The following is a 102,181-nucleotide window of genomic DNA, read 5'->3' as shown; positions in this document are numbered from 1 at the left end:
AAAAGCTCCATTGCTATCAAACAACTCACTAGTGAAGAAGACCTGCAGTATTCAGTGTTCTTAATATCCAGCAGAGGCTTGTAATTATAAAAAAGATGAAAGGACAAACAATGACATCTTTGGTTGGACCTGCAGAGGCTGTTGCAATAAAACGTGCCACCATCTTACCAGAAGAGCAGGAAGACCAGCCTTCGTGAGGTAAAGCCTCATTGGTCATGGTGTTAGGCCGTGTGTGAAGCCAGATAGTTGATAGATTAATGAGTTAGAGAGTGTGAGAAAATACAAATAAAGGGATGGGTAAAAGCTGTGAAACACAGATTAGAGCTGAAGGAAATGTCCAGCAGATCAGACAGTGTTAACAGAGGGAGAAAAAACTTGGTTAGTATATAGATAAGAACATACAGCATAAGAAATAGGAGAAGGAGTAGGTCATCTGGTCTGTCAAGCCTGCTCCACCATTTTGTAAGATCATGGCTGATCTGGCCATGGACTTAACTCAACCTACCTGCCTTTTCTCTATAACCCTTAGTTACCTTGTTATGCAAAATATATAACTATATCTTAGATATATTTAATGAGGTAACCTTTAATGTTTCCCTCGGCAGAGAATTCCACAGATTCACTATTTTCTGGGAAAAAGAGTTTCTCCTCATCTCTATCCTAAATCCAATCCTCCTGAACCTTGAAGCTAAGCCCACTATTTTCTGCCTCACTTTCCAGTGGAATCAACTTTCCTGCTTCTATTTTATCTATCCCTTTCATAATTTGATATGTTTCTATAAGATCCCCTCCCATCCCTCTGAATTCCAGAGAGTATAGTCCCAGGCAACTCAATCACAGCTCATAGGGTAAAACTCTTTTCTGTGGAATCAGCCTGGTAAACCTCCTCTGCCCCATCTCCAAAGCCAGTATATTTTTCCTCAATTAAGGAGACCAGAACTGCACACAGTCCTCCAGGTGCCCTTTACAGTGGCAGCATAACCTCCCTGCTCTTAAAATCATCCTTCTAGCAATGAAGTCCAACATTCCAGTTGCCTTCTCCATAACCTGTTGCACCTACAAATTAAAGTTTTGCAATTCAAACACAAAGTAAACTGCAATATTTCACCATTAGAATAATAAGGCGATTTTTTATTTTTCCTTCCAAAGTGGATGACCTCGCACTTTCCAGTGTTATGCTCCATCCAGAAAACCTTTGACCATTCAGTTAACCTATCTATAGCTCTCTACAGACTCTCCACCCTTTGCTCTTCCACTCAATTCAGTATCATCAGCAAACTTTGATACACTACACCCAGTCCCTTCTTCCAAAGCGTCAGCGTATATCGCGAACAGTTGCGGGCGCAGCATTGACCCTTGTGGCGCTCCACACACCACTGGCTGCCATTTATCTCAACTCTCTGCCATCTTTTGGTTACCCAGTCTTTATGCATGCTAATACATTACACCCAACTCCATGCATCCTTATCTTATGGACATGTCTTTTATACAGCACCTTATCGAACATCTTCTGGAAATCCAAGAATGAAACATTCACCTGTTCCTCTATATCTGCCACACTCATTATATCCTCAAATACTCCAGTAAGATTGTCAAAGGGACCTGCCCTTCACAAAATCATGCTGTGTCTGCCTAATAGAACCACTTCCATCCAGATGTCTCACTAATACTTCCCTAATAGTAGGTTCAAGCATTTTACCAATTACAGACACTAAGTAACTGGCCTATAATTACCCGACTTTTCCCTACATACTTGGCCATTTTTTCTCTCTACATGATCCCAGTAGGTCAGATTATTTCAAAACAAAGGTGAATTACCACGGCTATGCAGACAACACACAACTGTATTTGTCTACTACACCAGATGACACTGAGGCTCTAAACCCTCTGGTCTGGTGTCTTACTAGTATTACAGAATGGATGAATTCAAATTTCCTTTAAATAAGAACAAAACAGAATTTTTAGTTATTGGTGGCAATAAAAAAGTGTGAATCTTAGAAATAAATTTGATCATCTGGCCTTACAAATCAAGCCAGAAGTAAAGAATTCAGGCATTATTATTGACTCTGAGCTAAATTTCAAATCACACTTTAACCATATAATTGCATTCGTTCCTTTAAGGAACTTTGCAAGAGTTCAATTTCTTGTAACATCTCAAGATGCAGAAAAATTGATACACACTTCTGTTTTTAGCCAATTATGCTACTGTAATACACTCTTTTCCGGACTGCCTAAGAAAGATATAAATCGGCTGCAGCTTGTTCAAAATGCAGCATCAAGAATATTAATAAAAAAAAAACCTGAGTACATTTCATCAGTTTCAGCATCATTGCACTGGCTGCCTGGGTCCTTTAGGATCAATTTTAAAATACTCTTAATTGTATATAAGTCTCTGAATAATCTAGCTCCTCCATATATGATAGAGTGTCCATCTCCTTACATCCCGAGTTGTAAGCTTAGACCTGTGAATACTGGTTTGCTTCGCGTTCCTAGAGCCAAGCATGTAAGAACTGGTGATGCAGCCTTTTGCTCTTATGCAGCAAGAATCTGGAATACTCTACCGACTGGGATATGCCAGGGTAGTTCTCAGGACATTTCAGAACACTTCTAAACACCTTTTTAAATTTACACTACTTATAGCATTACTTAATGCCTGTTGATGTTGATTATATTTATATAATTTCATATATTCAATTATATTTTATTCTATATAATGTTTGTCTTATTATTTTTAATTTTGTCTTAAATTAATATAGTCATAAAAATACATCTTTAAAATCTATGTAAAGCACCTTGAGCATGTATCTTGAAATCTGAAACATGCTAAATAAATAAAATTATTATTATTATTATCTTTTTTTAAACAGTGGCATAATATTTGCTGTCTTCCAATCTGTAGAAATTCGCTAGAGTCTTTGGGCACATACTAAATCTCCTCAGATTCCCAGTGAAGTATAACCACTGGTGTACCTCCTTCGTGCTTGCATCAACAGATGTTGACGTGACGGCGCCAAGCACGTGAAGCTGCTCACCAGTTCCACTGCTGACCTCTCAGTGAGGATTGGTGTGTGTTCTTAAGACTTCTTGAAGTCCACAATCAATTCCTTGGTCTTACTGACATTGAGTGCAAGTTTAACGCAACACCACTCAGTCTCATGATCTATCTCACTCCTGAATGCCTCCTTGTTGCCATCTGATCACAACAGTTGTGCTATCAGTTAATTCATTGATGGCGTTTGAGCTGGCTTAGCAACAGTCATGAGTGCAGGGAGAGTAGATCTGTGGGCAAAGCATTCATCCTTGAGGTGCGCCTGTATTGGTTGTCAGTGAGGAGGAGATGTTACTTCCGAAAAACATTGACTATGATCTCGCAATGAGGAAGTCAAGAATCCAGTGGCAGAGGGAGGTACAGAGGTCCAGGTTTTGAAGCTTGTTGGTTAGTATTGATGGGATGGTGGTGTTGAATGTCCAGCTGTAATTGTTAAAGAGCAGTCTGGTGTACGTGTTGCTGTTGTACTGTACTCCAAAGCTGAGTGGAGAACCAGTGAAACTGTGACCTTTGTAGACCTGTTGCAGCAATAGGCAAACTGAAGCAGGCCCGGGTCCTTGCACAGGCACCGTTAATTCTAGCCATGGCCAACCTCTCAAAGCACTGCTTCACAGTATATGTGAATGATGTAGTTTTGAAGCAGGTGGGAATCTCTTACTGCAGCAGTGAGAGGTTGACGATGACGTCGAACACTCCAGCCAGTTGGTCGGCGCAGGTTTTCGGTACCCAGCCAGGTATACCATTGGGACACGGCATCTTGCAAGACTTCACCCTGCTGAAGGGTGTTCTGACATCGCCCTCCATGTCAGAGATCACAGAATTACCAGATGCTGCGGGGACTCGCACAGTTGTAGGCTTAAAAATATACAATGCATTGAGCTCATCAAGAAGTGAAGCATCACTGCCAGTTGTGCTCTCAGGTTTTGCCTCGCTGGATATAATGGCATGCAAACGCTGCCACAGCTGTCGTGCGTCTGGTTATATCTCTAACTTGCTTTGCCATTTCACTCTCACAATGACCTTCCACAGTTGGGTTCTGGATCGCCAGTCTTGAACACCACGGATCTAGCTCTTAGCAGACTGTGATTCTCCTGGTTCACCCACAGCTTCTGGTTTGGGTATGTTTGGTATATTCTTGAAGGCTTGCATTCATCCATGTAGCTCTTAATGATGTTGTGACTTCAGACTGTTTCATCAGCTGGTGAAGCCCTGTAAATTATGAGCAACAAATTACAAGACTAGGGACTGAAAGAGACCATTTAGGTGAAGCAATGGTTCAGTTGCACTTCCTCTAATTTAGTGTGCTGAATTCAGAGCTCAGAAAATGTTAACTCTGTTTCTTTTAATATTTTGAGCCTTTTCTGTGTTTGGAAACTCAAAAGACTGCAGATGCTGGAAGGTGGAGTAGCAACATTTGCTGGAGGAACTCATCGGCTCAGGCAGTATCTATAGAGGGAAATGGAAAGTTTATGCTTTGGGCAGACCCCTGGACTCAGTGTTTCTGTGTTCACTCTGCTTACCCTCCCCTCTGTGCTGTAAGGAAAACTTCGCTGAGGACGGAGAGATGCAAAGAAAAACTAATCAACCTAATGGACGAAGGAGGAAGTGAGCCAATAGTTCTTGCCAATTTCTTTAAATGTACAATTAATTTGTGAAGGTCTCATTAGACAGGCTAAGCAGAAGATCTATTGCCTGCTTATAGGATCATAGATATGCTCATTAGTGTTAATGGATCCAAGTGATTCCCATAATTCATAATTCACATTGTAAGGAAGCCATAAAAAATCTGTCACGTGATCTCCTGACAGGCACAGGAAAACAGCAAGAACTATTCAGGTGTCAAGCAATTTTGAGAATTTCCTGCTGGGTGCATGGTCCATCAAAGCAAAAGCGTGGCCATTCATTGAGTGATGTTAAAAAAAAAGGCCTTTTGGCCTAACTCATCCATGCCAACCAAGATGCCCACTTAAGTTAGTTCCCAGTTGCCCGTGTTTGGCCTATATTGCTCTAAACCTTTCCTATCCTTATCCCTATCCAAGTGTCTTTTAAATGCTGTATTGTACCTACCTCTATCACTTCCTCTGCTAGCTTTTTCCTCATACAGTATGCACCAACCTCTGTGTGAAGCAACCCCTCAGGTCCCTTTTAAACCTTTCCCCTCTCACCTTAAATCTGTGCCCTCTAGGTTTTGTTCCCTTTCCAGGGAAAGAAGAACCACGATTCTTGTTTTTACACACCTCTATAAGGTCATGGAAGTGACCTGATTCATTGATATTCCCTCCTCCAGAGTGCAATGGAACTTGGCTGCTAGTTATATTTAAGTCAAAGAGTGATATATTCTAGAGAACAAAGATATTGAAGGATTAGTATTAGCACAAGGAGAATGGTGCTGAAGTCAAATAACAGCCATGAACTTGTTGAATGCTGGAAGAGGTAATTGGGATCGAATGGTCAGCCTCTGCTATTTTTTATGCATATACCATGGATGAGCTTTTAAATATATGTTCCTGAAACACAAGTCTTTCCAACTCCATAATTTTCTTGCAATCACCTCCTGAGGGGCAACTTATTCAAGAGATCTTTGACTCTCATAACTACCTCAACTATACCTCTTCCCAACCGCCACATGCAAAAATGCCATTCCCTATTCCCAGTTCCTCCGTCTCCACCGCATCTGCTCCGAAGATGAGGTTTTCAGTTCCAGGACATCTCAAATGTCCTCTTTCTTTAAGGATCATGGTTTCCCTTCTGCTGTCATCAATGATGTCCTCACTCGCATCTCCTCCATTTCCCGCACTTCGGCTCTCACCCCATCCTCCCGCAACCACAACAGGGACAGAGTTCCCCTTGTCCTTACCTGCCACCCGACCAGCCTCCGGATCCAGCACATTATCCTCCACAACTTCCGCCACCTCCAACAGGATCCCACCACTAAGCACATCTTTCCCTCTCCACCCCTCTCCGCCTTCCGCAGGGATCGGTCCCTCCGCGACTCCCTGGTCCACACGTCCCTCCCCACTGATCTCCCACCTGGCACTTATCCCTGTAAGCGCAAGTGCTACACCTGTCCCTACACCTCCTCTCTTGCCACCATTCAGGGCCCCAAACAGTCCTTCCAAGTGAGGCAACACTTCACTTGTGAGTCTGTTGGGGTCATCTATTACATCCGGTGCTCCCGGTGCGGCCTCCTCCACATCGGTGAAACCCAACGCAGATTGGGGGACCACTTCGTCGAGCACCTCCGCTCCATCCGTCAAAACAGACAGGATCTCCCAGTAGCCACCCACTTCAACTCTGCTTCCGACTCCCATTCAGGTATGTCCATACATGGTCTCCTCTACTGCCATGATGAGGCTAAACTCAGGTTGGAGGAGCAAAACCTCATATACCGTCTAGGTGGCCTCCAGCCCCTTGGTATGAACATAGAATTCTCCAACTTCTGGTAATTCCCTCCCCCTCCCTTCCTCTATCCTTATGTCACTCTGCCCCTCCCCCAGCTGCCCATCACCTCCCTCATGGTCCCGCCTCCTTCTACTACCCATTGTGTTTTCCCTTATTCTTTCTTCACCTTTCCTGCCTATCACCTCCCTGCCTTCCTTCCCCCACCCCTTTATCTTTCCCCTTTCTGGTTTTTCACCTGGACCTACCAGCCTTCTCCTTCCCACCCTCCCCCTACCTTCTTTATAGGGCCTCTGCCCCTTCTCCCTTCAGTCCTGACAACAACGTCGACTCATCATTTCCACAGATGCTGTCCGACCTGCTGAGTTCCTCCAGCGTGTTGTGAGTGTTGCTTTGACCCCAGCATCTGCAGATTATTTTGTCTATTCAAGAGACCTACTACCCAAGGGAACTGCCGAAAAGTTTAACCACAATTTTATATATATGAACATGGGTCTTCCTTTTCCAACCTGTTTCTATGGTCCTTTGAGAGAAAGCTGTGATCCACTTTAGAAGTTTGCAAGCTTGTCATGTCATAGACAAGGCTACATGTATTTCCAATGGAAACTGACAGAATTCACTTTAGGGGCAATACGTGTTCTTTTATCAAGGCAACAGGCAATCCCTCATTCGTGATCAAATACCATCTAACCAGGGATCACTTGAGATGTTTGCTTTAGACTGATTTGAAGATATTTTTGAAATGGGAGACAATTCAGAAATCAGAGGTGCAAAGGGATTTCAGAGTCCTAGTCCAAGATTAACTTGCAGGTTGAGTTTGTAGTAAAGGCCAGTGCAATGTGTGCATTAATTTTGAGAAGAAATACTGCTGAGGCTTGTCAAGTGAGTTCTATCAATGTTTGCATTCAGTTTGAGAGGACGTACTACTAAGACTTTCTCCTACTGGTGGAAAAAATCTCACCCCTCCCCTCCCCCTCCTCTGTTCCTCTCTCTGACTTTTTACCTCTTCTCACCTGCCTATCACATCCCCCTGTGTCAATGCTGCTAAAAAGAAGGCAAGACAGCAGCTACATTTCATTAGGAGTTTGAGGAAATTTGGTTTGTCACCTAAAACACTTGAAAGCTTCTAAAGATGTACCGTGTAGCATTCTGACAAGCTGCATCACCGTCTCCGGCTGCACAAGATTAAAAGAAGCTACAGAAACTTATAAAATTAATCAGCTCCATCATGGGTTACCGCCTCCATAGTATTTAAGACATCTTCAAGGTGCAGTACCTCAGAAAAGTAGCTTCCATTATCAAAGACTCCCACCACCGAGGATATGCCCTCTTCTCATTGTTCTCATCAGAAAGGAGGTACGGAAGCCTAAAGGCACACGCTCAGAGATTCAGGAACCGTTCCTTCCCTCAGCCATCTGGTTTCTAAATGGGCACTGAACCCATGAACACAACCTCACTACTTTATTTAAAATTTCTGTTTTTTGCACCTCTTATCTTAAAACTGTTTAATATACATACATATATACTTAACTGTAATTGTTATTTCTTGTTTATTTGTCATGATTTGCATTGTACTGTTGCCACAATGTTAACAAATTTCATCACATATGCTGGTGGTATTAAACCTGATTCTGGTTCTGTGTCCCCTCCTCCTTCTCCTGTGGCCACTCTCCTCTCCCATTAGATTCCTTCTTCTCCTGCCCTTCACCTTTCCCACTGATCTGGCTCTCCCTATCACCCTCCAGCTAGCCTCCTTTCCTCTCCCCCCAGCCTTTTTATTCTGGCTTTTCCCCCCTTCCTTCCCAATCCTGAGAAGGGTCGAAATGTCGACTGCTTTTTCATTTTCATAGATGCTGCCTGACCTGCTGAGTATCTTGTTTAAAGCACACACCACCAGATATGTACTTTAGAGCCGGAAAGCACATACCCACGGGCTAAAGGACAGCTGCTATTCTGCTGTTCTAAGACTCTAAGTCCCTTAGTGTGATGAGGATAGACTGTTTACCTCACAGTCTACCTTGTTACGGCCTTGCACCTTATTGTCAACTGCACTGCACTTCCTCTGCAAATGTTACACTATTCTCTATAGGTATTGTTTTTCCTTGTACCACCTCAGTGCACTGATGTGATGAAAAGCTCTATAAGGGATGACATGCAGAACAAAGTCTTTCACTGTACAACGTTGAACCAATTTACCATCTTAATTGACATCAGTAAACTTATTGTCCAGTTAGTGATGTTTTTGGACTTCTTTTTAAAAAAACAACCATGTGTATATATGGAAAGCGCTTTGGGACATTCAGAGGTTGTGAAAATTGCAAGACTCACTTCAAAAATACAAACTGGTTTGAAAAAGCTGGCAACAAGGCAGTGGAGTTTCTGCAGACAGCGCCACACAGTGGTGAAGTGTGGTTTTCATGTATAATCCAGCAATGAGATTCAGTGAGGTTTATCACACTGTTGGAAGAAAATAGCAAAGGCATTGCCTTTAGTTTCAAGAGCCAGGGAGATGGGAATGCTTGATCCATAACATGGAGAAACCTACAATTTTATACAGCACCAGAAGGCTTCCAATATGTTTTCTCTCCAAGTGCAACATGTTCCTGTCCTCATCTTTCACACATCCAGGCTCCATATTCAATGGATCATCCTTACCAGTTTTTGCCAGATCCAATAAGATATCACCACCAAACGTCCATCCCTTTTCACTCTTCTACCAGCATGTCAAAGGGATCTCTCCCTTTATAACTTCCCCGTACACTGTTCTATCCCCACGTACCTGCCACCATTAAGGTACTTACCCATCCAAAGAGGGGTCGGTGTTTACTGAGGCAGAGGATGATGTGTTTCACAGAGGGGGAGAATGTTTTTGCTATAAAGGGTAAGGAATGGAAAAAATCTCTAAGTGAGGCACTAAATTAACTGTTCCAGGTTTGCCTTCTGTGATTTTTTTAGATTAGATTATGACGACACGCAGTTCTCTTTTATTGTCATTTAGTAATGCATGCATTAAGAAAAGATACAATGTTTCTCCAGAATGATATCACAGAAACACATGACAAACCGACTGAAAAACTGACAAAAACCACATAATTATAACATATAGTTACAACAGTGCAAAGCAATGCCGTAATTTGATAAAGAACAGACCGTGGGCACGTTTAAAAAGTCTCAAAGTCTCTCAGAAGTCCCATCATCTTACGCAGACAGTGAACCTCCAGCACCGCAAACTTGTCGATGCAGCATTCTGGAAGCATCCGACCACAGTCTGACTCCGAGTCCGTCCTAAAACTTCGAGCCTCCGACCAGCTCTCTGACACCGAGAACCGAGCACCATCTCTGCCAAGTGCATCGACCCCAACCCCGGCAACAGGCAAAGCCAAAGATTTGGGGCCTTCCCCTCTGGAGATTTTCGATCGCACAGTAGCAGCAGCAGCGAAGTAGGCATTTCAGAAGTTTCTCCAGGTGTTCCTCCGTGCTTCTCACGGCTGTCTCCATCAAATCAGGATTGTGCACGGCCCCTAGTTAAGACATACGATATCATTTGGAACGGCGGCACGTGCTGCGTCGCGCCTCCATCTTCTCCTCCCTCCTACTACAGATGTGACCTAGATTGCAAATCTCCAGAGGAACATTGCTGGTAATGTGAAGAATCACATCAGACAAAATGTGTGACAAAGTGCCCGGGTAATTATTTTTAGAATGATATAATACAGGCAGGCAATGAGTCACCGCACTTCTCCCTCTGGTAAATAAACTTCCAATGTCAATAGAGTACTGTATATCAAAAGAAACAGGAATAATAGAAAATAGAGTGAAGAATTCCCAGCATTCGAATTTTCTGCTCTTCCAGAACTTAGTGAGATCCAGTATAGGATGAAAAGAGGCTTGATGAGCAAGAAAAAGAGCAGCTGAAGTTGCTCAGCGAGTCTGGCAGCATCTGTAGACGGAAATGGACAATGCTTCAGGTCAGAATTCTTCAGCTGGACCAGTTTAATGAGAAAGTAGATTGTTACTTTGAACTCCACAAAGACCTTTTAAAGTAACATAATGCAAGTTATGTCAGTCAGCCTTGTTTTTTTCTCGACTTTAGGATGGAAAATGGGGGCTGAGACAAAATATCCTACATATAATCAAATTCTCAGAAATGAATTGACTTTATTTCTTACATCCTTCACATACATGAGGAATAAAAATCTTTACTTACGTCTCCATCTAAAAGCGCAACGTTGAATCATAGTAATTTATAATTTATAATAAATAGAACAGTCAATGCAATATAGAGTACATTCAAATCAGTGTGAGTTCATCACTCTGATGGCCTGGTGGAAGAAGCTGTCCCAGAGCCTGTTGGTCCTGGCTTTTATGTTGTGGTACCATTTCCCGGATGGTAGCAGCTGGAATAGATTGTGATTGGCATGACTTGGGTCCCCAATGATCCTACGGGCACTTTTTACACACCTGTCCTTGTGATTGTCCTGAATCATGGGAAGTTCACATCTACAGACGTGCTGGTCTGTCCGCACCACTTTCTGCAGAGTCCTGCGATTAAAGGAGGTACAGTTCCCATACCAGGCAGTGATGCAGCCAGTCAGGATGCTCTCAATTGTGCCCCTGTAGAAAGTTCTTAGGGTTTGGGGGCCCATACCAAACTTCCTCAAATGTCTGAGGTGAAAGAGGCGCTGTTGTGCCTTTTTCACCACACAGCTGGTGTGTACAACCACGTGATGTCCTTGGTGATGTGGATGCCGAGGAACTTGAAGCTGTTCACCCTCTCAACCCCAGGTCCATTGACGTCGATAGGGGTTAGCTTGTCTCCATTCCTCCTGTAACCTACAACCAGCACCTTTGTTTTTGCCACATTGAGGAAGAGGTTGTTTTCTTGATGCCACTGTGTCAGAGAGATGTCTTCTTCCCTGTAGGCCACCTTGTTATTGTTTGAGATAAGACCAATCAATGTAGTGTCATCAGCAAATTTAATTAGCAGATTGGAGCTGTGGGTGGCGATACAGTCATGGGTATACAGGGAGTAAAGGAGGGGACTCAGTATGCAGCCCTGAGGGGCTCCTGTACTGAGAGTCAGAGGGTTGGAGGTGAGGCAGCCTACTCTTACAACCTGCTTACAACCTTCCTAACGGGAAGTCCAGGAAAACTCACAACACGCTGGAGGAACTCAGCAGGTCAGGCAGCATCCCTGGAAACTATCCGTCAACGTTTCGGGCTGGAACCCTTCGTCAGGACTGAAAAGGGAAGGGGCAGAGGTCCTGTAAAGAAGGTGGGGGGAGGGTGGGAAGGAGAAGGCTGGTAGGTTCCAGGTGAAAAACCAGTAAGGGGAAAGATAAAGGGGTGGGGGAGGGGAGGCAGGGAGGTGATAGGCAGGAAAGGTGAAGAAGGAATAGAGGAAAACACAATGGGTAGTAGAAGGAGGCGGAACCATGAGGGAGGTGATGGGCAGCTGGGGGAGGGGGCAGAGTGACATAGGGATAGGGAAAGCGAGGGGGAGGGAATTACCGGAAGTTGGAGAATTCTATATTCATACCAAGGGGCTGGAGACTACCTAGACGGTATATGAGGTGTTGCTCTTCCAACCTGAGTTTAGCCTCATCATGGCAGTAGAGGAGGCCATGTATGAGTAGAGGAGTGTGAAGCAGAGTTGAAGTGGGTGGCTACTGGGAGATCCTGTCTGTTGTGCCCCTCCCTTCCCCTATCCCTATGTCACTCTGCCCCCTCCCCCAGCTGCCTATCACCTCCCTCTTGGTTCCACCTCCTTCTACTACCCATTGTGTTTTCCCCTATTCCTTCTTCACCTTTCCTGCCTATCACCTCCCTGCCTCCCCCCCCCACCCCTTTATCTTTCCCCTTACTGGTTTTTCACCTGGAACCTACCAGCCTTCTCCTTCCCACCCTCCCCCCACCTTCTTTATAGGGCCTCTGCCCCTTCCCTCTACAGTCCTGACGAAGGGTTCCGGCCTGAAACGTCGACTCATCGTTTCCACGGATGCTGCCTGACCTGCTGAGTTCCTCCAGCGTGTTGTGAGTGTTGCTTTGACCCCAGCATCTGCAGATTATTTTGTGTTTAGGAAGTCCGGGATCCAGCTGCACAAGGCAGGGTCAAGGCTGAGGTCTCTGAGCTTCTTATCGAGCCTTAATGGAACTATGGTGTCGAATGCTGAACTGTAGTCCAAGAACAGCATTCTCACGTAAGTATCCTTCTTCTCCAGATGTGTCAGGATGGTACGTAGAGCAGAGGCTATTGCGTCATCTGTCGATTGGTTGTGTCGGTAAGGGGTCCAGGGGGACCATGGTACAATAGATGGCAAAGTGAGTTATTACAATAACAAGGTGCTGTTTAAAACTAAACAACATTTTGATGTTTAATTACATTAAAATATGTAGCTTTATTTATTTTTAATGAAAATTTTAATATTACAGTGTTTCCCAGAAAAATTGTTTCAATTAAATATATTAGATGGGACATTTAGATTTGCAGTAACATAGTACACTGGTTCTGTTTCCACATTAGTAATCCAAAGGCCTGAAATAAATATCAGGAGATGATAGTTTAAATCCCATCACATCAACTGGAGAACTTATGTTTAATTAAACAAAACTGTAATTAAAAAGTAACAGAAATAGTAACAGTAACTATGAAGCTGATGGATATTGTTAAATACCTTTCTTTTAAGGGGATTTGCTATGTTTACCCCCCTCTGGCCTACAAGTGACCTCAGAGTCAGTAATGTGGTCGGTTGTTAACCGCCCTCTAAAATAGCCCCAAAATGCCACTCAGATCAATTAAGAAAGGACAATAAATGTGTCCAAAAACTGAAGAAATAAATGATCATTCAGTATACATTCATCCTTAATCTCTTTTCATATATTCTATAAATTTGCAAACTTACAGAAAATACTTTTTAGTAGGAAAAAATCTCCAACTACTGTATGAAACATTTAAATACAAGCATATTTCTGATAAATATATTAACAGCAAGTCAATACAAGATATTTAGGAATAAAGATAATATCATTTTACATAAACGAGAAAATCTACAGACGCTGGAAATCCAAAGCAACCGTCACAAAATGCTGGAGGAACTCAGCAGGTCAGGCAGCATCTATGGAAAAGAATGAACAGTTGACGTTTCAGGCAGAGACCCTTCATCAGGACTGAAAAGAAAGGGGGAAGAGTGGGAAGAGTAAAAAGGTGGAGGGAGGGGAAGGGGGTGAGCTAGAAGGTGATAGGTGAGCCAAGTGGGTGGGAAAGGTAAAAGGCTGGAGAAGAAGGAATCTGAGAAGAGAGTGGACCATAGGAGAAACGGAAGGAAGAGGGCACCCAAGAGAAGTGATAGCCAGGCAAGAAGAGGTAAAAGGCAAGAGTGGCCTTTTGCCTCTTCATTTTACTTGTGATTTTATTTTTATTCATGATTGCCTGTTAAAGTCCAAGTGTATAAGGTAAGTGGTCCTTTAAATATGCGCATCAATGAATGTCACATTGTGAAGGAGTTACATGGAACTCTTTCCAAGTTTGTAGTTTGAACAATTATGATTGTACCTTGTACTCAAAATATTAGCATTTATTACAAAAATAACACGTAACACAAGGAATCATTTTCCATTTGAGTTAGGCTGAATATTTATCAACTATAAGTAGGAAGTGTCAACTGTTTATACAGAAAATAATCTCAGGGAGCCAATTCAGGATATCAGATTTATTGAATTTAACAGCCTCAGGCTGGAAGGGATGTAATGAAGCTGAAATATTACAAAATTCTCCAATTGTCATCACAGATCTCTTAATGGGAAATTATATCTCTGGGTGGTGACAGAAAAAAAATCACACAAGGTGGACCACGTGGGTTTCTTCCCCCATCCATTGTGCCAGTGAGCAGAAGAAGGGATTAATGTAGGATTAGAGTAAATGGTTGGTAGATTGTCAGCACACACCTATGAGTCGAAGAGTCTGCTTTCATGCTGTAACTCTACCACTCGAAGATGCAATAGATTACTACACATGTAAACTTCTAACATGAAGTATTGGCTATGTGTCTCTGAGTTCACTCCACCAAGAAGACTTAAATATTTTGAAGATCTTTCCTGCCAGGTTCTTCTAACCAGACATAACAATAGTTGTTACTGCCTACAGAAATGATGATGATCACAGTATTTTGGGTGACATTTTATGAAATTTCTGGTTGCTTCATGGCAAATTATTAGATACAGCTGTTGTAGAGAGGTTTCTGTTGAAAATCATTTGATTGTTGGCAGCTACAGATATGGTTGCTACATGTTTTAAAATAATTCACTATAATTTAAAAAATAATTATGAAAAACATCTCTAATTGTTGTTAATCCGAGGTTTGAGCACTTAATGTTGTAACTGTGGATTTGGCTTACTTCTGGTAGTTTTAGAACTACAGTGTACAGTACAGAGTCAGGCCCTTCAGCCCAATAAGCAGCCACTAATCATCAAGCTTTAATTTTTTTGGACTAAAGGAATTTTATTCTTCCCACATTCCCATCACTTCCTCCAGATTCTATCACTTAACTACACTAGGGGAAGATTACAGTGGTTAATTAACATACGGAACCAACATGCATATCTCTGGAATGTGGGAGGAAAGCCACGCAGTTACAGGGAAAATATGCAAACCACAAAGGTTGCACCCAACGTCAGGATATTGAAGCTATGAGGCAGAAGCTCTATTATTTCCTCTTTCCTTCTGATCTTCCAAACAACCATTCTGGTAGCGACCATTGCGATGTTGAGAGAGGTGCATCCAGATAAAATCAGAGGCCAGAAGATCTGTCAGGAAACATCCCGGCTTCAGTTCTCACTGTCACCAGTACAGATTCCATATGGAGCAACAGACTTGATTACAATGCTCACCTCCTCCAAATGTTAGGGAGTTCAAATAACTCCATCAGTCAGAGAGAGAAAAAATGCACAAACACTTAGTTTGAGAAACTCAAAGGTGCAATGTTGGAAATCTAAAATAGCGATAGAAAATGCTAGAAGCACTTAGTAGATCAGGCAGCATCTATGGAGACAAGAAGGGTTAATACTTCAAGTAGAAGGTCATTTGTCAGAAACAAAAACCCTGTTATCAAAAGCAGTGACTAATAGGTAGATCTTTATGCATATTTGATGTTCTCTAAAAGACAATTCAAGATTTGGGACCAGATTCAACAAAGTTTGACTAAAGATAAGCTGTCTCATTTTTATTCGATATTGGAAGGAAGTATTCCAAGCTCTTTCTGTACTTTTCAAGGTAAATTTTAAACCTAACCCTTTGACTGCCTTATTTGGTATTGTTGGAGGAAAAGATATTATCTTTGAGACACCTGATATGCACATTTTGGCTTTTATTTCTCTTATAGCTAGGAGGGCATTGTTGCTTAAGTGGAAGCAGAGCCCTGTTGGCAGTTGATGAAGTAACATCATTTTAGATTGCTCCTACCCTATTTACTTTGTTGTCTCCTACCAGTTTCTGTTTAAACCTTATTATAATACTTTAATACCGCTCTACTATGGCTGGGAAAAGAACAAAAGCTTTTGCAAAAGAAAGAGAAACAGAAGATAAATCCCCAGTCACTTTTGATTCAATCAGTGACTTCCTTAAATGGCAAAAATCGGAATTTTCTGAGGAGTTTCAATGACTTAATGGCAAATTGGATACAATCCAACAAACTTTAACTGAGCATGAGAACCGAATTCAGGAAATTACTGCAAAGCTGGTGACACTTGAAGAGGATGTTGAAGATACAATTAAACTCTGCAAAGAGTTATCCTTATCCAATGAAAAAATGATGAAAAGGATTATCAGTCTAGAAAATAGAAACAGGAGAAATAATTTGCAAATTCTGGGTCTTGAAGAATCAGTTGAAGGTGCTGACCCTACGAAGTTCTTTGCAAACTTTCTGAAACAGCTATTCCCTGTTTTATTCACTTCTGAGCCGTAGCTCGATCAAGCATATCGCTCGCCAACTTTGAAGCCATTGTCATCAGCAGCGAGACCCAGGTTGGTCATTCTAAGTTTTCAGGAATTTCGTAATAAGAACCTATTAATTCGCCATACCCGCTGACAAGGAATGATCGATTTCCATGGTTACAAGGTCAGATTTATGGAAGACTATTCGCCTGAAGTTAGGGCTGATCATATGAAATATAAAGAAGTTATGTCGGAACTTTACAATAAAGGACTTAAACCATCCCTTCGGTTTCCCATCCATCTGAGTATTGTTTTGAAGAACAGATTGCAAAAAAGAATAAAGTTGGTTGAAGACGCAAAAGAGCTTCTGAAGGCTGAAGTCTAAAGCTGTTATATTTCTTATTTGATCAATTTTTTCTTCTGTTAATATGAATTTTAAATAAGGTTTCAATAAGCTTACACTTTGGCTGTTCATATATTGTTTTTTGTTTTTTTTTTGATACTTTTTATTATATCCCTTTTTGAGGCTTTATTTTAATATAGCTTCATTTGAATTTGTTTAAATTTATCCTTTTATATTTTTGAATACTGAGTTATTTTTCTTTTTATGTTGTGTCTTGGTAGGGACATAATTGACCTTGAAGGACTGGAGTTTCTGTCAACAGGATTTTTTGGGGAGGGAGTTTTTTAGGTGTTAGCTTACTGACTGTCTATTGGTCAGCTTTCTGGTTTTGGGTGGGGAAGGCGCTAGGGCCTATTTCTCTCTGGGAGCTGTGTTGGGTTGATTATGTAATTGCTTGTTTAACTACCTTACCTTACGGTTTGCTTTCTAGTTTTAATAACTTATGACCAGATCTTTTAATTACATTACGATCTGTATTTAAAATGGTTTGAAATATTAACTTATTTAGTTTGAATGTGAAAGGGCTGAATTACCCCATTAAACGGAACAAAGTGTTTGCTTATATTAAAAAATTAAAAGCACCCATTATTTTCTTACAAGAAACGCACATACGCAGCTGTGATAGCTTACGTTTTTTTACTCAGTGGAGGGCTATGCAATTCCATTCTTTATTTAATGCAAAATCACATGGATTTTTGATTTTTGTAGATAATACAGTTTCCTTTGTTCAGCATAAAGTTGTTTCAGATCCTAATGGTCAATTTGTTATTGTATCAGGGAGTTTAGACAGTAAATTGATTGTTTTTGCTATTGTAAATGCCCCCAATGTAGACGATCCAGGATTTTTTGAACATCTATTTTTGTTTTTGCCAGATTTGTGTACTTACTCTCTTGTGATGGGAGGAGATTTTAACTGCTGGTTAGATCCAGTATTAGATCGCTCGTCTGTTAAACCAGCCACACTTAATAAATCAGCTTTGTTTATCCAGTCCTTTCTAACTAAATGTGATATAGTTGATGCTTGGTGTTTTCTTCATCCGACGGACAGGGAGTATTCTTTTTTCTCTCATATCCGTCATTCTTATACCGGGATTAATTATTTTTTTATTGACAGTCAAATGATTCCATTGGTTCGATCGATTGAATATAAAGAGACTGCTATTTCTGACCACTGTCCTGTACTTCTATCTTTAAATCTTCCTGGTCCTATCCCTATGAGTAGATTTTGGCAATTTCATTTAACGCTGTTATCCGATGAGGACTTTTTAAAAATTATGGAGAATCAAATTACTCTGTTTTCTGAAGAAAGTACGTTGGAAGAGATGTCTAGTCTTATTATATGGGATACTTTTAAAGCATATATATCCAGGATCAAATTATTTCTTATACTGCAAACACCATTAAAAAAAGTTAACAAAGACAGAAATGAACTAGCTAATCAGTTAAAACAACTGGACCACAGATATGCTTCGGTACCCGATCCTGAAACATATAAGAGACATATTGAAACCAAAACTAAATATGATCTTCTTTTAACGTATCCAATTGAAAGCCAGCTTTTAAAAGATAAAGTCAATTAGATAAAGTCAAAAGATAAAACTGGTAAGCTACTGGCTAATCAATTGAAGCCATTTATAGCCAAGCGGCAAATTAAAGAAATACGTAAAATTAATGGGGACGTGACAACTGACCACTTTGAAATTAATGACACTTTTAGGGAATTTTATTCCAAATTGTATTGCTCTGACTCTGTTAAGGATAATATTGCAATGAATAATTTTTTAGATCAATTAAATATTCCTAATCTTTCAATAGATGATCGTAGGCATTTGGATCAACCCATTTCCCAGGAGGAAATTGCTCAGGCTATTCAAGAATTGTATTCTGGGAAATCCCCAGGACCCGATGGATTCTCTGCAGAGTTTTATAAGGCTTTTTCCTCCTTGCTTATACCACACTTATGTTCTACTCTTACAGATTCCTTTAAGGTAGGAAGGTCACCGTAGTCTTTTTACGAAGCTTCCGTTTCGCTTATTCTCAAAAAGAATAAGAATCCTACTGAATGTTCTTCATATAGACCTATCTCTTTACTCAATTTTGATACTAAAATTTTATCTAAAGTGTTGGCTCGCAAACTTGAAAATATTATATCTTCTATAGTTTCAGATGATCAGACAGGATTTATTAAAAATCGATATTCCCATTTTAATATATGGCATTTGTTAAATGTTATACATTCTCCATATAAGGAAATATTGGAATGCCTGATATCTTTGGATGCGGAAAAGGCTTTTGAGAGAGTTGAATGGAATTATCTTTTTACATCCTTAGAAAAATTGAATTTTGGACCTAATTTTATTCATTGGATTAAATTACTTTACTTATTTCCCTCCGCTCGGGTTCTTACTAATCTTCAGAATTCTAAACCCTTTAAACTCCAACGTGGGACTAGACAAGGTTGTCCTTTGAGCCCTCAGCTTTTTGATTTGGTATTAGACCCCTTAACAATTGCTTTTCGAGAGTCTAAAGAGATTACTGGTATTTTAAGGAGAGGTACTATTCATAAAGTGTCACCCTATGCCGATGACTTATTGCTCTTTCTATCTAATGTTACAACCTCTTTACCATTTGTGTTCCGTTTACTGATTAACTTTAGTCAGTTCTCAGGATATAAATTAAATTTACATAAGAGTGAACTGTTTCCTTTAAACAATTTAATACCAACTGATATTAACCTTCCTTTTAAAATTTTAAGAAAACAATTTATGTATTTAGGAGTAACAATTACTAAGAATTATGAAGATTTATTTAAGGAAAATCTTTTAACTTTAATGAATTACGTTAAAAAGCACTTTCTAATTGGTCGCCTCTCTCTTTATCACTGATTGGCTGAATTAATTCTATTAAAATGAATATCTTACCTAAATTTATATACCTTTTTCAAGCTGTGCCTGTTTTTATTCCTAAATCTTTTTTTTTTAACTCTTTGGATTCAATTCTTTCTTCCTATATATGGAAGAATAAAAAACCTCGAATAAATAAAGCTCACCTTCAAAAAACCAAACAAAATGGAGGCTTTGCCTTACCCAATTTTAGGTATATTATTGGGCAGTTAATATATGAAATATTACATTCTGGATATATTACATTAACCATGAGAATTGCCCTATTGGAAGTCAACTCTTATGAAATTTTCCATTATTTCTTTACTTGGATCCTCACTTCCTTTATCTTTAAATAAACTAACTGACAATATGGTGGTCAAACATACTTTGAGGATTTGGTTACAGTTTAGAAAACATTTTGGTTTATTGAGATTCTCTCTCTCGAGTCCCATCTTTTCTAATTGTTTTTTTTAAACCATCTTTAATTGACTTATATTTTAAAGAATGGGATAGATTGGGTATTAAACAATTTCAGGATTTGTTTGATGGAGGGAATCTCTCTTCTTTTGTGCAACTTTCAATGAAATATAACCTTTCCAATACCCACTTTTTTCGATACTTACAGATTAGAGATTTTTTAAGATCTCAATTACATACATTTCCTACAAGTCCAGATAAGGATATAATAGATACAATTTTTAATCTGAAACCCTTTGACAATGGTTCAGTATCTTACATTTACAGTCTGCTGTTGGGACTGAAAAAGGCCTCTTTAGATAAAATTAAAGGAGACTGGGAAAAGGATTTACAGATTTTCATATCTGAAGAACTGGAAGATTATTTTAAAATTGATTAATTCTTCATTATGTGCTCATCATTCTTTATTACAATTCAAAGTGGTACATAGAGTTCATATGTCTAAAGACAATCTCTCTCATTTCTACGCAGATATTTCTCCTTACTGTGATGGATGTACTAATGGAGTGGCCACACTAATTCATATGTTTTGGATATGTTCGAGCCTTGAAAAATTTTGGAAAGATGTATTTCAAACTATTTCTGTACTTTTCAATCTTAGTTTTAAGCCCAATCCCTTGACTGCCATGTTTGGTATTGTTGAGGATACTGCTACAAAACTGAAGCCATCTAATTTGCGGGTATTGGCCTTTATGCCTCTTATGACCAGGAGGACGATCTTGCTCAAGTGGAAGGAGGCCGCCCCGTCCACTCATGTTCAATGGCTATCTGACGTTATGTTATGCCTTGATCTAGAGAAGATTCGTTGTTCGATTTCTGATTCTAAACATGATTTTCTAATGTTATGGGGGCCCTTTTTGAGTAATTTTCATAATCTGAACTGTTATTAAAGTATGGATCTGAGCCATTATTATTATATTATATGGTAAGGTATTTTTTTCCTTTTTTTTTACCAACCAGCTCATTTTGGTAGTGGTGGTAGAATTTTTTTAAAATAAAATACAATTATTTTATTTTATTTCATTTCATAATTCAGTCTTTTTTTCTACATGATTGGTTTGGAATATGGGATACTGTGATCATATTACTGTGATTTAAATGTAATGTAATTTGTATTACTTGTATCCTTATGAATTTTGTATTTGTATTCATGCAATTTATATAATGACAAATATTGAAAGTGGAAAGATGTTGCTCTGCCTACTCCTGCTCAATGGTTAAGCGATGTTATGCCATGCTTAAATTTAGAGAAGATTTGTTGTTCAATTTCTGAATCTAGACAAGACTTTCTAACATTGTGGAGACCATTTTTAAATTATTTTCAAAATTTTTGATTTGTTATTATGTACAGATGTTAGCTAATAATGTTTTACTATATGATAAAGATTTTTCCCTTTTTTCTTTCTTTACCAAACAGCTTTTCTTGGTAGTGGGTTTAGATCTTTTTTTGTATAAAAATTATTACTTTTCAATATTACAATTCAATTTAATTTACATGAATATGAGGTAATGAGACTGTGTGATTTGAATATATTGTAATTGATATAATATATCCTCCTGTACTCTTTTATGTAAGAAATCAATAAAAATATTGAAAAAGAAAAAAAATTCAACAAATTTTTGGAGCAGTTATTTTTAAATCAGTTTCTCAAATTCCGGAATGGACTTTATACCATGAGCATCAATATGCTCTGGAAGAGATCATGGTTACAAGTAAAAGGAGGACTACTTATGCTTATGCCCAACACTTCTGACCTCTAAAAGCAAAGAGAAACTGCAGATGCTGGAAATCTGAAATAAAAACCTAAAATGCTGGAAATACTGAGCAAGTCATCTATAGAGAGAAAATCAGAGTTAACATTTAAAGTTGATCGCCTTTCTGGCATTGCATTTACTCTTATTTAATGATTTTTAGATCTCCAAGTTTCCTCTGAAAAGAATTTAAACATTTTCTGGCTCATACTTTAAAGGAAAAAAAACAGTCAATATACAATGTCTCACTAATTAGTAAATGCTATCTAAATTACAGTTACAATGTTTATTCATTATAATTTGCTGAATTTTCATTCTATTAATAAAGAGTCAGCAAATTATAATGATTAAATTGATTGTATGCCATTATAATTTACTCACATTTCAAGCAAGCTAATTATTGACATCCCTAAAGTGTTGTATTCAGGGTAATGAGTGCATCTACCAACTCCACTGATTTTACAGTGCAGAAAAAGCAGACCAGAGCAAAATGCTTGAAGCATCTACACAGTTTGTTTTATTTATAATTGTAATCAACACAAAACATATAATAAAACCAGGTTTAAAAACATACTATACCTTTTGCAAATTCCCACAAAGCCTTTAGTCATACACCAAGTCAGGAAATGAAACACCAGAAACTGCAGTAGGAAGTAAAAATACTTTAATTGCATACAATAATTGTTTTTTAAAATCACAATCTTGAGTTTTTTTGGGTAAATATTAAATTTCTCATTAATTTGGTATAGAAAGTGGATTTCTCTTCTGTAAACAGCAAATCAACACCAGGTTAATTGTCAATACTAAATATGAAAATGATTGCTGGATCTTCTATTAGGGAATCAGAGAGGGCAGGTGACATCAGCGTGTAATGGGGAACACTGGATCGAGTGAATATAATTCCATTAGCTTCAAGATAATTCTGGAGAAGGATAGTACTGGCTTTTATGTTGAGATTCTAAATTGGAGAAAGTCCAATTTTGAAGGCATCAGAAAGGATCTGGCAGGTGTGGATCGGGATAGATTATTTTCTGTCAAAGGAATGCTTGCTAAGTAGGAGGCCTTCGAAAGTGAAATATTGAGAGTATAGAGTTTGTATGTTCCTGCTAGAATAAAAGGCAAAGCTAACAAGGGAACCTTGGTGTTTGAGGGACATTGAGTCCCCAGTTAAGGAGGTGGGGGATAGCAGGTATAAGCAGGAAGGAAAAAATGAGTGATGGAAGAGTATAAGATATATAAGAAAACACTCAAGAAGGAAATCAGGATGGTTAAAAGATGGCACGAGGTTAGTCTGACAGACAAGGTGAAAGAGAATCCTAGGGGCTTCTACAGATATAAAGTATTAAGAGCAAGAGGTTAGGAAGGGCCAAAATTGGTCCACTTGAAGATCAGCGTTGTCATCTATGCATGGAGTCAAAAGTAACAGGAGAAATCTTAAAAAGGATATTTTGCATCTGTATTTTCTTGGGACATGGACACAGAGTTGATGGAACTGAGGTAAAATAATAGCAAGGTCGTGGATTGTATTGGGATTAAAGAAGAGGAGATGCTTGCCGTCTTGAGGAAAATTAGGATGGTTAAGTTCCCAGGACCTGACAAGGTGTCTCCTCGGACCTTGTAGGAAGCTAGTACAGAAATTACAGGGGTTCTAGCAGAACTATTTAAAATGTCCTTAACTACAGGTGAAGTGCCTGTCACTTGGCTTTCAGGATGAAATAGTAAATTGGATTCAACATTGGCTTAGCAGAAGAAGCCAGAGAGTGGTAGGAGACGGTTGCCTCTCTGACTGCCGGCCTATGACTAGTGGAGTGCGGCAGGGATCGGTACTGTGTCCGTTTTTGTTTGTCATCTTAACAATCTGGATGATACAGTGGTAAACTGGATCTACAAATTTGAAAATGACACTGAGATTAGGGTCCTAGTGGTCAGCAAGTAAGGCCATCAAAGCTCGCAACAGGATCTGGACCAGATTGAGAAATAGGCTGAAAATGACAGATGAATTTTAATGCAGACAAGTGAGTCGTGGGACACTGAGGAGTGCGGTAGAACTGAGGGATCTAGGAATATAGATCCATAGTTCCTTGAAAGTGTCGTCACAGGTAGACATGATGATAGAGAGAGCTTTTGGCTCAGTGACCTTCGTAAACCAAAGCACTGAGTACAGCCCTTGGGATGTTTATGTTAAAGTTGTTCAAGATGTTGGTGAGTCCAAATCTGGAGTATTGTGTACAGTTCTGGTCACTTTCCTACAGGAAAGACATCTATAAGATCGAAAGAGTACAGAGAACATATTATATTCCTGGGGCTTGAGGACCTGAGTTATAGGGAAAGGTTGGGACTTTATTCCCTGGAGTGTAGGAGAATGAGGGGAGATTTGACAGAGGCATACAAAATTAACAAGGTTATAGATAGGGTAAATGCAAGCAGTCTTTATTCCACTGAGGTTGGGTGAGTCAAGAACTAGAGGTCACAGTTTAAAGATTAAAGGTGAAATATTTAAGGGCGCCTGAGGGGGAAAACTTATTTGTTCAGAGGGTGATGCGAGTGTGGAACAAGCTGCCAGCATAAGTGGTCGACGTGCATTAGGGTGCAACGTTAAAGAGAAGTTTGGATAGGTACATGTACATGTATGGGAGGACTATGGATGGATATGTTGCAGATGGATGGGACTAAGCAAAATAACAGTTCAGCATAGACTAAATGGGTCGTATAGCCTGTTTCTGTGCTGTAGTGATACATGACTGTTACTCTATAACATGTTTTTCTTAGCTTAATGTGTATTGGGAAGGACTGGCTACATGGAATTTGGTCACAGATTAAACATGGCATCAGTAATTGGGAAAGCAAATAAATAGAGGCTGAATGGCCTTCTCTGTTCTCCCTAGCTTATGCATTAACCCAACAATGGTTTTGCTGAAGGTGATACTTTACATTGAAAATGCACCACAAAAGAGACTTTTAGGTATATTTTCAAAGTGGAAACCTTTGTCTTGGCTCTCACTGCAAGGATTTCGCTGACAGTTTTAATGACACAAAATCATCTCCTGCCTCTCAATCACTGGGGAAAGCCAGCTTCCAGGAACAAATAGATTACCTTTATTTCTCAAGAAGACACAAGATTCACATAATGATGTTCATGGGCTATGTTTAGAGTTGGGGTAAATTTGATAAATTTGCTGCATCCAAATCCTCCCAGTTTCACAGATACCGAAGGAGAAGAAAATACATAGACTTCAAGATATCTCCCCAAAGAAAACATTTGGGTAATGAATACAAGATGAACAGTTAAACATTCATGGCATATTAAAAAACTGTGCTCTCTCTTGTAGAGGCACTGCATCCTCAAACATCTTTGAGATTATATATCTTCTCCACTAGAGAAAAAGAAAGCTGTTTACACACAAATCCTTCTACATAGCTAATGTCCAAACAATTATGCCAACCAATATCAGTGTGTGCAAACCTGCCTGCTGAGCTAAAAAAATCAGCCACCAAAATATGCATGTTCCTGTGGAATCAGCTGTCCAGTGCACCGTCCTATCATTGTTAGGATCTCCCTCCATCAGAGCTCAGATGTATGATCCCAAACTAAACACAGGACAAAATTGCATGGAATACATTGGGGTAGAATCACCTATCTTATCATAGGATGTTTTGGTGTGAGAGGAGTAAAAATATCCTCAGTGTCCTGGGGATATTTGCAGCTCCACAATGCCACTTTTGTTGGGCCAACAAGTTTTACTCCATTTCTATACTTTATCTGGCCAGCAAATATCTGACCATGAAGTATTCTAAAGGGAGGACAAAGCAACTGTGGCTGCAAGGGAAATCAAAGTCAGCATAAAAGCAAAAGAGAAGGCAAATAATATAGCACAAGTTGAGAGGTTGAGAGGGATTATAAATCAGCCGTGATAGACTGATAGAGCAGACTTGATGGGCTGAGTGGCCTAATTCTGCTCTTATATCCTATGGTCTTATGATCAGCACAAAACAGGTAAACGTTTGAAATCCAACAACTTTACTCAAGTGCATTTTCTTGTCAATTCAGGAAGTGTGTCTTGCAGAAGGCAATTTTCATCACTGGACATCCCAGGTGCAGCAATTCCTTGAAGACATTGTCCGGTTTTCCAATCTCCCTTATAGAAAGTTCAGAGATTTGGGTGGCAGAACATGCCTTTTATGTTTCCTCCTCGTCCTCACTAACAGCAACCAGGTCTTTATGTTCTTCTCTTTCTTTCACATATTCTGCCCGTATCCTCTCCAGCTCCCTGAGCTCAGCTTTGAGCTTCTCCAGATGTGCAGCCCGTCGGTTGCGAAGCAGTCTCATGGGGAACGGGTTCATTTCAACAAAAGCAATGTTCATCAGTCTCCTGTGGGATGTCCAAAAGACATTGAAGATTGGTGACAGAAGAGAGGAAAATGTTCATACAATGCCACTTATGACCTCAGGATATCCCAAAGTGCTATGCAGTCAATAAGGTCTTTTTTTAAGATTATGGACAAGAAACCCAGTATTCATTTTGTGCACAGCAAGCTCCCAGGGGCAGCAGATGATGATGACTAATTGTCAGCTTTCAGAGTACTGATTGAACAATAAATATTGACCCAGGACCAGTGCAACAGAACATTAAAAATTCCTGAGAGAAGAGACAAGGACACACTGCCTCATTCATGTGACAGTGCAACACTCAATTCAGTATTGTACCAATCTAGACTTCCGTTTACCTTGCTGAACTTGAAATTAGAGGAGGGTGCTCAGCTCTCGGGGACATTGAATCATACGTGTTGCCTTTCACTCTCGGATTAGATACAAAAGGACGAGTGGTGTAGTGCCACAAAGTTTGGAACCCGGCTCAGCACCGCAACATCAGAGCAGGTGCTTCTTTTTTTGCAAAAGCCACTAAACCAAGGCATGTCTTAGTTTAACATATCACCCATTAACCTGATTACTTTTTCATATCCTGCAACCAGTAGCTTCTGCCTGTTGATGTAGGTATAAAAAACATTCCACTATTTAAAGGGCAAATAGCAGCTTAAGGAATTTAAATAAACCAACATGATTCACAGGATGACTATTATTCTAAGTTTGACACCAGATTTCATAAGGAGATCTTAGGGTCACCAAGCAAATGCAAGAGTCCTTCCCTTTAAAGAGAACAATGCATTTATGGAATATCTGACAACTGTAGGACTGGTTTTGATAAATGTGCACAGTATTAGCCCATTTAATCTCACCTTTCCAGAAAAAACAATTCACTGATGTGACATTCAATATCCTCCTGAAGAGTTGTGCAATAATTCAGTATTAAATGCTCAGACACAAAATTGTTTCCCTCTAACCCAGGGTTTCCCAACCTGGGGTCCACGGACCCCTCGGTTAATGGTAGGCAGGTTCATGGCAAAAAAAAGTTAGGAACCCATGCCCTATAGGATCTTTTAGCTCATTGGCAGATCAAAATTTCTGATTAACTTCATTTGCCAAGTTTAAACAACACAGGATTTGATCTCATCTTAAGGTTGGTCCAGAGCTTTGGGAGACTGATCAGGAACATCACTAGTAAACTAACACGCATGTGAACTTAAACAGGAGCAGAAAACAGCCATAAAGATATCAGCTCCACCATTAAGGTCATTATTATCTGGCCCTTGCCTTGTAAATCTCAATTTACCCCCATCTAACATCTACCAATTTCAGCTTTGAATATACTTGGCCTCTATAGCTACATGGAGCAGGACATTTGAAATAGCCATACATTTTTGCAAGTGGTCCTCCTCATGGGTAATCCATTATCCTGAGGGTATGCCTCCTAATTATAGATTCCCCCACCAAGGGCAATGTGCTCACGGAATTGCCTTCTCAAGCTCTCTTGTTTCTGCAAGATTATTTCTCATTCTCCTACAGCTCCTAAAAGCAAACTGCTGGAGGGTCAAAGGGTCAGGTAGCATCTGTAGAGGGAAATGGTTGGTGTTTCGGGTCAAAATCCATATGACGTCAATCAAAATCGGTCTCTGCACCACTTCCCAGGGAAGTCAAACCCACAAGAAAGGGAGTTGTTCTGACTGTACTGTGATAAACCCTTCCCTTTGGTTTGGTTGGTGATCATGAATGAGGCCCAAGGAAGGAAGAAAATAATTATCCTTAACCTGAAGAAGCAGGTCCTCCATGACCATATAATCTGGCTGTACTTGCTAATCACATTCCCCTTGACATCTCCAGGTTACAGACACTTTTTCAGGGAAATACTTGGGTCATTATCATAAGAACTTTAAAAAAAATTATTTGCAATTTCAGTTTTTATTTAGCTCAAAAGTGGTTCTTACTTTCCCTCAGAAATGCTTTTGGTCAGACATTGCAGGTAATCATAAATTGTAAGGTTGTCATGAAGTTTGAGAATTTCTTCCTCGTGGTATTTAAAAATCGCCAGCGCATACCGGAATATAACCTGAAACACAAGAGACAGCATGTATTGGTCTCAGTGAATGTGACTCTGCTACAGATCCACTGCAAGGTAGTCAGGAACATTTGTGCCATATCTTCCCATAGCCAGAACTCATTGTACCATAATAAAACAAAGGCTAAAACTTTTATTACAGAGGGAGGCTAGTGAATGTGTATATAAATAGGTAACTATTTGCAGAAGTTCTAATTTGCTAATTTAGAATATTAAGTCTGCGTTTATTCATGTTTGAGAGGTCAGCTTTGATTACTTGTACCTATCCACCATTACAGCCTTCAGGTGAATCCACGCGAGGCCCTCTGCAGGCCGGAGTCAACCATGGGTGTTGTGTCCCATCTGTCTACATGATACGCAAGCCAGGGCAGTACGAAATGGAGAACAAACTGTTGCCCATGTAGCAGCCTCCCCCTCTCCACGCAACTGATGAATCCAAAGGAATGGCAGAGACTGATACAGTCTGGCGCCAGCAGCTTTGCTGGAGTTGCCAGTCAGCATTGAACTCAACGTAGGACTGCCTTAGGGACTCCAGCTCCAGATCCCTCCTCAGGGTTTACTCCCAAAGCCTTCCTCGTGAGTGGTGTGACAAGAATACACATAGATTAAGATGTAGCTGTCCTGGGCTGGCACCAGTGGAATCAGCAGTTGGTCTGCCACCTGTCTTCAGGAGAGAGAGAGATAAGGAAAACAATGGAGCAGCATTGGAGATGTTAATGAAGGGGAAGGAGAGCTGTCAAGATCGGCTCCCCCTTTGAACCCTGAACTGTTTGAAGTGATGGACAGGCGATACCCCAGCAGGGGGATAAAAAGGGACAGGTTCGCTAAGGCAGGACACACACACGACACCCGAGGTAACAAGACCCTGGGAGCGGTGCGTCTCTCACAAGTCGGTGGGAAGTATCGGGCCATAGACGCACAGGGTGGAAAGGCACGATCAGCAGGAACCTGGTGTGTGTCCACCCTTGCCTGGGTGCCAGGTTCAGCGCAGAAAAACGATCGTATCTGGAAACGGAGGGGTCACGGTCGGTGACCTCAGATGACATCACAAAGGACTCGCCCGAAAGCTGACTGCGAAGGTCTGTGTGGAAGCCTTGAATATTCATTCGTTTTTGCTCTCTCTCTCCTTCCCCCACACTGTCCATCTCCCACGGCAGCGATTACTGCGAACTGAACTGAACTAAATTGAACTGAACTTTGCGTCACTTTGAAACTGGTCACTTACCCCTAGACAACGATAGAGCTTGATTGATCCTGTTATCTGAATTCTGTGTACATGTATGTTTATCGTTGCTGAACTGTTGCATTCATTATCCTTTTGATTAGAGTACTGTGTTGCTTGTTTCTTTAATAAAACTTTCTTAGTTCTAGTAATCCAGACTCCAACTGAGTGATCCATTTCTGCTGGTTTGGCAACCCAGTTACGGGGTACGTAACAGTGGGTATAGCCGCAAGGCAGTGGAGGTTTGGGTTTAGAGATTTCCTCCTCCTACGTGAGCTGCCAACCTGCATTTGCCCCTTCTCCTGTCAGTAGAAACAGTTCCACTGGGCGTAGGCGCTAAACCAATAGCTGGACTTGGTTGTCAGAGGCTATTTGAGATGCATGCCTTTGGGAGCATTTATCCCCACTACCAACCCTACGGAACTTTAGTTAACACGTAGTTATGGCAAAATACAGACAACACCCTCTAAATTCCTTCATACGATTAAAAAAAGTGGTGCTTTGATGTTGAATATCAGCTAAACCCAGAGCAACAGTATTACAAACATTTCCAGGAATCCTAGCACCATCAGTAATATCAACTCCTCTTGTTTAGTGGAATGTCTTTTTCCAATGTAAATAACATGGCCCCCCCCCCCCGCAAACGGCAGCGACAATTGTAGACCAAAATTTTTTTCAATGTTATTTTCAACTTCTCTGGCTTGAAAAATGACATCTCCATTTAATTATAAAACAACTGAGTTCAGTTAGCTCCTGCAAATGTGCTGCTTTAAGGAACCACCACTCAATTTGCAATCTATGCTTCATCTGAGATCTGTGACCTCCTCCAACTTCAATCAGATCGTAGAACAGTAAAGTACAGTTAGTTTAGTTGGGCATTTGATAATCCTTTCTGCTGCACAATATTCACATCCTGAACATTCATGTGCCTGTCTCAGAGTCTCTTGAATACCTCTACCGTATTTGCCTCCAGCAGCACCCAGGCAGCACATTCCAGCACCTACTACTCTGTGTGAAAAGAACTTGCCCCGCACATCTCCTTTGAACTTACCTTAAACTCATGTCCTCCGGTATTAGACATTTCAACTCTGACTATCTATTCGATACCTCTATAAACTTCATCAAATCCCCCCACCTCCCCACCCCGGCTTCTGCCACTCCAGAGAAAACAATCCAAGTTTACCTCACCTCCTTGTAGCACATGCCCTCTAATCCAGGTAGCATCCTGTATCATCAACACTTTCAATTTGGAAGATAGGCAATAAATACTGTTTGCACCAGCACTACATCTCAAAAAAGAAATCCCTGATTTTGATAGTACCTTTGTTCCCTCATAGAGGAATGCATCCCAGACCTGGAGGAGGATGTCACTCAGCAGACTGTCCACAAAGACCACGAGGAACCAGTTGAAAGTGATATATGAAAGATCCACATTGTACTGATCAAAGTGGGACACAAGCCTAGGCATCTTCTCTGACAACAGGTCCTTAAACACTCTCTGGTCAACCTATAACAATGGGGCAAACAATATTTTTTTAATACATTTACAATCTTCTACAAAATGAAGTCTAATACTAATGCTTTATTTTATTTCCATATTTATAGTATGGCCTACTCTGTCCCAAAGCTAACTAAACAATAATTGAGCCTTAACATTGCCATCTTTCCTGCCATCATGAAGAGCACTATAACTGACACAAAAGGAACTGCTAGTTGTGACTATTTTCTCCAGTGAAGGTCATCTGAAAGATGTCTTTGAAATGACAAGGGGAGTTTGATGGAACAGACATTGAGGTATCAATTGATAAATTTGAAATTGAAGGTGGTATCCGAAAGGTGACAATGAAATGACTGGATTCTTGCAAAAAAAAAATCCATCTAGTTCACCTTGCAGCACAGTAGTGTAGTGGTTTACAGTACAATGCTTTACAGTACAGATAACCCAAATTCAATTCCACTGCTCCCTGTAACAGGTGTGTACATTCTCCCCGTGACCGCATGGGTTTTCTTTTGGTGCTCCAGTTTCTTCCCACAGTCCAAAAACATACCAGTTGGTACTTGGTAGATTAATTGTTCATTGTAAATTGTCTCATGATTAGGCTAGGATTAAATCAGGGGATTGCTGGACAGCGTAGCTTGAAGAGCTGGAAAGGCCTATTCAGTGCTGCATCTCAATAGGTAAATAAGTTTATATCCTTCAAGGAAGAACATCTACCATATTCAGCCAATATGTCTTGCACGTGATTCCTAATTCAGTTATAGTTAATTTTACACTGTCCCTTGAAAGGGCTAGCAAATCAGTCAGATCAAGGGGCAAAAAAGGGATGGGCAATAAATACAATACCCACAATTGCAAGCACATCTCATGGATGAACTAAGAGAAAATAACTCCAGCTCAATCCCCAAAAAATGGACTTCTCAAAGCTCATTTACCATTCTCCCCAAAGAAGTTAATACTTCAAGGCTTAAAATGGAGTGATGCATAACAGTTTCACACCTGGGAGCCTGTGAGAGTTTTGCTGTAGTAATCTTCTGGCATGATGCAGTCAACAATAGCGACCAGGCACCAAAAGGCATCTTCTTCCTCCTGCAGCACCAACAATGCAATCGCAGCCAGTCTGGAAAGCAATTTAATTTGATATTCAATTATTCAACCAACATTTTCCTCCCTCCCTTCTATTACTAACTGTTTCTCTGCTCCTGAGCTTCATTCAAGATTCAGGCAGAGAAGAAATTATCAAAGTGCAAAAACTTTATTAGATTTGAAATACAGCAGCTAGTTTGTACACAGTAAGCTCCCTGAAGCAGAAAAGTGACCTTCTAATCTATTTAATCATGATTTTTGTTGAAAACTAAATATTGCCCAGAATCCCAAGTGCAACTTGGCTACGCTGTGCAAAACAGCATAATAAAATACTTTACGTTCATCTGACAGAGTAGACAAGCCCTCATTATAATATCATTACTGATACTCTTCTGTACATTGCATCTCGTCCAACCTTCCCTTAAATCCATTTCTCCCGAATGAACAGAATCAATGGGACTCCAGCTGACCACTTTCCATCTACAGCAACTTAGAGCTCAAACAAAATTCTGCTGTCCAAACTTCCACAATCCCATTCACTTATTACTCTGATCAATTGTTTTGTTAAATTTCAAACTGCCAACCTAATGTTCACATCCTTCGCTCAGTTATCTCCTCTTATATAACTGCTTTCAGAGATCTCTCTGTCCAAGTCTGGCCCACTGTGTTTCAATTACTTCTTTACCACGTAGCCACAATGACTAAGCTCCAGCCTCTCAAATTCCCTCCCAAAACCTCCTTTCTTCAACATACCACTTAAAAGCCATACCTTTGGCCACACCAGTGAATCATCCAGACATTAGAAGTTGGTGTTGTTTTTGATACCACCCATAAGTTTCACTTTCAAGTAAGTGGCAGATGCCAATTTACAGCTCAGGAGGAAAATACACAAGGATGGGTCAGACTGGGAACGTCTACCCATAGGTGCATTCCTTCATTGCTGCTCACCGTTGTGATTGAGAAGGGAATGAGATCATACCACTTGCTATTTGTTGGCAATGTACACATAAACTAGAGCCAGCACCGGTTAAATGGCATTTTATCACCTCTGATCTGGACAGTTCGGAGTTCTAGACCCAACCTAAAAACTTGAGTACAAATTTCCAGCCCAGCAACCCCATGTGGTACTGAGTGAGCACATTTACATAGTTGTACGAGATATTAAACCAAGACCCTATCTACTGCTACAAATGAATGCAACACATTTCAAAGAGCTTGTTGTGTGGAGACAGGATGTTGCATTTCCCAATTTGCAGTAGTGAGTAAGCATTTCATTGGAGGAGAAAACTCAAGGGCTGTGAAAGTGACCAGGAGGTTTACAAGGGCGGGGTGGTAGATTTTAGTAAAGCCTCCAACAACTCTCTACATGGTAGACTGAGTAGGAAGTAGGAGGTGATGATGACAATGAAGGGTTGATTTACCAAATTAGAGACCTGTGATCAATGCTCTGCTATAGGGGTAAGCACTGGGTCCTTTTTTTCTGTCATATATTGATGTTTGGGTGAGAATGCAAGTAGTTGAATTAATAAGTTTGAAAATAATACCAGAATTGTGAGGAAAGTTATCTAAGGTTACAATGAGATTTAGAAGAAATGGTAAATGGAATTTCCCACAGACAAGTGCAAAGTGTTGTATTTAGGGATGTTAAACCAGACGAGGACATACACAGTGAATAGCAGGGCTCTGAAGAGTGTTTTGAATAGATTTCATGAGGCATTCAAAAATATAAGAGGCATAGATTGTACAGATAGCTGATGTCTGCTTCCCATGGTTACCATCTGTGGCTGGGCTTACATGCTATAACAGACCATAAAACAAAGTCAGGCAGCATTACTGACAACACATTACTTCTCCCCGAGCTTAATGCATTCTATGCATATTTTGAATAGAAGAGAATGGGTACGTCATCACACACCCTGAACACCTCCAGTGAAACTAAACCCACAATGAGCACTGCAAATGCAGGATCAGTCTTCAAGAGAATGAACCAGTGGAAGACATCTGCCTGGATGGTGTCCCTGGCTGTGTCCTTAGATCTTGTGCAGACCGACTGATGGGGGTATTTGCTGATATTTTAAACCTCTGCTTCAATCAATGGTTCCCACCTGTTTTAAGACCACTATCATCCAGGTACCCTCAGAAAAACAAGATAACGTGCATTACCAACTACCACCCAGTAGTGGCTCTGAGATCTATTAGCAGGAAGTGCTTTGAGAGGCTGGTCGTGACATGCATTAACTCCAGTTTTCCAGATAATCTCAATCCACTACAGTTAGCTTACTGCTGGAACAGGCATATTATGGATGCCTTCTCCCTGGCCCTGCACGCACCTGTGGAGCATCTGGACAGTAAAGACACCCATGTCAGACTATTGTTTACTGACCACAGCTCCGTCTTCAATACTCATAATTCCAAGAAAACTCAGCATCAGACTCTGGGCCCAGGAAATCAATGCTTCCCTCTGCAATTGGATTGTTGACTTTCTGACCAACAGACTGCAATCAGCAGACGTGCAGCAACACCTCCGCCATAGTTATTCTAAAATCTGGTGCTCCACAAAGTTGAGCTCTCAACCGCCTACACTACTCACTGTACACTCATGACTGCATGGCCAGATTATGCTGTTAAATGCATCAACAAGTTTCCAAATGATACCATCGTCATGGCCCGCATCTCAAATAGCAATGAGTCAGAGTACAGGAAGGAGATAGAGAGTGTAGTAACATGTTGTCATGACAACAACCTTTTCCCTCAATGTTAGCAAAAGAAAAGAGCTGATCACTGAGTTTGGGGGTGGGAAGGGGCTGTGGGAGGAGGTGCACATTCTTCTGTCTACATCAGTGTTCAGGTTGAGTGTTTCAAGTCCTAGGAGTCACATCACCAAGAGCCTGTCCTGGTCCAACCATGTAAACAACGTCACAGCCAAGACAGCTTACTGTTTTTCTTCAGTCAGCTAAGGGAACTCGGCATGTCCCTATCGACCCATAGAACCATAGAAACTACAGCACAGAAACAGGCCTTTTGGCCCTTCTTGGCTGTGCCGAACCATTTTCTGCCTAGTCCCACTGACCTGCACACAGACCATATCCCTCCATACACCTCCCATCCATGTATCCGTCCAATTTATTCTTAAATGTTAAAAAAGAACCCGCATTTACCACCTCATCTGGCAGCTCATTCCATACTCCCACCACTCTCTGTGTGAAGAATCCCCCCCCCAATGTTCCCTTTAAACTTTTCCCCCCTCACCCTTAACCCATGTCCTCTGGTTTTTTTCTCCCCTTGCCTCAGTGGAAAAAGCCTGCTTGCATTCACTCTATCTATACCCATCATAATTTTATATACCTCTATCAAATCTCCCCTCATTCTTCTACGCTCCAGGGAATAAAGTCCTAACCTATTCAACCTTTCTCTGTAACTGAGTTTCTCAAGTCCTGGCAACATCCTTGTAAACCTTCTCTGCACTCTTTCAACCTTATTTATATCCTTCCTGTAATTTGGTGACCAAAACTGCACACAATACTCCAGATTCGGCCTCACCAATACAACCTCATCATAACACTCCAGCTCTTATACTCAATACTTTGATTAATAAAGGCCAATGTACCAAAAGCTCTCTTTACGACCCTATCTACCTGTGATGCCACTTTTCGGGAATTTTGTATCTGTATTCCCAGATCCCTCTGTTCTACTGCACTCCTCAGTGCCTTACCATTAACCCTGTATGTTCTACCTTGGTTTGTCCTTCCAACGTGCAATACCTCACACTTGTCTGTATTAAACTCCATCTGCCATTTTTCAGCCCATTTTTCCAGCTGGTCCAAGTCCCTCTGCAGGCTCTGAAAACCTTCCTCACTGTCTACTACACCTCCAATCTTTGTATCATCAGCAAATTTGCTGATCCAATTTACCACATTATCATCCAGATCATTGATATAGATGACAAATAACAATGGACCCAGTACTGATCCCTGTGGCACACCACTAGTCACAGGCCTCCACTCAGAGAAGCAATTCTCTGCTACCACTCTTTGGCTTCTTCCATTGAGCCAATGTCTAATCCAATTTACCACCTTTCCATGTATACCTAGCGACTGAATTTTCCTACCTAACCTCCCATGCGGGACCTCGTCAAAAACCCATATCAATTTTTATCAAAGCATCACAGAAAGTATCCTATCAGGATCCATAACGTTTAGTATAGCAACTGCTCTGCATGTGACTACAAGAAACTGCAGATAGGTATAGACACATCACAGAAACAACCTCTCCTCTATTGACTGTCTGCTACTTGTTGACTCAGTAAAGTAGCCAGCATAATCAAAGACACCACCCGTACCAGACGCTCTCTGCTCTCCCCTCTCCTATTTTACAGAAGATACGAAAGCATGATAACATATATCACCAATTCAAGGACAGCTTCTATCCTGCTGTTTTAAGCCTATTACATGGTTTCCTAGTACAATAAAATGGATTTTTGACCTCTCATTCCACCGCATTATGATCTTGCACCTCCCTTTTTTACCTGCACTGCATCTTTTCTGTAGCTGTTACACCTGATTCTGCGTCGTTATTGATTTACCTTGTTCGACCTCAATGCACTGTGTAATAATTTCATCCGTATGAATACTATTCAGAATGAGTTTTTTAAATTTATTCAGTACATGTGGCAATAATAAATTCCAATGGTAGGCTTGTCCGAGAGGGCATAGGTTTGAGGTGAGAGGAAGAAGTTTAAAAGGGTAAATTTCCAACCCAAACACCACCACTCACACACAGGGTATCCAGAATGAGCTGCCAAAGGAAGGAACAATACTAACATTTAAGAGGCACCTGGACAGATACTTAAAGGCATGGAAGGATATAGATTGAAAGCAGAAAAGTACGATTAATATATGTAGGTAGGCATGGATGACATCAGTCAAAAGGCCTGTTTCTATGCTGTACAATTCAATAACAAATTAGCTGCTGTATTTCTTCCTGTAATGACCACCATTTAAAAGTACACAAATTGACTTTGGGAAATCCTGAAAGTGAGCTGAAAAGTGCATTAAAAATTCCATCTTAAATAAAGATGTTGGAGACGAAGACAAGCAGCCAACAACTGATTGCCCACAGCTCCACAGGCTTTCCTACAATTAAACCCAGGACTGGTTTAATGCAGCTTGGGATTTTATCACATTGCTGAGCTCAGCCACTGTTGCAAATAGTACATACAATCAGATCTGCAAGTAATATGGGCTAGTGGATAGGTATGGATAGATTTGATAGTCCAAAGGGTCTGTTACTACATTGCACATCTCTATTTTTTTTTAAACCCAGCACATCATTTAGGAAGGAGCCAAATAGATCAGTACTGGTCATATCCTATTTTAAGCTAGTGCAAGAGGCAGGTAGCCAAACTCACAGAAACTGCAAACTGTGAGTGTGGTGAAAAGAGAGATTTCTGCCAATTATTTTCAACAGACTGACTTACTAAGCTGGTTCAGATAGTAATTCATAGCCCACCACAGTCGGGCCAGAGCTGCAGATAGACCAGAGTAAGGTCAATAGATTCACTTCCCTCAGGGAAGGCAGGTGGGGTCTGACCATGACAGAGAGGGGGACATGTCACAGTGTGAATACCTGTTCAGTCCTTGACAGTACCCAATATCCGGGTTTTGCCACGAGTATGCCAACAGCACCCGGCGCAGCTTCTGAACCATCTTGGAAGTGGGCGAGCTGAAATGTATATTATTGGTCAGCGTCCGTGGGAGGTCCAGCTCAATCTGCTTGGAAGCTGCCTGCTGTTTGTTCTTGCAAAGCTTCAACAGCTCCTGGTAGTGGTTGCTGCTGTATCGTTCCTTTATTTGCCGAACCCGTCTACTGGTGCACCATCTCCAAACATGCCTTCGGTGCTCCCTGGGAATGCCATTTCTGATCAGGTTCTTCAACTCTGGTAAAGGCACCAGTTCTCCAAAGGTCTTGCCAGAGAGGAGATTGTCCCATTTCACCTGGATGGTTTTCTCCTGGCCGTCCTGACCGACCATCAAGTTGTTGGATTTTCGTTCAAGAGCTTGGATTCTGGTTAAGATACTTTGCTCCTGCACTGGAGAAGATACCAACTTGAATCCATAATCATCATGCTCACTTGGGGTTAGAGGGTGGGAACAAACAGATAGAGAAACAGCATTTTAGTGAATGTAGCTGCAAATGACCAACTAAAGAGATCAATAACACCAAATTGCATATGTATTACTTATCAAGTCCTTCACAGCAACATTAATAACTAAACTTAACTGCAAGCCACATAAGGAGATACAGTTGAAGTCAGAAGCTTACATACACTTAGGTTGAAGTCATTAAAACTCATTGTTTAACCACTCCACAGATTTCATACTAGCAAACTATAGTTTTGGCAAGACGTTGAGGACATCTACTTTGTGCATGACATGAGTAATTTTCCCAACAATTGTTTACAGACAGATTATTTCACTTTTAATTGACTATATCACAATTCCAGTGGGTCAGAAGTTTACAAACAAAATCAAAAGAAATCAGCCAAGACCTCAGAGAAAAAAAAATTGTGGACCTCCACAAGTCTGGTTCATCCTTGGGAGCAATTTCCAAACACCTGAAGGTACCACATTCATCTGTACAAACAATAGTGCGCAAGTATAAACACCATGGGACCACGCAGCCATCATACCACTCAGGAAGGAGACGCATTCTGTCTCCTAGAAATGATCGTACTTTGGCGCGAAAAGTGCAAATCAATCCCAGAACAACAGCAAAGGACCTTGTGAAGATGCTGGAGGAAGCAGGTAGATAAGTATCTATATCCACAGTAAAATGAGTCCTACATCGACATAACCTGAAAGGCTGCTCAGCAAGGAAGGAGCCACTGCTCCAAAACCGCCATAAAAAAGCCAGACTACAATTTGCAAGTGCACATGGGGACAAAGATCTTACTTTTTGGAAAAATGTCCTCTGGTCTGATGAAACAAAAATTGAACGGTTTGGCCATAATGACCAACATTATGTTTGGAGGAAAAAGGGTGAGGCTTGCAAGCCGAAGAACACCATCCCAACCGTGAAGCATGGGGGTGGCAGCATGTTTTGGGGGTGCTTTGCTGCAGGAGGGACCGGTGCACTTCACAAAATATGTGGATATATTGAAGCAACAGCTCAAGACATCAGCCAGGAAGTTAAAGCTTGGTCGCAAATGGACAATGACCCCAAGCATACCTCCAAAGTTGTGGCAAAATTGCTTAAGGACAACAAAGTCAAGGTATTGGAGTGGCCATCACAAAGCCCTGACCTCAATCCAATAGAAAATTTGTGGGCAGAACTGAAAAAGCATGTGCGAGCAAGGAGGCCTACAAACCTGGCTCAGTTACACCAGCTCTGTCTGGAGGAATGGAACAAAATTCTAGCAACTTATTGTGAGAAGCTTGTGGAAGGCCACCCAAAATGTTTGACCCAAGTTAAACAACTTAAAGGCAACGCTACCAAATACTAACAAAGTGTATGTAAACTTCTGACCCACTGGGAAAGTGATGAAAGAAATAAAAGCTGAAATAAATCATTCTCTCTACTATTATTCTGACATTTCACATTCTTAAAATAAAGTAGTGATCCTAACTGATCTAAGACAGGGAATGTTTTCCAGGATTAAATATCAGGAATTGTGAAAAACTGAGTTTAAATGTATTTGGCTGAGGTGTATGTAAACTTCCGACTTCAACTGTATTAGGAGAAAGATTTAAAGGGGACTGGAGGAGAAAGTTCCCCCTCAATGATAGTCGTCAATATTTGATACAAGCTGAGAAAGCAGTAAAGTTGGCAACCATTACAATTTTTTTAAAAAAAATTTTATTGGGATGTAGTGGATAACGAGAAAGGCTATCAAAGCTTGCAGCCTGATCTGGACCTTCTGGAAAAATGGGCTGAAAAATGGCAGATGGAATATAATGCAGACAACTGTGAGGTTTTACATTTTGGGAGGACAGACCAGGTTAGGATATAAACAGTGAACATTCGGGCACCGGGATGTGCAGTAGAACAGAGGGATCTTGAATTACAGAACCATCATTCTGTAAAAGTGGCACCACAGGTAGGTCAGGTCATAAAGGGAACTTTTGGCACATTGGCCTTCATAAATCTAAGTATGGAGTACAAGAATTAGGATGTTATGTTGAAGTTATATAAGATGTTGGTGAGACCAAATTTGGAATATGGTGTGCAGTTCTGGTCAGCTACAGTACTTGCAGAAAAAAATAATAATATGATTCAAAGAGTACAGAGAGGATTTACAAGGATGTTACCGGGACTTGAGGACCTGAGCTACAGAGAAAGGTTGAGTACGTTCAGGCTTCATTCCCTGGAGTGTAGGAGAATAAGGGGAGATTTGATGGAGATATACAAAATTATGAAGGGTAAATACAAGCAGGCTTTTTCCACTGAGGTTAGGTGAGACTAGAACTAGAGGTTATAGCTTAAGGGTGAAAGGTGAACATGAGGGGGAGTTTCTTCATTCAGAGGGTGGTGAGAGTGTGAAGTGAACAGCCAGCGCAAGTGGTGGACGCAGTTTCAATTTCAACACAAGAGAAATCGGGATAATTACATGGATGGGAGGGATACAGAGGGCTATGGTCCAGATGGGGGTCAAGGGAACTGTTATTACTGCCTGTTACGCTGCTGGCATTTAGCGCAGCAATGTAAGTCTTCCATCTCTGGTGATGTTCAGGGCTTTCTTCATCACGTCAGTAGCTTCCCCGCACTTTCCACTACTGTCAGACGTGCAAGTCCCAGGTAGAGATTCAGGAATATCATCACACTCAGATGTAGAAGGATCTTCCATTGCTGTTTCCACAACAATTTTGTTTTCCCAGTCAGGGTTGTTAGCCCTGAGCCGAACCCCTAAACCTGGAGGACCAGTGGAACGTTCTCAGTCTGATCGCTACCCTTTGACCTGTTTGGCATAGGTGCCCTTGCCAAGAGCCAAAGTGTAATACCTTGGCTCCAGCCAATACAGCTCTCCGGATCATTGAGGCACACAGGCCTCCAAACCATGATAAGGTTGTGGTCCTCTTGGAGGCAAGGGAACTAGGTAGAATAATATTCAGCATTGGCTAGATGGGTGAAGGGTCTGTTTCTGTGCTGTAGTGTTCTATGACTTTATACCATTTGAATATATACATAGATAGGAAAGGTTTAGAGGAATATGAACCAAACACAGACAAATGGGATTAGCTCAGGAAACCACCTTGGTTGGCATGGACAGGTTGGGCCGAAGTGCCTGCTTCCATACTGCACAAGTCTATGATTCTACAATTCTAAGGTCTTCAAGGAAGTGGAGATAGAAGTTGCTTGGTAAACAGTAATGAGATAATATCCAAAATTAAAGAAAAGAAAATGCTAGAAAGCCAGCAGTTCATACTGCATCTGTAGAAAGAGAAAAGGAGTTAATATTTCAAGTCAAAGACTGTCAAAACAGGAAAGGGAAAAATGCAGCTTGTTAAACTTCAGGGAGGGTGGAGAGAAGCAAGGTCTCTACCAGGGTAAATTGGAGCAACCATGGGAGGTAAACTGCAAACAAGTTGTCCCCAAGGTCCCAGCCAATATTTAACCCCTAATAAAAAAGATTAAAGCAAATTATCTCTTCGTGGTTACTTTGCTGGTTGTGATACTTGTAGTACACACGCTTTCTAAGCATTTCCTATATTACAATAGTGATCTACAATTCAAATAAACTTCAATAGCTGTAAAGCTCTTTGGAAACTTCAAGGATTATAAATGGTCTCTTTTAAAAAAATACTTCTTCCCTCCAAGACATCTACAATAATATTTCCCTTTCCCCGCCACTGCCAACACTCTTGGTCTTATTTGCACAAATGATGCAAATTACAGTAGAAGGCTGATAAAATATGTTTGGAATTTCTGATCTTGAAGACGAGGAGAGTAATTTGAATTTGTATATTACAGCCGGCTGGAGCTGTGATGCTCCCCTTTCAAAGGCACAACAGAAGCAAACACTCTTTATAGTTTCAGACCTAAAGCTATCACCTGCAAAGTCTGCCAACTCTAAGACTGGTTTCATCCTTAATCTCCCATTTCAGCTGGTCAGCAACAAACTGCTTTACTATTTCTTGATAGGTGTCATCTTGGCCACAGATGTCTTGGAGCTTGTGAAGCACTACCAGGTATTTACTCTCAATCTGGCAGTACTTGGCCTCTAGATATGTACACTAGAGCAAGAGAGAAATATTACACAACGTTCGAAAAGCCAACAAGCATCTGCTCATTTAACTGTTCAATTACATAACCCCGAAAATAAATGAAAATTCTACATTTGAGGTGTTTCACAACAGCAGATGGGGAAAAATACTAATTGGTAGGAGAGTTGGTAATCAGAGAGTACAGTTGAGGAAAAGAACAAGAGTGTTATGTAAACATTCACTGATTTTCAAGTATCCTATGAATACCTTCAGCTACAAAATTATGTGGAAGGACAGGCAGAAGGTGTTATTCACAAAAAATACGATAAGGAGGCCTCTGGTCATTGTATGGCTCTCCTGTTTGGCTATATTCAATGAAACGAGGAATTTTGAAGTACCCAAGTTGCTCACCAAGTGGAAACACTATTCATTCTGCAATGACTTGATGGGCCAAGTTGTGCAAGTGGTGGAAAGCAGTTTTGAAGCCAACCACTGGGACGTCATCCTCTCCTGGGTAACTAAAATCCTGTGTACACTGGAATTTGGTGCTCTACTGCTGCTGGATTCCAAATGTAGTACAATGGCAGGCTCCAACTGTGCTGTGGAAGCTTATCTAATACTTGTTACAATGGGAATTCCTGACTACATTAAGTGAAAAAAGTACCATGATGTGCAACATGGAGGAGGAACTGCCTGAAACCCAGATCCTTGACAGCTGAGGTTGTATATTTGTGAATTGCTTCTTGAGTGTCTACATTTTGCTGCATGCAGGTATGGACTGCTTCATTTGCTGTGGAGGTGTGTACGTCTGAACACTGTGCAAACATCTCTGATACAATGGATAAAAGGTGATTGAAGGAGCAGCTGAAGACAGTTAGGCCTAGAGCACTGCCCCCTGAAAACTTTGGGGTTTGAGTGACTAACGTCTAACAACCACAACTATCTTCTTTTATGCAAATCACAAGTCCAGCCACTGGAATTATTTTCTCCCTGATGTCCAACTGACTTAGTTATACCAGGGTTCCTCCACATCAGTCTGTCTGGTACTTTAGTATCTCACCTCCTCTCTGGGATTGAGCTGTTAGGTCCATGCTTGAACCAGGACTGAGATAAGGTCTAATGCAAGGTGGGTTTGAGGAAACCCAAACTGAGATTGATCAGTCGGTTATTGGAGTCCAAGTGCCTTTAAACAGTGTAGTTGATAAAACCTTGCATCACTTTTCTGTTTATTGAGAGCAGACTAAATGATTTATACATAGGCTGATTAAATGTACTGCCCTTTCTGAACTGAAAATATCCAGGCAATTTTCTACATATTCACATAAATGAAAACAGTGACTGCGGGCACAGCTACTTTTGAAGTGAAGTTTTTAATTCTGCATCTGATCTCACAGTCTTCACTATTTTCAGTAAACTCAGCCATTCCTTGGAGTCTTGTGGAGTAAACTGAACTGGCAGGACTGGCTTCTGTGATGGTAGGCATCTCTGAAGGAAGCCAAGATAGATCATTTATTCAGAAATTCTAGACATAGTGCAAATGCTTCAGTCCTGCCTTCAGTACCCTGCCATCGCCAAATCTGGGGGATGTTCTTGGAACCTCCTCTACCAATTATTTGCTGTCCACTGCGATTTATGACTGGAAGTGGCGGGACAGCAGTGTTTTGAACTGATCTGTAAATTAAGGGATTGTCTTTTTTGAACTGTTTGTGGTACTTAGCAGCACTTCAGCTCTAATAGCTTAGCTTTGCCATTTCAAGTAGGCCTGCTTCTGTCCCCGGCATATCTTTCTGCACTCCTCACTGAATTTAAACTGAGTTGATCCACTGTCTTGATAGTAATAGAGGATAAGTGAACCACAAGATTGTACTGGTGCACTGCACATTTCTGATAATGATCAACACTTCCCCAGGACACAGAGTTTTGAAACACTGATCTGACCACTTTCCATTTTGGTGTAATTATAGTGCCAGGGGGTGCCCTAACTCGGTCACAGGGTAAGGAAAGTTCAATGGGTTGTAGATCTCTGCAGGATGTGGATGCTCAGTTATTAAGTATATTCATGGCTGAGTTGATGGACTGTGGGACTCTAAGGGAAAAGATATGGAGATCAGATGAGAAAGTGAAGCAGAGGTACAGCATCAACGATGACCTTTTTGAATGGTAGGGCAAACTCGAAGCCTGCCTTTGCATTTTGTATTACTATTTATGTTTTAGTATTCTTGAGAAAGATTGAGAGAGTTAGCTAGAAGTATATAGATATTCATTGATAAGAAAACAAGCCAGAGTATTTACAAGAGACATTCTCAATCTGTGGCATGAGCTACACCACATAGCCCCCCAGACAAGCTATCCCAGGTACCTTCGTAATCAGCGCCTTCTCGCGATCCCTGGTTTTTTGCCACAGCTTAGTGATCTGATAGATCTCAGAATTTAAGAATTTGTTTTGCATTTTGTAGCCTTCTTGAACATCCTATTCAAAGAACAACAGAACAGTTGAATGGATAACTTCAAAGTAAATCTGGCCTGCCCATAGCTTACAACAGCACTGCCTTAACGGACAAAAGAACTTCTAAAGTGGGCTTGTTTAGACTATGGGAGGAAACAGGAGCATGCAAAGCAAACCCATGCCGTCTTGGGGAGAATGTACAAACTCCTTACAGACAGTGGCAGGAACTGAACCCAGGTCACTGGTACTGCGAAGCATTGTGCTAACCTCTAGATGACTACAAACTTCTTAGTTATGTGCACCCATCCAAAACCAACACCCATTAATCCCAAATTCCATTGCTTCACCATTGAGATGAAGGAGGAATATGGAGCATCCAGAGGAAACCCTTGGTGTCCTAGGACTGGACCCAGATCACTGGGGCAACAGCTCTACCAGCTGTGCTTCCATGTTGCCTGTGTTTATTGTCCATTTTTTTTTTACAGCTTTGAGATGACAATGGCAAGTCACTCTCTGCCTGGTACAACCAGCTTCATCTATTTACCTTCAAATGTGAAACTTTCCCCCTGAGCTCATCCAGAGTTGTAGTGATGACCTCATCATAATTTTCTGGCTCCTCGGTGTTCTCGGCCAACTGCTCGGAGAGCTTTAGGATGACTTCTTGCTTGGCTTGGTTCTTCTCCATCAGCAGCTGGGTATGCTGCTTCAGCTCCTCGATGTGGTTTTGCTGGAGCTTCAAGCTCTGCTCTGTCTCTTCCTTCTCCTTCGCCAGCAAGTGCACCCGATTCTCAAGCTCCCTGATCTGCCGCACCTTGTGCCTCACCAGCTCCAGACGGGTGGATTCATCAGCTGTGAGGTACGAGCCACAAGCCCTCTTCTCCTGCTGTGCTGCTTCAAGAGCTCTGTGCAGGAGCTTCACCAGGTCCTGTGGTAATGAATCAGCAAATAATCTCTGAACAGTGTGATCATACCACTGAGGGTGTAGAGCAGACTCATTAGAACGTTGCCAGGGCGGGAGAAGCTGAATTATGAACAGAAGATTGGTTAAGCTGAGGTTGTTTTCTTTACAACACTAATACACGAGGGGATGTTCTATTGCTGTGTACAAAATTAGAGGTCTGATCATCATGAATAGAAGTTACTTGTTTCCCTTAGAAAATATGGGAAGTACCAAGATTTATAAGTAGAGGAATTGAGGTGAGCTGAAGGAAATTTATTCAATTTAAAGAGAGATGGGATGTTTGAAATCCAAAGTCTTAAAGGGAAATAAGGCAGAAAGCCTTAAAAATATTTTTAAAGCTCTAAATGAACATAAATGGCATTAATCAGGATTCAAAAATTGCAGTTATTATACTGCACTTTCTTGCAGAAAGCTATTTGTATTTCCTCAGTAGAAAAACTCAATGTAAAACAGGTCTTTGATAGAGTGCAGAGGAAATTGCCAGAATGAAACCAGGGCTGAGGGGCTTTGATATTTGGACCTCTTCTTCCTTGGACATCACCATGGCTCAGTGGGTTGTATTCCCACCCTAATCAAGCAGCCATGGGCCAGTGTTGTTGAATTTGCCCCATTCTGAGTCACTTAACTGAGTATGTCAGTGAAGTGGTACATAGAAATGCAAGACTGTTCCCACCCCCAATACCTTCTAAGGAGGTCTAGGAAGCTCACCAGCTGCTACAAAATTTAAGAAAATAAAAACACCCCCAAGAATGGAACTCATTTTAGGCACAGTTTGAGTAAGCTCATAAACATGCCTTCTACAAGAGTTATTGCAAGTAGATTGCCTTACCCTCTGTGCATTGAGCTCTCTTGTGAGGTTGAAGATGTCGTTGTGTAAACTGGTGTCCTTGTCTGAAAAAATCCCATCCTTCGCTGCAAATCTCTCCTGAAACACTGGGCTAGTGTTAGGAAGACTGGCCATGTTCTTCAAGTTGGCTGTTGAAGACTTCTGGGATGGAGGCTTCTGCTCTTCCAGATAACACTCTTTTACTGAGAGAAACAAAAGTGAAAGCGGGGAGGCCTATTACACACTGCCATACAAATGCATCTTCCTGCTGTTAAAGCCAAATTGTTAAGAAAATGGGTGAGATTTCAGTTCCATCCCTCCCCCTCCTGTCTTCTCCTATCATTTTGCATCTCCCCCTCCCCCTCCAGCTTTCAAATCCCTTACTCACTCTTCCTTCAGTTAGTCCTGACGAAGGATCTCGGCCTGAAACGTCGACTGCGCCTCTTCCTATAGATGCTGCCTGGCCTGCTGCGTTCACCAGCAACTTTGATGTGTGTTGCTTGAGATTTCAGTTCTAATGTTTGATTCATGCTTTTAGTTTGGGAGTAAAGAACTGTACTCCTAAACCGAGTGCAACAATTACATTTTTAAAAGTATAGCAAAGATGAACTGATGTTCTTCACTGAAGGGGAAATGAGCATTTTTCACCTTTTGTGTTTGTAAAAATGATATAGTACTGCAGACAGCCATTTGGACTATTGGCATTGTGTCAGTTATCATTTATTCTCATTCTGACTAAACTTTCCCTGTGATTCAACTCCTTCAAATATTTAGTTCATTCTCTTTTTAAAAATTTTGACAGAATTTGCTTCCACAACCTTTCCGTTTGGTAACAATTCAATGTGTAAAATTTATTTGCTGGGTAGGCCTGGATATTGTGCTACCAATCAAGGTGCCCGAATGTTTTATAAATCAGATTCAAAGTCTGAAGGAGAGAATGCTCTCATCAATGAGTCAGAATGTTCCAGTCCTGGCCCAGAGTTGTAATCATCCTGCCTATGCTGTCAGAGGTGCCCTACCCTGGATGAGGCTGTAAATCAATGTCCCATATACTGTCAAAGGATTATCATCCATCCTGCAGTATGATTTGAAAGAAAAAGCTCGGCGTTACCAGCATCCTGGCCATTTAGTATAATCTGTTTCAGGTATTGGTTCTGTGATTTGTTTCCAATGCTATCTGTGGGAACTTATTTCATATTGTACAACAGCAGCTAAATTCACCAGTACAGGCTGAGTATCCCCTTATCCAAAATTCCAAAGTCCAAATTTGAGCACTGGCAAAATCACAAATGCAAAGTTACACGACACTGAGAAGATTTCCAGGCAATGCACAGATCTCTGCACACCAAAGACTGTTTCAAAAAGGGACCTCACACATGTAAAAACACAGCCTAAAGTGAAAAAATGAAGATCTCGATCATGTATCATTAGGGTCAGAGTGAACACATGCTGCTTAATGGTATGCCGATCATGAAACAAGCAAAGATCTGTAATAGTATGCGATCATGAAACAAGCAATGATCTATCATGAAAATTGAAGGTTATTGTGAATACTCAGCAGGCTGGTTGTAGAAATTTAAGAAAAGGCACGACATTAAATTTTTAAAGCATCTGCTGATCACGAAAACCTAACACCAGAACAAGGTTTTAATACCTTACGTAAAATCTTTAAAAAAAAAGTAAAATGCAAATACAGTCTACTGAAACTTTTCAATCAAAACACAGCATTGTAGTTGGAGACTGAAAGCCTACCATTGCTTGTTGTTGTTCAACAGCTGATTCAAGTATTCTCTCGATGCTGCTGTGCTGCTTTTCTTACTATTCCATTATATTAATGAATTATATTTTCATGATATTAATGGTATGTAAACATTTTTACTGTTAAGTACATGAACAGGTGTAAGACACAGATTGCTTTAAATTCAGAGTCGGAAATGATGGTGATCCCAAGCTATCTCATTATATATTCCAAAGTATAAAAAAATCCAAAATCCAAAACACCTCCGGCCCCAGTCATTTCGGATAAGGGGTAGTCAACCTGTATTACATTTGCTAACAGTGTTTTGGGAGTTTTTGTGGCCATGAAAGGTGGCACTTGAAGTCATGTTTTTTTTATTTTCTTATACAAAGAGAATTAACTGCTTAACCTTGCTCAGGTCTTATAATTACACAAAATTACCTTACTAATTACTTGCAAAATAGAGCTACATCTAAAAAAAAATTGCTGCCAACACTGCAGAAGTTTATTTTGCAGGCTGACCAAGGGGATTGCAAATGATCATTAATTAAAGGCAAGATATTATTCAACTTTGAATGGCAGTCATATTGCAATAGAACCATTCATTAACATCTTGAGGGGGTGAAGTGTAAAGATTAATTTTTCATCGAATTTCCAATCAGCCTGCTTAAGGTATTTTCCCGAGATTGCTTTCCAAATATCCTGGAAAGTATTGTCAATTCACTCCCCCCCCTCCAAAGCTTTATTACTTATTTGAACTAATCTACACTTTGAGCCGAATTGTTCATTTTATCCAGCTTCTTCCCTCTTTCAAGGATCTGTGGCAACTGGTATTTGACACATTTAACACTCACAACACGCTGCAGGAACTCAGCAGGTCGGGCAGCATCCGTGGAAACGATCAGTCAACAATGGTTCCGGTCCGAAACGTTGACTGATCGTTTCCACGGATGCTGCCCAACCTGCTGAGTTTCTCCAGCGTGTTACTTTGACCCCAGCATCTGCTGAGTATTTTGTGTTATTTGACACATTTAATTGCCTTGGTTTATTCTGTAATCAAATATTAAATACAACTGATAGTCTCAGAATAGCACTGAGGGAGTACTACATCATCAGACATAATGTCTTTGGTGAGTCTAAAAATTGCAGCCCATTCACTTTCTTACACTTTGAAGGGAAGGCCTTGCAAAGATCCATAGGAAGGCTTTTCACTCCTCAAGATAAAATTCTTGCCAGAAAGACAACAAACAGTCTCACACTAATGCCAGATTTATCTCCATCTCTTTTAACAGTTGGAGCAACAAACCATCTGCTAGAGGAAATCTATGGGTTGACCAGCATCAATGAGGGAAATGGAAATGCCAACATTTTGCAGGGTGCATGCACATTCACTTTAACAGTGGAATTGTGACAATGACCCAAATTAGTTTTTGAACTGCATACAAGCATACACCCACTCCCTTCATCGTGTCCTCATCATTTATCCTTTTTTTGAAATCCACCTCAACTTCTTAAAGTGATTACCTTGTGCCAGAACTGTACATCCAATTTCTCAACAGGTTGTAAAACTGTTTCCAGAGAAAGGAGCACTTATTGAAAAACAACTGGGGAATTTAAAAATAACACAAACCAGCAGTGGTAATCTGCACAGTTGGTCAAACATTATGGTACTTTTTCCCCCAGTCAAAATCTCTCCAAAGCTATTAGAAAATTAAAATCACCGAGCAAGGGTGAACTAAACAAATCACAATAAGTCATGGGCAGATCACCCAGTGACGACACATCCCAGCATAGCTAAATACAACAGAAGCAGGTTTGGTTTATATCACTGCAGACACGAGAGACTGCAGATGCTGGAACCTGGACTAACATACAAAACACTAAGAGGAACTCAACAGGTCAGGCAATATCTATGGAGGGAAATGGAGTCGTTGTTTCAGGTTACGACCCTTCAGCTGCACTGTTTATATCATTGCTTGGGACTGTTCTCATTTCTGCGCCCGTCTCCATACACTACTCCATCATTGTAGCCCTACCTGATGTATCTGCTCCTTTGGGTGGTGATGGACTTTCACTCTTTTCACTTGTTGCCTGGTTGATTTCCTCACTGCTTGTTCGATTTTCCCTTAACGGCCTGTTCCCACAGAACTGAAACACAGTTTTTGACCCAAAATTTCTGTGCAAGGAGAGGGGGGAGCAGTCATGGAGATTAGGGATTGGGGGAGTTGGGGCATGGAGCAAAAATATAAGAAAAGAATCACAACTGAGCAGTGATTGGCGTGAACAAACCTTCAGTGAGTGACTGTGTTCAGTTTTATTGACAAATATAAATGAAAACATTTCATAAAACCGATCTGACCCAATAATAGCTCCAGAAAGCAGTCTGTGGAAACAAAATCTAAGCACACTCACAGCACTTGTTGTGACCTGCAGACTTTAGGTATATTGAGTTCTGTAAACTTTCTAAATGCGTTAAACCATTTCCAAGTTTAAATGCACACAGTGTTGCATTTCATTGGTATTAATGTTGAAAGTTCAGATTGGTATCAATAACCAAAACTCAGAATGTACAGAGTAGAAACAAACCAAGCAGTCCACTGGCCCATTGCCGTGTTTAAACACCACAGAAGCATAGAAGCAAGCCCTCTTCATTCCCCTTTAATCATTTCATCACTCTGTTTCCCCCACCCTCATGTGTTTATTCAGCTTCACTTCATAAAATCTTTGTCTCGACCTATCTGTGATTGAGTTCCACATGCTCATCACTCCTTCACCATGTAGTGGCTCAAATTCCCTATTGAATTTATCAGAGACCCCGTTGTACTTACTGCCACAATTCAAGCAGAATTAAGATCTTTTCCAAAGGCAAACTCTGATCAAATTCAATAGAAACTGCTATGGGAGCAAAGTCCTCTTTGGTACTATATCATTTTAAATCATGATTTGGCAAATGCCTCGTCAGTTCATTGCAAGTTATTAAATATAACCATAAAACAATTACAGCACGGAAACAGGCCATCTCGGCACTTCTAGTCCGTGCCAAACTCTTACTCTCACCTAGTCCCACCGACCTGCACTCAGCCCATAACCCTCCATTCCTTTCCTGTCCATACATCTATCCAATTTAACTTTAAATGACAACATCAAACCTGCCTCAACCACTTCTGCTGGAAGCTTGATAGCTGGAAGCTATCACTCTCTGAGTAAAGAAGTTCCCCCTCATGTTACCCCTAAACTTTTGCCCTTTAACTCTCAACTCATGTCCTCTTGTTTGAATCTTCCCCACTCTCAATGGAAAAAGCCTATCCACGTCAACTCTATCTATCCCCCTCATAATTTTAAACACCTCTATCAAGTCCCCCCTCAACCTTCTACACTCCAAAGTATAAAGACCTAACTTGTTCAACCTTTCTCTGTAACTTAGGAGATGAAACCCAGGCAACATTTTAGTAAACCTCCTCTGTACTCTCTCAATTTTATTGACTTCTTTCCTATAATTCGGTGACCAGAACTGTACACAATACTCCAGATTTGGCCTTAACAATGCCCTATACAATTTCAACATTACATCCCAACTCCTATACTCAATGCTCTGATTAATAAATGAACCACATGTGTTTTACAAATGGGAGCAGGGGAATGGCTAAATTCCTAATTTCCTAGCTAAACACATCGTTTTTTATGCAGTAATGGATGTTCCAGGAGATCTGTTTGAAACAGGATTTTTACCCAGTTGACTTCACTGTTGAACCACTGCTTTCAAACAGTGCCTTTCAAATTGCAGCAAATTGATATGCTTCCACTTTAAAAATTATTTGTTTTATTTATTGAGCTATAACACGGAACAGGCCTTTCCGGCCCTTCGCACCACACCACCCAACAACGCCGATTTAACGCTAGCCTAATCACTGGTCAATTTACAATGACCAATTAACCTACCAATCGGTGCATCCTTGCACTGTGGGAAGAAACCGGAGTACCTGGGGGAAACCCACGCAGTCACGGGGGTACTGTATGTACAACTCCTTACAGACAGCGGCAGGAAAAACAGTACGATGACAAATACTCACTGGATTTCAGTTCCCAGGTGCTTGAGTGAGATGTTGGACAAGGTGGTTGGCTGCAGTGGGGCAGGCAGTAAAGCCGCTTCTTCTCCAACCAGGCCTGTAGGTGTCTTCACCGGATCCAAGAAATCATTTATTTCCTCTGAGGAGAAAGATTATCACATTTTGTGTTTTACAAATGGGAGCAGGAGAATGGCTAAATTCATAATTTCCCAGCTAAACAAATCGTTTATTTCCTCTGAGGAGAAAGATCGTTGCATTTTAAGTTACAAAGGAATACTGTAACACTAAGCTGCTGATTGCTGACAATTCCTACCTGGTGTTTGATAATCATCTGCAGTACTAAACTTCTGCTTCTCTTTGATCATCCACAGCAACAAGTTTCTTTAGTCTTAATACTATGTATTTTAAGTTGATTGCTTACTTTAGGACTATATTTTAAATCCAAAATGATGATAAATCACCATATTGTCTAAATAATTTATAAACAATTCTACATATGTTACCACTTGCAGGAGCATTTGCTGTGCAGAAACTCACTGCCCCACTCTCCACATATAATAGCGAATAGCAACGACACTTTTAAAAAAACACTGCACTGGCTATGAAGCATTGTGAGGACATAGACACTCTGTGTACAGGGCAGAAAGAGTGCACCTCCTTAGACTACCTGTCCCACTTAAACAAAATGCTGGAGGAACTCAGCAAGTTAGGCAGCATATATAGAAATCGACGTCTCAGGCCAAGACCCTTCTTCAGGACTGAGAAAGAAGGGGGAAGATGCCTGAATAAAAAGGTAGGGGGGAAGGAAACGAGGGAAGGTGATAAGTGAAGTCAAATGGATGGGAAAGTTCAAGGAATGGAGAAGGAGGAATCTGATAGGAGAGGAGCGTGGACCATAGGAGATGGAGCAGGTGTCCCTTTTGCTCCATCTACTCACAAGAACTGAATAGGCAACCTTAGGATTCACAAAGCAAAGAGAAAGTAAGTCATCCTCTATCCAGAGAGATTGCTCAAAAAAAAACTTCCAAGCAATGCATTCCAGATCACTAACAGTCATTTCCAAAGCAAAATCTTTCCAGCTATTTAGTCAATGATCTTACATCTTTGTCCTTTACTGACCTTGCAGCCAGTGAAAGTATTTTAGTCCTTTTCAGTGTATTAAATAATAATATTCAATAGTACGGCTGACAGAGCCCACACCCACATCTCCTCCATCCCTCACACTTCTGGTTTTAACCCCATCTCTCCCCGCTCCAACAGAACATGGACAGAGTTCCCTTGGTTCCTACATTTAATCCTACCAGCCCTCACATCCAGCACATCATTACATATTTGTTATTTTCACCGGCTACAATATGAATCCTTCACCAATCACATCATCCCCTCCCCAACCCTTTCTGCAGGTAGCACACTCCATAGCTCTCTGGTACACCCACCCCTAACTCTCTTGTACGCTTATCCCTCCCCTCCCCAGGCACTTCCCCTACAACTGCAGGAACTACAACACTATCACCCTCCCCACCATCCATGGCCCTAAACACCCTTCCAGGTGAGGCAAGGAACCATATACACCTCTAAAACTTTGACGTCTTGATAAAGGACCTTGGCATTTAATGCCAACTGTACTCTTTTCCTTCAGCTGAGTACCTCCAGCATTTTGTGTGCGTTGTTTGGATTTCCAGCATCTGAAGATTTTCTCTTGTTTGTGAATTGCTTTCAGTTTTCTCAATGTGGCCTTCTTTGCATTAAGGCCAAGTGCAGGCTAGGCAATAGCTTTGCTGAGCAGCTGCACTCTGTTCACCACGGCCATCTACAAGAAACTTTAATTCCCCTCTCCTGTCATGACCCTTTTAGGCCTCTGCAGCTTGCCATAGAGCTTTGGACTTCCGCGTTTCTTTTGCACTTGTATTGACTAATTGTTGGAGCCGTAAGGCCCAGGTGCTTTCTGTTTGGCTTTTTCGGGGGGGGGGGGTCTACCATTCTTCCGCTCCTGAGTTGAGTCATCACCAGAGCTCACTGTGACATTGTCTGTGATCCTTCACTCCTGGTTGAGCGAGTGCCAGTGATCACTATGACAGAGAGAGTCCACCATTCCTGTGCACTTGGGTCCAATCCTGCGAGCATGCACCGTAAATCTCCACTGGCACACCAACCTGTCTACCCGCAGCTGCCTCCAATGTTAGGGTGAAGTTAAACTCAAACTAGAGGAATAGCACCTCATATTCTATTTGGGTAGTCTGCAGCCCAACGGCATGACAACAAAGCTACCCAGTTTCTTCCTATACTTATCCCATCATTCCATATCAATGCATTTCCTTCTCCTTCTCCATCCATTCCATCTACCCACAGACTTCTCCTACTAGTTCTCTTTCCCACTATTTCTATCTATCCTCCCCACATCCCTAATTGCCCAGGGGCTATTCGAGGATTCCATCATCCTTCAGCCCTTTGTTGCCTCAACCTATCACCTCCACCTATCACCTCCCAGCCTCTATTGCTATTTCCACTCTCCCCTCCACTGCCTGACAATCAACTCTCGCCCCTGCCATCACTTGCCAGGTCTTGATCCAAATCCTTCCCTTCACCTCTTTATATTGGCTATCTCCCCTTTATATTTCAGTAAAGCAGAATGGCCCTGAGCCAAAACCTCAGCTATTTATTTCCTTCCACAGATGCTGCCTGACCTACTGAGTTTCTCCAGCATTTTGGTTTTATTTGCTCCAGATTCTAACATCTGCAGTCTCTTGAGTCTCCAATAAACTCTTTCTGCTTAAAGATGAGCAACGCCAGTTTCATCACTTAACTAAATAATAATCTAAACTTGAGTCCTGGCACCACCCGAGTCCTTCCATGGTCTTGACATCATTCCTCAAAAAATGGTCAAAAGTAACAGCTAACAGCTTATGAAGTAACTAGTACTTCATATAGGTTTAGAATGAACCCCTTGCTTCAGAATCAGGCTTAATATCATTGTATATGAAATGTATTGTTTTGCAGCAGCAATACATTATAACACAATTTTTAAAACTGTAAGATACAATACAAAAAACTAAATTAGTGCAAAAAGAGAGAAAAAAACAATGAGGGGAGTGAACATGGATTCATTGTCCAGTTAGAAATCTGATGGCAGAGAGGAAGAAACAAGAAGCTGTTCCTGAAATGTTGCATGTGTGTCTTCAGGCTCCTGTCCCTCCTCATTAATGGTAGCAACAAGAAGAGGGCACGTCCTGAGTGATCGGGCTCCTTAATGATGGATAAAGGCCTGGATCTCATTTTATTTTGCAATTCATAAAAGCTAAACAACCACAAGGATTATCATTTTTGGATGGATTAAAGGAAAGTTCTTGGAACTGCTACTTGTTCTATGAAACATCCTCCTCTTCATCTCCTATTCTTTGATTACTCTCTAAAGAACAGCAAGTTTAAGCAAAATAATAAACATTTTCTTACAAAACAAACAAAAACAAAGGAATTAAAATTATGTCTGAAAATAAAACCACCCTGCCAGTCAAGCATACATTTATCAAAACAAGAAAGGCAACTTCCTGGCATTGCAGCTGTAATCCATCTGTTGCACGACTCCAAATGTGTTTAAAACTGCATGTAATGAAAAGATAAGTTCTAATCAGACTGGCAAAAATTGGCTCGAGAGCCTGTGTTGCTACAAGGGAAGGGTACTCATCTTAGTAACTCATTTGCTTTTTGTCGTTATCCTTCCCTCACTGCCTTTAGCTGAAGGAATAATTTTGTCTTTTATAGAGATACTTGTGACTTTCTTTTAAATCACAAGTCTTTGTTGCAGTAGATTTAGTTTTTAAATACACTGTTTACTGGAGTGTAGTATTTAAACCCATTTTGTTTGATGAAGAAATAGACTAATGTAAAACACTGTGTCAAGCTCTAATCTCATTTCTAAACATTAATTTAATAACCAAATAGTTGATATACACAAGAAAGAATAGTAAAAGGCATCATCTCCTGTTGAAACCATGATATTAAACCTGATTCTGATGAAGTAGCTCACCCCGCACACAGAATTTGGCCTTAACTTAAAGGGCCTTTCAGTCCCTTTATACAGTATTTAAACTGAACATTTAAGAAAGTCTCCTTTAATGTTCATGACAATAAAAAGTGAAAGGTGGCTAAACTTATTATGATGATAACCATTGAAAGTGAAATTTACAATCAAATAATGCTGCATCTCTTTCATCTCCAGGGTGTGCTATTCATGCTTTCCCAAACCATAGCTCTCTGACTCTGAATCTGGCTCTTGATTTTAATTGTTTTACACTTAGTTCTCTCTTTAAACAACTTCTACTTTTCTTTCCTCCTCTTAAATGTTCTATAAAGTTATCCCTCCGCTGAATCATTCGTTTGCCCGTTCCAGTATTATGTAGCTCCATGTCAAATTCACCAGTGTTGTGCTGACTGGCTGATTTTTGACTCTCAGGTGATCCATCTACCCAACTTCACTCACTGCCGTGCCCAGCTCACTGATGGTTATGTTCACCATCACCACTTCATTCCCAATTTTACTCAGACAACTTTTCTTTAAGGCCATTTTAATGGCATTACACTGCTCCTTCCCCAAGTCACTTCATAAGCCTTCAGGAGAAATTCAAAGAAGCCAGCCAAAGGAAGAGATAGCGGACAGATGATCTACTGTTTTCATCCTTTGACTTCTACTCTCTTCACTCTCAATAACAACTTCCATTTACAAAACACAGATTTCTGGAACACCAACTTCCAGTTTCTTTTCTCTACTGCAAACATCTCCTTAGAAGTCTCTCTCCAATTTTTCCTCCCAATGACAAGCCCAAAGAGCTCCAGTATCCCTTTGGTATTTGGGTCAAGACCAGGCACTTACCTTCGAAGTGAATGGGACAAACTCCCTCCTGAACTCCATCATCCTCACCCTGACCTCGCAGCATTCTCTCCTACCTTGTCCAGCAGACTAACTACATGCTCTATCCTAATGGGGTAGCACAGGCAGAGTGACACAGTGGGTAGCAGTGTTGATTCATAAGACCAGCCCCAAGGGTAATTCCTGATCTGTGCTCTATATATGGAATCTGCACATTTTCTGTGACACATGGGATTTCCCCTGGAGCTCCGTCCTTCCCCCACATCTCAAAGACGTACCGGTAGTAAACAGGGCTACTGGAATTACCTCTAGAATGGGTGGGTAGCAGAAGAAACAGTAATGAACATGTGAGAGGGAATAGATCACCAGGAAATGTGTGCAAGGGGTATATGGGGAGATGGATAGCTCCTAGAAGTCAGCTTTAATTTGATGTGCGAAGGGCTTCTCAATGCTGTGAGAAAATAATATTATATGCTGAACATCTGATTTACTCATGTAGGGTCACGCAACTGGGAGAAATGTACATAATTCACAATCACCGACATGGAGTTTTGGTTTCACTTTAAGAGGCTGGTCTGACATTCTGACGTTGTTACTTAAGGATTTTTAGTGCACTTTTACATTTAGGTTTTGGAGTTCAATAAAATGTGTTAGGGTTTCATTAAACATAAAACACCTCACTTCATTTTATTTGCTGAAACCTATATTGGTGACCCCAAAGCTCTAGGATGACTCCTGAGTTATTGAACAGGTTGGCCAACGCAGTCACTTTGAAATTGCCGGAGTTTTGGGAGCAAAATGCCACCGCTTGGTTTGTACAAGCGGAGGCTCAAAGAGCTCTGCGAGAAATGTCTGCTGACAACACCAAATTTTACTGCGTGGTAACGTCGCTCAGCAGTTCCATGGTTGTGAGAATGGGGAGACTGATTGAACAGCCGCTGAACACGATAAATACCAATCACAGAAAACCCACCTTTTACAGACTTTTGGACTATTGGAGTCTGAGCACAGCAAACAGCTGCTGTCCTTACCTGGTCCCGGTAATGCTAGGCCTTCAGAGCTAATGGATCTCTCCTGGGAAATCACCATCTTTGCTTTGTTTGTAAAGAACTCTTTGTGCAGCAAAAGCCCCATCAAGTTCGCATAGCCCTCGCTAATGCACTCGTGAAGGGCTATAGGGAGCTTGCTAAAATGGCTGATAGTCAGTGGTGCATAACTCCTCCTCCTTTCCCTGCCTCAGTAAGCTCAGTCAGCAAGGCTCCAACATAAACACATCTGCGGCTGTGAAGCTGACAATGCTGGATATATGTTTCCACCACGCATGCTTTGGTACAAACACTGGGAAGTGCCGACTGCCTTGCAGCTTCAACCATGCCAGCGCATTGGGACATCCGAGGTCTGCGAACACCGTGGGTTCCAGCTGTCAGGGTCGTCATTACGGACACCCTTTCAGGCCGACGCTTCCTGTGTGACAATGGTGCTCAAATGAAAGTGCTGCCAGCATCACCTATTGATGAGAAGGTGAGGAGTGATGAAATGTCACTGCAGGCTGCAAATGGCAGCTGCATCCAGACTTAGAGGACACAATGGGTGATACTCTGCTTCAGTGAGCAATGTTACACATGGGACTTTGTCCTGGCTGAAGTTGCTAGACCTCTGCTCGAGGCAGATGTCCTGCATGCCCAAGGACTGTTGGTCGATATTAAGGACTGCCGGCTAGTGGATGTCAAGGACTTTGGGGCTTTACCCTGCTCTCCCAGTAAGTTCCCCACAACGACTGTCAAGTTCGTGCACCACCACATGTGAGATTACTCGACTGCTGGGCGAACTCCCAAACTTCATCAAGTCCACATTCTCCACGACAGTCACAACACATGGAGTCAAGCACCACATTCCCGCAACTGGCCCGCCAGTCCACGCCTGCACATGGTAGATTGGACCCAAAAAAGCTGGCAACGGCAAAGACCGAGTTTGCCAACATGGAAAGATTCGGCATTCTATGCTGGTCGAATAGTCCCTGAGCCTCACCCTTCCATACGGGCCCCAAGTCTGATGGTGATTGCTGCCCTTGTGGCAATTACCAACCCCTTAACAAGGTCACCACCCACCTCACCCCACCCCCGATTGCTACCCTGTCCCAAACATTCAAGACTTTTTGGTATGTTTAGCCAAGAAGTTAATTTTTACCAATCTCAATCTAGTTCGGGACTACCATCAGGTGCCTGTGTGCTTGGAAGGCATTCCCAAAACAGCCGTGATAACCCCCGTTTGGTCTCAGTTTCTGCGCATGCTGTTTGGACTGAAAAATACAGCACAGACTTTCCAACGGCTGATGGACTCTGTACTAAGAGACTTAAATTTTCTTCTTTTTTACCTAGATGACATACTTGTCGCCAGTGCATCCAAATCCAATCACTTACCTCATCTCCACACACTCTGAGTGCTTAAGCTAACAAGGGTTGAATATTAACCCTGCTAAATGGCAGTTCGGGTTGTATTTTCTTGGCCATTGCATCTTTGCAGAAGGTGCGAAACCCCTCCCAATCAGAAGTAGTTGCTATTATGGATTTCCCATGGCCCTGCCCTAGTAAAAAACAACAAAAGTTTTTAGGTATGGTGAACTTCTATCACCACTTCATTCAGCGAGTTGCTGAACTTATGCTCCTTTGTATAGTATGCTTAAAGACAATACTCCTAATCAAGTGCTTGACTGGTTAGAGGACATGACCAAGGCATTTGATGATACCAAATGAGCCCTTTCGAATGCAATCCTACTGGTGGACCCGCTCACCAATGCGCCTGTAGCCATTACTACTGATGCTTCAGACTCCGCTGTGGGCGCTGTGCATGAACAGGTAGTCAGAGGTGTGTGGCAACTACTCGCCTTCTTCAACCAGCAGCTCTTTACCCCTCAAAAGGAAGTACAGCATGTTTGACCATGAGCTTCTCTGTCTCTATCTGGCTGTCCGCCATTTTCATTTTGTTCTGGAGGGTTGCCATTTCACAGCATTTGTTGACCACAAACCCCTCGTGCATGCGATGGCCAAAATATTAGACCCTTGGTCTGCATGGCAGCAACACCACCTGTCCTACATATCCGAGTTCTCAATGGATATACAACATGTCAAGGGGAAAAATAAAACCGTGGCTGATTACCTCTCATGGCCAGCTGTTGAGGCCATACACATAGGGGTTGACTATGCCGGCATGGCAGCTGACCAAGTTACTGACCCAGTGGCCCAGGCTTACCATATAGCAGTCACGGACCTGCGGCTGACTGACATTAAGCTCAGGGAAGCTGGGGTTTCTCTCCTGTGCAATGTCTCAACTGATCACCCTTGCCCCACAAACTGGAGATGGACTGTTTTGAACTCCATACATGACCCTTCGCATCTGGGCCAGAAGGCTTCACAGAAACTGGTTGCACTAAAGTTTGTTTGGCACAGTCTTAGAAAGGACATGCGTGATTGGACTGCAGCCTGTGTGGAGTGTCAAGTCGGCAAAAATTAACCATCATCTTTAGGCGCCATTGGCATCTCGAGGTCCCTGGATGATGGTTTGACCATGTCAATGTGGATTTTGTTGGTCCTCTTCCCCTCTCCCATGGTTTCATGCACCTTCTCACCATGGTGGACCATACCATCAGGTGGCCAGGGGTTGTCCCTCCAGCATCGACAATGGCCGTAGATGTGGCTTGGGTGTTCATCAGCACCTGGGTTGCTCAGTGTTGCACCCCATCTGATACTTCCTCAGACCATGGTCCCAATTGATATCAGACCTCTGGGCTGTGTTGGCCTAGAACCTCGGCTTTAGGCTACATCACACCATGTCCTATCACCTGCAGTCTAATGGCCTATGCAAGCGGTTTCACCACTCCTTAAAGGCTGCTCTGAGGGCTTCCCTGACCGACAAGTATTGGCATGATTGTCTCCCATGGGTCCTGCTGGGGCTCAGAACAACACCAAAAGAGGACCTGCAGTCATCCGCGGCTGAGTTGGAATGTGGATAGCCATTACAAGTGCCAGGTGATTTCATTCCTGATGCCACAACCACCTGGTTGGCTTCTCAAAAACATTTCACCTTCCCCAGTACTGTAAATTCAATTCCTTTTCATCTATTCCTACCTCCATCATGGCATACCGCACTCTTGGGTTTCCGTTGGCCTACATTCCACTTTGTTTGTTTATGTCCGCCAAGACACACACCAACGTCCCCTTACGATGGTCTGTTCTGCATTTTGGAATGGGGAGAAAAGACTTCCATCATAGATAAGAGGAGTAAACCTGAACGTATTTTGGTAGATTGTCTTAAACATAAGGGATCTAAAATTCCTTATGTAACAATGTCATCACGTCAGACCCGCCTTTGCAGCGAAACCCAACTCAATGTTGGTGGTTGTGAATTATGTACGTTTCTCCTAATTACGTTACCCTACACGGCAACCCCCATATGATGAAAAACTGGATCGACTAGGGTTATACTCGTTGGAATTTAGAAGATTGAGGGGGGATCTGATTGAAACGTATAAGATCCTAAAGGGATTGGACAGGCTAGATGCAGGAAGATTGTTCCCGATGTTGGGGAAGTCCAGGACGAGGGGCCACAGTTTGAGGATAAAGGGGAAGCCTTTTAGGACTGAGATTAGGAAAAACTTCTTCACACAGAGAGTGGTGAATCTGTGGAATTCTCTGCCACAGGAAACAGTTGAGGCCAGTTCATTGGCTATATTTAAGAGGGAGTTAGATATGGCCCTTGTGGCTAAAGGGATCAGGGGGTATGGAGGGAAGGCTGGTACAGGGTTCTGAGTTGGATTATCAGCCATGATCGTACTGAATGGTGGTGCAGGCTCCAAGGGCTGAATGGCCTACTCCTGCACCTATTTTCTATGTTTCCTATGTTTAAACCGGCCCACCAAGATTTGGAGTAATCCGCTGCCATGCCCCTGGTGTCACTACATGACCATGAGTGTATCAACGCACCTCTGGGCGAGCCAGGAACACCACCCATAGAACACAGGACCCCAGCTGGGCGGCTAGTGCAAGCTCCAGACAGGCTCACGATGCTGGTTTTACTGAATGCTTGGGGGGTTGGGGGGTGGGGGATGCCATGTAGGGTAACGTAATTAGGAGAAATGTACATAATTCACAACCACCAACATTGAGTTGGGTTTCACTTCAGAGGCAGGTCTGACGTGATGACGTTGTTACATAAGGAATTTTAGATCCCTTTTATGTTTAGGCTTTGGAGCTCAACAAAAAGTGTTACAAGTTTCTTCAAACGTAAAACGCCTCACTTCGTTTTATTTGCAAATACATACACTCACACCTTGGGACTTCCTACCAAGTTAAATCTCCTGTACAGTTGGCTTTACCAGTTGTGGCAATCCAGCTGCTGCTGTTTAAGGATGAAAAGACACAAAAATAGCACGAGGAAATGCTGCAGACACCCATCATGCGACAAAAAGTCCCCAGACACTTCATAAGCATTACGGAGCTAAATCAAGGAAGCCAGCCAAGGAAGGGGACTGTAGTCAGATGATCCAAAGTTTAGCTAATGAAGGAGATTTTGAAGAAAGTATCAAAGAACTGTTTAGGCGAGGACTTTCAGTCCTGAGAGTCTAGGAGGCCAATTCAACAATACAACAGGCATACACACTACAGGATGAGGAAGAAAGAAATGAGTAGATAATTTAAACACTTTCACTGATTTTCCAAATAAAGCGCTGCTGTTTGTGAGGTGGGCAGTTCAATAAGTACATACCAAAAGAATTCAGAGTGACAGCAGATTAAGCAAGAATAGCCATATGGGGAACTGAAAGGAGACCTTAAAAGCACTTGTGAATAATCTGATGTATCTTTAAAATAAAGCTAGTGTTTTATACTGAAGACAGAAACATAGAAAACCTACAACACAACACAATGCAGACTCTTCAGCCCACAATACTGTGCCGAACATGTATTTACTTTAGAAATTACCTAGGGTTACTCATAGCCCTCTATTTTTCTAAACTCCATGTACTCATCCAGCAGTCTCTTAAAAGACCCTATTGTATTCGACTCCACCACCATCACCGGCAGCCCATTCCACGCACACACCACATAAAAAACTTACCCCTGACATCTCCTCTGTACCTACTTCCAAGCACCTTAAAACTGTGTCCTCTCATGTTAGCCACACATTAGAAAGGGCCAAGAGAAATTGTAGGAAAGAAACAAGCTTCAGAAGCAGGTGGAACTCAGCATAGAAAGGTTGGAGCCTGTGGGCTGGCATTTCAGAAACATTTGCATGACCCACTTAAAAGTAAGCTTACAGGGAAGCATGTAAAAGGCTGAGAAGATTTTAAGATAGGGATCAGCATTCCCTTAAAAAATATTTTTTATTTAAGTATTGTGGATATTTTAATTCAGTAAGACTTGAAGCAAAAATAGGCCATTCAATCAGGGCTGATTTATTATTTCCTCTCAATCCCACCCTCCTGCCTTCTTGTAAACTTTGACACCCTTACTAATCCGCTTTAAAGGGCTGTCCTTTTACTCTGAGGCTGTGTCCTCTAGTCCTAGACTCTCACACCATTGAAGACATCCTCTGTCTATGCCTTTCAATATTCAGTAGGTTTCAATGAGACCACCCCCCCCCACCAATTCTTCAAAACTCCAGAAAATACAGGCCCAGAGCCACTAAATCAAAGCTCAAAGTAAATTTATTATCGAAGTACATATACTGTATGTCACCATACACTACCCTGATTTTCATTTTCTTGTGGCCACTGACACAATGAAAAACTGTACGCAAGACAGACAAACAATCCTCGTGCAACATACAATAAACTCAGCAAATACAAAAATAGATCAATGAATAAGTAACAAATATCGAGAACACGCGATGAAGAGCCCTTGAAAGCGAGTCCATGGGTTGTGGGAATGGTTCAGTGATGGGGGCAAGTGAGTTTGAGTGGTTATTCCCTCTGGTTTAGGAGTCTGATGATTAAGGGATAATAACTGCTCCTGAATCTGGTGGTATGAGTCCTGACGTTCCTGTGCCTCCTACCTGGTAGCAGCAGCAAGATGAGAACATGACCCAGATGGTGGGGGTCCTTGACGATGGATGCTGCTTTCCTGTGACACCACTCCTTGTAGATGTGCTCCGGGCTGTATCCACTTCTTTTTATAGGCTTTTCCATTCAAGGGCATTGATGCTGCCATACAAGGCTGTGATGCAACCTGTCAGTATACACTCCACCTAACTTCTATAGAAGTTTTTAATACTTCTATGCTAGCCTTTTTATCCCTGGGTTTATTCTACTAAACCTCCTCTGGATCCTCTTCAGTGTCAGCACATCCTAGCTTACATATATATGGGGCACAAAACCGCTCATAATATTCCAAATGTGGTCTGACCAGCACCTTATAAAGTCTCAGCATCATATCCTTGCGTTGATATTCTAGTCCTCTCAATGTCAATACCAACATTGCATTTGCCTTTTTTACTACTGGCTCAACCTGCAAGTTTTGAAACGAACAATGACCTTATCAGAAATTAGTGTGCTGAATCCCACTTCAGACACATCAGTACTGACAGAGAAGAAGCACAAGAATATTGATGTTAAATTAGTGTCACCTCCTTCACTCTCACAGCCTGCCATAAAAATCTCAGAGCACTGTTTTGAAGCACTATAGGATAATCCTTGTAACTTTCTGGGCCAACATTCAGCCCCAAAGCAACATCGTTAAAAATGGATTGTCTCATTGGTGCTTGTGTCACTTCACCCAGCAGCAGCAGTTACATTTCACAAAAGTACTTCAGTTAGCTGTGACAAACACTGGAACATCCAGGAATGCTATTCAAGTCAAAGTTATATTTTATTAGCTAACCTTCCAAGTTTTTTTTTAAATCAGTGACAAATATCTCATAGAGTTACAAAATACACATGGACTAAGATGTTAACTGTCCTGTGCTATCACCAGTGGGATCATCAGTTGATCTGCCACCTGCCTTCAGGAGTTTCGGCCCCCTTATGATCAAGACTCCCTCGAGGTGGTGGTCCAGCAGTGCTAAAGCATCACCTCCCACTGGTGAGCTTAGAAAAAAACTTGGCATCTGCCTCTATCAGAGTTGTTGGTCACTTCCATCCAACAGATAGACACCCGAAGAGCAGACTATGCAACTACTGAAGGGTTTGCAAGATATGTATACACTGTCTGACTATCTGCCCCTCTGGACATACTTGGTCCACACCCATGCTGATCCTTTCTCTGCTGCCTCAGCTACAGCCCTGCTGGTTGACTTGATCTCTCTTCTAGTGAAGCCAAGGTCACGCAACCACTTCTGGAAAGTGAACGCAATAAACCCACGGCAGCCTACTTCGAATGAATAGCATGAGACCTTGAATTTGAAAACAGCATTGAACACTCATCTCATTATTATGAGTGAAAGAAAGCATGCAGTATATGTTAAGAGGCAGAGACTGAATATTTATTGTCTATTTATTTATTATTATTTTGCATTTGCAGTTTGTTGCCTTTTGCACATTGGTTGTTTGTTCGTCCTGATGGGTATGGCCTTATTTTGATTCTATTGTGTTTGTTGGATTTACTGTGAATGCCCGCAAGAAAATGAATATGCTAACATGCATGCCACTTTGATAATAAATTTACTTTAAACTAATTCCAGATGAACAAGCATCCAACTCAACAATTCAAAAAGTGATAAGAAGTCATAATTTCTTATTGCGATGACTACCTCTGAGTTGAGAGACTGCAAAAGTCATTCAGGTTAAGGTGTGGCTTACAGTATTCTGACTCACTATTCCTTTCACAATCAATTAACAATCTCGCCAATATTTATACTGATATCAAGCGGTATCCAAGGCTATTGAAATGCCTGCATGTTAAAACAAGCTAGTTGTTTCCAATGCAACTGTGAGTCGTGAGTAAGTATTGTCTGCAAAGGCATGTTTGGGAACGCTCTCCCCTGAAAGTCTGCAGATCAAGTTTCACATCAGAGATTTCCACACAAAGTCTAGGCTGACAATACAACACGGTACAGAGGGCATGCTGCACTGGTGTAGATCCCGTCTGCTCTCACTATCCAAATGTAAAATATTACTTTGCACTACTATAATCAGATTTACCTCTGAAGCAACAAGGTTTGAAAACAAAACAATGTAGTTTGTGGAACTTGTTGCCACTTTTGCAACTCCGCCACTAAGACGAGACTGCAATGAACTGGGACACAGAAATATCCGTAAAGAGACCATGTAGGAGGTCACATAGTAGAATCGCCCTACTGACTAAGAAAGAGGTGAATTCAACTGGAAAACTCTTTGTATAACATCTTTAAATTTTTGCAAGCTAAACTAAATAAACAAGAAAATAATACTTCCTCCACTAAGCTGAGATGGTACAGACTTTAGGGTTGTGTTGGAGACTTCAAGAATTGAAGAATAGGCTTTACCGCAAGTACACCCCAGGAGAAAAGACATCAAAAACTTCTCTAGTCCTTCTCTCCATTTTCCTTTTCGGTTTATTATTGAATCTTACAGCATAGCTATGGTAGAGCTGACCTTTTAGTATTGCCCCTCTATTCTCCCTTACAATAAACACATTTTCCCATTTCAAATGCTACTCACCTTTGAATGTTTTTACTCAAGATGGGCTAAAATTAGTTCGAACAATACTGGAAATCAGAAGACCAGTAGAACCTGGATCTGTAAGTCTAAGCAATTACAAAGATGTATGCAGTAGGCAAGAATATCACTTCACCCTTATGAACATCACACGATGATATCAAAGAACATTTCCTCTCAACACACCCTAAGAACATGAGATTTTGCAAAGACCTTTAACATCTATGAATGATCCAATGCTAATTTTCCAAGCATAAAAAACATTCTTCCTGCACATTTCTTTTTCTGGACTGTGTTATGTATCCCTAGGGTTCATATTTTCTGTGGACTGTCACTTTAAAATGATCAGGAGAATGAGACTGACTTTTGGACGTTGAATTTGAAAACAGCATTGAACACTCATCTCGTTATTATGAGTGAAAGAAAGCACTGGTTGTGGGGGGGAGAGAGAGAGAAGGGGGTAGAGAGAGAGAAGGGGGTGAGGGGGGTGAGAGAGAAGGGGGAGTGAGAGAGAAGGGGGAGAGAGAAGGGGTGAGAGAGGAGGGGTGAGAGAGAAGGGGGGTGAGAGGGGGGGTGAGAGAGGGGGGGTGAGAGAGAAGGGGGGTGAGAGAGAAGGGGGATGGAATTATTTGATGGACAATCGATGTTATGGTTTCTCTGCAGTTTGTTTTGAATATACAAGGACACACACACACACACACACACACACACACAGAGTCAAGGTGGATTTGGTCAATGGAAGACACCAGTGAGTCGGTCGCTGGTTTAAACTTTCAGTAGCCCAAAAGGGGTGAGTTGAAATCGATGCTGAGTATTGATAAATGACTCTCACAAGTTTTCTGCAACTCGAACAAGTCTGCAGGAAGAGAAGAGAGGAGAGATAGGTCTGAAACAGAAAAAACCTAGTGACAAAGAGATCATTGTTTGGACTCTCTCTCTAAGTAGCCCGTGAGGGTGAGTTTGTTTCCATTTGACTATGAAAGTGTGATTGTCACTTAGTTAATCCACAGGAATGGGTTCTTTGGTGAGTGGAAAACCTTTGTGAATACCACTTGTGTGTTACCCTTGTTTGGGTGTGGTAGTTCACTGAAGAAAGGTACCCCTGTGGCAAATCACTGTTGGAGTTATTTCGTATGTTGTGGAACTGGATAAGTGGCTATCACATTGTGTGTTTGAGGTAACCTTGTGGAATCTACCGGTCTGTCGACCCTTGCCTGGGTGGTGGTTCCCTTGAAGAGAGTCCCCTTTGTGATAAGCTACTGTTGGTGATAATCCATACATGGATTCTGTTGGAGTATCCTGTGGCCACCATTTTGAGATGACCCGTATCTGAATTTCGAGTGCGGTACCACTTGTGTTGAAAGGATATTCATTGAAAATCATTGTCGGTGATATTTCGTGTGCGGAGTGGAACAACTTTGGAGATAAAACCTACTACTATTGTTATTTTGTATTGCTGTCGTGGAATCTGTGGAATATCAACGTAATTGCCTTCTCACAACATTTGCCTTTGGATTACAAACATCTCGCATTAACCAATCTGTGCATCTGAACTGAACTCTTTTTTTAAAAACATACCATTGTAACACCATATCAATTACCACCTAAGTTTGAAGAAGTTTGGGTTCTGTATTTACACACACACATACATTATATATATGCATAAATTCTGCTAACCTGTTTGATTTATCTGGTTTTATATTACTGTATTGAGTAGTTACTAATAAAAACAGTGTTAGTAAACAGCAAAAACAGACTCCAGGTGTGTTCCATTTCTGCTGGTTCTTTAACCCGTTATGGGGTACGTAACTACTGTCATCAGCTTTGCTAATACTTTAATTTTAATTCTATGACTATACTATGACCTCAAAACAATGTGGAATTTACATGGACGCCTCTGAGTATTTGGTTGCCCGAGACATTTGCTTTTTCAGACAGACAATAGATACTGACAACACACACAACACTCCCTGCTTTCTTTTCCAGGAACTCTATCCCTATTCTGTCGGGGAAGGTGGGATAAAACTAGACGTGTAGGGGGAGGGGTTAGGGAGGAGGTGTGGGTGTGGGCTCTATCAGCCACACTATTGAATATTATTTAATTCATTGAAAAGGACTAAAATACTTCCACCGGCTGCAAGGTTGGTAAAGGACAAAGATCATTGACAATTAGCTGGAAAGATTTTGTTTTGGAAATGACTGTTAGTGATCTTGAATGCATTTCTTGGAAGATTATTTTTGATCAATCTCTTAGGATAGAGGATGGTTTACTTTCACTTTGCTTTGTGAATCCTAAGGCAGCTGACTGGGTTTTTTGTGAGTAGATGGAGCCAATGGGATAGTTGCTCCATCTCCTATGGTCCACCCTCCTCTTCTGTCAGATTCCTCTTCTCTATCCCTTGACCTTTCCCACCCACTTGGCTCTACCCACCATCTTCCAGCTAGCCTCCTGACCTCCCCCAACTCCACCTTTTTATTTTGGCATCTCGCTCCTTCCTTCTAAGTCCTCAAGAAGGGTATTGGGCTGAAACGGCGACTGTTTATTTGTTTCCATAGATGCTCCCCGACCTTCTGGGTTCCTCCAGCGTTTTGTGTGGATTTCCAGTATCTGTAGACTTTCTCATGTGTAGATAATAGCACACTGTTTAAAGAGCAGGGAATTTTGCTTGCTCGCATTCTTTCTGCAACAAACCTGATCTGTACATTTGTCGGAGCCTGTGCACAAGCTGGATACCACATTTATAACAATATTTTCAAAGTAATGTGATAATAGTTTCCACTGGTTATACTCCGTGGATAGCTCACCTCTGAATTACAAAACTGTGGGTTCAAGTACCATGTCAGAGATCTAAATAGTGCAGGAGAGTACAGTATTTCAGGTTAGAAATTAAATCAAGACCCCAGTGGACATAAAAGACTCCTTAGGTGGTACTTTATAAATGTATATGGGAGGTCTCCCTAATGTTCTGGTCAATACTTATCCTTCAGCAAACATGGTCCAGCCACGTTGTTCTCGAAAAGTATAATATTCACCCAACCACACTAATCTTCAGCAAACACGATCTATAATATTCACCCAACCACATTGATCTTCAGCATACACGATCTATAATATTTACCCAACCACACTAATCTTCAGCAAACACAATCTATAATATTCACCCAACCACACTCATCTTCAGCAAACACAATCTATAATATTCAACCAACCACACTAATCTTCAGCATACACAATCTATAATATTCACCCAACCACACTCATCTTCAGCATACACGATCTATAATATTCACCCAACCACATTGATCTTCAGCATACACAATCTATAATATTCACCCAACCACACTCATCTTCAGCATACACGATCTATAATATTCACCCAACCACACTAATCCTCAGCATACATGATCTATAATATTCGCCCAACCACACTAATCTTCAGCATACACGATCTATAATATTCATCCAACCACACTCATCTTCAGCATACACGATCTATAATGTTCACCCAACCACACTAATCTTCAGCATACACGATCTATGCCATCGGACTGAGTGACAGACCCCGCAGTGGAGCAGGAGCTCAGATGCTCCGGCATCTGATCAGTTTAACCCTAACTTTCACTTTTCAAGGGACAGGTGTGAAAAATCACAGGCAAGCTGAAGAGGGAGCAGAGGTATTCAGCAGCTGCCTGGGAATGGCCACCTGAAGGCAAGTGTCATCCAGCCCACTACCCCAGCATTATTTATGTTATAGAGTCCCACAGCATGGAAACGGGGCCTTTGGCCCAATTTGTTCGTCAAATACCTGCTGCACCCGATGACCCTGTGATCTCTGACTCAGAGGCTGATGTCCGGCTGAATATCAGGAAGGTGAACCCTCTCAGGGGTGTATGGGGTGTCTAGGGAGAGGTAGCACCTGTGGTGGGGGGGCTTGCCATGCCCTTTTCAGCACAGCTCATCCACCTTTGGACCCCACCTGGCACTCAGCTCTCACCTGTGGCTCCAAGTAGCTGTAGCGCACACAGCGGCCACACCCCGATAAACCATCTCGGCAGACGGGCCAAATCAGATGAGGGTAGCTAACAGGTCTTCGACCCTCGATGAGGTAGGGGATCTGCCTGTCCCAGCGTGTGAAGCCTGGCCCTGGCAGACTGAGCGGAGGAGACTGATTAATGGTCCAATGGTCAATAAGGCAGGCCAGCAGGCGTTGGTGGAGCGCTAAGAGCACGACAAGGCACTTAGACGTCCTGGTCATCCACTGCAAGAGGTGGTGACCTCTTTAAGCTCAGCCGGCAGTAGGCAAAGGCAAACCACTGCTGTAACCTGCCGAGTACATCATTTCCCAATATGTCAGAGTGGCGTGGAGGGGAATTGTCTGCCAACTGGAATTTCCAGATGCAACCTAAAGCGAGCAAGCAAACCCTCTCAAGGCCGCAGGACCCAAGGGGGTACCTAATATGGCTCTGAAACTATTTAATATATATGTATATACTTACTGTAAATAATCTATTTTTTCTACATCATGTATTGCATTGTACTGCTGTCGTTAAGTTTACAAATTTCACGATGTACATCAGTGATATTAAACCTGATTCTGATTCTGAAATACCATTCTATACTAATCCTGTTTCCAGCATTTAACCCAAAGCTTTCTACAGTATTGCAAATGAAGTGTTCATCTCAGAACTTTTTGAATGCCATGAGAGGTTCTGACTCTGGCAACTCCAGATTCCAATGCTGTGTGAAGAATTTCCTCCTCAGCTCCCCTTTACCTATGTTCCTTTCATCCCTCAAATTTGTATACCTCAGGCAGCCCTCCAATTACCACCCAAGCCTCCTGTTGCCACGATTGATGAAGGCCAATGCACCATACGCCTTCTTAACCACAGCGTCAACCTGAGTAGCAGCTTTGAGTGTCCTATGAACTCGGACCCCAAATCCCTTGGATCCTACACACTGCTAAGAGTCTTACCATTAATACTATATTCTGTCATCATATTTGACCTACCAAAATGAACCACCTCATACTTACCTGGGTTGAACTCCATCTGCCATTTCTCAGCCTATTTTTGCATCCTATCAATGTCCCGCTGTAACCTCTGACAGCCCTCCACATTATCCACAACACCTCCAATCTTTGAAGTTTTAAACTACAATTTGAGAGGGAGAAGGGAAAATCGGAAATGTCAGTATTGCAGTTGAACAAAGGGGACTATGGAGCCATGAGGAAGGAGCTGGCCAAAGTTGACTGGAAAGATACCCTAGCAGGGATGACAGTGGAACAATGGCAGGTATTTCTGGGAATAATACAGAAGGTGCAGGATCAGTTCATTCCAAAGAGGAAGAAAGATTCTAAGGGGAATAAGGGGCGACTGTGGCTGACAAGGGAAGTCAAGGATAGTAAAAAAATAAAAGAGAAGAAGTATAACATAGGAAAGATGAGCAGGAAGCCAGAGGATCAGGAAACTTTTAAAGAGCAACAGAGGATAACTAAAAAGGCAATATGGGGAGAAAAGATAAGGTACGAAGGCAAGCTGGCCAAGAATATAAAGGAGGATAGTAAAAGCTTCTTTAGGTATGTGAAGAGGAAAAAATTAGTTAAGATCAAAGTTGGGCCCTTGAAGGCAGAAACAGGTGAATTTATTATGGGGAACAAGGAAATGGCAGACGAGTCGAACAAGTACTTTGGATCTGTCTTCACTAGGGAAGACACAAACAATCTCCCAGATGTAATAGTGGCCAGAGGACCTAAGGTAACGGAGGAACTGAAGGAGATTCACATTAGGCAGAAAATGGTGTTGGATAGACTGATGGGACTGAAGACTGATAAATCCCCAGGGCCTGATGGTCTGCATCCCAGGGTACTTAAGGAGGTGGCTCTAGAAATCATGGACGCACTGGTAATTATTTTCCAATATTCTATAGATTCAGGATCAGTTCCTGAGGACTGGAGAGTAGCTAATGTTATCCCACTTTTTAAGAAAGGAGGGAGAGAGAAAAGGGGAATTATAGACCAGTTAGCCTGACATCGGTGGTGGGGAAGATGCTGGAGTCAATTATAAAGGATGAAATAGCGGCACATTTGGATAGCAGTAACAGGATCAGTCCAAGTCAGCATGGATTTACGAAGGGGAAACCATGCTTGACTAATCTTCTGGAATTTTTTGAGGATGTAACTATGAAAGTGGACAAGGGACAGCCAGTGGATGTAGTGTACCTGGACTTTCAGAAAGCCTTTGATAAGGTCCCACATAGGAGATTAGTGGTCAAAATTAGAGCACATGGTATTGGGGGTAGGGTACTGACATGGATAGAAAATTGGTTGGCAGACAGGAAACAAAGAGGAGGGATTAATGGGTCCTTTTCAGAATGGCAGGCGGTGACTAGTGGGGTACTGCGAGGCTCGGTGCTGGGACCGCAGCTATTTACAATATACATTAATGATTTAGATGAAGAGATTAAAAGTAACGTTAGCAAATTTGCAGATGACACAAAGCTGGGTGGCAGTGTGAAATGTGCGGAGGATGTTGAGATAATGCAGGATGACTTGGACAGGTTGGGTGAGTGGGCAGATGCATGGCAGATGCAGTTTAATGTGGATAAATGTGAGGTTATCCTTTTTGGTGGCAAGAACAGAAAGGCAGATTACTACTTGAATGGTGTCAAGTTAGGAAAAGGGGAAGTACAATGAGATCTTGGTGTCCTTGTTCACCAGTCACTGAAAGTAAGCATACAGGTACAGCAGGCAGTGAAGAAAGCTAGTGACATGTTGGCCTTCATAACAAGGGGAGTTGAGTATAGGAGCAAAGAGGTCCTTCTGCAGTTGTACGGGGCCCTGGTGAGACCACGCCTGGAGTATTGTGTACAGTTTTGGTCTCCAAATTTGAGAAAGGACGTTCTTGCTATTGAGGGAGCACAGCGGAGGTTAACAAGATTAATTCCCGGGATGGCGGGACTGTCATATGTTGAAAGATTGGAGTGACTGGGCTTGTATACACTGGAATTTAGAAGGATGAGAGGGGATCTGATTGAAACATATAAGATTATTAAGGGATTGGACACACGAGAGGCAGGAAACATGTTCCCGATGTTGGAGGAGTCCAGAACCAGAGGCCACAATTTGAGAATAAGTGGTGGGCCATTTAGAACGGAGTTGAGGAAAAACTTTTTCACCCAGAGAATTGTGGATCTGTGGAATGCTCTGCCTCAGAAGGCAGTGGAGGCCAATTCTCTGGATGCTTTCAAGAAAGAGTTAGATGGAGCTCTTAATGATAGCGGAGTCAAGGGATATGGGAAGAAGGCAGGAACGGGGTACTGATTGTGGATGATCAGCCATGATCACAGTGAATGGCAGTGCTGGCTCAAAGGGCCGAATGGCATACTCCTGCACCTATTGTCATCAGCAAATTTACTAACCCATCCCTCTACTTCTTCATCCAGGTCACTCATAAAAATCACGAAGAGTAGGGGTCCCAGAACAAATCCCTGAGGCACACCACTGGTAACCAACCTCCATGCAGAATATGACCCATCTACAACCACCCTTTGCCTTCTGTGGGCAAGCCAGTTCTGGATCCACAAAGCAATGTCCCCTTGGATCTCATGCCTCCTTACTTTCTCAATAAGCCTTGTATGGGGTACCTCATCAAATGCCTTGCTGAAATCCATATACACTACACCTACTGCTCTACCATCATCAATGTGTTTAATCACATCCTCAAAAAATTCAGTCAGGCTCGTAAGGCATGACCTGCCTTTCACAAAGCCATGCTGACTATTTCTAACCATACGCCTTTCGAAATGTTCATAAATCCTGCCTCTCAGGATCTTCTCCATCAACTTACCAACCATTGAAGTAAGACTCGCTGGTCTATAATTTCCTGGGCTATCTCTATTCCCTTTCTTGAATAATAGAACAACATCTGCAATTCTCCAATCCTCCAGAACCTCTCCTGCCCCCATTGATGATGCAAAGATCATTGCTAGAGGCTCAGTAATCTCCTCCCTCGCTTCCCATAGTAGCCTGGGCTACATCTCATCCAGTCCCGGTTACCTATCCAACTTGATGCTTTCCAAAAGCTCCAGCACATCCTCTTCCTTAATATCTACATGTTCAAGCTTTTCAGTCTGCTGTAAGTCATCCCTACAATAACCAAGATCTTTTTCCATCGTAAATACTGAAGCAAAGTATTCATTAAGTATCTCTGCTATCTCCTCCGGTTCCATACACACTTTTCCACTGTCACACTTGATTGGTCCTATTCTCTCATTTCTTATCCTCTTGCTCTTCACATACTTGTAGAATGCCTTGGGGTTTTCCTTAATCCTGTCCACCAAGGCCTTTTCATGGCCCCTTCTGGCTCTCCTAATTCCTTTCTTGAGCTCCTTCCTGCTAGCCTTAAAATCTTTTAGCTCTCTATCATTACCTAGCTTTTTGGACCTTTCGTAAGCTCTTCTTTTCTTCTTGAGTAAATTTACAACGGCCTTTGTACACCACGGTTCCTGTACCCTACCATCCTTTCCCTGTCTCATTGGAACGTACCTATGCAGGACTCCACACAAATATCCCCTGAACATTTGCCACATTTCTTCCATACATTTCCCTGAGAACATCCGTTTCCAATTTATGCTTTCAAGTTCCTGCCTGATAGCCTCATATTTACCCCTACACCAATTAAACGTTTTCCTAACTTGTCTGTTCCTCTCCCTCTCCAATGCTATGGTGAAGGAGATACAATTATGATCATTATCTCCAAAATGCTCTCCCACTGGTAGACCTGAACCCTGACGAGGTTCATTTCCCAATACCAGATCAAGTACAGCCTCTCCTCTTGTAGGCTTATCTACATATTGCGTCAAGAAACCTTCTTGAACACACCTAACAAACTCCACCCCATCTAAACCTCTCACTCTATGGACATGCCAATCAATATTTGGGAAATTAAAATCTCCCACCACGACAATCCTGTTGTTATTACACCTTTCCAGAATCTGTCTCCCTATCTGCTCCTCGATGTCCTTGATAAGGTGTAATATTATATTACACCTTAAAGCCAGTTGTTAACCAAGAGGTTATGAAGGGTCTCAGTCCGAAACATTGACTGTTTATTCATTTCCATAGATGCAACCTGACTTGTTAAGTTCATCCAGCATTTTCTGTGTGCAGCTTGATAACTAGTAGATTTTAAACAGCATTCTCGGGGAGAGAAACTGAACAGTTGAGAGGGATTACACTGTTTAACACTGATGCAGATTTAATTTATTAAGAACTGTGTGGAAAGTGTGAACAATATATGGTGTGCTCTGCCAGGAAGTTAAGCGTGAGCACACTTGTTGTGGAATAAAAAAAATGTTTTCAGTTAAGCTTTCAAACCTGCCAGTGTGATATCATTGGACATACCTACTATTTTGAATGGTGGTGGGGGGTCAGAAGATTGTTCTGGAGTGGGGAGATCAGCTTCAGAAAGGTGATTCTGCTTGTCGTGTTCCCAGCGTTTCTGCTGCAAATGTTGTAACCAGTACATCATGACTTCTTTATTTTTTGCCTGTAAAACAAGTTATTTTTAAAAATACATTTTCATATATAGTTGCAGATTCCTCTCGGCTCTATAACCATTGGCTTTACAGCTATTTACTTGGATTATAAATTAAAAGGCAGAAAAACACAAAATCTTGCATCCATAAAGCACCTTTAAAATAGAAGGATATCTAATATGCTCCATAAAGAGATCATTGGACATGGTCTGAGACTGAGCTCCACAAGGTGTTAAAAGACCAGAAGTTAAGTGAAAGAGGGGTTTACAGAAAAAAAATTCCAGAGTTTACAACAAAGGTAGCTAGTCACATGATACCAATATTTAACTAATGAAAAATAGAAATGCTCACAAGTATTGGAGCAGCATGGAGACCATGGAAGCTTAAAGAACTGATGGAGGATTCAGAGATCGGAAGTTGAATGCCATAGAATTATTTAAACACTTGGGCGATTATAAAATTGAGGCATTTCCAGGCAGAGATTTTTTTTATATAGAAGTCACCAAGCACAAAGTGAAGGCAACTTCGTTAAAAATTGCATCATAGTGGCATAAATATATTACTCACCCGACAACATCCCTGTACCTAAAGTATTCCCTTACTACTTCAAGTTCTTAAACAAAACTCTTGACTCAATATGTCACACTATAATGCAACTGTGAATTTTAGAAATTTTTTGGGGATTAACAAGACAGTTATCAAGATTCCTTCACAGCCTCCACACCTGATGAAGGTACTTGTTATGTTGGTAAACTAATACTTGTCCAACATTGGGTTAAATAACTTAAAGCAGCTAAACACAAGACCCAAGTATCCATAGCCACATTGTGAGAAATGTCAAGGACTGACTGAAGGAACTCCTAAATGTTTAAGTTCACCTTGGAGCCAGGTCAGATTTGGTGTACCATCTGGCTTGATCATTTTTGGCAAATTTATATGGTTCCTCTTTGGTTTTCAAACTACCCTTGATCACTTTTATTAGCCACTGTTGGGTTGCTTTTCTCCTTGGATCTGGAAGGAATGGATAATTGTTTTGGTTCCTAACTTCATTCCTTAAATATTAACTGCTGTTTATCCACTGTTGTGTCTTTCCATGAAACTCCTCAGTCTATCACGACAACTCATTCCTCAACCTTGTCAGCTTTCCTTGCTTAATTAGGACTCTCATTTTAGATACATCACTTTTTGTCATAATGAACAATTCTTTCACATTATGGTGACTGTCCCAAGCAGAAATAAAGGGAGATTATTTCCAAAGATATAACCAGATAGTATTGTTTAAGATGATGGGCAAAAGAACAGAAACAGCAAGGAAAACAATTTTATGCAGTAAGTGGTATTCGGAATCCACAGCCTTCGAGAGTGGAAACAAATTTAATTGTAGTATTCAAAAGGGAATTGAATAAGTAATTAAAGGAGAAAAATTGCAGAGATTTGGTAAAAGGAGTCATGTAGTGAGACTATCTGAATCTTTGCTCAAGACAAAGCAGACTCAAGCAGCTGAGCAGAAATCTTCTTTTGATGCACAATAATTCTAAAAAAATTTAACTGCCATAGTCACAAAACACCATAGCTATGAGTAGGTTCAAATCAAGGTATGCTAAGGAGAGCACCACATTTCCACCATCTAAATGATATTACCCACCACTGTCAAAATCAGTGAACTGCTAAGAGCACTCAAGAAGCTTGATGTTAATTTAAATCAAAATACCAAATTGATTAGTGACCTTGAACATTCATTCAGATGACCATAGGTGTATTATGCAACATCTGTAAAATGGACTGCAGTAACTTACAAAGGCAACTTTGACGTTACTCCCAAATTAGCCTTAGTTGCAATACCCACACTTCAAGAATGAAGAAAGACAAAAATTTTTTTTTCAATCAACTTAAATTTCATACTGAGTGACCTTAGTGGAAGAAAATTCTGCTGCCAATGTATGAAAGTTGCTTGCTCATTTCACTCTTAATTATCATAGCTTACTTTTAATTTAATGCCTCATTATTTTCCAATCTCTTGTCAGATCAGTATTCACTTTATTATGCTTCAGTTTCATTAAGTTTCAAATCCCTCCTTGTCCAGCTCTAATTTCCTCCCATAGTCCAAACAAGTATCTGAAATGTTATAATTTTGGCCACAATTGCCACCAAATTTAAATGTTTCATCACTCGTGACTCTGTCTTTGGCTCTAAACACTATCATTTAGGGAATTCCCTCTCAAAACCTCTCTATTTTTGCCCTCTTTAACAACTTCCCGCTTTGTTCATGGATCTCAAGATCTCACGTGGCATGATGTCAAGCTTTGTGATTGATGAAGAGGCTTGAGACCTGCTATATCATCACAGATTGCTATGTGGTTAAAAAGCCAAAATTCTAGTAAAGGTTCCCAAGGAATGCCTCTCAGCATACCTTGTCAATAATTTTTATTCTACTCTTAACCCAGCCAATATCAAAAAGCTGTATTTATTCCAGACTGCTTCATTCTAAACCATGCAATATCTATGTTATATGCCCAAAGTCTGTATTAATATTAATGCTGAGTAAACATTCTCTGCCATTAAGTCAATCTCACATCAGCCTTCTTATTCCCTCTTATCTCATACATTCATATAATAGACGTTTGGAGAGGAAGGAACTTCAATTTGGTCCACTGCCCAGGGATAAAAGGCAGGAGTGGGTCGCAGCAGCTTAATAGAGCTTTGACCAGCGATGGCATTTGGGATTGATTAGTAAGAGCAAATGAAAGGAAGGCAGGGGCAATCGCAGCGGCCATTGTCGCAACATCCATCGTCTGAGTGGACATAGAGTGGTGATTTTAAGGCTTCAGCTCTTCCGAGGCTTCAGAGAAGAGGTGCTTCGCAGAGAAAGCAAAGGAAAGAAAAGCTCAAGTATTTTTTCCTTCTCTTCTTTATATCTGCTCAGTTAGGACAGTAGAGATGCCAGGAAGGATAGTGAAATGCTCCTTTTGCAGGATGTGGGAAGGCAGGGACACCTCTAGTGTCCCTGACAGCTAGGGGTGATAGATAAGACATATAGAGAGGAAGTTATGCCCAAGGTGCAGGATATGGGAAACTGGGTGACATTTAGGAAGGGGAAAGGAGCCAATGCAGAGTACCCCTGTGGCTATCCCCCAACACATATACCACTTTGCACACTGTCAGTGGGGGGTGGGGGGAATGACCTTACAGAGGAAAGTCGGGTCTCTGGCACTGAGTCTGCCTCTGTGACTCAGAAGGGAAGGGGGGGGCGGAGAAGAGGCACACTGTGGTGATAGGGGATTTGTTAGTTGAGGGAACGGACAAGAGGTTCTGTGGGCAAGAACATGATTCCCAGGATGGTGTGTTGCCTTCTGGCTGTCAGGGGCCAGATATCTCGAATTGAGTCCTCAGCGCTCTTAAGTGGGAGGGTGAATAGCCAGAAGTTGTGGTCCACATAGGACCAATGACATGGGTAGGACGAGTGTCGAGGTTCTGCATAGGGAGTTCAGGGAGCTAGGTGCTAAGTTCGGGGCCAGGATCTCCAGGGTTGTGACCTCAGGATTACCACCTGTGCCATGCGCTAGTGAGGCTAGAACTTGGAAGATTATACAGTTTATTATGCGGCTAAGGAGTTGGGGTAGGAGGGAGGGCATAAGATTTTTGGATCATTAGGCTCCCTTCCAGGGAAGGTGGGACCTGTACAGAAGGGAGGGCTTGCACCTGAACTGGATGGGACTAATATCCCAGCAGGAAAGTTTGTTAATGCTGGGGTTTAAACTAGAGATGCAGGGGGATGGGAACCAGAGTACCAAAACAGTTAGTGGAGAGGTTGTGGAGCCAGATGTTGGTAAGACCTCAGGAAAAGTTAGGAGTCAAAAAGTTGAGCATGGTGCAACTAGCGTCATGAGCTGCCTATATTTCAATGCAAGAGTCACTGAATCATGGCAGAATTATTAAAGCTGCGAGCTTAATGTCCAAGGATACACATTGTATCGAAAAGATAGACAGGCAGGCAGAGGGGGTGGCCCTGTTCATAGAAGATGAAATCAAATCATTAGAAAGAGGTGACATGGGTCCGGAAGGTGTTGAATCATTGTGGATAGAGCTAAGGAACTACAAGGATAAAACCACCCTAATGGGAGTTGTACACAGATCCCCAAACAGTAGTAAGGATGTGGCCTCCAACTTACAACAGGAGATAGAAAATGCATGCCAAAAGGGTAATGTTACTATAGCCTATGGGTACTTCAGTATGCAAGTAGATTGGGAAAATCAGGTTATTGCTGGATCCCAAGAGAGGGAATTTCTGGAGTGCCTACATGGCTTTTTAAGAGCAGCTTGTGGTTTAGCCCACTACAGGATCAGCTATTCTGGATTGGGTGTTGTGTGATGAACCAGAATTGATTAGAGACCTTAAGGAAAAGAACCCCAAAGGGTAGGTGATCATAATATGATCAAATACATCCTGAAATTTGAGGAGAAGCTAAAGTCAGATGTATCAGTATTACAATGGAGTAAAGGGAATTACAAAGGCATGTGAGAGGAGTTGGACAGAATTGATTGGAAAAGAACACTGGCAGGGATGATGGCAGAGCAGCAATGGCTGGAATTTCTGGAAGTAATTTGGAAATCATAGGATATATACATCCCAAAGAGGAAGAAGTATTCTAAAGGAAAGATGACACAACCGTGGCTAACAAGAGAAGTCAAAGCCACCATAAAAGCTAAAGAGAGGGCATATAATATACCAAAGATTAGTGGGAAGTTAGAAGGTTGGGAAGCTTTTAAAAACCAACAGAAGGCAACTAAAAAAAGTCATTAGGAAGGCAAAGATGAAATATGAAAGTAAGCTAGCCAATAATATTAAAGAGGATACCAAAAGTTTCTTTAGTTACATAAAGTGTAAAAGAGAGGGAGGAGTGCATATCAGACTGCTGCAAAACAATGCTGGAGATGTGGTACTGGGGGACAATGAAATAGCGGATGAACTGAATAAGTATTTTGCATCAGTCTTCATGGTGAAAGAAACTAGCAGTGTGGTGGAAGTTCCAGGTGTCAGGGGTCATGAATTGTGTGAAGTTACCATCACCAGAGGGAAGGTTCTTGAGAAGCTGAAAAGTCTGAAAGTGCATAATTCAGCTGGACCAGATGGTGTACACCCCAGAGTTCTAAAAGAGGTGACTGAAGTTTTGTGGAAGCATTAGTGGCGACCTTTCAAGAATCACTAGATTATGGAATGGTCCTGAAAATTGCAAATGTCACTCTACTCTTCAAGAAGGGAGGGAGGCAGAAGAAAGGAAACTATGGGCCAGTTAGTCTGACCTCAGTGATTGGGAAGGTGCTGGAGTCGATTATTAAGCATGAGGTCTCAGGGTACATGGAGGTACATGATAAAATAGGCTGTAATCTGCATGATTTTCTCAAGGGAAAATCTTGCCTGACAAATCTGTTGGAATTCCTTGAAGAAATAACAAGCAGGATAGACAAAGGAGAATCAGTTGATGTTCTGTACTTGGATTTTCAGAAGGCCTTCGACAATGTGCTACACATGAGCCTGTTTAACAAGCTATGAACCCATGGCATTACAGGAATGGTTTTAGGATGGATAAAGCAGTGGCTGATTGGCAGGAGGCAAAGAATGGGAATAAAGGGAGCTTTTTCTGGCTGACTGCTGGTGACTAATGGTGTTCCACAGCGGTCTGTGTTGGGACTGATTCTTTTTACATTATATGTCAATGATTTGGATGATGGAATTGATGGCTTTGTTGCAAAATAGTTTTGATGAAGTAGAGAAGCTACAGAAGGATTTAAACAGATTAGGGGGGAGAATAGGCAATGAAATGGCATGTGGAATACAGTGTCTGGAAGTGTATGGTCACGCACTTTGGTAGAAGAAATGAAAGGGTTGACTATTTTCAAAATGGAGAGAAAATACAAAAAAAATTGAGGTGCAATGGGACTTGGGAGTCCTTGTGCAGGATTCCCTAAAGGTTTAAAAAGAGGAATTTTCAATGGTTCTTGTTTCAGTCGAAGCAAGCAGCTGAGAAGAAGGGAGTGAAGAAATCGGGTACAAAAAGTCTTTTTTTATATAAACACTGCTCGGGGAGAAGGGTCTGCACTGCGCAGGCATGTGACGTAGTGCGTCAAGGTTTGAAAACAGACCAGCATATACAGCGGGCAGCAGAGTGAGAGGGAGCAGAGTGGGACGGCTTTGGCTCAACAGGCTTCGGCCAGAACAGGAAGAGGCCAGGGTTGGTTCCGGTAAGTTTTTTGTCCAGTTTGTTTAGAGTAGAGAGAATGCCAGGCAGGATGTTGGAATGCTCCTTTTGCAGGATGTGGGAAGTCAGGGAGCCCTCCGCTGTCCCTGACAATGACACCTGCAAGAAGTGTATCCAGCTGCAGCTCCTAACAAACCACGTTAGGGAACTGGAGCAGGCGCTGGATGAACTCCGGATCGTTCGGGAGAATGAGGAGATTATAGATAGTAGTTACAGGGAGGTAGTTACGCCAAAGGAGCAGAGCACAGGAAATTGGGTCACTGTCAGGCAAGGGAAGGGGAAAGGGCAGGCAGAGCAGGGTTCCCCTGTGGCCATTCCCCTCAACAAGTATACTGCATTGGATACCATTGGGGGGGGATGACTTACCTGGGACATGCTGCAGCAGCCAGATCTCTGGCACTGAGTCTGGGTCTGCAGTGCAGAAGGGAAGGTGGAAAAAGAGGAGAGCAGTAGTGATAGGGGACTTGATAGTTAGAGGTACAAATAGGAGGTTCTGTGGTCGTGACAGAGAATCCAAGATGGTTTGTTGCCTCCCGGATGCCAGGGTCAAAGATGTCTCTGATTGCTTGCATGACATTCTGAAGTGGGAGGGTGATCAGCCAGATGTCGTGGTGCACTTCGGTACCAATGACATAGCAAGGAAAAGTGAAGAGGTCCTGGAGAGTGAGTATAGAGAGCTTGGTAGGAAGTTAAAAAGCAGGACCTCGAGGGTGGTAATCTCAGGATTGCTACCTGTGCCACGTGCCAGTGAGGGTAACAATAGGATGCTCTGGAGGATGAACAAGTGGCTGAGGAACTGGTGTAGGCGGCAGGGTTTCAGATTTCAGGATCATTGGGACCTCTTCTGGGACAGGTGGGACCTGTACAAGAGAGACATACACTTGAACTACAAGGGGACCAATATCCTTTCAGGAAGGTTTGTTAGTGCTATTGGGGAGGCTTTAAACTAGATTTGCAGGGGGATGGGAACCAGAGCACCAGAGCTGACAGTGGGGCTGGGGTGAAAATAAATGATGTTAAAAGTTCAAGCAAAGCTGCAAATAGAAAGGTTGTGAGTGGTGGTAAAAATCTTCTGAGGTGTATATATTTCAATGCTAGGAGTATTGCGGGGAAGGCAGACAAGTTGAGGGCGTGGATTGACACGTGGAATTATGACATTATAGTAATTAGTGAAACTTGGCTACAGGAGGGGCAGGACTGGCAGCTTAATATTCCAGGGTTCCGATGTTTCAGATGTGATAGAGGCAGAGGAATGAAAGGTGGGCGGGGGGGGGGTAGCATTGCTTGTCAGGGAAAATGTTACAGCAGTGCTCAGGCAGGACAGATTAGAGGCCTTGTCTAGTGAGTCCTTATGGGTGGAGCTGAGAAACAGGAAAGGTATGGACACATTAGTGGGGTTGTATTATAGACCACCCAATAGTCAGCGAGAATTGGAGGAGCAAATCTGCAGAGAGATAGCAGGCAACTGCAGGAAACAAAGTTGTGGTGGTAGGGGATTTTAATTTTCCACATACTGATTGGGACTCCCATACTGTTAGGGGTCTAGATGGGTTAGAGTTTGTAAAATGTGTTCAGGAAAGTTTTCTAAATCAATATATAGAGGTACCAACTAGAGAGGGTGCAATATTAGATCTCCTATTAGGAAACGAGTTAGGACAAGTGACTGAAGTGTGTGTAGGGGAGCACTTTGGTTCCAGTGATCATAACACCATTAGTTTCAACTTGATCATGGATAAAGATAGATCTGGTCCTAGGGTTGAGGTTCTAAACTGGAAGAAGGCCAAATTTGAAGAAATGAGAAAGGATCTAAAAAGCGTGGATTGGGAAAGGTTGTTCTCTGGCAAGGATGTGATCGGTAAGTGGGAAGCCTTCAAAGGAGAAATTTTGAGAGCGCAGAGCTTGTATGTTCCTGTCAGGATTAAAGGCAAAGTGAATAGGAATAAGGGACCTTGGTTCTCAAGGGATATTGCAACTCTGATAAAGAAGAAGAGAGAGTTGTATGACATGTATAGGAAACAAGGAGTAAATAAGGTGCTTGAGGAGTACAAAAAGTGCAAGAAAACACAAGAAGGAAATCAGGAGGGCTAAAAGAAGATATGAGGTTGCTTTAGCAGTCAAAGTGAAGGATAATTCAAAGAGCTTTTACAGGTATATTAAGAGTAAAAGGATTGTAAGGGATAAAATTGATCCTCTTGAAGATCAGAGTGGTCGGCTATGTGCGGAACCAAAAGAAATGGGGGAGATCTTAAATGGGTTTTTTGCGTCTGTATTTACTAAGGAAACTGGCATGAAGTCTATGGAATTAAGGGAAGCAAGTAGTGAGATCATGGAAACTGTACATATTGAAAAGGAGGAGGTGCTTGCTATCTTGAGGCAAATTAAAGTGGATAAATCCCCAGGACCTGACAGGATATTCCCTCGGACCTTGAAGGAGACTAGTGTTGAAATTGCAGGGACACTGGCAGATATATTTAAAACGTCGGTGTCTACAGGTGAGGTGTCGGAGGATCGGAGAATGGCTCATGTTGTTCTATTGTTTAAAAAAGGATCGAAAAGTAATCCAGGAAATTATAGGCCAGTAAGTTTGACATCGGTAGTGGGTAAGTTATTGGAGGGAGTACTAAGAGACAGAATCTACAAGCATTTGGATAGACAGGGGCTTATTAGGGAGAGTCAATGTGGCTTTGAGCGTGGTAGGTCATGTTTGACCAATCTATTGGAGTTTTTCGAGGAGGTTACCAGGAAAGTGGATGAAGGGAAGGCAGTGGATGTTGTCTACATGGACTTCAGTAAGGCCTTTGACAAGGTCCCGCATGGGAGGTTAGTTAGGAAAATTCAGTCGCTAGGTATACATGGAGAGGTGGTAAATTGGATTAGACATTGGCTCAATGGAAGAAACCAGAGGTAGTGGAGGATTGCTTCTCTGAGTGGAGGCCTGTGACTAGTGGTGTGCCACAGGGATCAGTGCTGGGTCCATTGTTATTTGTCATCTATATCAATGATCTGGATGATAATGTGGTAAACTGGATCAGCAAATTTGCTGATGATACAAAGATTGGAGGTGTAGTGGACAGTGAGGAAGGTCTTCAAAGCTTGCAGAGGGATTTGGACCAGCTGGAAAAATGGGCTGAAAAATGGCAGATGGAGTTTAATACAGACAAGTGTGAGGTACTGCACTTTGGAAGGACAAACCAAGGTAGAACATACAGGGTAAATGGTAAGGCACTGAGGAGTGCAGTAGAATAGAGGGATCTGGGAATACAGATACAAAATCCCCTAAAAGTGTCATCACAGGTAGATAGGGTTGTAAAGAGAACTTTTGGTACATTGGCCTTTATTAATCAAAGTATTGAGTATAAGAGCTGGAATGTTATGATGAGGTTGTATAAGGCATTGGTGAGGCTGAATCTGCAGTATTGTGTTCAGTTTTGGTCACCAAATTACAGGAAGGATATTAATAAGGTTGAAAGAGTGCAAAGAAGGTTTACAAGGATGTTGCCGAGACTTGAAAAACTCAGCTACAGAGAAAGGTTGAATAGGTTAGGACTTTATTCCCTGGAGCGTAGAAGAATGAGGGGAGATTTGATAGAGATATATAAAATTATGATGGGTATAGATAGAGTGAATGCAAGTAGGCTTTTTCCACTGAGGCAAGGGGAGAAAAAAACCAGAGGACATGGTTTAAGGGTGAAGGGGGAAAAGTTTAAAGGGAACATTGGGGGGGGCTTCTTCACACAGAGAGTACTGGGAGTGTGGAATGAGCTGCCAGACAAGGTGGTAAATGCGGGTTCTTTTTTAACATTTAAGAATAAATTGGACGGATACATGGATGTGAGGTGTATGGAGGGATATGGTCCGTGTGCAGGTCAGTGGGACTAGGCAGAAAATGGTTCGGCACAGCCAAGAAGGGCCAAAAGGTCTGTTTCTGTGCTGTAGTTTTTCTATGGTTTCTATGGCTAATTTGCTGGTTGAGTCTGTGGTGAGGAAGACAAACGCATTTCAAGAGGTCTAGAATATAAAAGCAAAAACATAATGCTGAGATTTTATAAAGCACTGGTGAGGCCTCACTTAGAGTATTATGAGCAGCTTTGGGGCCCTTATCTTAGAAAGGAAGTGCTGAAACTGGGGAGGGTTCAAAGCAGGTTCATGAAAATGATTCCAGGATTGAATGGCATGTCATATGAAGAGCATTTGATGGCTCTGAGCCAGTATTCATTTGAATTCGGAAGAATAAGGCGTGACCTCATTGAAACCTATTGAATAGTGAAAGGCCTTGATAGAGTGGATGTGGACAGGATGATTCCTATGGTGGGAGAGTCTAAGACCAGAGGAGACAGCTTCAGGATAGAAGGTAGTCCTTTCTGAATGGAAATGAGGAGGAATTTCTTTAGCCAGGCAGTGGCAAATTTGTGTGATTTGTTGCCAAAGGCGGCTGTGGAGGCCAAGTCTTTATGTATTCTTAAGGAAAAGGCTGATAGATTCCCGATTGGTCAGGGCAGAAGGGATACGGGAAGAAGGCAGGAGATTGAGGCTGAGGCTGAGAGGAAAATTGGATCAGCCATGATGAAATCGCAGAACAGATTCGATGGTCCAAATAGCCTAATTCTGCTCCTACATCTTTTGGTCTTATCTCGTTTAGCCTCCTATTAAATGTGTCTTGGCTTTTGGTTTGAACTATTTTCTGGGGAAATAAATTCCAAACGCAAATAGGTTTCCCACTAGATTAATTGATATCCATCTTGTACTTATTATCCCAGATTTTAGATTCTTCTATTGGAGGAAATGTTTTCTGCATTTATACATGGTTCAGCCCATCCATCATTTGGGGTCTCTATCCTCTAACAGCTGTCCTATAAAGATTAAACAGAAGTGGCCTGCTCTTTCTTGTATTCCTTTGTTTTAGTCTCAACATGGCACTTACCATTGTAAACTTTGAGTATGAGTTTACAGTGGAAAGTGCTATCTCAACTTAACACTTAACCTGGTGGATTCAAATTCCTGAAAGCATCCTCTCTCCATTCCCTTCAACCCTTTAATATCTCATCCGGTCCTGTCATATCCTATCTATAACATGGAGACCAGAAGAATCCATACTATTCTATGCACACCCCGAATAGCATCACAAATGCTTTACAGAAACTTGAGTTCTATACTTGTTGTATATTTCATATTTCAGCAATATTTGAGTAATATTGTAAATGTAGTGTTTGATTAAGCATTCCTTGTTGCTTACATAATGCATCGCAGGTTATCTGTATACGCATGTAAATGGCATATGTCATCATGACACAACGCAATATGCACACAACTCGCTAAAGTAAAAAAAAAGTAAAACTCACATTCACGACTCTCGTTTTCCTTTCAATTAGTTTTTATGTTTCAGAGTTGGAAAACAAAAGTGGTGAGGAGGGTGTCCGGGACAATGACCTTGTTGAAGTGCAACGTGACAGTTGAGCTTTTAAAAAAGCAACACAACATCTGTCTCTTCAGAAAGAAGAGAGAGAACACAATCAAATTAAAAATAAGACTGGATGATAATGGGGCCCAGTGAATTCTGGGTGATGATAATCATAATTAAAAAAAAACAGAAATGGCTGGCTACATCAGAAAGATTGACGTGCTTGATCACACAACAGATAACTGGATTTTGCATACCAAACGAATGAGCAGTATTTTAATGCAAAATGAGAAACAAGTACCAATTTTGTTGAGTGCAGTGGATTTAAAGACATAGAGTTTGTTTGGAAATTTGAAAGTTTGATACTCAAAATGAGCTTTGCTGATATGGTGAAAATAATCCAGAAACATTTAGAACCGAAACCATTGTTGATTGCAGAATGCCTTAGGTTTCATAGCGGTTATGAAAACATATGGGAGTCCATTTCAGCATTTGTGGCTGAATTGAAGCACAACTTACATTTAAAAGAGCATTTGAAATAGCTGTATCACTGAAAACAGTGGACTGCAATGTTCTGACAAGAACTGTCCTTTGTTATTCAAATAACAAGCCATGGGTGACAAAGGACATTAAGGACATCCTGAACACTGAAAAGAGTGCGTTTAGAGATGGAAATAGGGAGGAGCTGAGGGCAATACAGAGGGACCTGAAAGCCAGGATCAGGGAGGCTAAAGACAGGAGGAAGCTTGAGTGGAAACTCCAGCAGAACAACATGAGAGAGGTCTGGAGAGGGATGAGGACCATCACTGGGTTGGGGCAAACTAGCAACAGAGGAGCTGAAGGCAGTGTGGACAGGGTCAATGAACTTAACCTGTTCTTTATCAGATTTGACATTGTGGCCCCTGCCCATCCCCCACGTGAGCCATCTGTTGTCGGCCCCCAACCAACACATATTCCACTCTCCCCTCCTACCCCTCCTCACAGTCCCCCACCCTGCTCTCATGACTATACCCCTCCCCCACACGAAACCACCACGGTGGGCTTCACAGCTGAACAGGTGAGAAGACAGCTGAAATGTCTCAACCCAAGTAAGGCTGCAGGACCGGATGGTGTCAGTACCAGGGTGCTCAAAGCCTGTGCCCCTCAGCTACGTGGAGTACTTCACCATGTATTCAACCTGAGCCTGAGGCTCCGGAGGGTTCCTGTGCTGTGGAAGACGTCCTGCCTCGTCCCTGTGCCGAAGACGCCACGCCCCAGCGGCCTCAGTGACTACAGACAGGTGGCATTGACCTCCCACATCATGAAGACCCTGGAGAGACTTGTTCTGGAGCTGCTCCGGCCTATGGTCAGGCCACACTTGGATCCCTTCCAGTTCGCCTACCAGCCCCGACTAGGAGTTGAGGATGTCATCATCTACCTGCTGAACCGTGTCTACGCCCACCTGGACAAGCCAGCAAGCACTGTGAGGATCATGTTTTTTGACTTCTCCGGTGCATTCAACACCATCCACCCTGCTCTGCTGGGGGAGAAGCTGAAAGCGATGCAGGTGGATGCTTCCCTGGTATCATGGATTCTTGATTACCTGACTGGCAGACCACAGTACGTGTGCTTGCAACACTGTGTGTCCGACAGAGTGATCAGCAGCACTGGGGCTCCACAGGGGACTGTTTTGTCTCCCTTTCTCTTCACCATTTACACCTCGGACTTCAACTACCGCACAGTCTTGACATCTTCAGAAGTTTTCGGATGACTCTTCCATAGTTGGATGTATCAGCAAGGGAGATGAGGCTGAGTACAGGGCTACAGTAGGAAACTTTGTCACATGGTGTGAGCAGAATTGTCTGCAGCTTAATGTGAAAAAGACTAAGGAGCTGGTGGTAGACCTGAGGAGAGCTAAGGTACCCCTGTTTCCATCCAGGGGGACAGTATGGACATGGTGGAGGATTACAAATACCTGGGGATACGAATTGACAATAAACTGGACAGGTCAAAGAACACTGAGGCTGTCTACAAGAAGGGTCAGAGCCGTCTCTATTTCCTGAGGAGACTGAGGTCCTTTAACATCTGCCGGACGATGCTGAGGATTTTCCACGAGTCTGTGGTGGCCAATGCTATCATGTTTGCTGTTGTGTGCTGGGGCAGCAGGCTGAGGGTAGCAGACACCAACAGAATCAACGAACTCATTCATAAGGCCAGTGATGTTGTGGGGATGGAACTGGACTCTCTGACGGTGGTGTCTGAAAAGAGGATGCTGTCCAAGTTGCATGCCATCTTGGTCAATGTCTCCCATCCACTACATAATGTACAGGGTGGGCACAGGAGTACATTCAGCCAGAGACTCATTCCACCGAGATGCAACACAGAGCATCATAGGAAGTCATTCCTGCCTGTGGCCATCAAACTTTACAACTCCTCCCTTGGAGGGTCAGACACCCTGAGCCAATAGGCTGGTCTTGGACTTATTTCATAATTTACTGGCATAATTTACATATTACTATTTAACTATTTATGGTTCTATTACTATTTATTATTTATGGTGCAACTGTAACGAAAACCAATTTCCCCCGGGATCAATAAAGTATGACTATGACTAAATGAATTGTAGTCAGGAATGAAAGTGAAAACCCCATAGCCTTGGCATCACGTTCCCTTACTGGTACAAAGAAACATTATGCAGATTGACAGAGAGGCATTGAGTCAGGTTTGGTGAGTAAAATATTTGTATGGGAGATCATCAACCACAGGTGTCAATTCTCAATCCAGAAGATGGTGCTCCATTCACAGCAATGGAAAGATGGCTCTGTTTCTTGGAGGACACAACTTTCAGATGGAATTCAAGAGGATGACCAACTATGGAAATGCTGATGGACTGTTCCATTTACCCTTTGAAAAGGAAATACCTGAAATATTTACAAAAGAGGACACTCTTCTTGATGTATTCTCCATAACATAAATTGCAAGTCTCCCTATTATGGCAGAGATCATCTAAACCAGGGAGTCCCAACCTTTATTATGCATTGGACCAATACCATTAAGTAAGGGCCCCATGGACCCCAGGTTTGGGAACTTCTGATCTAAAGGGAAACCAGAAAAGACCCCGCACTCTCTCAGGTCTACATGCCTACTAAAATGGCTGGAATGTGCCGTAGAATCCCCAGTTCCAACATCTTTACTATAACTGGGATGAACATGCTTTTGACAGAGGTTGCCTTTTGTGGGGTTAGAGAATTGTTGTACCATCCATGCTGAGTGGTCGAGGAGGTATATGCCGATCACCTAGGCATGATCAAAATGAAAGCATTGGCTTGGAGTTTTACCTGGTGTCCTGGGGTAGATCGACAGATCAAGCAGCTTGCTACCGCCGTTTGGGATGCCAACACATCCAGAAGATGCCTAGAGCAACATCTCTTCAGCCCTGGGATTGACCTACATTGCCCCAGCAGAGGATTCATGTTGATTTTGCCGAACCATTCATGGACTCAAATTTCTTGGTATCAGTGGATGTTGCTACTAAGGGGCAGAAGTGTTCCCAATAGCCTCCTTGTACACTGTTGTTGTGTTGAGAAGCTTCTTCCCAAGGACTGGCATTCCAGAACACTTAGTCATTGACAATGGCACATAGTTTGTTGTGGTACAGTTCCAGTCATTCCTGAAAATGAACAGAATAAGACATGCAACATCTGCACTGTACCACCCAACAACAAATAGTTTGGCGGGAAAGGTTTGTCCAGAGTCTAAAGAACATACTGCAAGCAACGTCTGCAGAACGCACTACACTAACATTGAATCAGAATGGAATGGAATTGAATCAAATTTTTATCACAATGCAACACACTTCACAACCAATAATTCACCAGCAATGCTGTTCCTGGGTCATCCCTTGCATTCACTCTTGGGTCTCCTCAAACCCAATCTCAGAAGGAGTATGCAAGACAAACAGCTGAGACATATTGAAGGCTCTTCAAACAAGGAGATTTGATGTTTCACTCCTGGACATGCATTCCTGGCGAGGGACTACAGAGGTGATCAAAAGTGGATACTCCGAAAGATTAAGGACAGAACTAGCCCACTCTCCTACACACTCCGGAGATGGCACATTGATCAGTTGAGAAAAGCAGAGTCAATTGTCAGAGAAGAATGGTGGTCAGAGCTCTCAGAGCCACTTCCTGCAGTCCCATAGTCAATTCCTACAACCACCACAGAGGAGACCCCAGAACCTGAGATTGTTTCACATACACGAGTCTCAGCTGCCAAGTAGAGTGAGCCTCCTTGTCAGGAAAGACATTATCCCACAAGGGTAAGAAAGCCTCTACAGCAATTAAACACTCAGGCATAAATGGGACAACTTAAAATTCACTATGCTGTGGATCTCTGTACCTAGTAGCTGTATTACATAGTATACTGTGTATATAGTTGAGATACATTCTATATTGAGTAGGAGTTCATAGCTAATCAGGGAGAAGTGTAGTGTATCTGATATTCCAGTTGTATTTGAGCAATAATTGTAAATATATTCTTTGATTAAGCATACTTTGTTGCTTACATACTGCATTGCGGGTTATATGTAAAAGTACGTAAATGGCAAACATTATCATGCCACCACGTGATATGCACGTCTCGCTAAACTAAAAACCAAAGTAAAACTTCCATTTCTGGCTCTCGTTTCCTTTCAATTAGTTTTCGTTTTGGAATTACAAAACATAACAATACCCACAGAAATAAATTCCAATGCTGCCAGTTTCAATGGCTTTTTTAAAACCTCTGACACTGCTTTTAATGATTCTGCACCTCTAGCACCCCACCTTAGGTTTAAGATTTCTACTTTTTTTACTGAAATGCATCTTCTATGTTAATATTTTTGCTGCTGACAAGAGATGACTACTTATTGCTGTTTATTAGCTTTCAAATTTATTTGATAAACTTGTGAACAGCCCCATTAAATGAGTTCTGCACACCCCTAATGACAATATCTACTGGCATCATCCTGATGACCTCCAGTTATCAATTAGAGACACAATTTGTTCTTTCAGAAGTCTGATGATTTCTTGACTACTTTGTCAAAGCACTCGCCTGTTCCCATCTTCATTGCCACATGCACCAAAACTCTGTTGCCATGTTATTATCTTCTACATATCGTAGACATTTCCTGGTGAGTATATCCTGACACATCCATGAGTTTACATTGGAATGTGCCACCTCAACTTAAAATGAGACTAAAAAAAGAAATGAAGAACTATCTCAGGACTATTTTCCAGCACTATCCCCATATCCACCTCTCAAAGTCCAACCCTACGACCCAGTCGTGAGAGGTGGAAATGGGTAAGGCCAGCCAACAGGGCTCTGGTGAAGCTGTATAGGCCAATCCCCTGTACAGTGGATACAATAGCTTATAGAAACATTGATGTGCTCCATCCATACCACCAATCTGGATGCTGGAGACAGGAGGTCATCAATGGCCTATGCTCCACTGGGAGCTAAGGGCCCAAGAAGAAGAAAATCCTCATATCCCTCGATTCTCTTAATCAGTAGGAATCTATCAGTCTTACAACATAATGACTCAGTATTCACAAAATTCGTCACCTACTGAGTGAAGAAATTTTTCATTTCAGTCCTAAATGGACTATCTTTGAATCTGAACCATATCCGCTGGTTTTAGACTCCTCATTCAGGGGAAGTATCCCACAGGCATCTGACCTGTTGAGCCCATTAAGAATTAAGTTTCAAGGAGATTTCTTATTCTTCTAAATTCGTTAATGTCAGTTACTTGAATTTTTTTCCCCAATCCTACTTGTATTATTCAGACATTCAGTTTAAAGTCCACAAAAACTTTGCCATTTCTAACTTCAAATGTAGCTGTTTCAATATCATTTACAAAACAAAATCTGTTAAAACATTTGTATATTTTGCATCTGGATCCAGCAAATAGAGTAGTAGAAAGAGGTGAAAAAGATAAGATGTGGACACAAGTGACATAATGTCATGTTATGCCATTGTGGTCCAAAGCTGGGGGAGCAGGAATAACTAGTTAATTCTTTCAAAAGCTGGCAGACATGACAGGTCAAATGGCCTTTTTCTCTGGTTTGCAATTTTACAAATACGAGTGAATATCCACTGGCACGTTGTCTACTTGCATCACATTGAAAATAGCAGAAAGTTCTGTGTATAGTTGCACACGCATTCTGATAACTCCACACTATTGTTTTTCCACCAAAGGCCAGAAGTATCTAAATGTAATTTTTCTTTTCTAGTGTCCAGTATGTGGAATGCACTATCTCAAAGGACAATAGAGACAGCAAAAAAAAAGCAAACAGCAGGAGCTCAATAAGTCAAGCAGCATCTGTCGGAGAATAGTCAACATAATGGGTCGAGACCCTGAATCATGTGAGGATGTAAATGGGTATTAGACAGTATAACGAGGTAAGGGGAAGGCTGATACAGTGTGCAGGTGACAGGCAGAAGGAATGAGGAAAGATACTGGGTAAGAGGCCACATCAAGAGTACCAAATGCAACAGACAAGGTTGGAGGAGTTGTAAATGAATCTCTGCTTCACCTGGAAGGCTCTTTACATCCCTGGAAGGAGAAATTTGATGGTACATTCCAAGATAGAACAGAATAAACCACTTAAAAATAGAGAAAGTTGCAGGAAAAGGAGGAAAACAAAAGAGTGGGATCAATTAAATTAATCTTCAAAAAGGCAAGCACAGATTCAATAAACGATCTCTTGCTATTCTGTCAAATTTTATGTCATAAATACCACAAAAGGAAGAGTGTTTTTCCTCCAAAATTACCATTTCATTTGACTTAAGCAGCTTTGAAGTACGAGGCTAGGAAACTGTGCCAGAAAATTTGCTGCAACCTATTGACAGCAGCTGTGTGCCCTGGAATGACATCAGGGTGCTAAATAGCGCTCTTGTTCACTACTGCTGAGTTCATTTCTATAAGGTTAAATGTGAAAGTTGCAGCACACAAGACTTATATAGGATTGCAAAGCAGCAGAATGCACAACTGGTGTTGGTTCCTGAAGCCAAAAAAAAATCAGTATTTACTGATGTTTTAAAAGGCCTCTATTGTTCAAGTTCAAGTTTGTTGTCGTCTCATCGTGCATGCAGTACAACCAAATGAAACAAAGTTAAAGATATATGGTCTGAGTATCCGAGGGTATAGACATCTAGGCTCCTTGAATGTTGGTATAAACCAAGTCTAATATATTGTTTCCTCTGATTGCAAAGTTGACATGCTGGTAGAATTTTGGCAGGCAGGACTGTTCTTATATTGGTGTGAGTGAAGTCACCAGCAACAATGAAGACACCATTGGCCACAGAGCTCCTGCAGCACTACCATGGTGGGGGGGGGGGGGAGGTTGTAAATGGCAATAATTACAATGGCAGCAAACTCCTTTGGTAAGTAGAAGGGCCTGCACTTCACCATTAAACCTCTATCTGCAGTAAGCAGTAGATCATTACTATCAAGGCGTTCACACACCAGACACACAGACTCCTCCACGACTTTACCGAAGGTTGCAGCATTTCTGTTGGTCTGAAAGGAGGTTAAACCTGCTAGCTGGATGGTCAAGTCCGGAATGGTGTCATGAAGCCATGTTTCTGTCAGGACAGGTGGGTAACAGTCCCTCATCTCTCACTAGTTCAGACTCAAGTAATCCAGTTTACTGTATTTTCCCGCAACCTGACGTTAGTGAGTAGAATTGATGGGAGCACTGGCCTGCAACGATCTGCTTTAAGTCTCGCTTTAATAGCGACACACACACCACGCTTCTGCATTCAAGTGCACTGCTTCCAACGGCCACTTCCCCAACTAGCTGTAGTAAACTGGTGCAGAGAGTGAGCCTGCTCTTCACCTTAAGGCTGATTTATACTTGTGCGTCAAATTGATGTCATAGGTATGGTGTAGCCGCGAACCCTATGCTGTACTCTACACAAACCCTATGCCGTAGCCCAAAGCGCACCTCTCCCAAAATGTAACTACACGTCGCGGCAATGCAGACCGTAACAACTGTGATTGGTCCGCTTGGTAGCATCACATTTCCTCCTACACTGCAATAGCTTCCCATTGGGCGACTGAAGGGCAGGGAGGGAACTTTGGCTGCAAAGCTTTCCATAAAGCTTTACAGACCTCCGAAATTATGGAGGACACATTTCGCTTTTACAAAACACCTACATTAGTATCTGTTTTCGTTAACGGAAAGAGGCTTTTCGCTTTTACAGAAAAAGATGCTTGCTTTAAACTTGTTTACCCCGAGAAAGACTACGATGACCATGAAGCCTTGCACGGGCAGGTGCGTGTGCGCATGTGTGACATGCGAATGCATGACGTGCACATGCGTGTATGTGCTGATTTTTTTCAACAAATCAATTTTGGCTCAAAATTTCCGATTCTGTTAAGTGACACTACACGGTACATACAGAAAATTCACCCTCCTTCAGTTTCAGTCGCCATTGTTTGAAGTTTGAGTTTCTTCATGTTGAGTTTCGGTGGTGAATTGCAAAGCGATGCAGACACACCAACGCACAAGTATAAATGCTCACAACTGCAGAGCCCACTTGCGTAGGCTATGGCGCAAGCTCGTACGCACAAGTATAAGTCAGCCTTTAGTCTGTAACTATGCAACACTTTATTATTCTGCTCACTAGCAAGGGAGACCTGCATCTTTTAGTCTTCTTAATAACCAGCAGTGTTTTTCAGTCATAGAAAAGATGAACAGGACAAGAAATATCAGTTTTGGTTGGAGCTACCTTTGCATAGCTCATCAATTAGAAAAGAAAGGGAAGATGTGAGGTCCTCAGTACAATCTTTTTCAGGGAGAACATCTACCACACTTATTAGATCAGAATCAGGTTTACTATCACTGACGTATGTCGTGATATGACATATCATGTTTTGCAGCAGAAAAACAGAGCAGGACAAAAATGTTGTCACAATAGAGCAAAGAAAAAGAAAAATAGTGAGGCAGTGTTCATGGACCATTCAGACACCTGTTGGTGGAGGGGAAGAAGCTGATCCTAAAACACCCTCAGGCTACTGTACTCCCTGAGTGTAGTAATGAGAGAAGAGGGCATGTCCTAGATGATGTGGGTCTTTATTGATGGATGCTGCCTTCTTGAGGCACTGCGTTTTCAAGATATCCTTGATGATAGACAAGCTACTGCCATTATGAAGTTGGCAAGTCTACAACCCTCTTCAGCTCTTTTCGATTCTGAAGCTTCTATACCAGGTGGTGATACAACCAGTCAGAATGTTCTCCAGTGTACAGCTGTAGAACTTTGCTAGAGTCTTTGGGAACAGACCAAATCGCACAAACTCCTAATTAGGTATAGCCACTGGCTTGCCTTCTTTGTGATTGCATCAATATATTGGGCCCATGATAGCTCCTCTGAGATTTTTAAGTATGGGAACTTGAAGCTGCTCACCCATACCACTGCTGACCCCTGGATGAGGGTTAGTTTATGTTCTCCTGACTTCTCCGACCCAAAGTCCATAATCAATTCCTTGGACTTACTGACAATGAGTACAAAGTTGAAGTGAGACCATTCAACCAACCAATGCCTCTCCTGTACATCTCATCAACATCTAGGATTCGGACACAACTGTTATTGGTATTGGTGAATTTATAGATGGTGTTTGAGCTGTGCCTAGCCACACAGCCATGGGTGATGAGTTAAGAATCCAGTTGCAGAGGGTGGTTCAGAGGGCAAGGGTCCGAAGCTGGTTCACTTGTAGTGAGGGGATAATGATGTTGAATATTGAGCTACAATCATCTGAATAGCAGTCTGACATAGGTATTGACATTGTCCAGGAGGTCCAAGGCCAAGCTGAGAGCCAGTGACATTACATCTGCCATAGACCTGTTGTGGCAGTTGGCAAATTGTAACAGGTCCAGGTCTTTGCTCAGGCAGTAGTTAATTCTGACCAAGACCACCCTCTCAAAGCGCTTCATCACATAAGATGTGAGTGCTCCAGGGCCATAGTTGATGATGGAGCTCACCCTGCTCTTCTTGATCACTGGTACGATTGATGCCCTTTTGAAGCAAGAGGGCATCTCCAACGACAACAATGAGAGGTTCAAGATGTCCTTAAACACCCCAGCCAGCTGGTTGGCACAGGTTTTCAGTGCCCTGCCAAGTGCGCGATTGGGTTCACCCTCTTTGACATCGGCCTCCATGCAGAGATCACAAGATCTGTGCACATACCCAAAGTGCAAAAAAAAAAGCGGGCTCACACTTTGCAGAAAATTAGTTGTGGTTCAAACACCAGAGAATAAAGTTGCTATTGCTCCTGCAGAAGATTCTCTCAGGAAATGATGACTAAACCTTGTAAATAGGTCAGTCAGGCTTTACTTTGAACATCAAAGAATTAAAACTGTAATTCCATCAATCATGAACCCACCGTACTTATGCTTTATAAATACTTCCACACACCCTGCAAAAGCAATTAACTGATCAAATAAGGAAGTAAAGAATTGATTTCAACCACAAATTCCACACCACATCAGATCAGCTGTATTTATCCCATTCTGCATTCTGTAGGGAAAGAGTCTATTTGCTGCAAGGGTTAATATCTTTGTGTACCCCACCAGGCCCAGTCATGTGTTGGCATCCTGAACTACTGTGCCATGTCTTACTTTCTGAGGTCACCAGTTCACATTTTCACTATTTGTTAACTCAGATCAGCTCTTCAGATGGGCTAAAGTGGGGTAGAGGGCATTTCCTCATCTGTGCCCTACTTACAACACATTTGCTTTACCAAAATTAGTAAGTAGCTCAGCCAAACTTACCACATAAATGTTTGGCACTGAAGGAAAGGTCAAAAACTGGATATCTTTTTCCAGAATATTGGAATGAAAGCACATCAAACTGCTGAATTAGCTGAATTTTCACTAGTCAGTTTAAAATATATATTTGAATTGTTTAAATTAAACTGTGAGTATGGAAAGCAAGAGGACAGCAAAATAAATATTTTACAATACCAATAATACACACTTTTTTAAAAATAGGACTGAGGCGAAGGGGTAGAACCCACTGGAACCTTACTTTGACCCATGAGATGCCAAATGCAAATAAATTTGTTTCACAATTACATTATTTAAATCTCTATCAAAAGATAACCTTTATCGATAAAATAATGCAGCTGGTTGAAACTTAGTCTGTGAATAAAACAGAGCATGTAAAAATGGAAATGAACTTTTTTATATTAAAAAAAACTTTGTGTTGGTTGTCAATTTGTACAGAATTGATATTATCCAGCAGATAACAAATTTAAAGATAAAATTAAGTTGCCTCTCACCTTCAGAGTATAATCCTTCTCTGGAGTTTTGATTTCAAAGGTTCCTTCCTCAGCTTCCAGACAAAAATTGAACACAGCATTTGCTAAATCCATGCTCCCTAATGGAGTGCTATCATGGGCAGTTCGGAAATAATACAGAAGGCATTTCTTTGGCTCATACACAAACCAACGAGTCTTGCAGCCTTTGAGTGGTCCTTTGCCTCCTAGCTTGTTGAGATATCCACATAACTTTTTAGATTGTGCCTGTTCCTCGTTCAGAGATTTCAAATAGTTTGACAAGTCCTCTGCCTCACTTGTTTCACCATACACATTATCACATTCTTTCTCAACAGGTGAGTTTTCTGGTAATGTTAACACCTCCAATTTGCTAGCTCTTCCCACTTGTAATTCATCTGCCATCCTGCAATCACAGGTCTACAATTAAAATACTATTCACTCTGCAAGCACATACAAAGCACTAGGCAATAGATATCATTTCAAAAGCACTATTTAAAAACATTTCCTTTATAAATTTGTATTATGCAGTTTGCCATAGTCTGTTTGCGACCTGAGAGAGATGCTATAAAAATGCCAGTCTCCCTTTTTAAATAGAAGTTCGAGGGTTCAAGTCTCATTCCAGAACATGAGCGCGTTTCGGTACTGAGAGAAACGGGGCTACCATTAGAGGTGTTTCAGGGACGAGATGTTAAATTTGTTTCCCATTCGCCCTTACAGGTGGACAAAAAAAGAACCGATGATATAATGCCGAAGGTTAACAGGGGAAGCTCTCGCTGCCTTGAGTTATCCTCAACCAGCATAACGAAGCATTATACAGACACTAAGTCATGTTGCTGTGCAAAACATGCCATGCATTGCAACACTCATTAATTGTAAAGCGCTTTGGGACGATCTGAGTAACATCCTATACTAACATACGCGATTTTTTAAATTACGAGATTGATTTAACAGAATACAGATGCATAGCTTAACAAATCTGAAAAGCTTCAACATTCCACTCGCCATTCCATTTGGGTCGGTAAATCTCACTCACTTTGACAGATTCTTTATTAGATTAAAGTTTTTTAAACTCATAAGCACCATTAACATTTACTCTCAGTGATCGGCCTTACCTGTATTCGAACTGTAGGCTGGCAAAAATCAGTCAGGCATCTAGTAATTTCCTTGCTCCACGCCCAGAAAAGTCAGTAATAGCCAACTGCCGGGACTGACGTTGGTCCCGAGCATACCAGTGAAAGTTTGGTTGGGGGTTTTGGATGTGATAGGGTTTTAGGTGTGGTGGGGTATAATGAAGAATTGACTTCCTTAAACAGCTGCTGTTTTTTTTACTTTTTCCAACCCCAGTACACCAGAACAGCACCCGCATACACGCACTGCTAAAGACTTGACTTGGACCGCGGCAAGCAATATTCCAAGTTTGCATCGCATTTCCGCGAAAGAGGCAATTGGTTGATAATGCGGAAATTATTATCAAAGAGGTTGGACCAATCTGGCCGCAATTACCGTGCAATTTAACTTGTTGCATAATAGAGTTGCGAAATTTTGCACATTATTTCTGCAAAAAAAATTAAACAAGTTCAAACAAAACTTCAACATCTTTATCACAACCACGGGAAAATCCGCAGATGATGGAAATCCAAAGCAACACGCACAAAATGTCCCTTCTGCATTTTGTGTGTGTTGCTTCAGTATCTTTATTCCTTATGTCGTACGATATCAGAATCTAACAATGTTGAAAACACAATCCAGTCGTTTTCATTAAGGTCAGTTCTAGTCTTTGCTTTTACCTGTGCATTTGGGATAGAAACGGCAGTGCACCCACAAAGGTGCGATAGATGGATCAAAAGGGTGATGTCAGATCTTTATGTTGTGGTTCTCCTACAAGCCGCGGGAGACCTTGGAGAATGATTGCATTAGAAGTTTGGGAAATGAGATAGTTGGATCTTAGGAGAGAGGACGGCTGGAGGGGAACAGAGAAGAGGGAGCAAAAGCCTACAAATAGTGCTCAATCCATCACGGGTAAAGCCCTCCCCACATTGAACACATCTACAGCTGTCAAGGGAAAACCGCATCTATCATCCAGGATCCCCACCGTCCAGGTTATGCTCTCTTCTCACAGGAAGACATCAGGAAGAAGGTACAGGGGCCTTAAAACCTGCACCACCCAGGTTCACCCCTCAATCATCAGGCTCTTGAACCGGAGAGGATAACTTCAGTCAGTTTCACTCACCCCATCACTGAAAAGTTCCCACGACCTATGAACTCACTTTCAAGGTCTCTTCATCTCATGTTCTCCATATTTAATACATATTTATTATTATGATTATTTCCTTTTTCTCTTTCTTTTTGCATTTGCACAGTTTGTTGTTTTTTCTTTGCATATTGGTTGTTGTCCATTCTGTTGGGTGCGGTCTGTCATTGATTCTATTGTATTTTCTATATTTATTGTGATTGCTCCCGAGAAAATGAATCTCGGGGTTATATATAGTGATATATACAGTATGTACTTTGATAATAAATTTACTTTGAACTTTGATATCATTGAAACCCATCAGTTCCCACAGCCGCCTTGACAATACCTCTTCCCACTCCGTTTCCAGTAAAAATGTCATTTCCTTTTCTCAGTTCCTTCATTTCTGCCACATCTCTTCCTAGGATGAGGCTTTCCTTTTCAATACATCAGGAATATCCTTCTTCTTCAAAGAATGGGGATTCCCTTCCTCCAAGCTAACCCCATCTTCCCACCACCTTAACAGGGATAGAGTTCTCTTGTCCACACCTACCATCCGAATCTCCGCATCCAACGCATAATTCCCC

The 102,181-nt window shown here is 41.8% G+C and overlaps 1 protein-coding gene across 2 annotated transcripts; it reads right to left on the bottom strand.

Annotated features, from left to right (window-relative positions):
• Positions 1–22,406: 22,406 nt before the first annotated feature.
• On the bottom strand, positions 22,407–100,762 carry tbc1d2 (TBC1 domain family, member 2). Of its 2 annotated transcripts, XM_063049016.1 has the most exons (14): positions 100,477–100,762; positions 99,368–99,767; positions 76,280–76,424; positions 52,393–52,528; positions 50,359–50,498; positions 46,588–46,787; positions 45,342–45,722; positions 44,711–44,821; positions 42,200–42,381; positions 37,778–38,281; positions 32,066–32,186; positions 30,890–31,075; positions 28,216–28,337; positions 22,407–26,264 (listed from the first exon to the last, which is right to left on the bottom strand). In XM_063049016.1, exons 2-14 carry the CDS (start codon positions 99,764–99,766, stop codon positions 26,072–26,074), a joined length of 2,820 nt encoding a protein of 939 aa, XP_062905086.1. In that variant the 5' UTR covers position 99,767; positions 100,477–100,762; the 3' UTR covers positions 22,407–26,071. The 2 variants fall into 2 exon arrangements, with proteins under 2 accessions (XP_062905086.1, XP_062905087.1); XM_063049017.1 differs by lacking the exon at positions 99,368–99,767.
• Between the last annotated feature and the right edge of the window lie 1,419 nt (positions 100,763–102,181).

Source organism: Mobula hypostoma, chromosome 5, assembly GCF_963921235.1.
Source record: "Mobula hypostoma chromosome 5, sMobHyp1.1, whole genome shotgun sequence".
NCBI classification, from domain to species: domain Eukaryota; kingdom Metazoa; phylum Chordata; class Chondrichthyes; order Myliobatiformes; family Myliobatidae; genus Mobula; species Mobula hypostoma.
The sequence above is the reverse complement of the archived record's forward strand: the minus strand, read 5'-3'. Positions and strand labels throughout refer to the sequence as shown.

What these genes read in the sequence shown, in the direction of transcription:
- tbc1d2 (XM_063049016.1), bottom strand. Translation starts at nt 99,766, where the DNA reads ATGGCAGATGAATTACAAGTGGGAAGAGCTAGCAAATTGGAGGTGTTA. An exon ending in GGAAAGTTTCACATTTGAAG is followed by an intron (nt 44,822 to 45,341) that starts GTAAATAGATGA and finishes TTCTTTGAATAG; the next exon opens with GATGTTCAAGAAGGCTACAA. An exon ending in AGAGTTGGCAGACTTTGCAG is followed by an intron (nt 38,282 to 42,199) that starts GTGATAGCTTTA and finishes TCTAACCCCAAG; the next exon opens with TGAGCATGATGATTATGGAT.